Source organism: Rattus norvegicus, chromosome 1 (assembly GCF_036323735.1).
Source record: "Rattus norvegicus strain BN/NHsdMcwi chromosome 1, GRCr8, whole genome shotgun sequence".
Lineage (NCBI taxonomy): Eukaryota > Metazoa > Chordata > Mammalia > Rodentia > Muridae > Rattus > Rattus norvegicus.
In genome coordinates this window covers 62,752,396-62,878,831 of record NC_086019.1, presented here as the reverse complement: position 1 = coordinate 62,878,831, position 126,436 = coordinate 62,752,396, and the positions used below count along the sequence as shown (strand labels likewise).

The window sequence follows — 126,436 nt, the reverse complement described above, 5'->3', positions numbered from 1 at the left end:
GGAGGTCCTGCAACAGTTAAGGTACTGCAACAGTCTAACTATAGATACTGTGCATATCCTGTGCTAGTAGAGGTCTTGCACATTGGTGTTGCTCACCGTGAAGTTGATGAGACACTGAAGGTCCTGCCACAGTGGAGGTCCTTATAACAGTTGAGGTCCTGCAACAGTGGAAAAGCAGTGTCAATGGATAACCTGTGCCAGTAGAGTTCCTGCTGCTTGGAGGTCCTGAGAAAGTGGAAGGGCTGAGACAATGGAGGTCTTTTGACAATGCAGGTCCTTATAACCATGATATAGGAGGTCTTGCGACAATAGAGGTCCTTGAAACAGTTGAAGTGCTGTGACAGTGGATGTTCAGGGACAGTAGAATTCCTGTGCCAGTAGAGATCTTGCAGTTTGGAGGTACTGAGTCTGTGGAGTTTCCTGACAGCCGAGGTACTACCACAGTGGATGTCCTGTGACAAGGGAGTTCTTAGGGTAGTGCAGGTTCTGGGACAGTGGAAGTACTGCTACAATGGTTATCAAAATGCATGGAAAGAAGCAGCAAGGATGCCACCCAGACCAGACCATGGCAAATATAATGAAGATATTAATCCACCCCAAATTCATATTGCTTCACCAAGGAATTGAGTCTGAGACACGTCTACCTTCTCATGGAGCTCTTTGAAGTTCTACAGCTTTACAAATTCATCTGAAAGTCTGTGATAGTGGAGGCCTTAGACAATGTAAGACCAGCCACAATGGAGATCCTGTTCCAGTAGAAGTTCTGCAAAAGTCTAGTTGGTGATAGAGTGGATGTCCTGAGACAGTGGAAGTCTGGTGACAGTGGAGGTCCTGCACCATTAGAGGTTCTGGATCATTCGAGGTCCTGAGACATGCAGGTGCTCAGACAATGGAGTTCCTGCAACAGTGTAGGTCCTGTGAGAGTGGAGGTGCTAGGAAAGTGAAGGTGATGGACAGTGTAGGTCCAGTGTAGGAATATTGTGTTCCTACAACATTGGAGGTCCTGCAACAGTTGAGGCTCTCATACCGTGCAGTTCTTCCAACTTTGGAGGTCATGCAACTGAACAGGTCGTGGGAAAATTGAGGTTCTGAGACAGTAAGGGTGTTGGGACAATGGAGGTGCTATGTCACCTGAGGTCCTGGGACATTTGAGGTCCTGCAATATTGGAGGTCCTAAGACAGTGTAGATGACCTTGGAATAGTTGAAGTCTGGAATAAAGGGAGGCTCTGCACCAGTAAATGTCCTGAGACACTGGAGATCCTGCAGTTTGCCTGGACAGTGAAGGTCCTACAAAAGTGGAGGTCCTGTGACAATGGAGGTCATGAATCGATGCATTGGCACTGACCGTAGAGAGCCAGCAGCAGTGGACTGTCTTTGCCAGTAGAGGTCCTGCAAGATTCTAGCTGTTGTGAAAGTGGATATCCTACAACATTGGAGAGCTGGCATTAGTGAATGCCCTGAGACAATGGAGATCCTGCAGGAGTTGGTTTGTTTGGACCGTGAAGGTGCTACAAAAGTGGAAGTCTTGCGTCAGTGGAGGGGCTTGGCAAAAATGGATGTGCTGCCACACTACTGGTCCAGCAACAGTGAATATCATGAGACAGTGCATTTGCAGTGACAGTGGAGCTCCAGCAACTGTGGAATTTTTGTGCCAGTAGAGGTCCTGCAAATTCTAGCTGCTGAGAGGGTCTATGTCCTGCAACCTTGTTGGTCCTGCAACAGTTGAGGTACTGCAAAAGTGTAAGTCCAGCTACAGTGGATATCCTGTTATAGTAGAGGTCCTTTAAATTGACCTTGGTGAGACAGTGGACGTCCTGTGATAGTGGAGGTCCTATGACACTGGAGGGGCTGGAACACTGGAGGTCATGCCAAAATTGCAGTTCTTGTAATGGTTGCGGTGTTGTGACAGTGGAAATCTAGCGACAGTGGACATTCTGTAGGACAGTAGAGGTCCTACAATATAAAAGTCCTTGGACAGTGGAGGTACTGACGCACTGGAGGTCCTGTGAGAACGGAGGTTCTTATAACAGCTGTGACACTGGAAGTACAGAAAATGTAAATGTCCTCTGATAGGAGAGCTCCAACAAACTGAAGTTGCTGAGAGACAGGAGGTCCTCCAACAGCAGCGGTCCTAAGACAATAGAGATCCTGTAACAGTGGAGAGGCTGAGACCCTGGAGGTCCTTTGACAGTGGACTACTTTGTAACAATAGACGTGCTATGACAAGGGGGTTGTACAATAGTAGAGGTCCTTGTTATAGTTGAGGTACTCCAACAGTGGAAGTTTAGGGACAGTGACTTCCAGTGCCCATAAAGGTCTTGCAATTTGGAGGGTCTGAGACAGAGGAGTTGCCTGACCACAGACGCCCTACCACAATATTGGTCCTTTGACTGTGGAGGTCTTGGGATAGTTCAGGTGCTGGGACAGTGGGAGTTCTGCTACAGGGGTTATCAAAGTGCATGCAAAGAAGAAGCAATGGTGCCAGCCAAACATGACCATGGCAAATATAATGAAGTTATTCATCCACCCCAACATCATCTTGCTTCTCCAATTGAGTCTGAGACAATTCTAATAACTTATCGTGAAACTGGTTGAAATTTTAAAGCTTTACAAATACATCTGAAAGTCTTTCCACCGAGAGGAGGAAGGAGCCAAGGAAATATTTAGGCAAATATTAGCAGGCTTTATCTATGGCTATGGGCACTGTATAAGTTCACAGTGACCTTAAACCAGATTATATTTTGTTAGAGAAGAACAGAAAAGTCAAAAGCATCGACTTTGGCCTTCAACTCAAGACAAACCTGGGCAAATGCTGAACTGGCAGCATGTTGCTTACCCTATTGATGCACCTGATCTCTTCCTAGGACAACTTTATGATGGTGCAAAAAAAAAAAAAAAAACAACGTATGGATCTTAGGAGTAGGCTTATATTTCACTGTTGTATTTGACTCTGTTGTCATACAACAGTTCAGAAGACAGGTTGTAGCAGGTGTGTACCCTGTTCACTGTGGGGTGTCAGAAGAGGCAGCTTAGCCTCTTAATAAAAGTCAATCCGAACTATGGGCTGACAGTCACAGAGGTGATGATGTACCCCTGGTCAATGAAAACTGGAAGAGGTTCACAAATCCTTATGAAGAAGTGATCCCTCTCATGCCAGATACTCCAAAAGAGGAAGAAACGTAATATATTGAGGTTTGAGGTAAAATTTTATAGATTCATTGCATCAAAAAAGGTATAACCAGAATATGGCATCCTATTGCTTAATGTAACAGCAAGTTATACACAGGAATTGCTTCACAACACAGGCTCAGCAGCTTTGTCCAGTTACGGTCCCATTCTCTACCCTTGCTGATTTCCCTCTAGGACTAAATAGGAACAGAAGTGAACACAACATAGACACATTGTTCTCCTCATCTTCCAATGGCCTAGTGTCTCCCTATGATCATAAGGCTAGTCAAAGAGGAAGCAAAGAGCCATTGGGCATGCCCTTCTTCTTTTCAGGACACTCCCGACAACACCCACAGTGAACAAAGCATACATACACACCAGAAGTGTCCTGTGTCTTCACTCAACCATTAGCCACACTTAGAAGAGCTGTAGCAACGAGAAAACAGAAGACAACCTACTTTCCTGCTGTCTCTCAGCAGAGAGCAGGACATTCCCCAGCTGGGGATTTCCCAGAGGCATTAAAGGATGAACCAATTCCAATGGGGAAATTCACTGATGAAGTTGTGTGGCTGCTTTCCTTCAAGAATAAAACCTTACAAGGGGGTGGAGGAAGAGTTTTCTCCCAGAAATGAGGCCAAGGGAGATTGTCCAGAGAACACGCAGATGGCAAAACCCACGTGCCTTTGTACTTTGTCCTTCCCAGTTTGCTCTGTGCTCATTCTTCCTCTGGCTCTGTTTTCCTGTTCCCCATAATTCTTACCTTCTTATATCCTCTAAGTATTTTATGATTCTTCCCCCAACCCAAGCCTTCTCCCTCTTCTGGATTTCTTCTCTTCCCAGCAAGGACTCAATATGACTGCTGTGTAGCCCACTCTAGAGCGTGGTGCAGCTGAATGCATCCATTCACCTGAAGTTTATCACACTCTAAAAACACCAGCTTCCACAAAGTGAGGTGGAGAGTGGTATGAGCTCATGAAATCTTCCATAGGTTAGTGGTCCTAGCACACACGACATTTATCACAAGAGCTATAGAACAAATTCTTATGCTTTCAAAAGTAGCATCACATTTCATTCAGCCTCAAATATAATAACCAGCAATGACTTTGAAAAATTGAAATTACAGTTGCTGCAACAGTGCAGATCCTGTGAAGAGGTAGGTCCTGCAACAGTGGAGACACTGAAATGGCGCCGGTTCTGTGACAGTGAAGGTCCTTTGAAAGTGGAGGCACTGAGATCGTGGAGGTCAATCTACCTACAGGGGAGCTGCTGCACAATTGAAGGTTCTGCTACAGTGGAGGTCCTGCAAAATTGGAATTGCTGATACAGGGGTATTCCTGTCACTGTAGAGATCCTGTGGCAGTGAAGTTGCAGCATCATGGGAGATCTTGCTTCAGTTGATGTCCTGAAACACTGTAGTTGCTATGGGTGGTGCTACGACAGTGGAATTCCTGGGATAGTGGAGGTGATAGGACAGTGGGTGTCCTGAGACAGTTGTAGTGCTCCTACAGTGGAAGTCCTGTGACAGTGGAGGTCCCGCAATAGTAGTGTTGCTTGGACAGTCCAGTTCTTGGACAAAGGAGGTCCTGTGACACTTGAGATGCTGAGACTCTTGAGCTCCTGAACAGTAGAAGTGCTGTGATAGTTGAAGTGTTGAGACACTTGTGGTCCTGTAACAGTGGAGTTGACACACAGACAGTGGACTTCCTGAGGTAGTGGTGGTGCTTAAACAGTGGATGTCCTGTGACAGAGGAGGTCCTGCAATAGAGGAAGAACAATATATGCTGGCTGATGACCCAGAGCTTCCAGAAAATAGACCACCAAACAATATATATCAGAGGATGGCATTATTTGAAACCAAAGGGGTGGAAGGCCCTTGGTCCTGTGGAGATGTGATGCTCGAACGTAGGAGGAGGCTGGGGTGGTGGGTTTCGAAAAGTTGGGTGAGTTGAGGAGCAGCATCATAGTGGCACAATGGAGGGAGGAGGGAGGAGATGTAGGAGTGGGCATTTGTGGATTGGCACCTAGAACGTGGGACATCATTTGAGATGTTAAAAACAGTGGAAATGATAAGGTTTACATTGTCTGACCCAAACCTAAGGGATACTACATGAGGAACACAAAAACCTACAGGTGCTCACCAACAATCAGATAAAATTTGGCCTTTGGCGGTATACTCCAAAGAAACTATTCCAAGATCACTGTTTTTTGTTTTTTCAAACAAAGTTTAAAACTCCTAAGTGTACTCTCAAATCTGCCCTAATTTGCATAAATCGGTCAAAACTGTTGGCTTTGTAAACACTTCTATCTTGTCCCAATAGTCACATGCTGGTCATCCCAACAACATGATACTTGTCAAGGTGGGAGTCAATCAACATGGGATCCTTGTTCCAACTCGGCATGCAGACCCTCAGCTCACCTTCTCTCTCTCACACACACACACACACACACACACACACACACACACACACACACACACACACAGGAGAGAGAGAGTGACAGACAGACAGACAGACAGACACACAGACAAAGATTCACAAACACATGCACACACACACAGAGACACACACACCCATGAGAGAGTGATAGATCGAAAGTGAGGTAGAGAGAGAGAGAGAGAGAGAGAGAGAGAGAGAGAGAGAGAGAGAGAAAGAGAGTTCTTATCATCTACTTTCTAATGCATATTGTGTGCTCTTTGAGTTGAGCACAGAGACTTGCACATGTAAACCAGTCTTGTACACCGAGGAATATTTTCTGATCAGTATTTTCTCTTCTTCATGCAGTTCTTAAATGATCTTTAAGAGAGTGTAGGGCATTGACCTACCATGAAATCTTGGACGTAAAGGTACATTTTAATACAAAGCTTACATATCACTTACAGATGACTCTAGTAGGAAGTACATTAAGTTCAGAATCATTCAATCAGAGACCCTTAATGTATATACCCCATTCTCACTGCCTTCACCTAACCTCATGTTTGGACCACTGTTCCTAGCTGGAGATTCCTGTTTATCTCCCAGAATAAAAGGGAGGCTCCATGCTTAAGTGGAACAGGAGATTCAAGGTGGGACTGTTGGGTGACATTACAGTGAACACCAGGGACTGCGCCACAGAGGCGGGTAGTGGCCCTTTCTTTCCTCCTGGGGAATCATTTTCTACATTGTCCTGAGAAGGGAAGGATCCTCTCATTCTAGCAGATATTCTGGATGACACAAGGAATGTGAATAGATTATGAGATCACTTTTCCACATTTCTTTCTGAGGCAGAGACCCTTGAGACCCTTGGCTCAGGAATAACAGTTCCAGATAGCAAGGTGAGGTCAGTGTGGGCCCTGTGTTCACCTATGAATAGTTATTTATGTTAATCACCAAATCTTTGAAACTTACAGCATGTGAGAGAAAAGTGTCCCAGGAGTCTCAGCTAAAACTAATCAGTGAGTTTTTAAGAACAAGAACAAGTAGGAAATTTAAATTCATGTGATTGCTACAAATAAAGCAAGACACTGTCACTAGATCACCTTTGTGTAAGGGCCCTGACGACATACACAACTTAAGATGTGAAGTGCTCAGCTAGCAAGCTTCGTGGCATGAACCCAAGACACAGTTTCTCTGTGTCTCATCACCTCTGAAGCATGGTCCACAAACAATGGCAACAAACCTTCTCTTCCTCAGAGTTCAAAGTTACCTTTACTGTTAGTGATAGTTTCACAGTTAACTAACCTCTACTGGATAGACAGCTTTGACTAACCTTCTCTGAGCTTCTCCCAACCATGTACAGATGGTACATCCCTCTGCACATGAGGCCTGTTCCTCTCAGGCCTGCTGGTCTCCTTCCCAGAATAGAAACTGGATACCTTTCAAGCCTACATTCTTAAGTCATCTATCAACTTTGGGTACATGATAAGCACAACATGACATTGGGTGCAAAATAACACTTTCCTACCTGACAATGAATATGGTCCAGGGGTACCAAACATGGAAACTTGTCAGGTAAGGTCAGTTACCCCCATGCTATCTCCATGTGGAGATGAAGATTGACACACCTTCCCAAGCAGACTTTCTCAGTTTTCTCAGCCCACACAGCAGTCCTTTGCTGAGCTTCCTTACTCCCAGTGACTGATGAGAGTACATGAGAAGATGCCTGAGTTCTGGAAAGCCCTGGGCCCCATGACCCACAGTAGCAGCAGCTTCTGATCACAGGTGATTTCAGGAACTGAAAATGCCTAATGTTCCTGTGTTGATTTGAATATGCTCAGCCCAGGGAGTGGGACTATTTGCAGATGAGCCCTCATTGGATAGGTGTAGCCTTGATTGAGGAAGTGTGTCACTGTAGATGTGACCCTTATGTTCCTTGTCCTAGCTGCATGAAAATCAGTTTTCTAGTAGCAGCGTTCAGATGATGATGTAGAACACTCAGCTCCTCCTGTACCATATCTGCCTAGATGCTGCCATGCTCCCACCTTGATGATAATGAACCAAACTGCTGAACTTGTAAACCAAACCCAAAGCAGTGTTCTTCTTATAAGATTTGCATTGGTCATGGTGTCTGTTAATAGCAGGTAAACCCTAAGTAAGTCACTTTCTACCACAGATTACGAGGTTAATTGAGTGATGTCTTCACCTGAGGAGACATGGCCTCTTATTAAGGTTCTAATCTCCTAAGTAATTGCAGGCTCTCTTCTGGCCTAGGCATTGGCTAAAATATTAATCTTCCCAGTGTCCTTTTCTCTGTAAACTATACATTTTGCATTTCTATTTGCCCCATTTGCTCTTTTTCATTGAAGTCCTATAACCTCAGTATAACAGAGGCCATACTGGGCTCTCTTCAAATTTTCATCGAAGAAATTTGTTTATTACTTTTTAATTTAGCCTCAGGTAGGTTTTTACGATGTGGGCTGAAGGAAGCCACATTTTTGTAAAAGCATCATACAAATTATCCCAGGCCAGTTACAAATATTATTGCCTTCTGAATCTCCTTGTCCTGTGCTTCCACATTCTGGATAGGTCTTGGCACTCCTGACTCCCAAGCTCCTGCCAGTATACCCCATTAAACTCTTCTTAGAGCACTGGGCCACTTCTAGTTCAAAGTTCTGAATTCTTGCATATTTTCCAAAACAAGTAACAAGCACAAACTGGCATGGTCAGGTATCACGGAGCAAGAGTCCGCTCTATCACATCCCCTTCTGCATTAGTTACATTTGTATTTCTGTGACAGAAATGCCATGAGCACAGCAAACTATAAAACATGTAGGCGATTAGTGATCCTATTTCACAGACCACCTGTTACACCTAAACGGTGGAAGGAGCAGGAAGCAGAGGACTCACATCTGGAATCACAAGTACAAAGCAGAGAGTGCACAAGGAGTGGTGCAGAGCACTAAAACCTCAAAGCCCAGCCCCACTGGCATTCTTTCTCCAGCAAGGGCACACCTCCTGAGTCTTCCCAAACAGAGTCAGCAACTGGGAAAGGAGTACTCAAATGCCCGAGACAGTGGAGGATAGCTCATGCAAAATGTCATGATGATTCAGGAATTCGAATCAGTAACAGAGAGAACCTTCACTCTGGGTCAATGTGTGTTGCTGCAAAGCCAGCAAGCTGCTCTCCCTCCTCTTGAACATAAGATGTGGATTAAGTAAAAATGTAAACAAGCATCTCCATGGAAAATCAACAGCCCTGTTAATCTGGTCATACTTATAGGATAAGTCCAGAGGTGCTGGATACTGAAATCACAGAAGAAGCCAACACAAACTCAAACCGTTTAGTCTATAGGAATAAAAATACCACAGAAGCCAAAATGGGTAACGATATGGAGCAAACGCTCACTCACTCAGCAGATAAAATTACACCTAGCCCTTACTCACAGACCTACTTCATAAACAGTGTACATTCTGCTGGTGCCTACTCAACACAATCCTAAATGCTGCAATCAAACCAAATGGTTTCTTACATTGTTGAGTATGACTTTAAAACACTAAAGTACTCTGAAGGAGGTTAATGGAATCTTCTCAGGGCCTGTGGAGGTTGGCTGAGGGAGTGCAGATTAACAAAGCAACACAACCCAATTTCCCCACCAGCAAGCAGAAACCGGCCTGATGTCAGTTGCCAATTCCTGAGGGTTTAAGAGAAGCCTACAGACTGGAAGGACTGAGGTAGGTGAGATTAAAGTACAGTTACACTAATTGCTCACTTCACGAATCAGAAGGGTAGAAACTGGAAAGTGCTCTGTGTGTGTGTGTGTGTGTGTGTGTGTGTGCGTGTGCGTGCGTGTGTGTGTGTGTGTGTGTGTATGTTCCATGCATGTGTTTCTGTGTGAGTGTGGTTGGGTTGTTGCTGTTGTGTGCTTAATTTGAGACAGAGTGTTACCACAAACTGAAGCTGTCCTAAAACTCACCCTGTACACAAGGGTGGTTTGGACAGTATAGAGACCTTCTCTCTCATGAAAGGGGGATTAATGATGTGTAGCACAAGCTATGTGTGAATGTAAATTTCAAAATCTGAAGATTTTATAAATCTCCTTTGGCTTGCTTTAACAATGCTGGTGATTATAGCAATACATGGTACACTGAGGACAGAACAGAATATATAGTGTGAGCTTTTGAGATGGTTCAGAGGTGAAAGGAATAGCTGATGATCTGAGTTTAGTTCCAGAGGCACTGTTAATAATCAAACACAAATGTAGCCAACTTTTATCCTGTGTAAAAATCAGTCAGGGCATCCAGTCATCTAAAGTCTGGAAGCTGGGGAAGGGAACATGGAGAATTAATATCCTAGTAAGATCACCATTGGAAGGGGAAGCCCTGGGTCCTGCTAAGACTGAACCCCCAGTGAACTAGATTGTTGGGAGGAGGGCGACAAGGGGGGCAGGATGGGGAGGAGGGAAGGGGATGTTTGCACGGAAACTGGGAAAGGGAATACTGGAAATGTATATAAAAATTACTCAAGTCAATATACATATATATATATATATACATATATATACATACATATATATATATATATATATATATATATATATATATATATATATATATATATATATATACACTGAGGTCAACCCTAGATAGGGCATAGAGCAATCCATACATGATGGGATTCAACGGGGTGTTTTATGAAAGAGCTCTTTCCCAGGAGCACACATGTGTGTCAAGGCCTCCCTTCCAGCTAGGCCTTTGGAATCTCCAGTGCTAAACACTGTCTCTTCCTTTGAAGAAGTGAAACATAATAAAAATTCACACTTCACAGTACAGTGAATAGCAGTAATCGCGAAAGGTGTAAATAGAACTGATGAGTACCAGAGTATGTGGATTGATGTTATATGAAATGTGTTTGGATGCCGTGCAGTATCCTCTTCCATGTACCTACATACTGAGCAACGACCCTGTACAATTTCTCTCTAGACAGAACCATCTGGAATTCACTCACTGAGGGACTTATGCCCTGGAGTGGCAGCTACAGGTAGGACTTGTGCAACCATGTCACGAAGCGAAGAGACAGAGATGCATGGATTAAATGGAGAGAAGCAGATTGGAATGGTGGAGAGGCTAACCTGCCAACAACTCCAAACCCCCAGCAGGATGACAATGGAGAACAGCGAGCAGTTTCCCAGCCAGCCTCACTCTCCATAGCCAGACTTCTTCCAGTCCTTCCATTTTCCCAAGGAAAGAAAAGTTCAAAAAGCAGGGACAGGGAAAGAAAAACTGCTCTACTCCCAGGAGCCAAGGGCAAACCCCCTGGCACCTCCCTGTCTGAGCCCATAAGCAGCCACAGCCCAGTCCTGGGATCATCTCTAGAGGCTCAGGGACCCAGGCAGATGAGCCCTTGAATCACAAAGGGTTCCACTACAGCATTCTATGGGTGTCAGTCCTGAGTCCCTGAGCCTGAGGTGCTCTGCACAGCTATTCAGAGAAGCCTTCTCCTGATCTCTGTACAAAGATCTCTGTGTTGGATGTCAGAGGAGAGTGTCCACCCAGCATGGGTTGGGGCTCTGGCCCTCTAATCTGTTGGTCCATGTTAACTTCTCCACAGAGAAAGCTTATGAGCTTTGCTGATGCATCCATTAGGCGTTTGGGGGATTCAAACTCAAGTCTCTGCCTAGTCCTGCAGCTTTGTCTCAGGTGTTTGATGATAACCTAGAGCCTTTCTGAGGACTTATGAGAACAGTGTCCTCTTGATGGGTCAGTTTAGAAACAGCTTTGTCTTTAAAAAAAGAAAACTATACCATCAGTTTGAGGCTAATCCTTCAGAATTCAAAGATAACGTGACACCCTGAGTGTAAACATGAGGACTTTTTAGCAGGATGCAGAGTAAGCATTCAAAACAGAGAACTATGGACAGCTAAACATCTTACAGGGTTTTATTTCTAACAGCCTAAAGTCTTTCCATAGCCCATAGAAGCCACGGTCTCAGAGTCCTTCCCAACCATGTCATGACAGGTCCTATTGTGACCTCATGAGGAGTGATTGTGAGGTGGCCCAGCAAACACATATTAAGCTGTTGCCAGGCCTGGAATTCTTTGAGTGCTTTGAGAGGAGGTGTGGAGTGGAGCCCTCTGCGACTTGGTTGTATCTAGTGAGCTGTGTGTGGTTGTATCGAATTTTGCTGTACTGTGTATATGTGTATGTATCAGTGTGTGTAAGAGAGTGTGTGTTGACAGATTGGCCTGTGTGTGAGTGCGTGTACACTTTTGCCTGTGTGTTTGTCAGTATATGTAGGAGTGTGTGAGTTTACAGGTTTTTATGTGTGTATGTGTTTGTATGTGTGTATGTCTTCTTGTGCGTATGTGTATCCCTGTGTGTATGTGTGTATGTGTCTGACGTGTGTTTTTTCAGCTTTGCTTGTGTGTAAGTATGCGTGCTTTGTGTGAATCTGGGTGTTTGTAAGAGTTTGTGTGAGTATAAGTTCACTTCTGTGTATTTCTGTGTGTGTTCCTGTGTGTGTGCCTGTGCCTGTGTGAGTGCCTGTGTGTGTGTGTGTGCGTGTGTGTGTGTGTGTGTGTGTGTCTGTGTGTGTCTGTGTGTGCACGTGCCTATCCCCTTTTGCCCCTTGTATCTATATTACCTGCACCTCAGTGCAAGAGAGTGTAGAGGCCAGAAGTCACCCCGGCTGCTGTTCCTGAGGTAGGTTCTCAACCTTATTTTCAAGACAGGCTCTCTCACTGGCCTGCAGCTGCCCAAGTATCTGGGTTGGCTGACCAGTCGCTCCCAGGCATTTGGTATGCCAACCCCATAATATCAGTTTAAAGGCCTATGTAGATGGCTGGCTGCCTATTTCTTGATTGATTGATTTTTGGATGACTTCAAGAGAAAGAATTAGGTCACATATTGCCACGCCACTGGCTATTTCCTTATTGGGGTTTTGTTTTTTGTTTTATTTATTTATTTATTTTTTATGGATTGCTGGTTTCATTTTTTAGTGGTTTTTATGTTCTCACATGCTATATTACTGCTTTGATTATTTACGGTTCTGCAGTCGGATGATTAACTCTATCTCCATTTTCAATGTCCTGCGGTTTCATCCTTTTACATTATTCCTGTTTCTCTATTTATTGAGTACAAGCAATCATTGGCTTAGACTTGATACAAATTTGCCCTTTGTGACACTTTGACTCTTCGGCCTTTGTTTAAGGTTTACTGTTCACTGATAATTAACTGCCTTATTCCTTGTGGTTGGTTAATTTTAATTTTCAGTATTTTGCTCTGGAGAGTTGTGGATTTTTGTGGATCACTAGGTCCTGAAATTCAATGGAGTTTTCCCTTAAGTGTTGGCTTTTTATATTTGTTTGTTTTGTCTTATACTAATTCTTTCTCCTCTCGTTTCTTTCATCTGTTTTTTTTTTTCTTCAATGAACATCTATTCATAGTATTGACCATCTTTGGCCGCCCAATCCTATTGTAGTATGACGATTTTTATTTTCATCATTGCATTTAGTATGTGTGTGCTCTTGGCTTTCTCTTTTGGGGTTGGTTATTTGGGTGGCTTTTACTTATGACTCTTCATATTTTCCCCTTAACTTTTTCATAATTTTGCTCTATTTTTCTAGTCTAGTTTTTACTTTGTCTTTGTTTGTTTTTTTTTCTTTTTCTTTTGTTTGTTTCTTTTAGGTACCACAAGTGTAATTTTAGCTCCTATATTGCTCCATCTTTTTCATTATTTGATTCCATTTTTGTTATTTTTAGGTAGCATTAGTACTGATAAAATGCCTACAGAGACTGAGGAGGAGATACCAACCCCTACACCCGAGCCCAGTATCTCTGAGGAGGGCAACTTCCATTCCCAATACCAAGTATTGGGGACAATTGGGCAAGGGGGCAACGCCAAAGTCCTCCTGGCCCACCACCGGCTCACAGGAACCCCGGTGGCTGTCAAAGTTCTGCGAAAGGACAAGCAGTGGTTCCAGCCAGCCATGATGGAAGCAAACATAATGAGAAAGATCAACCACCCCAACATAGTGTCTCTCATACAAGTTATTGAAAAGGAAACGAGAATATACCTCATAATGGAGCTGGTGGAAGGCCAAGAACTCTACCAGTACATCAGAGAGTCAGGGCACATAGAGGAGGATGAGGCCCGGCAAATATTTGAACAGATATTGTCAGCAGTGAGCTACTGCCATGGAAAGGGGATTGTTCACCGAGACCTCAAACTGGACAATATAATGATTGATAAAAACAAAAAGGTCAAAGTCATCGACTTTGGGCTTAGCACCCAATTTCAACCTGGAAAAATGCTAAACCACCACTGCGGCACGTACTCTTTTGGTTCCCCTGAACTCCTCCTTGGCCATCGGTATGACGGGCCGAAGAATGATATGTGGATTATAGGAGTGGTCTTGTACTGTATGGTAGTGGGAAAGCTCCCATTTGATTCAGTGATCATCCAAGAACTGCAAAGACAAGTAGTGGCAGGGGTATATCCTGCTCCCTGTGGGGTTTCAAAAGAACTGGAGGACCTCCTTAGTAAATTACTGAGGGTAAATCCCAACTTTAGACCAACAGCAAGAAAGGCGATGAAACACCCTTGGTTCAAAGAACACTGGAACGGATTGATAGGTCCCTATGAAGAAATGCTTCCCCTCACACCAGACCCGGCCATTTTGGATGCCATGAAAAGCATTGGATTCCAAGCCTCTGTAGTAAAACACTCTTTAAAACAAAGAAAATATAATGAGGAAATGGCAACTTATTTCTTTCTACAAAAGCAGGCTCTCCAGGGGGATGGCTGCACAGCCCAGGCACAGCAAATGAGTCCCGTTGCAGCACCATTCCCTAGCCTTGATCCTGCTGCTGCTTTTAGATTAGAACCAAAGAGGAGTGGAAGCCTGCCAGTCCTTGGCACCTTGCGGGTGTCATCCTCCCATGGTCACGTATCTCACTATGGCCAGAATGCTCATCCAAAAGGAGGCAAAAGATCCACTGTGGCTGGTCGTCTCAGGCCTCTACCGATGACACCTACACAGGACCACTATCACAAATGTGCCGTGAGTGTCCCATGCATTCAAACAACAAGCATCTTCACTGAGAAGAGTAGCAATAAGGAAATCAAAGAAGACAACCCACTCTCCCACAGAGCCCCATTAGAGGATAAGCCCATCCCCAGCAGGGTCCGGCACAGAGGTTTTAAGGGGTGGACCAGGAATATAGCAAATGCCCTGATAAAGCTGTGTTGCTGCATGCCAAGGAGAAAGAAACCTCGCCTGGGGCAGAACAGAATCTCCCCCCAGAAATGAGCCACAGGGAGAGTCCAGAGAACAAGCAGCAGGCATAGCCCAGGTACCTTTGTGCTTTGTCCTTTTCAGTTTGCTCTATGCTGGTCCTTCCTCTGTCTCTGGTTTCCATTTTCCCCACAATTCTTACCTTGTATCTGCTCTAAGTTCTTTATGAGGTTTCCCCAACACCAAGCCTTCTCCCTCTTCTTGATTTCTCCTCTTCCCAGCAGGGACCCAATAGGATTGATGAGTTCCACACTCTACAGAGTTTTCTAGTTGGCCCATAACTTCAGATGGACTCCAGCTCCCCCTTAGGCCAATAGCTCCCACAGGGTGAGGACAAGAGGTTCATGGGCTCATGGACTCCTCCAGGGGCTACTGATCTTTTCACATGTGGTCATCAATCACAAGTGCTGCAGAACAGAGTCTTATGTTTTCAAATGTAACATCCCATTCCATTAAGCCTCAAAACTAATTAACAAGGTTTGTCATTGAATAAGTATCAACAACCTAGTTTGTGGGTTATAGTTGATGGTCAGAATCCTGCATGCATGCATATTGTTTTACATACTGTTTTTTTTTGTTCCTAAGACCTAGTGATCTATTGAATTTTATAGGTAATAGGTCTAAATGGTTTCTTTCAAAGACCTCAACTGAGAAGTAGAAAAAAGATGTTATAATATAGTAAGGCAAATCAAAGCCCCAAATGGTAAGCTAAGAATTCTACCTCACTGTCTTTTTTGCTTGGAATAAATTGTCTTGTCTATTTCACAGTGTCATCTGGAAATTCTTTCATGTCCTCAGTATAAACAGTAGGTGATTTCAGACACATGGCAATGGAAAAGACACCAGCAGAAACTACAGCAGCAACAGGAGTAGCAACAATAGCAGAAGCAGCATTAGGCACAGCAGCAGCAGGAGGAGGAGAAGGAGGAGTGTAGGAGGAGGAGGAGGAGGAGGAGGAGGAGGAGGAAGATGAAGAGAGGAGAAAGAAGAGGAGGAGGAGGAAGAGAAGGAAGAGGAGGAGAAAGAGGAGGATGAAGAGCAGGGGGAAGATTTTGATTCCCTGTCCCCGTGAGAATTGCTGATGACTACTTCTGGGCACAGATATCATGCTGAGAACTGTTTATCAAAATGATTTAACAGAATATTAATTTTCATAGAAGACATGTCAATGTTCCTGAGGGCATGCAGCCCTGGAAAAGAGAGCCAGATGGCAGAGGCAAGCAGTGTGGAATGTTCTTACTGAGGAAGACCTTCTCAAAGCTGATGATGTAATAGGTATGAAGGAGCATTTCATGGGAGTCACGGTCCCATGCCCCTGTGTCAGGGCACACAGAGCTCCTAGCCTTGCATCCTGCGTGAGAGGGGACCTGGAATATTCCCTGATCCCAACAGGGTCCTGGATTGCATGGTTCCCTCTCAGTCATGGTCCTCCCTGTGCCTCATGGGGTACGCAGCTTCTACGGGCTGAATTTATATCAGTGATTAACTGGAGCTGGACCACAACCACACCACAGGCAAGCCCTGGGCACTGAGGACATTAAGAGCAGCAGACAACATCTCCTCCACTGCTTCTGACTCTGCTCCACAAGCCAAGGCAGCTCCCACACAGCAGGCATCCAACCTAACTCCCAGCAGGGAGAGTGTGAGATGTCTGTGGATGAGCCCACAGGGACTACAGGATTCTGTGGGAAGACATCTGGTAGCTTCTGGAGCAGCTGCAGCAGTCAGGACACATGAACTACAGTGGAGGTGAGCTATAGGACCAGGTAGCAAAGAGCCTGATCTGGCCAATGATGATCTGAATCCCTGAGGGAAGGCTGGAATGGTCACTCAGGGCTATTAGAGTGAAGGCCAGCCAAGGGCATACAATGTGTCACTAACATTCTCAAAGTCTTGTCCAGGAAATAAACCACTGGCCTTGACCAGTAAAGTTGAGTCCAGACTCATGGGCTACAGGATAGCAGATTGAACTGAGTCTGAATTCCCATGAGTATGACCTCTGGCTGCTCCCTAGGCTCAGTATAGATGAGCATGAGAAGGCACCATTGCTGTGTTTGCAGGAGTAGCAGAGAGCTCGGAATACATGACCCACTCCTAACCCAGACTGGAGCCACTCTGGGGAGGAGATGGCATCATTTGAGAGATGGGCTTATGCGGGACACTGTGCTCTGGTCTGTGGCACATACAGCTCCTGTCTTTCTTGCTGACAGTTCAGATCCTCAGCTGGCCTCATCACGGACAGTCCCATGAGGAGGGGGTGTTTGGTTCCTGCTTCCCAGTTAGGGCAGGAACAAGCCCAGACGCAGTGAGTAAGGACAGTGCTTCTGTCTTGACCCAGCTTCCTTGTCCTCCCCCCTCCCCCAACTCATATCAGGAGCCACCCAGAGACCTTCATAGGAGTGTGGGTCATGTTAATCGGAATGCACAGCTGGAGATTAAATTCTGGGTAAGGTCTCCATACAGCCCTGGTGGCTCCCACACCCTGCCTACCTAAGGTTTCCCAATTGGGTCCTCAGGGTCGTGGAGAATCTTCTACAGGCTGCCATGAAGATACAGCCAGTGTCTTGGTAACATTGTGTTTAGCAGAGGTTCTCTGCTTCAGGCACAGGGCCTTCCAGTGAGAGGGTTTGCTGAGTAGCACACCAGGACCAGAAAAGTGTAGAGCCCTCCAGTGGTAGACATGAAGTACTGCAGGAGTTTATTTCCTGATTTCTTCACATCTACCTTGTTCTAAAGGCTTTTTGTCAGACACATAGGGACCTAAGAAACTTGAGTTTGCACCCCCATAGGGAACCCAGGACACTAAACCAGCAGCCCTGTTAAACGTCGGCAGAGGACAGTCTGGGCTCTGTGTTTATAGAACGGCTCTAGACTGGTATGAAGACTGATTGACCAGCCAGTCAAGGAGAGTTAGGGACAGTTAGAGACTTGGAGGAGAGCATGAGCGGCAGACACAGCAGAGTCCAGGCCAACAGTGGAACCAGTTCATTTAATAGAGAAGCATATGCCCTCCCAAAAGGCTGTCAGCTTAAGGCACTGCACTGAAGACCTGACCCAATAACATCACACATTTTACACAATCACCCACCTGTGGCTTGTGGAGGGTCCTCAGGCTACCCTCCATCATGGCTGAAAGGCAGAAGTTTGCACATCATTGCAATGTGGAGGCTCCTCTCTGCTGATGGGACCCACACACTCTGTGAAAAAGTTTGCTTAAGTGAAAGTTGGCCGTCCTTGAACTCTCTGGTCTTCCAGGGTAGTGTGTGTTGACCACATGCAGAGCCATTCCTGAAAAACGTAAGAGCCAAAATTCAACAATAGGGAGAGAATCCTGTGCCAGATGGAATCCCTCAGGCCAGTGCGGATTCAGAGACATCCTATGCCATGGCATGGAGGCTCCCAAGAACTTCTAGGATCAATGTGAGCCACACCGGAGGCCACAGTCTATCCTGGGAGAACATTAAAGTATCTGGAATTATCAGGGACCCTAGGGTAGGTTCGTCAGGATATGGAGCTGATGCATGGTGGGATGCTTGGAGGATACAGCCTAAGGCAACGTAGAGGAAAGTGTGTTATGAGAGCTAAGACAGAGCAACCACACAGTCTGAGAACAAGTTTGCTTAAGTGAAATTTGGCCGTCCTTGAACTCTCTGTTCTTCCAGGGTAGGATGGCCTATCGGGCCCAGGACAGAGCGACTATGCCAGAATTACAATGGTCTGTAATAGAGATGGAGAAAGTGTCAGGATGGGACTTGGGCAGTGGATGGAGCTCTATGACTGCAAAGCCTGCCTAGGCTCCCAGGACCCAGAGCTGGCTGCTGCAGGAAGTCCTAGATCACAACTCTGCCGTTCCTCTTCCCAGGTCTTGCTTTTAACTACTGGACCCAACACAAAGCCTCCCTTGCAGGCTTACCAGAGCATGAAAACGAAATGGCCACCTCCTGTAACAAGAAACACTTCTAGAAGAGGAAGGAGACATCAATACATTCACAAAACCTTCAACTCGAAGTCTGTCTTGCCAATAAGTGTGCAGGGATAAAGGTAAAGCAGATATTGAGGGACCAACCAGTCAATGACTGACACAAAGTGAGATCTGTCTCATGTGACAGACACAACCTCTGACGCTATTTATGATATTCTTTCTGATTTACTTGCAGACAGAAAAGTAGCACACATGTCTCCAGAGTCTTCACTCAGCAGCTGAAAGCCACAGCCAATCCTCAGATAGAGCTCGGGAAGTCTTGTGGAAGAGTGGGGGGAGAGTGACAAGGAAACTGGTTGGGTTAAAACACTACAAGAAGTCCCCGACAGTCAGATACCTTGGACCATGGAGTATGCTAGAGCCTGTGCAACCAACCCCAGAGCCGGGTTAGCTATCTGCAGTTGGTCTCCATGTGGGTCATCTGACAAGTAGATCCAGGGCTGTCTCAGTCTGTGTTGCCTGCCATTGGATCTGTTCCCCATACCCGGACTGCCTGATTGTAAATCTGTGGGGCAGAATGTGCTCGGGCCACCTGGGACTAGATGTCCCAGGGTGGTGTGGTACCCAGGGACTCTCCCCTTGTCCAAAGAGAAGGGAGAGCATTATGGTAGAAAGGATTTGTAAGGTGGGACTGGGAAGGGAAGAGGGAGAGTGACTGGGATCAGGATGTAACCTGAATAAAGAAGACATTATTGGAAGTAAAAATTTAGCCTGGAAAATGGAAAGATTGGTAAGTGACTAAGAGCACTGAATGCTCTTCCAGAGGTCCTGAGTTCAAATCCCAGCAAACACATGGAGGCTCAGAAATGTCTCTAATGACATCTGATGCCCTCTCTGGTCTTTCTAAATACAGCTACCCTGTACGTATGTTTAACAAATGAATGAATGAATGAATAAATAAATAAATTTTACCTAGTCTTAGTTATCAGGCAATGAATAAAATGTCGAGATTATGTTCAAACCCATGTCATGGATTGCCTATATCTTTTAGATCTGCAGGAAACATCTCAACGAAGAACAAGAGAGGCTGGAGAAGAATGGGGAAGGGTTTGATCCCTGAAGTTCCTCAGTGTCCACTAGCACAGCACTTGTCCTTGGGAGATGACATCTTTCACTCTTCCTGACTGTTGCACCAATCAGAATTACAAGCTCTGTGGATGAACCTGTAAAAGAGGACAGTTGCTCTTGGGCCAATATGGAGGTTCCTGACCTCTCAGCAAGCTCACTGCTGACTTTTGAGGTCTCTGGAGGGTGAGCAAAATGAAGACACACAGAGTAGCCTCAGGTTGAGTCAGCCAGGCCCAGGGGGCTCAGTGGTGTCTCTCAGATTCCCAGGCCCTCCCTGAGATTGAACACTCTACACAGTGTAAGTGGATTAGGGGATAACCAGGAAATGCAGTTGCTGAGGTGGCTGGCTCTGTAGGAGGGAAATAAATCACAGTGGGAAGCTTCAGGACAGTCAGGTGACCTGAGCCCTCCACAGAGTCTAAGTCCAGACTCACAGACATTCATCTGTCCACAAGTCTCCTAAACACAGGCCTTGACTGACCTGCAGTCCAGAGTATGTTATGATACAGTGTCGCTGAGAGAGAGGACATACTTTCCAATTAGGCCTTTTCTGTGTCACACTGAGACTGGGTTTATGGTACAGCTGATGCAGATGGGGACTGGCCACAAGTGGCAGTCTATCGCAGATCATGAAATAAATAAATAAATAAATAAATAAATAAATAAATAAATAAATAAATACCCACTTATCTCACTGCCTGCAATCCTCATTGTCACCACAAGGGAGCGCCGCTTTGACCTTCTCAGAAAGAAAAGCTGACTTCCCTCAGGGAAATGGATGGATGGATGGATGGATGGATGGATGGATGGATGGATGGATGGATGGATGGATGGATGGAAGGATGGGTGGGTGGGTGGATGGATGGATGGATGGATGGATGGATGGATGGATAGACAGTGAAGTGATTTGACTTAATCAGTTTCTTCCAGTCCTACTTTTCTGGTCGAAAACACACTGAACATGTCTGCTGCAATTGCTTGTTCTTCATTTCTGCTTTCTTTGGCTGTTCATTCAAGGCAGCTCCCTTAGAATCTGCTCATCTCAATAAAGGTCCATCTGTGGAATGTATAGCTTCTCAGTTAGGAGCTAAGGGATTCTTGGAAGGAGTTCCCAAAATCCCCTCTGGGGCAGTTGCCAGTGTTCTCTACTTCAGACAGCAGCTGCATGAAGCAAACACACACCTGTCTGAACATTCCAGCTTGGGTGCACGTCACAGTGCACCTGCCCCAGGGTCCCTGCCAGTTGCACATGCCACAGGGCCACAACTACAAGATCCCTTCCCCAGGACTCATGCCCCCTTGCATCTCCCCCAGGATTCCTGCTCTGTTGTAACTGAACCAGGGTCCCTGCCCGGTTGTTCCTGGCTCACGTTTCCTACTCAGTTTTACCTGCCCCAACGACCCTGTCCCACTGCACCAGCCTCAGGGATCCTGTCCCATTGTGCCCACCATGCTGCACCTTCCTGAGAGTACCTACTAACTGTTCCTAGGTGGCATTTTTCAAAATCTAATTCAAAGATCTTGCCAGTCAGAACCCATTGTCTTTATTAACACCAAGTAGATATTTGCAGGGCTTCCTCACCTACACTTAATCAATCCCTTCTCTCAGTTGTCCATGTGGAAGCAAAGAAACTAGCAGCAGAACATGGATTATTCATCCAGGATATCAGCAGCCCTAGAATTCTCATGAGATGGGCTGCTGTGACTGTGATACAGGGGTGGCAGGGAGGCTTTGACACTGAACAAGGCCAGAGTGCTGCCTCTGCTCACATTGTGCCAGCACCTTAGCCTACCTCTAGATGTCCTAAACTCTGAGAGGAGGAAGGAGATCTTCCTACATAGAAGATGTTCTCTGAATCTGTGCTGGCCAAGGTCAAGCCAGAGTGTTTGAACATGCCAGTTCCAGCCCCTGAGGGTTCTCTGCCTGCCTGGTGTTTCTTTGTGCTTTATGTCTGGCAAGGTGAATATGTGGCCCATACTAGGAATATTTTTGAAGACAACTGCCCTGGGTTCCCATGCTAAAATTCAATTAGGGACTGACAGGGACCTAAATAACAACAAGACAGTGCCAAGACCATGAGTTCCAAAATCAAGAGCAAATGGGGCCTTGATGGTATCCTGTGCTGATCTGACAGGAGTCAGCACACACAATTCTCCTGCACATCCAATGCCCCTTGGAAAAATCCTCTGTCAAGGGTAAGTGATGCCTCATGAGAATGAACTGTCAACGTAGGACAAGACACTTGGGACTACTGTCCTGAACTCACCAGTCTCAGATGAATGGGCTTTGAAAAGTTTTCAGGACACAGAATAGGGGTGTGTAAGCAAGTGCAGGTAATCCTTGGGTAACACATAGTTCCTGAGGAGGTTCTGAGAGCTGTTGGATCCACTCCTGGAAAAGGCAGCATTGTGTTCAGGGGGGTAAGAAAGCATGAGCCTGCTGATGTTTTCACAGTATTGCATGGGAACAGTAACAATGCCCTTAGGAGCAGGATGTCCTAACACTCTCAGATCAAGCAGACAGCCTAGAGCCTATTAAGCCCATATCCCAAGAGAATGCCGCTCATGTGTGAAGCTTCTATAGCCAGGAAGCTGGAGCAGGGAACATTGACATTGTCTCAGTTAGGGGTTTACTGCTGAGAACAGACACACCATGACCAATGCAGCTCTTATGAGGACAACATTAATGGACACAGGATTGCAGGTTCAGAGACTCAGTCCAGTATCATCAAGCTGGGAGCATGGCAGCATCCAGGCAGTCATGGTGCCAGAGTAAGTGAGAGGTCTACATATTCATCTGAAGGCTTCTTGGGGAAGATTGGCTTGCATGTGGATAGGAAAAGGGTTTTAAAGCCCATGCCCACAGTGACACACCTACTTTAACAAGACCACGCCTCCTAATATTGCCACTCCCTGAGCTAAGCATATACAAACCATCATAGACATCTTGCAGGAGGGTGGTACTGTTCTATCAGAGAGAAGCCTCTGCTCCCGTTAATATACTGAGGTCAACCCTGGGTAGGGCACAGAGCCCTCCACACATCCTGGGACTCAGGGAGGCATCCTATGAAAGAGCTTTTTCCTAGAAGGACACATGGGTGCAGGCCTCCCTTCCAGCCAGGCTGTAGGGAGTCTCCAATGCTAAACTCTGTCTTTTTGCAGAAGTGAAACAATGAAAATCCACCCTTAACAGTACAGTGAATAGCAAAAATGGTGAAAGGTATAAAAAGAACCAATTAGTACCAGAGCATGAGGATTGGTTTTATATGAAATGTGGGTGGGTGCAGTGCAGTATCCTCCTCCATGTACCCACATGTTCAGTAACTACCCTGTTCGATGCAGCTTTACACAGAACCATCTGGAATCCATTCACTGAGGGACTCCATCCCTGGACTGGAAGCCACAGGTGGGACTTTTGTATCCAGGTCTCCCAGCCCTGGGACAGGGATGCATGGATAAAGTGGAGAGAAGCAGACTGGAATGGTGCAGAGGTTATCCTGCCAACAACCCCAAGCCCCCAGCTGCATGACAATGTAGAACAGCGAGCAGTTTCCCAGCCAGCCTCACTCCCCATAGACAGACTTCTTCCAGTCCCTCCTTATGCCAAGGAAAGAAAAGCAAAAAAAGTAGGGGCAGGGAAAGAAAAATTGCTCTACTCCCAGGAGCCAAGGACAAGCCCCCTCCAATCCTCTGATCTGACCCCATAACCAGCCACAGCCAAGTCCTGGGCTCATCTCTAGAGGCACATGGACCCAGGCAGATGAGCCCTTGAATCACAATCGGCTCCTCAAAAGCATCCTATGGGTGTCAGTCCTAAGTCCATGAATCGGAGGTGCTCTGCACAGCTATTCAGAGAAGCCTTCTCTTGATCTCTGTGAAGATCTCTCTGTTGGATGTCAGAGGAGGGTGTCCATCCAGCATCAATCCAGGGACTGTGGCCCTCTAATGTGTTAGCCCATGTGAACCTCCCCACAGAGCCCCACCTGTCCTTGTGCAACTCCTCCTTGATCGCCTTTTATAGGAAGATATTTAGGGTCCCTTGCAGGAGGCAGGGAAAATGGCACACAGCTGAGGGTGGTAGACAAAACTGGGAACACATCAAATATTGAGTTGGTGTGAGGCTCCCTAAGCCATGCTTGGGCAGGTCTGTGCCAGCGATCCCATAAGACCCTTTGATTCTCCCCATGTACACAGCAGGAACCAATTGCCAGGCCTACCCTCTGCCCAGAGCAAAGGGAGATTGGAACTTGGATTCCAACCCTGGCCATTCCTATAATACCTGACCTTGTAACCCTTGCTCCCTTTGGGGCTCAACAGTCCCCCTCAAATGTAGACAACAATGTCTAGATGGTGTTCACAGCTTTTCTTGCCTGAAACTGTGCTTTGTTTGATACTACAAACCAGGGTGTAGGGACTTAAACTTGAGATCACTGACTCAGGCTAGGGAGGACTCCAGGGCACCTGAGCTCAGCTGCAAAGGCAGAAGCTGAACCACAGTGAGCAGAGGTGGCACATTTTGCTGTTTCTTTCTTTTTCTGCTCTCAGGCCTTTCAGTGAACTCTACAGATGAGGATCTTTCCTCCCAGGCTTAGTGTCTGCAGCCATGAGAGTCCTCTACAGGGGACTCCAAACCCCAGAAGAGTCTTCAGAAGGAAAGCGCTACACACTGCACTGCCCCCAGCAATCTGAGAAACAGAGACCCTATCTGGGCTTGGGCCAGTCAGTGCTCAATAGTTAGCTTCTGGCTGCACTGGCTGCTCACAAATAACACAGCAGACTGGGTCCTGTGACCTGGCTGTCACAGACTGTGATTGAGAATTCATTTCAACTGTGTCAGCATAGCCACTCTGTTCCTTCTGGCCCCAGGTTGCACAGGGCTCCTTGTCCTCATACATGCCTCTTCCATCACTGGACCTTAATATTTAAAGTAAGCCCTACACTCAGGATGGACTTGGTTTTCTATACATCATGCCAACCTCTGTGTGATAGGAAGTGTCTGCCTGTGTATGCATACCCCCTTATGTGCCTAGGTGTCCATGCATACCACTACTCCATGTCCTGTCAGAGGCCATCCTCTGGACAGGTCCTCACGCCTGCATGTCAGACCACCTGTCTTCAAGCCCCAACCCCTCCCCACTCCACAGATGCTGAGCTTGTGGGCTTTGCTGATGCATCCAACATTGATGGGGGTTTTGGGGATTGAAACTCAATTCCTTACCCTTGGGAGGCAAGTGCTCTGCCTATCCCTGCAGCTTTGTCTCAGGTGTTTGATGATAACCTAGAGCCTTTCTGAGGATTTATGAAATCAGTGTCATCTTGATGGGTCAGTTTAGAAACACAGCTTTGTTTTTTTTTTTTTTTTATTTTTTTTAACAGTGTACCATCATTTTGAGGCTAATCATTCAGAATTCAATGAAAAAGTGACACCCTGAGTGTAGACATGGCGACTTTGAAGCAGGAGGCATAGAAAACATTCAAAACAGAGAACCGAGGAGAGGTAAACATCTTACAGGCTTTGATTTCTAAAAGCCTTAAATCTCTCCATAGCCCACAGAAGCCAGAGCCTTGAAGCCCTTCCCAACCATGTCATGACAGGTCCTATTGTGACCTCATGAGGAGCGACTGTGAGGCGTCCCAGCCAACAGATGTTAAGCTGTTGCCAGGCCTGGATTTCTTTGAGTGCTTTGAGAGGAGGTGTGGAGTGGAGCCCTCTGCGACTTGGTTGTATCTTGTGAGCTGTGTGTGGTTGTATTGGATTTTACTGTACTGTGTATATGTGTATGTATCAGTGTGTGTAAGAGAGTGTGTGCTGACAGATTTGCCTGTGTGTGAGTGTGTGTACACTTTCGCTTGTGTGTTTGTCAGTATATGTAGGAGTGTGTGAGTTTACAGGTTTGTTTGTGTGTATGTTTGTATGTGTGTACCACTTCTTTTGTGTGTGTGTGTGTCCCTGTGTGTGTGTGTGTGTGTGTGTGTGTGTGTGTGTCTGTGATGTGCATTTTTCCAGGTTTACTTGTGTGTAAGTATGTGTGTGCCTGTTCCTACGTGAGTGTGTTTTGTATGAATCTGGGTGTTTGTCTGTGTGTGTGCCTGTGTGTGTGCCTGTGTGTGTGTGTGTGTGTTTGTGTGTGCACGCACGTGCCCATCCCCTTTTGCCCCTTGTATCTATATTACCTGCACCTCAGTGCAAAAGAGTGTAGAGGCTAGAAGTCACCCTGGCTCCTGTTCCTGAGGCAGGTCCTCAACCTCATTTTCAAGACAGGCTCTCTCACTGGCCTGCAGCTGCCCAAGTACCTGTCTTGGCTCTCCAGTGGCTCCCAGGAATTTGATATGCCAACCCCATAATATCAGATTAAAGGCCTACGTAGACTGCTGGCTGCTTATTTATGGATTGATTTTTTTTCTATGTGTTTAAGAGATAGAATTAGGCCATATATTCTCAAGACCACTGGCTATTTCCTTATTGTGGTTTTGTTTTATTTATTTATTTATTTATTTATTTATTTATTTATTTATTATGGATTGCTGGATTCATTTTGGTGGTGGTTTTTATGTTCTCACATGCTATATTACTGCTTTGATTATTTACGGTTCTGCAGTCGGATGATTAACTCTATCTCCATTTTCAATGCCCTGCGGTTTCATCCTTTTACATTATTCCTGTTTCTCCATTTATTGAGTACAAGCAATCATTGGCTTAGACTTGATACAAATTTGCCCTTTGTGACACTTTGACTCTTCGGCCTTTGTTTAAGGTTTACTATTCACTGATATTTAACTGCCTCATTCCTTGTGGTTGGTTAATTTTAATTTTCAGTATTTTGCTCTGGAGAGTTGTGGATTTTTGTGGATCACTAGGTCCTGAAATTCAATGGAGTTTTCCCTTAAGTGTTGGCTTTTTACATTTGTTTGTTTTGTCTTATACTAATTCTTTCTCCTCTCGTTTCTTTCATCTGACCTTTTTCTTCAAACTACATCCATTCACAGTATTGATCAGCTTTGGCCGCCCAATCCTATTGTAGTATAACGATTTTTATTTTCATCATTACATTTAGTATTTGTGTGCTCTTGGCTTTCTCTTTTGGGGATGGTTATTTGGGTGGCTTTTACTTATGATTCTTCATATTTCCCCCTGTTCATAATTTTACTCTATTTTTCTAGTCTAGTCTTTTCTTTGTTATTATTTTTTTTCTTTTTGTTTCATTTGTTTCTTTTAGGTTCCACATGTGTAATTTTAGTTCCTGAATTGCTCCATCTTTTTCATTATTTGATTCCATTTGTTTGTTATTTTTAGGTAGCATTAGTACTGATAAAATGCCTACAGAGACTGAGGAAGAGTTACCACCTTCTAGTCCCGATCCCAGTATCTCTCAGGAGGGAACCTTTCATTCCCAATATAAAGTACTGAAGACTATTGGAAAAGGAAGCCATGCCAAGGTCCTCCTGGCCCACCGCCGGGTCACAGGAACCCCAGTGGCGGTCAAAGTTCTCCGAAAGAACAAGCAGTGGTTCCGGCCAGCCATGACAGAAGCAAACATAATGAGAAAGATCAACCACCCCAACATTGTTTCTCTCTTACAAGTCATTGAAAACAAAACTAGAATATACCTCATAATGGAGCTGGTGGAAGGCCAACAACTCTACCAGTACATCAGAGAGTCAGGGCACATAGAGGAGGATGAGGCCCGGCAAATATTTGAACAGATATTATCAGCAGTGAGCTACTGCCATGGAAAGGGGATTGTTCACCGAGACCTGAAAGTGGACAATATAATGATTGATAAAAACAAAAAGGTCAAAGTCATCGACTTTGGGCTTAGCACTGAAACACAACCTGGACAAATGCTAAACCAGCACTGCGGTGCGTATTCTTTTGGTTTCCCGGAACGCTTCCTTGGACTTCTGTATGACGGGATAAAGAATGATATGTGGACAATAGGAGTGGTCTTGTATTATATGGTAGTGGGAAAGCTCCCATTTGATTCTGTGATCATCCAAGAATTACAAAAACAAGTTGTTGCAGGGGGGTATCCTGCCCCCTGTGGGGTTTCAGAAGAACTGGAGAACCTCCTTAGTCAATTACTAACAGTAAATCCAATGTATAGACCAACAGCCAGCGAGGTGATGAAACACGCCTGGTTCAAAGAACACGGGAAGAGGTTCACAGTTCGCTGTGAAGAACTGCTTCCCCTCAGGCCAGACCCTGAAATTTTGGGTGCGATGAAATGCATGGGATTTCAAGCCTCTGTAATAAAATACTCCCTAATAAAAAGAAAATATAATGAGGAAATGGCAACTTATTGCTTCCTACAACAGCAGGCTCTCCCGGGGTATGGCTGCACAGCCCAGGCACAGCAAGTGAGTCCCATTGCAGCCCCATTTCCTAGCCTTGATCCTGCTGCTGCTTTTAGATTACAAAGAAAGAGGAGTGGAAGCCTGCCAGTCCTTGACACCTTGCAGGTGTCATTCTCCCAAGGTCACGTATCTCATTATGGCCAGAAGGTTCATACAAAAGGAGGAAGAAGGTCCACTGTGGCTGGTCGTCTCAGGCCACTACCGATGACACCTACACAGGACCACTATCACAAGTGTGCCATGAGTGTCCCATACATTCAAACAACAAGCATCTTCAGTGAGAAGAGTAGCAACAAGGAAATAAAAGAAGATAATCTACTCTCCCACAGAGCCCCATTAGAGGATAAGCCCATCTCCAGCAGGGTCCGGCACAGAGGTTTTAAGGGGTGGACCAGGAATATAGCAAATGCCCTGATAAAGCTTTGTTGCTGCTTGCCAAGGAGAAAGAAACCTCGCCTGGGGCAGAACAGAATCTCACCCCAGAAATGAGCCACAGGGAGAGTCCAGATAACAAGCAGCAGGCACAGCCCAGGTACCTTCGTGCTTTGTCCTTTCTAGTTTGTTCTATGCTGGTCCTTCCTCTGTCTCTGGTTTCCATTTTCCCCACAATTCTTACCTTGTATCTTCTCTAAGTTCTTTTATGAGGTTTCCCCAACACCAAGCCTTCTCCCTCTTCTTGATTTCTCCTCTTCCCAGCAGGGACTCAATATGAATTCCCCACTCTACAGAGTTTTCTTGTTGACCCATCCCTTCAGATGGACTCCAGCTCCCCCTTAGGCCAATAGCTCCCACAGGGTGAGGACTAGAGATTCATGGGCTCATGGATTCATCCATGGGCTACTGGTTCTAGCACATGTGGTCATCAATCACAAGTGCTGCAGAACAGAGTCTTATGTTTTCAAAAGTAACATCCCACTCCTTTAAGCCTTAAAATTAATAACAAGGTTTGTCACTGAATAAGTATCAACAACCTAGTTTGTTGGTTATTGTTGATGGTCAGAATCCTGCATGCATGCATATTGTTTTGCATACTGATTTTTTCATTCCTAAGACCTAGCAATTGATATATATATATATATATATATATATATATATATATATGTAACATTTCTAAATGATTTCTTTCAAAAATCTTAACTGAGAAGTAGAAGAGAAGATTTGATAAAATAATAAGGCAATCAAAGCTCCAAATGGTAATCTAAGTATTCTACCGCATAAGATTTTTGCTTAGAATAAATTGACTTTTTTTTCTCTCACAGTGCCATCTTGAAATTCTGTCATGTCCTGAGTATAAACAGGAGGTGATTTCAGACACATGGCCAAGGAAAAGACACCAGCAGAAGCTACAGCACCAACAGGAGAAACAGCAATAGCACCAGCAGCATTAGCAGCAGAAGGAGTAGGAGGAGGAGAAAGATGAGGAAGAGGAGGATTCCCCAACACCAATCTCCTCCCTCCTCTTGATTTCTCCTCTTCCCAGCAGGGACCCAATATGAATGATGAGTTCCCCACTCTACAGAGTTGTCTTGTTGACCCATCCCTTCAGATGGACTCCATCTCCCCCTTAGGCCAATAGCTCCACAGGGTGAGAACTAGAGGGTCATGGGATCATGGACTCTTCCATGGGCTACTAATCCATAGATAAACGGGCCTGTAATACCAGACACTCAAGACACACAGTAGGTAGGGGGATCAGAACTTCAAGGCTAGCCTGGTCTACATCATGAGTTTAAGATCAGCTTGGACAACTTAGTGACACCCTTTTCCTAGAGGTGAGGAGGGCTAAGGCTACTAACTCAGTGGTAGAGTACTCGTGGGGAAACAGACTGCTGTCCATTGATACCTCTCCTTCCTTGCTCGGAAATACACAATGGTATTAGAAGCATCATAGGTTCCTGGCCTAGCATCCACTATTCTATTTGCTACATCATTAAGGGTGCAGTTTTTGGTATTTTGGTCAGGGATCAAATCTATGAAATAAAACTTAAGCAATACTCTCATTGCTGTCATAGTGGGAGGTGGATGATAAATGCTTGCCCACCTGCATCAGTACAAAGCTGGTTCCTTGGACTCCCTGCAAACACATCACTGCTAACTGTGTGCCTTGTATAGGCTTTTCCAGCACTGTCATAGCTTGAAAACCTTCCCTGCTATGGACCCTTGAGTGGGCATCCTGCCTTTCTCAGTCTCAGAATGGAGCAAAGATCCCCTGCTCACCTCTAGGCTCACAGGTCAGGGACCTCTTCCATCCCATAGTGAACAAGACTGGCACAGCTGCACACACCTTGGAAAAAGAATGTATTGGCAACCCTTAACAAAAAAGATGGTTCTTACTTTCGATTATGGCATTCTATAAAATACGGGTATTTCCTGGTATAATTACACATGTCATTGATTGTGTGTGTGCGTATGTTTTTTGAGGTTGGAGGGGGATAATTCATTTCTCTAAGCCCCTTCCTCAATGCTGGGTGATAAACATTGACTCTCATATAGATTTTAATAATTATACATTTATTTATATATTTTTAAGATTCTTTTATTTTTCCAACTTTTGTAGCTCTTTCTGTGTGTGTGTGTGTGTGTGTGTGTGTGTGTGTATGTGTGTGTGTGTGTTTAATTAGATATAATACTCAGGGTCAGTAATACTACCCTTGAGCTACCTTATAACTTTTTATGTTTTAAACAGCTTTATTATGATATCTTTGATATATAAAGCTGATATGTGCTAGAGGTGAGCATCTTGATGTTCTTAAAGACATGTTCTTCCTCAGATACAGAACGCGAGCTGGCTAAAATCCTTGCTACTCCTGCAGATTAACCTTGTCATGCACTGAAGCAATGGGACACATACTAAGCACACTCCCTGAGATGCCTCCTAAGTTGGTAGCACTGGCTCCATCCCAGGCACAGCTGGAGTGGGCAGCTGTAAGGTTGAGGACCTGCACTCAGGACACTGGGCTCCAGGAGCACCTCACCTGCTGGTCATTCTTTGTACCTCTGAATGTTACTCCTGGGTTCTCACTGCCTGGCACTTAACCATAGACACCACTGTAGAACTGTCTAAGGCCAGAAGGGCAAAAACATTGTTGTTATAAATTTCTACTATGGAAACATCAAATGTTGTGCTTCTTGAACAGTTTTATGAAATGAACCTGGGAGAAACGCAAGAAATATGGCCTGAAGTCTCTTCTGGAACTGCCACTCCAGCATAAGCGTCCACAGGCAGTCACTCTTCTCCACACTACCGTCCCCCTTGTTTTGCAACTCATGGATCTCCTTGCTTAGCATATCCACAAGGTGCATTTGCTGTTGCTTCTCCAGCTTCTTCCTGACATCTTATTTTTATGGGTCTGGAGACAGACTCCCCAGAGGACAGCACCTCTTTTCTGATAGTTATGAACTGCAGATCCCTGTGCTCAATAGTGGGGGGCTGCTGCAGGGACTACAACACCAGAATGACTGTTTCTTGGGGCCTCTGCAGTGTGGAAGGTTTTCCTGGTTTGGTCGGTGTGGTCAAAGATGAGAAGGAAGCAAGTTCAGGGAATGAGAGTGCATCTGTCGCCCTTTCCTCTCCTGCTCCCTGTGCTTCCTCTCTGCTTCCTTGTCCAGACAGGCCTTCTATATCTCAGACCACCACTGCTGCTCCTCACTCTTTTTTCCCAGCCACCTGTGCAGACTGGGATGCTGCCTTGTTTGCAGAAGGAGGGGGGAGTGGCAAATCCACTGAAATGCCACCAATATCTGGTGTAGTGGACCTGTGGTAGAGGAGGTGGTGGAGGGAGGTCTGTTCATATGGGCTGGGAGACAGTCACAGGGGTGGGCAGCACCTCTGCTGGGGTTTCCCAATGGCCAGGACCACTCTTGGTCAGAGTGGAAGCAGGGGCAACTGACTTGGAGGAAGAGTTCAGGTGCTCCTGGCTGCATGTGCTAGATTCCACTGAGGACCTATGGATCCACATATCACTGTCACACTAGAGACCCTTGCCAGCCTCTACTCAGTGGAGCTCAAGTAGGTAAAACTTCCTGAAGCTCTTCCTTGGAAGGGGTAAGAGGCTGAGAAAAGAAAAGAGGAAGCTATACTACTTCAGGGACTCACCAGAGATATTAGCAAAATTTCATGCATGTTTCTTCCTCACAGAGGAGGTAACAAAAACTGGGGAATGGTTATATAACCAGACCTGACACTGCTTTATGGCTCACTGGCCAAGTAGCCAGCTGTTCCTGTGTCTACAAAGGAATAAAAAGATTTTTCTATACACTGATGCATGCTGTTTGTGGCATTGTCACTCCTGAAATTTAGCTCCTAACTTCAGGTCTAGGTAGAGGGGTCTGTTCTTGTGAAATGTAAAGAAGTATACAATCAGATGCTTAAAACTGCATAAAAGTCGTACTTTTTCCTCAGGTATCTGTTTTACAATCTTTTAAAAAGCATTCATGGGCGTTGACACCCCGAAACAAGCTTTGCCATTTCAGGAAAAGTGTGATGGAGGGAAGATTTGTATGGTGGGTTACTGGGAAGACAGGATTGTAAAGGAAATAAATAAATGGTTTTCTAAAAAGCATGTATTTTAAATGCCCTGCTAAAAACTATAATTTTGACACTATGCTTTCAATAAAAAACATTTCACATTTTATTTACTCATTTAAACTAATTCTCATTTTCCCAGATTCATTAATTTAGTATTAATTTACTTGAGTAGCGTAATAAAAATAAAACTGAAAAAATAAAAAGTAAAAATAAAAGCTGAGTCAGGGTCAGAAGAGGATTCACAATACTGCACCTAACAGACTGTGAATATATCTAGTAAACCGTACCATCAGATCTGATCTGTATCATGATCCAGAAGTATTTCTCAGCATCATGAACTCAGTCTCAACTAACTTCTTCCTTGAAAAGCTGAGCAAGAGCTGTGGTAGGAGCTACTACATGGGACTTTTAGGGTCTCACTTTATAAAAATAATTTATGTGTATGAGTGTTTGCCCAGCATGTGTGCACATGAATGCTTGACTGGTGTCCAAAGAACTTAAAAGAAGGTTTCAAATCCCCTGAAATTAGAGTTTTAGGCAGTTGTGAGCTAACATTGGTGTTGTAAAATACTGAACCATCTTTCCAGCCCCAGATTTTGATAACTTTTAGGAGGAGCCATATCTCAATACAGGATTACTATATGTTGGCTAACCTGGCTTGAGTCACTAGCTCTTACCTCTCTGCACCATGGAGGACAATGGCTGGGTAAGACAGGTGGACAGGCAGTGAGAGAGGATGCCTTGATTTGCAACTTCCAGTGTAACCATGGAACTGGTTGTAGTCATGAGTTCTGCTGCCCTAGGAAGAAAATATAAAGAAACAGTGCTCACTGTCATAGAGGAGTCTATGTTCAGAATACTTGTGCTTAGGTTCCTCAGCCTGGTTGCTGTTTGGGGAAATAAACCAGACTTTCACAAGATTATGTCCTGTCCACATCACTTATGAGAATTAATTATAAAACAGGTAAATATATTCTATTCTAGAACATAAACATTAAGATATTTAAAGATTTTACAAGCTCTAAGTATATGTGTACATATTTATATAATTATTTATTGAAATGTTCTATACTAATATACATTCTTATGAGTGAACCCAAAATGAGATTCATGTGCTCTAAGAACTAGGGTTATAGTGAAGGTGAGTAAACACAAAGAGCTTTTACATCACTTCTTTTTGAATTCAAATTTCAAAATTAAATGCAAACTATCACTTCAGTACACTAAAACTAACCAATTAGTTGACGCGTTTAAGTGACCAATTAGTCATACCTTTCCTGAGAAAGTCCAACCAGAGTAAATTCATCCACAATGAGGAGTTGGTCATGGGCACCTAGTTGTCCAACCTGAGCCACCAGAAGGGTGTAGGGAGAAAAGAAAAAAGACAGCGTCACTGGTTGCTGCCGCTGCGGAGAGCTCATAGGCAGCACACCACGAGCAAACTTGAGCCTCGGGACCACAGGTAAGACCAACTTTTCTGCTGCAAGAGATCTGCCTGGTGAACTCAGGACACAGAGAGGCAAAAATCCTCTAGGACCAGGCACTTCCGGGGTTTACCGAGAGTCCCAAACCCGCGGATCCTGAAACGCAACAGCTCTCTGCTCCCGAACCCTGTGGGAGAGAGACCTCACCACCTGGTCAGGTGGGCACTCCTGAGGCTGCAGAGCAGAGGAGACCACCAACACTGCCCACCCCAGCCCACATCCCTGGCCCAAGAGGAAACTGTATAAGGCCTCTGGGTTCCTGCAGAGGAGGGCCCAGGAGCAGCAGGACCGCTGCGTCTGAGACACCGCCAGAACCTTAAGGGACAGACCAGATAAACAGTTCTCTGCACCCAAATCCCGTGGGAGGGAGAGCTAAACCTTCAGAGAGGCAGACACGCCTGGGAAACCAGAAGAGACTGCACTCTGCACACATCTCTGACGCCAGAGGAAAACACCAAACACCGTCTGTAACCCTGGTGCACGGAAGCTCCCGGAAAGGGTGGTGCAGATCTTCCTGGTTGCTGCCACCGTGGAGAGCTCATAGGCAGCACCACACGAGCAAACTTGAGCCTCGGGACCACAGGTAAGACCAACTTTTCTGCTGCAAGAGACCTGCCTGGTGAACTCAGGACACAGAGAGGCAAAAATTCCTCTAGGACTGGGCACTTGCGGGGTTTACCGGGAGTCCCAAACCCGCGGATCCCGGCCCGCAGCAGCTCTCTGCTCCCAAACCCCGTGGGAGAGAGACCTCACTGCCTGGTCAGGTGGGCACTCCTGAGGCTGCAGAGCAGAAGAGACCACCAACACTGCTCACCCTTGCCCACATCCCTGGCCCAATAGGAAACTGTTTAAGGCCTCTGGGTTCCCGCAGAGGAGGGCCCAGGTGCAGCAGGACCGCTGCGTCTGAGACACCACCAGAACCTGAAGGGACAGACGGGATAAACAGTTCTCTGCACCCAAATCCCGTGGGAGGGAGAGCTAAACCTTCAGAGAGGCAGACATTCCTGGGAAACCAGAAGAGACTGCACTCTGCACATATCTCTGACGCCAGAGGAAAACACCAAACTCCATCTGGAACCCTGGTGCACGGAAGCTCCCGGAAAGGGCAGCGCAGATCTTCCTGGTTGCTGCCGCCGCAGAGAGCTCATAAGCAACACCCCACGAGCAAACTTGAGCCCCAGGACCACAGGTAAGACCAACTTTTCTGCTGCAAGTGACCTGCCTGGTGAACTCCAGACACAGGCCCACAGGAACAGCTGAAGACCTATAGATAGGAAAAACTACATGCCCGAAGGCAGAACACTCTGTCCCCATAACTGGCTGAAAGAAAACAGGAAAACAGGTCTACAGCACTCCTGACACACAGGCTTATAGGACAGTCTAGCCACTGTCAGAAATAGCAGAACAAAGTAACACTAGAGATAATCTGATGGCGAGAGGCAAGTGCAGGAACCCAAGCAACAGAAACCAAGACTACATGGCACCATCGGAGCCCAATTCTCCCATCAAAACAAACATGGAATATCCAAACACACCAGAAAAGCAAGATCTAGTTTCAAAATCATATTTGATCATGATGCTGGAGGACTTCAAGAAAGACGTGAAGAACTCCCTTAGAGAAACACAGGAAAACATTAATAAACAAGTAGAAGCCTACAGAGAGGAATCGCAAAAATCCCTGAAAGAATTCCAGGAAAACATAAATAAACAAGTAGAAACCCATAGAGAGGAGTCACAAAAATCCCTGAAAGAATTCCAGGAAAACACAATCAATTAGTTGAAGGAATTAAAAATGGAAATAGACGCAATCAAGAAACAACACATGGAAACAACCCTGGATATAGAAAACCAAAAGAAGAGACAAGGAGCTGTAGATACGAGCTTCACCAACAGAATACAAGAGATGGAAGAGAGAATCTCAGGACCAGAAGATTCCATAGAAATCATTGACTCAACTGTCAAAGATAATGTAAAGCGGAAAAAGCTACTGGTCCAAAACATTGGGCCAGGACTCAATGAGAAGATCAAACCTAAGGACAATAGGTATAGAAAAGAGTGAAGACTCCCAGCACAAAGGACCAGTAAATATCTTCAACAAAATCATAGAAGAAAACTTCTCTAACCTAAACAAAGAGATACCCATAGGCATACAAGAAGCCTACAGAACTCCAAATGGATTGGACCAGAAAAGAAACACCTCCCGTCACATAATAGTCAAAACACCAAACGCACAAAATAAAGAAAGAATATTAAAAGCAGTAAGGGAAAAAGGTCAAGTAACATATAAAGGCAGACCTATCAGAATCACACCAGACATTTCACCAGAAACTATGAAAGCCAGAAGATCCTGGACAGATGTCATACAGACCCTAAGAGAACACAAATGTCAGCCCAGGTTACTGTATCCTGCAAAACTCCCACTTAACATAGATGGAGAAACCAAGATATTCCAGGACAAAAACAAATTTACACAATATCTTTCTACAAATCCAGCACTACAAAGGATAAGAAATGGTAAAGCCCAACGTAAGGAGGCAAGCTATACCCTAGAAGAAGCAAGAAACTAATCGTCTTGGCAACAAAACAAAGAGAAGAATAGCACAAAAACATAACCTCATATCCAAATATAAATATAACAGGAAGCGATAATCACTATTCATTAATATCTCTCAACATCAGTGGCCTCAACTCCCCAATAAAAAGGCATAGATTAACAAACTGGATACGCAACAAGGACCTTGCATTCTGCTGCCTACAGGAAACACACCTCAGAGACAAAGACAGACACTACCTCAGAGTGAAAGGCTGGAAAACAACTTTCAAAGCAAATGGTCGGAAGAAGCAAGCTGGCGTAGCCATTCTAATATCACATACAATCAATTTTCAACTAAAAGTCATCAAAAAAGATAAGGAAGTACACTTCATATTCATCAAAGGAAAAATCCACCAAGATGAACTCTCAATCCTAAATATCTGGGCCCCAAATACAAGGGCACCTACATACGTAAAAGAAACCTTACTAAAGCTCAAAACACACATTGCACCTCACACAATAATAGGAGATTTCAACACCCCCACTCTCATCAATGGACAGATCATGGAAACAGAAATTAAACAGAGACGTAGACAGACTAAGAGAAGTCATGAGCCAAATGGACTTAACAGATATTTATAGAACATTCTATCCTAAAGCAAAAGGATATACCTTCTTCTCAGCTCCTCATGGTACTTTCTACAAAACTGACCATATAATTGGTCAAAAAACGGACCTCAACAGGTACAGAAAGATAGCGATAATCCCATGCGTGCTATCGGACCACCACGGCCTAAAACTGGTCTTCAATAACAATAAGGGAAGAATGCCCACATATACGTGGAAATTGAACAATGCTCTACTCAATGATAACCTGGTCAAGGAAGAAATAAAGAAAGAAATTAAAGACTTTTTAGAATTTAATGAAAATGAAGGTACAACATACCCAAACTTATGGGACACAATGAAAGCTGTGGTATACAGGAAACTCGTAGCGCTGAGTGCCTGCAGAAAGAAACAGGAAAGAGCATATGTCAGCAGCTTGACAGCACACCTAAAAGCTCTAGAACAAAAAGAAGCAAAACACCCAGGAGGAGTAGAAGGCAGGAAATAATCAAGCTCAGAGCTGAAATCAACCAAATAGAAACAAAAAGGACCATAGAAAGAATCAACAGAACCAAAAGTTGGTTCTTTGTGAAAATCAGCAAGATAGATAAACCCTTAGCCAGACTAACGAGAGGACACAGAGAGTGTGTCCAAATTAACAAAATCAGAAATGAAAAGGGAGACATAACTACAGATTCAGAGGAAATTCTAAAAATCATCAGATCTTATTATAAAAGCCTATATTCAACAAAACTTGAAAATCTGCAGGAAATGGACAATTTCCTAGACAGATACAAGGTACCCAAGTTAAATCAGGAACAGATAAACCAGTTAAACTACCCCATAACGCCTAAGGAAATAGAAGCAGTCATTAAAGGTCTCCCAACCAAAAAGAGCCCAGGTCCAGATGGGTTTAGTGCAGAATTCTATCAGACCTTCATAGAAGACCTCATACCAACATTATCCAAACTATTCCACAAAATTGAAACAGATGGATCACTACCGAATTCCTTCTATGAATCCACAATTACTCTTATACCTAAACCACACAAAGTCCCAACAAAGAAAGAGAACTTCAGACCAATTTCCCTTATGAATATCGACGCAAAAATACTCAATAAAATTCTAGCAAACCGAATCCAAGAGCACATTAAAACAATCATCCACCATGATCAAGTAGGCTTCATCCCAGGCATGCAGGGATGGTTTAATATACGGAAAACCATCAACGTGATCCATTATATAAACAAACTGAAAGAACAAAACCACATGATCATTTCATTAGATGCTGAGAAAGCATTTGACAAAATTCAACACCCCTTCATGATAAAAGTCCTGGAAAGAGTAGGAATTCAAGTCCCCTACCTAAACATAGTAAAAGCCATATACAGCAAACCAGTTGCTAACATTAAACTAAATGGAGAGAAACTTGAAGCAATCCCACTAAAATCAGGGACTAGACAAGGCTGCCCACTCTATCCCTATTTATTCAATATAGTTCTTGAAGTTCTAGCCAGAGCAATCAGACAACAAAAGGAGGTCAAGGGGAAACAGGTCGGAAAAGAAGAAGTCAAAATATCACTATTTGCAGATGATATGATAGTATATTTAAGTGATCCCAAAAGTTCCACCAGAGAACTACTAAAGCTGATAAACAATTCCAGCAAAATGGCTGGGTATAAAATTAACTCAAATAAATCAGTAGCCTTCCTCTACACAAAAGAGAAACAAGCTGAGAAAGAAATTAGGGAAACACCACCCTTCTTAATAGACCCAAATACCAAAGTACCTCGGTGTGACTTTAACCAAGCAAGTAAAAGATTTGTACAATAAGAACTTCAAGACTCTGAAGAAAGAAATTGAAGAAGACCACAGAAGATGGAAAGATCTCCCATGCTCACGGATTGGCAGGATTAATATAGTAAAAATTGCCATTTTACCAAAAGCGATCTACAGATTCAATGCAATCCCCATCAAAATACCAATACAATTCTTCAAAGAGTTAGACAGAACAATTTTCAAATTCATCTGGAATAACAAAAAACGCAGGATACCTAAAACTATCCTCAACAATAAAAGGACTTCAGGGGGAATCACTATCCCTGAACTCAAGCAGTATTACAGAGCAATAGTGATAAAAACTGCATGGTATTGGTACAGAGACAGACAGATACACCAATGGAACAGATTTGAAGACCCAGAAAAAAACCCACACACCTATGGGCACTTGATTTTTGACAAGGGAGCCAAAACCATCAAATGGAAAAAAGATAGCATTTCCAGTCAATGGTGCTGGTTCAACTGGAGGTCAACATGTAGAAGAATGCAGATCGATCCATGCTTATCACCCTGTACAAAGCTTAAGTCCAAGTGGATCAAGGACCTCCATATCAAACCAGATACACTCAAACTAATAGAAGAAAAACTAGGGAAGCATCTGGAACACATGGGCACTGGAAAAAATTTCCTGAACAAAACACCAATGGCTTATGTTCTAAGATCAAGAATCGACAAATGGGATCTCATAAAACTGCAAAGCTTCTGTAAGGCAAAGGACACTGTGGTTAGGACAAAACGGCAACCAACAGATTGGGAAAAGATCTTTACCAATCCTACAACAGATAGAGGCCTTATATCCAAAATATACAAAGAACTCAAGAAATTAGACCGCAGGGAGACAAATAACCCTATTAAAAATGGGGTTCAGAGCTAAACAAAGAATTCACAGTTGAGGAATGCCGAATGGCTGAGAAACACCTAAAGAAATGTTCAACATTTTAGTCATAAGGGAAATGCAAATCAAAACAACCCCGAGATTTCACCTCACACCAGTGAGAATGGCTAAGATCAAAATCTCAGGTGACAGCAGATGCTGGCGAGGATGTGGAGAAAGAGGAACACTCCTCCATTGTTGGTGGGATTGCAGACTGGTAAAACCATTCTGGAAATCAGTCTGGAGGTTCCTCAGAAAATTGGACATTGAACTGCCTGAGGATCCAGCTATACCTCTCTTGGGCATATACCCCAAAAATGCCCCAACATATAAAAAAGACACGTGCTCCACTATGTTCATCGCAGCCTTTATTTATAATAGCCAGAAGCTGGAAAGAACCCAGATGCCCTTCAACAGAGGAATGGATACAGAAAATGTGGTACATCTACACAATGGAATATCACTCAGCTATCAAAAACAATGACTTTATGAAATTCGTAGGCAAATGGGTGGAACTGGAAAATATCATCCTGAGTGAGGTAACCCAATCACAGAAAAACACACATGGTATGCACTCACTGATAAGTGGCTATTAGCCCAAATGCTTGAATTACCCTAAATGCCTAGAACAAATGAAACTCAAGACGGATGATCAAAATGTGAATGCTTCACTCCTTCTTTAAAAGGGGAACAAGAATACACTTGACAGGGAATAGAGAGACAAAGATTAAAACAGACACAGAAGGAACACCCATTCAGAGCCTGCCCCACATGTGGCCCATACATATACAGCCATCCAATTAGACAAGATGGATGAAGCAAAGAAGTGCAGACTGACAGGAGCCGGATGTAGATCGCTCCTGAGAGACACAGCCAGAATACAGCAAACACAGAGGCGAATGCCAGCAGCAAACCACTGAACTGAGTATAGGACCCCCGTTGAAGGAATCAGAGAAAGAATTGGAAGAGCTTGAAGTGGCTCGAGACCCCATATGAACAACAATGCCAAGCAACTAGAGCTTCCAGGGACTAAGCCACTACCTAAATACTATACATGGACTGACCCTGGACTCTGACCTCATAGGTAGCAATGAATATCCTAGTAAGAGCACCAGTGGAAGAGGAAGCCCTGGGTCCTGCTAAGACTGAACCCCCAGTGAACTAGATTGTTGGGGGAGGGTGGCAATGTGGGGAGGATGGGGAGGGGAACACCAATAAAGAAGGGGAGGAGGGAGGGGGATGTTTGCCCGGAAACCGGGAAAGGGAATAACACTCGAAATGTAAATAAGGAATACTCAAGTTAATAAAAAAAAAAAAAACAGTGGGGAAAAAAGGCAGCATCAATGCACAGCAGCATTCCTCACACCACACAGTCAGTGCAGCAGCATCCCTCACACCACACAGTCAGTACACAGCAGCATTCCTTACACCACACAGTCAGTGCACAGCCGCATTCCTCACACCACACAGTCAGTACACAGCAGCATTCCTCACACCACACAGTCAGTGCACAGCCGCATTCCTCACACCACACAGTCAGTGCACAGCAGCATTCCTCACACCACACAGTCAGTGCACAGCAGCATTCCTCACACCACACAGTCAGTGCACAGCAGCATTCCTCACACCACACAGTCAGTGCACTGCAGCATTCCTCACACCATATTCAATGAAGTGCAGTGTTCTTCACACCACACAGCATCCACAGCCATGAGCATCTGCACACTTTTTCACAAAGCTCGAGTGCAGAATGCCCTTCACTGATTCCTTTAAAACAAATACTGGCCACATCTGCAACACTGCCTTGGACAACGACTTAACATACATTTCCAGTTTATACCGGCCAGCACCCTATGCAAAAACAAGGTCAGAACAGCACAATGAAATCACACAGCAGGAAATGAGCAAAATCCTACCCACATATACCCTGGAATCTTGACTAGTTAGGAAAATTTCTATTTTATGGTTCCAAACTTCTAAGAAAAATACTCCTGTAAAATGGACAATTGGGTCAGAAAATGCCTATGGACTTGGAATACTCAAAATGATTATTTATAAAGTCTAAAACAGCTACAAATCTAAAGGAATGAGAAACATAACAAGTGACCAGCCCTTACCCACATCAGGACAGAAAACCAGCTTGGTACTAAATAATCCAGCATCTGCCTTCTCTATCTTCCATTTAAACATAATTTATAAATTTTAAAACAAGAAATTAACTTCTTGGAGGAAGCAGTTAACAGCATTTTGTAAGGAACTATTATCCAGAAAGTACTCTACTGGAATTCATACCCTGGAACTGAACAGTCAAATGCACTTACAATAGCATTCTATGGAAAGCTAATGAAATGTTTGAGAAAAAACTTAGGTATGGTATATAATTTCAGGATCATCAATATTCTGCTTAGAGATCATAATATAACAACAAAAGAGTTTTGGATCACATAGGGAAATATTATACAATGCAGTCATGTGCATGAAGCCTTACCCGGACATTACTGGAATTAGCACAACATTATGTGTATACTTTTGTACTAACAATAAAAATAACTTACCATAATAACTGTGAGATAGTATATCATATAATAATGTATCATAAAAAGTGACTTCAAGAAATGAAGAAAAATTTCTAAAGAAGGAATCAAGAAGATGTTATTTTATATGCACACCATCTGTATTTCCACCCAGTAGTTAACATTTTAGTTTACCTTTTTCATTGGTGAGACTGGTCCATTTTCTCCCCTGCAGTAGGGAGTAGGGACAAGGCAGCAGTCATCAAGTATGCAGTGTGTTACTGTTTCATAGGCATACAACCTGTGTTTTATTTACATATAAATATATGGATGTATGTAATAAAATTATGAATAAAATAATAAATTACATTGTACATTAATATATAAATAGAAATTATATATTATAAAAGAGAATTGTCTTATATAGGGTTCTTTAGAGTCACAGAACTTATGGGTAATCTCTGTACAGAGAGACAATTTGTTGATGACTTGCAGTCTGTAGTCCAACTCCCCAACCATGATCAGCAGCAGGTATGAATGGGAGTCCAAGGATCTAGCAGTGGCTCAGTCCCACAAGGCAGGTAGACAGGCAGGTGAAAAAGAGAGACTCTTCCTTCTTCCAATGTCCTCATGTAAATCCCCAGCAGAAGGTGTGTCCCAGGTTAAAGGTGCATACAACCACAGCTGGATCTGGGACTTGCTTTGTCCCAGGTGACCTTGAACTCAGAGACCTCCTTGCCTTAAGCTCCTGAGATTCCTAGCCACTTTGCCTCATGATCTCCATGCCAAGATGCAGTTCAGAAACTTGTATCTCCCAGCCTCAACATCAGGATCAAAGGTGAGCTTTACAATTCTGGGTTGTAGTTCATTCCACTTATAGTCAAGTTCACAACCAGGAATAGCCACTACGAGTATATACGATGTGTCATTATACATGCACAATATATATACATATATATATATATATATATATATATATATATATATATATACACATATAAATTTGAAAACACCACAACATTTTATTAGTATATTTTAACCGAGTAAAGTGACAGATGTGGCATTTGTCTGCACATCATGCATGGGTGGGAGAAGTAATTATAAGCCCTTGCATCAAATGAGGAGCTGCAGTTAACAGCAGCTGATAGAAATTCATTCTTCCTTGGGGGAAGGCCATTGGTACGACTCCCAGTGAACAGCTGTACACACAGTATGCAAGCCTGACCAGGTCTAACAGGGCTTAATGAGATACAAAAAAATGTGTTTATGTGTATTTCTGTACACACACACACACACACACACACACACACACACACACACACAGAGGTGTGGTTTAGTGGTGCTGACTTTTAACCCAGGATCTGATTCAGGCGGACCTCTGTGAGTTCTAGACTAATCTGATTTACACAGCCAGTCCCAGACTAACCAGGGCTATAGAGTCAAAAGGGGGATTCTGAGAGGAATCTTTTAGAATTTGGAGGAGAGAAGTTAGGGTTGATAAGACCATATTTTACTGTATAGATGTATGGAAATTTAAATAAGTGAGAAAATACATGAAGTAACTGAGAGGAAAAAAGTACACTCAATAATGGCAACTTTGTGAACTGACTTTTGTCCAGTTACTTGGCAAAGCAGAAATAAATATGCCTTTAACTGATTTCATCTATGGCAATGCCACTTTCCTTGAGTCAAAACACTTAACATAGATGATTGGAAATGACCTTGAAATCACAGTTACCCTCAGCATCCATGGGCTACATTGAAAATTTATAGTTCTGATTAAGAAGCTGGAAGATATTTCATAATTTTGTATTATCCACTGCGGATTATTTTATAGATCTATAGAATTCCACAACTCAGCTGTTAATTCATTCAATTCTCCCAGTAAACATCCATGGTACAGTAATGATGCCCTAATCTCTTTGAACAGGTGCTCTGGTGCAGAGTTTGCCTGAGATAGCCCAACAGCTGCATCCTCTCTTGTCTCCTTCTAGAGAGCTTCATGACTCTGCTGAACAGAATATAAAGTTGGCTATTTGTTTGGATTTTACTTGGGATTTTTGTTTTTAGCCTTTTCCCTGATATCTTTCCATGATATATATTCTATTTTTCTAACTTTGATTTTAGTTCATTTCAAGCACATTATGCTACATGCAATTTTAAAATAACCCAGCACTAAGTCTGGCTAAACACAGGCATCAGAGTTTCACGCAGCCTCCATGGCTACTTCTATGCACTTGTTACTCTGCATCCTAAGGCTCGATTGCTAAGCCGATTGTGAACCAGTTTAACATAAAATACCTTGACTACTCAAGATGAAATTGCTCTTTGTTTGAGCATGTGAAAAGATAGTCTTTTTATGAGCCAAATTTAATAATAACCAATCCTAAGTCTTTGCTCATGCCTTGTGAAGGATGGCATAAGGAATCTTTACCTTTCTTGTTTGGTTCTCTAGAATTTTCTAGTTCTTCAGGGTGGCTCCCTCTGCCCTTTCTGATCCAGAGAACTCTGGAAGGAGTCCAGGGCCTAATTACTTTTCCTATAAGCAGAAACATAAGGTCTTTCTCCCAAACTAGCATGTCCTTTAGCCAGTAACCAGAAAGATTTTTAGCTTGACATCTTTCCCAGAAAAATAGTAAAATAACCAGAAAATTCAAAATCACACACATTTTGAAAATTAAATTCTCAACAAAGTAACTAAACCAAACAAGCACAGTAGAAACCTTTCTTTCCGGCCTTTTCTAATCTGCCAGGCCAGGATATTGAACCCACTTTTGAGAGAACAGGAGCATCCTGTGAGACACTGAGACTTTCCTAGAGGATTTTATCCTCATCCAATCTCTGTTGTCTGCTTTGCAGGTTGTAGTTTTTCTGTTAGCTCAGCTTCTCCCTGCACAGCAGGAGCTCCCAGATAAGCTGGGCCCATTTTCCCTGAGTTAGCTCTGAACCTCAGGAGGAATTCCCCAGGTGACTGAGGCCAAAATTGTGTCCTCTTCTATCCAATTAAACCAAATTAGCAACAACTAAACCAAACTTTATTAAAAGCAGGCACCCTTTACTTTCCCTCTCTGCCTGGAGCCATTCATTATACTGATTCTTTTTACAGGAGGAGAACTCAGAGCCTGATTTGGGTCTGTCTATCCCTGTGTTTAGATTCCCATGTGCTGGAGTCCCTTGACTCATCTCTGCTCATTCAGGAATCTAATTCTCTCATCCCTAGGACAAGAATCCTAACTCCCTAGTGGATTGTTGACTACCACACTCGACGTCATCTATTGCATGTAGTTTTAAATTAAACCCATGCTAATTCATTCTATGCTCTGGTATCAGTGGTTAGGTTCACCCTACATGGCTAGTTCTATGCAGCCATCTTGTCTTGGTTCCTGCTGTTAGTCTGCTACTTTAACCAAACAAATTTTAACTGAAGTGCCTGGAGTGCTGTTGCATTTCTCATCCCACCCACACCCTCTGGCTGGCCTGCAGAAGGCTGGGTAAAGTTCCTCTCACAGGACTTGCCTTAGTCATTTGAAATGAAAATACCAGAGGTTTATACTAACCAGATTTACATGGGTAAATCTCCAAACCAAAAACGCCCATGCAAGGAACAGAAAACTCAATAATATAACGACAAAATGTGCGATTAGATTGGACAAATACACCTCTACACCACTCTATTGCCCATTATGAAATCTCTAGCTACTTGTGGCTCCTCCAGGCCACAGGGGTCTGCTCCTTTTTCAACCTCTTCCTCCTCCATCTACTTCTTGCCCACATCCTCCATCTCTATTTTTCTTTCTCTCCCTTTTCCAATGCATTCTGCTCTACCTTTTCCTTCCATTGTCCAATCAGAGGAAGTAACCTTTATTTGGCTAATTACTATTTCACCTGACATCATCTGAATATGTGATCTATTGCACTACAGGTCCACCCTGTTGGGAAAGCAAAAATACAAAGAGCAATCCACAAGACATTTTGCTCATTTTGAGTTAACACATATAGTAATTTCACTACATCTTTTTCATCATTTTTATTCTATTCTTATTAAGTTATTTCTAGGGAATATTTGTAGTTTTTAACTACAATGCTTACACATAGTAAGGAGGAGTTACAACACCCTAGACCTGAGCAGAATCTCTGAGGAGGTATACTTCCACTGTCAATACAAAGACTTAAGGACCATGGGACACAGGAGCAACGCCAAGGTCCCAATACCACACCATCAGCTCCCTGGCAGCCCCATGACCATCAAACTGCTTCTAAAGAAGCAATGGTGCCAGCCACTCATGACCAAGGCAGAGACAATGATGATGGTCGACCACCTGAACAGCATCTTATTTCCCCAAGTAAGAGCTCATTGAAGGACAACAGTTTTATGAAAACACCAGAAAATGGGGGTAAGGTAGAGGAGGATAAAGTCAGGCAAATATTTAGGCAAATTAGAGCAACTGTGAGCTAATGCCATGAGCATGGTATAGTACACAGGGAACTCAAACCATATAAGATTATGTTGGACATAAATGGATAAGTTAAAATCGTAGACTTTCTTTCGCATTAGAACACAAGTTGAACCAGGGCAATGCTGAACTGGCACTGTGGTGCTTTGTCTTTTGGAACTCCTCAACTCTTGCCCAGCAAACTTTATGATAGTCCACAAAATGACATTTGGACCTTAGTTTTACATGGTACTTATTAAGTTAAGATCTTTACTCTGTATTCATACTAGATTTGAAAAGACTTGTTGTGGCAATTGTATTCTGCCACCTGTTGGGTGTTAGAAGAGATGGATAACCTGCTTAGCCTCTTAATGATACTCAACATGAAATATAGGATGACAGTCACTGATGTGATGATGTACCGCTGGTTAAAGGAAGACCGGAAGGCTTTCTCAAATCCCTATGAGGACTGAGCTCCATCACACAGGACCCTGTAATTGTGGACGACATGGAACACATTGAGTCCAGAGCCTAAGATATTACAATGTATAATCAACCCATGGGATCATGTTGCTTACTGTCCTGGCAAGTTCTCCAGGTGCAAGGCTGAACAACAGAGGCTCACACATTGAGTTCAGTTATTCCCTACCCTTGATGATAATGATTCATTCCCTTTGGGCTCAAGGAAAAGTGGAAGCTACCCCACCCTAAGCACACTGGTCTCATCATCCTCCAATGGCTTTCTGTTTCCCTGCGGCCATAAACTGGTCCATGATTAGGCATAAGAGCCCCTGGTGCTGCCCTTCTCTCTTCAGGCCACTCCAGATGACACCCACACTGGAGAAACATGCATCCATGCCTCCAGTGTCGCCTGAATACACTAAATAATCAGCCTCACTGAGAAGAACAATGGCAATAAGAACACAGAAGCCAATCTACTCTCCTGGTATGCCTCAGTAGGGAGAAAGTCTGTCCTCAGCTAGTGCCAGCCCAGAGGTTATAGGGACAGACCAAGCAAAAGTGGTGTTCCTGACACAATGAGGTCCATTGTCAATGGAGGTCCTGGGACAGTGGATGTGCTTCAACAGTTGAGGTCCTCAGAATATAGAGTAGAAGCTATGGAGGTCCCAGGACAGGGGAAGTGCCATATCAATGGTGCTTCGACAACTGTGGAGGTGCTGCAACAGTCGAGTTCCTTCAAATTGGAAGACTTGTGACAGTGGAGTGGCTGAGTTTTTGGAGGTACTGCAAGAGTGGAGGTACTGTGACAGTTGAGGTGCTTCATCAGTTGAGGTCCTGTAACAGTGGAGTTCCTAAGACATTTCAGGTACTTTGACAGTGGAGTAGCAGCTGGGAGAGTGGATATGCTGCTACAGTGGAGGTCTTGAAAAACGTCAATTGATGCACGAGTCAGGATCTTTGACCTAGGAGGTGATGGGACAGTACAGGTGTAGGAGAGCCAGTAGAGGTGTGGCGACAATAGAAATGCTATAATAGTGAAAGCCTTGCAGCACTAGAGGTCCTGTGATAGTGGAAGTGCTTCGACAGTAGACGTACTGTGACAGAGGAGGTCCTGCCAATTCTAGTTTCAGAGGAAATAGATGTCCTGAAAAGTGGAGGTCGTTCAATAGTGGGCTTCATGTGACAGTTGAGGTGTTACCACAGTGAAAGTCCAACATCAGTGGGTGGACACGCTGTGCCACTTGAGGTAATGGAACTTGGATTTCCTGAGTTATTGGAGGTCCTGTGACTGTGGGTTCCTGGGAGAGTAGAGGTGCTGAGACACTGCTCTGTGACATTGGATGACCTTGTGACAGTTTAGGTGCTGTGACAATGAAAGTCCAGCAACAGTACACATACTGTGACGGTAGATGTCCTGAAAATTGAGGGTCTTCACAATGCAGCCGCTGTTAGTGAGAAGGTCCTATGACACTGGAGGTCCAGTGATAGTGGAGGTACTGGGACAGAAGCCACACTGGAACAGTGGATGTCCTGCTACAGTGCACATCAAAGTGCTTGTAACGATGATGATTTTTGACCACTCTAACTTCATTTCACTACGCAAGTAATTGAGTCTGAGACAAGATAATACCTTGTCATGGTGCTACTTGAATGCCATTTGTTTTACAGATAAGTCTGAAGGGCTAGGCTGTGAGAGGAGGTCCTTTGACAGTGATGGTCCTGCAACATTTGACGTCCTACAACACTGGAGATCCTGCAACAATGGAGGTCCTGAGACTCTAGATTTACATTGACATTGCAGGTCCTGCAGCAGTGGAATTTCTCTGCTAGCTGAGGTCCTGCAACATACTAGTTGCTGACAGAATCAATTTTCTGCAACAGTGAAGGTCCTACAATAGTTCAGGTCCTGAAAAGTTGAGACTCTGTGAGAGTAGAAGTACAGGGAAAGTGTATGTCCTGTGCCAGGAGAGGCCCTGCAATTTGGAGGCCCTGAGAATGTGGAGTTGATTTGACAACAGAGTTTCTACCACACTGGTGTTCCTACAGTGGGGTTCTTGTATTAGAGAAGAAATAATGCCAGCCAGCAATGACCATGGCAGTGATGATGATGGTTGATCACCCCAACATCATCTCGATTCTTCAAGTAATTTAGACCAAAACAATACATCTCTTCATTTAGCTCGTTGAAGGGCAACAGCTTTACAAATACACCCAAAAGTATGGCTATATAGAGCAAGGCAAGGCCAGGGAAATATTGTATAAATAATAGCTGTGATGAGCTACTGCTATGGGCACACAATATTTCACAGGGACCTGAAGCCAAAGGATGTTGTATTGTATATCAATGGGAAAGTCAAAATTATCAACTTTGGCCTTAGTATCCCATTCCAACCAGGGTAAATGCTGAACCAGCACTGCAGTACTTATACTTTTGGTGTCCCTGAACTCTTCTTTGGCAAATTTTATGACCTTCCAAAGAACTAAATTTGAAGCTAGGTGGAGTTTTATATTTCATGGCAGTCAGAAAGTTTCTGTTTGGCTCTCTCTTGATTCTAGAACTAAGAAGACAGGTTGTAGCAGGAGTGTGTGGTACCTCTGGTGTGGTGTCAGAAGGACCTACTTAGCCTCCTAATGACAGTCAACCCTAGATATAGGCCAAACGTCACTGTGGTCATGATGCAACCCTAGTTCAACTAAGGCTAGAAGCGGTTCCCAAATCCCTATGAGCAACTGATCCCCCTCAGGCCAGACCCTGTAAGTATAAGAGCAATGGAATATATAGGATTCCAAGTGCTGGACACTAAGGACACTTCAACTGAACAAAATTATAACCAGACCATGGCATCCTACTTCCTTCTGCAAAGGCAGGAAGTTCACAGGCAAGACAGCACAAAATAGGCTTGGACAGTCAGTACAGTGGAGGTGTGGGGAAAAAGCAGGTGCTAAGACAGTGGATGTCCTGCTACAGTGGCCTCCAAGTCCTTGTGAGGAAGAAGCACTTATGCCATCCAATAATGACCATGGCAATGATGACAATTGTGGTTAACCAGTCCAAAATCATCTTCAATAACTGAGATGAAAACAAGTAGATAACTTGTCATGGAGCTGGGTGAGGTTCAATGTCTTCATAAATGTATCTGAAAGTATGGCTACATAGTGAAAGACAAGGCATGGGAAATACTTATGCAGATATTAGCAGCCTGGATCTACTGTCAGGGGCACAGAGTAAATACTGGACTTCAAAACAAATAAAATGTTATATAAGAACAATAAAGTCAAAATCATCGACATTGGCCTTAGTACCCAAGACAAATCAGAGCAAATGCTGAACCAGTACTACGGTGCTAACACTTTTGATGCCCCTGAACTCTTCCTGGGTTATACTTATAATGTTCCAAAGAACCACATATGAATGTTAGAGTCTTACATTTTATGGTAGCTAAAAAAGTTACCTCTGTTTTCATATAAGCGCTGAAAAGACAGGTTGTGGCACGTATGCATCTTGACCACTGTGGGGTGTCAAGAGAGCTAGATGACCTGCTTAGCATTTAATAACAGTCAAACCTAGAAATATCAGTCATAGACATGATAATGCACCCCTGCTTCAAAGAAGATTGGGAGCGTTTCCCAAATCCCTATGAAGAAATGATACCTCTCAGGCCACACCCTGGAATTTTGGAAGTAGTGCCACATGTTCCATTCAAAACACAAGACATAAAGATTCTTTACATCAAAGAAAGTCTAAGTGGGTCATGGCATCCAACTGCTTACTGGAAGGACAGGCTATTCTGATGCCTGGCTTCATACCCAGGCTCAGACAGTGAGTCTAGTAATGGCTCCATTCCCTACCCTTAATGATTATGCTGCTGTCCCTCTAGGACTGGACTGCAGAGGAGTGGAAACCACCCCACCATTGACACATTGGACTTGTCAACCCCATGGCCTCATTTATGCCTTTGTCCCTATTCTAGTCATAGAGCTTTCAGAAGAACCAGTGGGACTGGCTTTCTTCTCAGGCCACTACAGATGACCTGGACAAAACATACATGCCAGAGTGTCTTCTTCTTTCATTCAACAAGCAGCCTCAGGCCGAACAGAAGCATCAATGAGAACACAGAAGACAACCTATTATCTCTCTGTGCATGAGGAGAGGGCGAGTCTGTTTCCATCAGTTGCTGGCTAAGAGGATTCAAGGGATGGTCCAAGAAATTAGGAATATCCAAATGAAGCAGTGTTCCTGTGCTCTATAAAGCAAGAAAACTCTCCTGACAGTATCTCTCCTGAGAAATGAAGGCTGGAGACAGCATCCAAAGAATAAGCAGCAGGCAGGCATAGACAGGTACCTTTGTGCTTTGTTCTACCCAGTTTGCTCTGTGTTGGTTAGCTCTGTCTCTGGTATCCATTTCTGCAAAATCGTTTCTGTCTTAATTTTTAAGTACTGTATGATTCTTCCTCCACCATAATTCTTCGCCATCTTCTAGATTTCTCCTCTTCCGAACAAGGACTCAATATGACTGATGTGTACCCCAGACTTCAGAGTTGTCCTGTTGACCCCATGCCTTTATCGGGACGATATCACCACCGAAAGGAAACGGTTCTCACAAGGTGAGGTCTACAGGGCTATGGATTCATGCAATCTTCTAGGGGCAACTGATCCTTGCACATATGGCAATTAATCACAAGAGGTTTGGAACAAATTCTTATTTTGTCAAAAGTAACATCATTCTCCATTAAGCTTCAAAATAAATAACCAGCAAAGCCTTGTAATAAGTGATAGTGGTGTTGATAAAACAGTACAGCACCCGTGACATTGTAGGTCCTGCAAGATTGGAGGCACTGAGAGACATTGTTGTTCGTGCAACAGTGGAGGCACTGAGATAGCAAAGGTCCTTTTACATTCAAGATCATGCAACAGTGGAGGTCCTGAAGGAGTGGGCGTCCTGAGACATTGGAGATCGGATTGGTACAGTGGACGTCCTGAGACAATGCAGGTGCTGCAAGAATGGATGTCCTGCAACAGTGGAGTTCCTAGTACAGTAAAGGTCCTGCAATAGGGGTTGTCTTTAGACAGAGGAGGTCCTGCTACAGTGGAATTCCTGTGATAGTTGAAGTTTTGAGACAATAACCAGACCAGGCACAATGGAGATGCTATGCCAGGAGAGGTTCTACACAAGTCGAGTTGGTGATAGAGTGGATGTTCTAAGACAGTGGAGATCTGGTGACAGTGGAGGTCCTGCCCCACTGGAGGTTCTGGAACAATCGAGGTCCTGAGACAGTGCAGTTGCTCGGACATTGGAGTTTATGCACCATTGTAGGTCATGTGAGAGTGGAGGTGATGGGACAGTAAAGGTGATGGGACAATGGAGGTTCTGTGACTGTTTGGTGCTGCGATATTGGAGATCCTTCATCAGTGGAGGCCCTGGCACATTTGAGGTCCTGAAATATTGGGTGTCCTGCATTATTGGAGGTCCTCAGTCAGTGGAGATGGGCCTGGGACAGCTGAGATCTGGTAAAAATGGGGGTGTTTCCACACTACAGGTCGTGCAACAGTAAATGTCCTGATAAAATGCAGTTGTTCCAACAATGTAGGTTCTGCAATAGTTGGTTTGCTAGAACAGTGAAAGTGGAGATCCTGCATCAACAGAGGTCCTTTGACAGGGAATGCCCTGCAACAGTGAACATCCTTCAACATTGGAGGTCCTGCAACAGTGGATGTCATGAGTCAGTGCCATTGAACTGACGGTGGAGGTCCAACAACAGAGGAATTATTGTGCCAGTAGAGGTCCTGCAAAAGTCTGGCTGCTAAAAGAGTGCATGTTCTAAATTGGAGGTCCTGCAACAGTTAAGGTACTGCAACAGTCTAAGTATAGATACTGTGCATATACTGTGCTAGTAGAGGTCTTGCACATTGGTGTTGCTCACCGTGAAGTTGATGAGACACTGAAGGTCCTGCCACAGTGGAGGTCCTTATAACAGTTGAGGTCCTGCAACAGTGGAAAAGCAGTGTCAATGGATAACCTGTGCTAGTAGAGTTCCTGCAGCTTGGAGATCCTGAGAAAGTGGAAGGGCTGAGACAATGGAAGTCTTTTGACAATGCAGGTCCTTATAACCATGACATAGGAGGACTTGCGACAATAGAGATCCTTGAAACAGTTGAAGTGCTGTGACAGTGGATGTTCAGGGACAGTAGAATTCCTGTGCCAGTAGAGATCTTGAAGTTTGGAGGTACTGAGACTGTGGAGTTTCCTGACAGCCGAGGTACTACCACAGTGGATGTCCTGTGACAAGGGAGTTCTTAGGGTAGTGCAGGTTCTGGGACAGTGGAAGTACTGCTACAATGGTTATCAAAATGCATGGAAAGAAGCAGCAAGGATGCCACCCAGACCAGACCATGGCAAATATAATGAAGATATTAATCCACCCCAACATCATATTGCTTCACCAAGGAATTGAGTCTGAGACACGTCTATACCTTCCCATGGAGCTCTTTGAAGTTCTACAGCTTTACAAATTCATCTGAAAGTCTGTGATAGTGGAGGCCTAAGACAATGTAAGACCAGCCACAATGGAGATCCTGTTCCAGTAGAAGTTCTGCAAAAGTCTAGTTGGTGATAGAGTGGATATCCTGAGACAGTGGAAGTCTGGTGACAGTGGAGGTCCTGCACCATTAGAGGTTCTGGATCATTCGAGGTTCTGAGACATGCAGGTGCTCAGACAATGGAGTTCCTGCAACAGTGTAGGTCCTGTGAGAGTGGAGGTGCTAGGAAAGTGAAGGTGATTGAGAGTGTAGGTCCAGTGAATATTGTGTTCCTACAAAATTGGAGGTCCTGCAACAGTTGAGGCTCTCATACGGTGCAGTTCTTCCAACTTTGGAGGTCATGCAACTGAATAGGTCATGGAAAAATTGAGGTTCTGGGACAGTAAGGGTGTTGGGACAATGGAGGTGCTATGTCACCTGAGATCCTGGGACATTTGAGGTCCTGCAATATTGGAGGCCCTAAGACAGTGTAGATGTCCTTGGAATAGTTGAAGTCTGGAATAAAGGGAGGCTCTGCACCAGTAAATATCCTGAGACACTGGAGATCCTGCAGTTTGCCTGGACAGTGAAGGTCCTACAAAAGTGGAGGTCCTGTGACAATGGAGGTCATGAATCGGTGCATTGGCACTGACCGTAGAGAGCCAGCAGCAGTGGACTGTCTTTGCCAGTAGAGGTCCTGCAAGATTCTAGCTGTTGTGAAAGTGGATATCCTACAACATTGGAGGGCTGGCATTAGTGAATGCCCTGAGACAATGGAGATCCTGCAGGAGTTGGTTTGCTTGGACAGTGAAGGTGCTACAAAAGTGGAAGTCTTGCATCAGTGGAGGGGCTTGGCAAAAATGGAATTGCTGCCACACTACTGGTCCAGCAACAGTGAATATCATGAGACAGTGCATTTGCAGTGACAGTGGAGCTCCAGCAACTGTGGAATTTGTGTCCCAGTAGAGGTCCTGCAAATTCTAGCTGCTGAGAGGGTCTATGTCCTGCAACCTTGTTGGTCCTGCAACAGTTGAGGTACTGCAACAGTGCAAGTCCAGCTACAGTGGATATTCTGTTATAGTAGAGGTCCTTTAAATTGGCCTTGGTGAGACAGTGGACGTCCTGTGATAGTGGAGGTCCTATGACACTGGAGGGGCTGGAACACTGGAGCTCATGCCAAAATTGCAGTTCTTGTAATGGTTGTGGTGTTGTGACAGTGGAAATCTAGCGACAGTGGACATTCTGTAGGACAGTAGAGGTCCTACAATATAAAAGTCCTTGGACAGTGGAGGTACTGACGCACTGGAGGTCCTGTGAGAATGGAGGTTCTTATAACAGCTGTGACACTGGAAGTACAGAAAATGTAAATGTCCTCTGATAGGAGAGCTCCAACAAACTGAAGTTGCTGAGAGACAGGAGGTCCTCCAACAGCAGTGGTCCTAAGACAGTAGAGATCCTGTAACAGTGGAGAGGCTGAGACCCTGGAGGTCCTTTGACAGTGGACTTCTTTGTAACAATAGACGTGCTATGACAAGGGGGTTGTACAATAGTAGAGGTCCTTGTTATAGTTGAGGTATTCCAACAGTGGAAGTTTATGGACAGTGACTTCCAGTGCCCGTAAAGGTCTTGCAATTTGGAGGGTCTGAGACAGAGGAGTTGCCTGACCACAGACGCCCTACCACAATATTGGTCCTTTGACTGTGGAGGTCTTGGGATAGTTCAGGTGCTGGGACAGTGGAAGTTCTGCTACAGGGGTTATCAAAGTGCATGCAAAGAAGAAGCAATGGTGCCAGCCAAACATGACCATGGCAAATATAATGAAGTTTTTCATCCACCCCAACATCATCTTGCTTCTCCAATTGAGTCTGAGACAATTCTAATAACTTATCGTGAAACTGGTTGACATTTTACAGCTTTACAAATACATCTGAAAGTCTTTCCACCGAGAGGAGGAAGGAGCCAAGGAAATATTTAGGCAAATGTTAGCAGGCTTTATCTATGGCTATGGGCACTGTGTAAGTTCACAGTGACCTTAAACCAGATTATATTTTGTTAGAGAAGAACGGAAAAGTCAAAAGCATCGACTTTGGCCTTCAACTCAAGACAAACCTGGGCAAATCCTGAACTGGCAGCATGGTGCTTACCCTATTGGTGCACCTGATCTCTTCCTAGGACAACTTTATGGTGGTGCAAAAGAACAAAAAACAAAAAACAAAAAAACAACATATGGATCTTAGGAGTAGGCTTATATTTCACTGTTGTATTTGACTCTGTTGTCATACAACAGTTCAGAAGACAGGTTGTAGCAGCTGTGTACCCCGCTCACTGTGGGGTGTAAGTAGAGGCAGCTTAACCTCTTAATGTCAGCCCATAGTTCGGATTGACTTTTGAGTTTGAGGTAAAATATTATAGATTCATTGCATCAAAAAGTTATAGCCAGAACATGGCATCCTATTGCTTAATGTAACAGCAAGTTATACACAGGAATTGCTGCACAACACAGGCTCAGCAGCTTTGTCCAGTTACGGTCCCATTCTATACCCTTGCTGATTTCCCTCTAGGACTAAATAGGAATAGAAGTGAACACAACATAGACACATTGTTCTCCTCATCTTCCAATGGCCTAGTGTCTCCCTATGATCATAAGGCTAGTCAAAGAGGAAGCAAAGGCCATTGGGCATGCCCTTCTTCTTTTCAGGACACTCTCGACAACACCCACGGCGAACAAAGCATACATACACACCAGAAGTGTCCTGTGTCTTCACTCAACAATCAGCCACACTTAGAAGAGCTGTAGCAACGAGAAAACAGAGGACAACCTACTTTCCTGCTATCTCTCAGCAGAGAGCAGGACATTCCCCAGCTGGGGATTTCCCAGAGGCATTAAAGGATGAACCAATTACAATGGGGAAATTCACTGATGAAGTTGTGTTGCTGCTTTCCTTCAAGAATGAAACATTACAAGGGGGTGGAGGAAGAGTTTTCTCCCAGAAATGAGGCCAAGGGAGATTGTCCAGAGAACACGCAGATGGCAAAACCCATGTGCCTTTGTACTTTGTCCTTCCCAGTTTGCTCTGTGCTCATTCTTCCTCTGGCTCTGTTTTCCAGTTCCCCATAATTCTTACCTTCTTATATCCTCTAAGTATTTTATGATTCTTCCCCCAACCCAACCATCTCCCTCTTCTGGATTTCTTCTCTTCCCAGCAAGGACTCAATATGACTGCTGTGTAGCCCACTCTAGAGCATGGTGCAGCTGAATGCATCCATTCACCTGAAGTTTATCACACTCTAAAAACACCAGCTTCCACAAAGTGAGGTGGAGAGTGGTATGAGCTCATGAAGTCTTCCATAGGTTACTGGTCCTAGCACACATGGCATTTATCACAAGAGCTATAGAACAAATTCTTATGCGGTCAAAAGTAGCATCACATTTCATTCAGCCTTAAATCTAATAACCAGCAATGACTTTGAAAAATTGAAATTACAGTTGCTGCAACAGTGCAGATCCTGTGAAGAGGTAGGTCCTGCGACAGTGGAGGCACTGAAATAGCGCCGGTTCTGTGACAGTGAAGGTCCTTTGAAAGTGGAGGCACTGAGATCGTGGCGGTCAATCTACTTACAGGGGAGCTGCTACACAATTGAAGGTTCTGCTACAGTGGAGGTCCTGCAAAATTGGAATTGCTGATACAGGGGTATTCCTGTCACTGTAGAGATCCTGTGACAGTGAAGTTGAAGCATCATGGGAGATCTTGCTTCAGTTGATGTCCTGAAACACTTTCGTTGCTATGGGTGGTGCTACGACAGTGGAATTCCTGGGATAGTGGAGGTTACAGGACAGTGGGTGTCCTGAGACAGTTGTAGTGCTCCTACAGTGGAAGTCCTGCAATAGTAGTGTTGCTATTAGTCCAGTTCTTGGACAAAGGAGGTCCTGTGACACTTGAGATGCTGAGACTCTTGAGCTCCTGAACAGTAGAAGTGCTGTGATAGTTGAAAGGCTGAGAAACTTGTGGTCCTGTAACAGTGGAGTTGACACACAGACAGTGGACTTCCTGAGGTAGTGGTGGTGCTTAAACAGTGGATGTCCTGTGACAGAGGAGGTCCTGCAATAGAGGAAGAACAATATATGCTGGCTGATGACCCAGAGCTTCCAGAAAATAGACCACCAACCAATATATATCAGAGGATGGCATTATTTGAAACCAATGGGATGGAAGGCCCTTGGTCCTGTGGAGATGTGATGCTCGAACATAGGAGGAGGCTGGAGTGGTGGGTTTTGAAAAGTTGGGTGATTTGAGGAGCAGCATCATAGTGGCACAATGGAGGGAGGAGGGAGAAGATGTAGGAGTGGGCATTAGTGGATTGGCACCTAGAACGTGGGACATCATTTGAGATGTTAAAAACAGTGGAAATGATAACGTTTACATTGTCTGACCCAAACCTAAGGGATACTACATAAGGAACACAAAAACCCACAGGTGCTCACCAACAATCAGATAAAATTTGGCCTTTGGCGGTCTACTCCAAAGAAACTCTTCCAAGAACACTGTTTAGTTTTTTCAAACAAAGTTTAAAACTCTTAGGTGTACTCTCAAATCTGCCCTAATTTGCATAAATTGGTCAAAACTGTTGGCTTTGTAAATACTTCTATCTTGTCCCAATAGTCACATGCTGGTCATCCCAACAACAAGATACTTGTCAAGGTGGGAGTCAATCAACATGGGATCCTTTTTCCAACTCGGCATGCAGACCCTCAGCTCACCTTCACACACACACATACACACACACACACACACACACACACACACACACACACAGACACACACAGAGAGAGAGAGAGAGAGAAAGAGAGAGAGAGACAGACAGACAGACAGACACACAGACACAGATTCACAAACACATGCACACACACACACACACACAGACACACACACCCATGAGAGAGTGATAGATCGAAAGTGAGGTAGAGAGAGAGAGAGAGAGAGAAAGAAAGAAAGAGAGTTCTTATCATCTACTTTCTAATGCATATTGTGTGCTCTTGGAGTTGAGCACAGAGACTTGCACATGTAAACCAGTCCTGTACACCTAGGAACATTTTCTGATCAGTATTTTCTCTTCTTTATGAAGTTCTTAAATTATCTTTAAGAGAGTGTAGGGCATTGACCTACCATGAAATCTTGGACCTAAAGGTACATTTTAATACAAAGCTTACATATCACTTACAGATGACTCTAGTAGGAAGTACATTAAGTTCAGAATCATTCAATCAGAAACCCTTAATGTATATACCCCCATTCTAACTGCCTTCACTTAACCTCATGTTTGGAACACTGTTCCTAGCTGGAGATTCCTGTTTATCTCCCAGAATAAAAGGGAGGCTCCATGCTCAAGTGGAACAGCAGATTCAAGGTGGGACTGTTGGGTGACATTACCGTGAACACCAGGGACTGCCCCACAGAGGCAGGTAGTGGCCCTTTCTTTCCTCCTGGGGAATCATTAGCTACATTGTCCTGAGCAGAGAAGGATCCTCTCATTCTAGCAGATGTTCTGGATGACACAAGGAATGTGAATAGATTATGAAATCACTTTACCACATTTCTTTCTGAGGCAGAGACCCTTGAGACCCTTGGCTCAGGAGTAACAGTTCCAGATAGCAAGGTGAGGTCAGTGTGGGCCCTGTGTTGACCTATGAATAGTTATTTACGTTAATCACCAAATCTTTAAAACTTACAGCATGTGAGAGAGAAGACTCCCAGGAGTCTCAGCTAAAACTAATCAGTGAGTTTTTAAGAACAAGAACAAGTAGGAAATTTAAATTCATGTGATTGCTACAAATAAAGCAAGACACTGTCATTAGATCACCTTTGTGTAAGGGCCCTGACGACATACACAACTTAAGATGTGAAGTGCTCAGCTAGCATGCTTCGTGGCATGAACCCAAGACACAGCTTCTCTGTGTCTCATCACCTCTGAAGCATGGTCCACAAACAATGGCAACAAACCTTCTCTTCCTCAGAGTTCAAAGTTACCTTTACTGTTAGTGATAGTTTCACAGTTAACTAACCTCTACTGGATAGACAGGTTTGACTAACCTTCTCTGAGCTTCTCCCAACCATGTACAGATGGGACATCCCTCTGCACATGAGGCCTGTTCCTCTCAGGCCTGCTGGTCTCCTTCCCAGATTAGAAACTGGATACCTTTCAAGCCTACATTCTTAAGTCATCTATCAACTTTGGGTACATGATAAGCACAACATGACATTGGGTGCCAAATAACACTTTCCTACCTGACAATGAATATGATCCAGGGGTACCAAACATGGAAAGTGGTCAGGTAAGGTCAGGTAACCCCCATGCTATCTCCATGTGGAGATGAAGATTGACACACCTTCCCAAGCAGACTTTCTCAGTTTTCTCAGCCCACACAGCAGTCCTTTGCTGAGCTTCCTTACTCCCAGTGACTGATGAGAGTACATGAGAAGATGCCTGATTTCTGGAAAGCCCTGGGCCCCATGACCCACAGTAGCAGCAGCTTCTGATCACAGGTGATTTCAGGAACTGAAAATGCCTAATGTTCCTGTGTTGATTTGAATATGCTCAGCCCAGGGAGTGGGACTATTTGCAGATGAGCCCTCATTGGATAGGTGTAGCCTTGATTGAGGAAGTGTGTCACTGTTGATGTGACCCTTATGTTTCTTGTCCTAGCTGCATGAAAATCAGTTTTCTAGTAGCGGCCTTCAGATGATGATGTAGAACACCCATCTCCTCCTGTACCATGTCTGCCTAGATGCTGCCATGCTCCCACCTTGATGATAATGAACCAAACTGCTGAACTTGTAAGCCAAACCCAAAGCAGTGTTCTTCTTATAAGATTTGCATTGGTCATGGTGTCTGTTAATAGCAGGAAAACCCTAAGTAAGTCACTTTCTACCACAGATTACGAGGTTAATTGAGTGATGTCATCACCTGAGGAGACATGGCCTCTTATTAAGGTTCTAATCTCCTAAGTAATTGCAGGCTCCCTTCTGGCCTAGGCATTGGCTATAATATTAATCTTCCCAGTGTCTTTTTCTCTGTAAACTATACATTTTGCATTTCTATTTGCACCATTTGCTCCTTTTCATTGAAGACCTATAACCTCATTATAACAGAGGCCATACTGGGCTCTCTTCAAATTTTCATCGAAGGCTGGAGTGGTGGGTTTCCAAAAGTTGGGTGAGTTAAGGAGCAGTATTATAGTGGGAAAATGGAGGGAGGAGGGAGAAGATGTAGGAGTGGGCATTTGTGGATTGGCACCTAGAACGTGGGACATCATTTGAGATGTTAAAATCAGTGGAAATGATAAGGTTTACATTGTCTGACCCAAAACTAAAGGATACTACATAAGGAAAAAAAAAACCCACAGGTACTCACCAACAATCAGATAAAATTTGGCCTTTGGCGGTCTACTCCAAAGACACTATTCCAAGAACACTGTTTAGTTTTTTCAAACAAAGTTTAAAGCTCTTATGTGTACTCTCAAATTTTCCCTAATTCACAGGAATCGGTCAAAACTGTTGGCTTTGTAAATACTTCTATCTTGTCCCAATAGTCACATGCTGGTCATACCAACAACAAGATACTTGTCAAGGTGGGAATCAATCAACATGGGATCCTTGTTCCAACTGGGCCATGCAGACCCTGAGCTCACCTTCAGTTTCACACACACACACACACACACACACACACACACACACACACACACACACACCACATACAGAGAGAGAGAGAGAGAGAGACAGAGACAGACAGACACACAGACACAGAAACACACACATGCACACACACACACACACACACACATGGACACACCCACCCATGAGAGGGGGAGAGGTAGAAAGAGAGAGAGAGAGAGAGAGAGAGAGAGAGAGAGAGAGAGAGAGAGAGAAGGGAGTGCTTATCATCTACTTTCTAAGGCATATTGTGTGTTCTTCGCGTTGAGCACCGAGACTTGCACATGTAAACCAGTCTTGTACACCAAGGAACATTTTCTGTTCTGTATTTTCTCTTTTCTATCCAGTTTTTAGGATATCTTTAAAAGCAAGTAGGGCATTGTCCTACCATGAAATCTTGGACCAAAGGTACATTTTAATACAAAGCTTACATGTCACTTACAGATGACTCTAGTAGGAAGTACATTAAGTTCAGAATCATTCAATCAGCAACCCTTAGTGTGTATACATCATTCTCACTGCCTTCACTTAACCTCATGTTTGGACCACTGTTCCTAGCTGGAGATTCCTGTTTATCTCCCAGAATAAAAGGGAGTCTCTCTGCTCAAGTGGAACAGCAGATTCAAGGTGGGACTGTTGGGTGACATTACAGTGAACATCAGGGACTGTCCCTCGGAGGGAGGACATGGCCCTTTCTTTCCTCCTGGGGAAGCAGTATCTACATTGTCCTGAGCAGGGAAGGATCCTCTCATTCTAGCAGATATTCTGGATGACACAAGGAATGTGAATAGATTATGAGATCACTTTTCCACATTTCATTCTGAGGCAGAGACCCTTGAGACCCTTGGCTCAGGAGTAAGAGTTCCAGATAGCAAGGTGAGGTCAGTGTGGGCCCTGTGTTCACCTATGAATAGTAATTTATGTTAATCACCAAATCTTTAAAACTTACAGCATGTGAGAGAAAAGTCTCCCAGGAGTCTCAGCTAAAACTAATCAGTGAGTTTTTAAGAACAAGAACAAGTAGGAAATTTAAATTCATGTGATTGCCACAAATAAAGCAAGACACTGTCACTAGATCACCTTTGTGTAAGGGCCCTGAGAACATACACAACTTAAGATGTGAAGTGCTCAGATAGCAGGGTTAGTGGCATGAACCCAAGACACAGCTTCTCTGTGTCTCATCACCTCTGGGCTCTCTTCAAATTTTCATCGAAGAAATTTGTTTATTACTTTTTAATTTAGCCTCAGGTAGGTTTGTACGATGTGGGCAGAAGGAAGCCACATTTTTGTAAAAGCATCATACAAATTATCGCAGGCCAGTTACAAATATTATTGCCTTCTGAATCCCCTTGTCCTGGGCTTCCACATTCTGAATACGTCTTGGCACTCCTGACTCCCAAGCTCCTGCCAGTATACCCCATTAAACTCTTCTTAGAGCACTGGGCCACTTCTAGTTCAAAGTTCTGAATTCTTGCATATTTTCCAAAACAAGTAACAAGCACAAACTGGCATGGTCAGGTATCACAGAGCAAGAGTCCGCTCTATTACATCCCCTTCTGCATTAGTTACCTTTGTATTTCTGTGACAGAAATGCCATGAGCACAGCAAACTATAAAACATGTAGGCGATTAGTGATCCTATTTCACAGACCATCTGTTACCATAGGTTTAGTTCCATGACTACAGGGCACAGTGGACGGAGCAGGAAGCAGAGGACTCACATCTGGAATCACAAGTACAAAGCAGAGAGTGCACAGGGAGTGGTGCAGAGCACTAAACCCTCAAAGCCCAGCCCCACTGGCATTCTTTCTCCAGCAAGGGCACACCTCCTGAGTCTTCCCAAACAGAGTCAGCAACTGGGAAAGGAGTACTCAAATGCCCGAGACAGTGGAGGATAGCTCATGCAAAATGTCATGATGATTCAGGAATTCGAATCAGTAACATAGAGAACCTTCACTCTGGGTCAATGTGTGTTGCTGCAAAGCCAGCAAGCTGCTCTCCCTCCTCCTGAACGTAAGATGTGGATTAAGTAAAAATGTAAACAAGCATCTCCATGGAAAACCAACAGCCCTGTTAATCTGGTAATACTTATAGGATAAGTCCAGAGGTGCTGGATACTGAAATCACAGAAGAAGCCAACACAAACTCAAACCGTTTAGTCTATAGGAATAAAAATACCACAGAAGCCAAAATGGGTAACGATATGGAGCAAACACTCACTCACTCAGCAGATAAAATTACACCTAGCCCTTACTCACAGACCTACTTCATAAACAGTGTACATTCTGCTGGTACCTACTCAACACAATCCTAAATGCTGCAATCAAACCAAATGGTTTCTTACTTTGTTGAGTATGACTTAAAAACACTGAAGTACTCTGAAGGAGGTTAATGGAATCTTCTCAGGGCCTGGGGAAGATGGCTAAGGGAGTACAGATTAACAAAGCAACACAACCCAATTTCCCCACCAGCAAGCAGAAACCGGCCTGATGTCAGTTGCCAATTCCTGAGGGTTTAAGAGAAGCCTACAGACTGGAAGGACTGAGGTAGGTGAGATTAAAGTACAGTTACCCTGAATGCTCACTTGAGGAATGGGAAGGGTAGCAACTGGAAAGTGCGCTGTGTGTGTGTGTGTGTGTGTGTGTGTGTGTGTGTGTGTGTGTGTGTATGTGTGTTCCATGAATGTGTTTCTGTGTGAGTGTGGTTGGGTTGTTGCTGTTGTGTGCTTAATTTGAGACAGAGTGTTACCACAAACTGAAGCTGTCCTAAAACTCACCCTGTACACAAGGGTGATTTGGACAGTAAAGAGACCTTCTCTCTCATGAAAGGTGGGATTAATGATGTGTAGCACAAGCTGTGTGTGAATGTAAATTTCAAAATCTGAAGATTTTATAAATCTCCTTTGGCTTCCTTTAACAATGCTGGTGATTACAGCAATACATGGTACACTGAGGACAGAACAGAATATATAGTGTGAGCTTTTGAGATGGTTCAGAGGTGAAAGGAATAGCTGATGATCTGAGTTTAGTTCCAGAGGCACTGTTAATAATCAAACACAAATGTAGCTGACTTTTATCCTGTGTAAAAATCAGTCAGGGCATCCAGTCATCTAAAGTCTGGAAGCTGGGGAAGGGAACATGGAAAATGAATATCCTAGTAAGAGCACCATTGGAAGGGGAAGCCCTGGGTCCTGCTAAGACTGAACCCCCAGTGAACTAGATTGTTGGGAGGAGGGCGACAAGGGGGGGAGGATGGGGAGGAGGGAAGGGGATGTTTGCACGGAAACTGGGAAAGGGAATACTGGAAATGTATATAAAAAATACTCAAGTTTATATATATATATATATATATATATATATATATATATATATATATATATATATATATATATATATATATACTGAGGTCAACCCTAGATAGGGCATAGAGCAATCCACACATCATGGGATTCAACGGGGCGTTTTATGAAAGAGCTATTTCCCAGGAGCACACCTGTGTGTCAAGGCCTCCCTTCCAGCTAGGCCTTTGAAATCTCCAGTGCTAAACACTGTCTCTTCCTTGGCAGAAGTGAAACATAATAAAAATTCACACTTCACAGTACAGTGAATAGCAGTAATCGCGAAAGGTGTAAATAGAACCGATGAGTACCAGAGTATGTGGATTGATGTTATATGAAATGTGTTTGGATGCCGTGAAGTATCCTCTTCCATGTACCTACATACTGAGCAACGACCCTGTACAATTTCTCTCTAGACAGAACCATCCGGGATTCACTCACTGAGGGACTTATGCCCTGGAGTGGCAGCTACAGGTAGGACTTGTGCAACCATGTCACAAAGCGAAGAGACAGAGATGCATGGATTAAATGGAGAGAAGCAGATTGGAATGGTGGAGAGGCTAACCTGCCAACAACTCCAAACCCCCAGCAGGATGACAATGGAGAACAGCGAGCAGTTTCCCAGCCAGCCTCACTCTCCATAGCCAGACTTCTTCCAGTCCTTCCATTTTCCCAAGGAAAGAAAAGTTCAAAAAGCAGGGACAGGGAAAGAAAAACTGCTCTACTCCCAGGAGCCAAGGGCAAACCCCCTGGCACCTCCCTGTCTGAGCCCATAAGCAGCCACAGCCCAGTCCTGGGATCATCTCTAGAGGCTCAGGGACCCAGGCAGATGAGCCCTTGAATCACAAAGGGTTCCTCTACAGCATTCTATGGGTGTCAGTCCTGAGTCCCTGAGCCTGAGGTGCTCTGCACAGCTATTCAGAGAAGCCTTCTCCTGATCTCTGTACAAAGATCTCTGTGTTGGATGTCAAAGGAGAGTGACCACCCAGCATGGGTTGGGGCTCTGGCCCTCTAATCTGTTGGTCCATGTTAACTTCTCCACAGAGAAAGCTTATGAGCTTTGCTGATGCATCCATTAGGCGTTTGGGGGATTCAAACTCAAGTCTCTGCCTAGTCCTGCAGCTTTGTCTCAGGTGTTTGATGATAACCTAGAGCCTTTCTGAGGACTTATGAGAACAGTGTCCTCTTGATGCGTCAGTGTAGAAACAGCTTTGTCTTTAAAAAAAGAAAACTATACCATCAGTTTGAGGCTAATCCTTCAGAATTCAAAGATAACGTGACACCCTGAGTGTAGACATGAGGACTTTAAAGCAGGATGCAGAGTAAACATTCAAAACAGAGAACTATGGACAGCTAAACATCTTACAGGGTTTTATTTCTAACAGCCTAAAGTCTTTCCATAGCCCATAGAAGCCACGGTCTCAGAGTCCTTCCCAATCATGTTGACAGGTCCTATTGTGACCTCATGAGGAGCGATTGTGAGGCGGCCCAGCAAACACATATTAAGCTGTTGCCAGGCCTGGAATTCTTTGAGTGCTTTGAGAGGAGGTGTGGAGTGGAGCCCTCTGCGACTTGGTTGTATCTAGTGAGCTGTGTGTGCTGTATCGAATTTTACTGTACTGTGTATATGTGTATGTATCAGTGTGTGTAAGAGAGTGTGTGTTGACAGATTGGCCTGTGTGTGAGTGCGTGTACACTTTTGCCTGTGTGTTTGTCAGTATATGTAGGAGTGTGTGAGTTTACAGGTTTTTATGTGTGTATGTGTTTGTATGTGTGTATGTCTTCTTGTGTGTATGTGTGTATTTGTCTGACGTGTGTTTTTCCAGCTTTGCTTGTGTGTAACTATGCGTGTTTTGTGTGAATCTGGGTGTTTGTAAGAGTTTGTGTGAGTATAAGTTCACTTCTGTGTATTTCTGTGTGTGTGCCTGTGTGTGTGCCTGTGCCTGTGTGAGTGCCTGTGTGTGTGTGTGTGTGTGTGTGTGTGTGTGTGTCTGTGTGTGCACGTGCCCATCCCCTTTTGCCCCTTGTATCTATATTACCTGCACCTCAGTGCAAGAGAGTGTAGAGGCCAGAAGTCACCCCGGCTGCTGTTCCTGAGGTAGGTTCTCAACCTTATTTTCAAGACAGGCTCTCTCACTGGCCTGCAGCTGCCCAAGTATCTGGGCTGGCTGACCAGTAGCTCCCAGGCATTTGGTATGACAAACCCCATAATATCAGTTTAAAGGCCTATGTAGATGGCTGGCTGCCTATTTCTTGATTGATTGATTTTTGGATGACTTCAAGAGAAAGAATTAGGTCACATATTGCCACGCAACTGGCTATTTCCTTATTGGGGTTTTGTTTTTTGTTTTATTTATTTATTTATTTATTATGGATTGCTGGTTTCATTTTTTAGTGGTTTTTATGTTATCACATGCTATATTACTGCTTTGATTATTTACGGTTCTGCAGTCGGATGATTCACTCTATCTCCATTTTCAATGTCCTGCGGTTTCATCCTTTTACATTATTCCTGTTTCTCTATTTATTGAGTACAAGCAATCATTGGCTTAGACTTGATACAAATTTGCCCTTTGTGACACTTTGACTCTTCGGCCTTTGTTTAAGGTTTACTATTCACTGATATTTAACTGCCTTATTCCTTGTGGTTGGTTAATTTTAATTTTCAGTATTTTGCTCTGGAGAGTTGTGGATTTTTGTGGATCACTAGGTCCTGAAATTCAATGGAGTTTTCCCTTAAGTGTTGGCTTTTTATATTTGTTTGTTTTGTTTTATACTAATTCTTTCTCCTCTCGTTTCTTTCATCTGTTTTTTTTTCTTCAATGAACATCTATTCATAGTATTGACCATCTTTGGCCGCCCAATCCTATTGTAGTATGACGATTTTTATTTTCATCATTGCAATTAGTATGTGTGTGCTCTTGGCTTTCTCTTTTGGGGTTGGTTATTTGGGTGGCTTTTACTTATGACTCTTCATATTTTCCCCTTAACTTTTTCATAATTTTGCTCTATTTTTCTAGTCTAGTTTTTACTTTGTCTTTGTTTGTTTTTTTTCTTTTTCTTTTGTTTGTTTCTTTTAGGTACCACAAGTGTAATTTTAGCTCCTATATTGCTCCATCTTTTTCATTATTTGATTCCATTTTTGTTATTTTTAGGTAGCATTAGTACTGATAAAATGCCTACAGAGACTGAGGAGGAGTTACCAACCCCTACACCCGAGCCCAGTATCTCTGAGGAGGGCAACTTCCATTCCCAATACCAAGTATTGGGGACAATTGGGCAAGGGGGCAACGCCAAAGTCCTCCTGGCCCACCACCGGCTCACAGGAACCCCGGTGGCTGTCAAAGTTCTGCGAAAGGACAAGCAGTGGTTCCAGCCAGCCGTGATGGAAGCAAACATAATGAGAAAGATCAACCACCCCAACATAGTGTCTCTCATACAAGTTATTGAAAAGGAAACGAGAATATACCTCATAATGGAGCTGGTGGAAGGCCAAGAACTCTACCAGTACATCAGAGAGTCAGGGCACATAGAGGAGGATGAGGCCCGGCAAATATTTGAACAGATATTGTCAGCAGTGAGCTACTGCCATGGAAAGGGGATTGTTCACCGAGACCTCAAACTGGACAATATAATGATTGATAAAAACAAAAAGGTCAAAGTCATCGACTTTGGGCTTAGCACCCAATTTCAACCTGGAAAAATGCTAAACCACCACTGCGGCACGTACTCTTTTGGTTCCCCTGAACTCCTCCTTGGCCATCGGTATGACGGGCCGAAGAATGATATGTGGATTATAGGAGTGGTCTTGTACTGTATGGTAGTGGGAAAGCTCCCATTTGATTCAGTGATCATCCAAGAACTGCAAAGACAAGTAGTGGCAGGGGTATATCCTGCTCCCTGTGGGGTTTCAAAAGAACTGGAGGACCTCCTTAGTAAATTACTGAGGGTAAATCCCAACTTTAGACCAACAGCAAGAAAGGCGATGAAACACCCTTGGTTCAAAGAACACTGGAACGGATTGATAGGTCCCTATGAAGAAATGCTTCCCCTCACACCAGACCCGGCCATTTTGGATGCCATGAAAAGCATTGGATTCCAAGCCTCTGTAGTAAAACACTCTTTAAAACAAAGAAAATATAATGAGGAAATGGCAACTTATTTCTTTCTACAAAAGCAGGCTCTCCAGGGGGATGGCTGCACAGCCCAGACACAGCAAATGAGTCCCGTTGCAGCACCATTCCCTAGCCTTGATCCTGCTGCTGCTTTTAGATTAGAACCAAAGAGGAGTGGAAGCCTGCCAGTCCTTGGCACCTTGCGGGTGTCATCCTCCCATGGTCACGTATCTCACTATGGCCAGAATGCTCATCCAAAAGGAGGCAAAAGATCCACTGTGGCTGGTCGTCTCAGGCCTCTACCGATGACACCTACACAGGACCACTATCACAAATGTGCCGTGAGTGTCCCATGCATTCAAACAACAAGCATCTTCACTGAGAAGAGTAGCAATAAGGAAATCAAAGAAGACAACCCACTCTCCCACAGAGCCCCATTAGAGGATAAGCCCATCCCCAGCAGGGTCCGGCACAGAGGTTTTAAGGGGTGGACCAGGAATATAGCAAATGCCCTGATAAAGCTGTGTTGCTGCATGCCAAGGAGAAAGAAACCTCGCCTGGGGCAGAACAGAATCTCCCCCCAGAAATGAGCCACAGGGAGAGTCCAGAGAACAAGCAGCAGGCATAGCCCAGGTACCTTTGTGCTTTGTCCTTTTCAGTTTGCTCTATGCTGGTCCTTCCTCTGTCTCTGGTTTCCATTTTCCCCACAATTCTTACCTTGTATCTGCTCTAAGTTCTTTAGGAGGTTTCCCCAACACCAAGCCTTCTCCCTCTTCTTGATTTCTCCTCTTCCCAGCAGGGACCCAATAGGATTGATGAGTTCCACACTCTACCGAGTTTTCTAGTTGGCCCATCCCTTCAGATGGACTCCAGCTCCCCCTTAGGCCAATAGCTCCCACAGGGTGAGGACAAGAGGTTCATGGGCTCATGGACTCCTCCAGGGGCTACTGATCTTTTCACATGTGTTCATCAATCACAAGTGCTGCAGAACAGAGTCTTATGTTTTCAAATGTAACATCTCATTCCATTAAGCCTCAAAACTAATTAACAAGGTTTGTCATTGAATAAGTATCAACAACCTAGTTTGTGGGTTATAGTTGATGGTCAGAATCCTGCATGCATGCATATTGTTTTACATACTGTTTTTTTTTTTGTTCCTAAGACCTAGTGATCTATTGAATTTTATAGGTAATAGGTCTAAATGGTTTCTTTCAAAGACCTCAACTGAGAAGTAGAAAAAAGAAGTTATAATATAGTAAGGCAAATCAAAGCCCCAAATGGTAAGCTAAGAATTCTACCTCACTGTCTTTTTTGCTTGGAATAAATTGTCTTGTCTATTTCACAGTGTCATCTGGAAATTCTTTCATGTCCTCAGTATAAACAGTAGGTGATTTCAGACACATGGCAATGGAAAAGACACCAGCAGAAACTACAGCAGCAACAGGAGTAGCAACAATAGCAGAAGCAGCATTAGGCACAGCAGCAGCAGGAGGAGGAGAAGGAGGAGTGTAGGAGGAGGAGGAGGAGGAAGATGAAGAGAGGAGAAAGAAGAGGAGGAGGAGGAAGAGAAGGAAGAGGAGGAGAAAGAGGAGGATGAAGAGCAGGGGGAAGATTTTGATTCCCTGTCCCCGTGAGAATTGCTGATGACTACTTCTGGGCACAGATATCATGCTGAGAACTGTTTATCAAAATGATTTAACAGAATATTAATTTTCATAGAAGACATGTCAATGTTCCTGAGGGCATGCAGCCCTGGAAAAGAGAGCCAGATGGCAGAGGCAAGCAGTGTGGAATGTACTTACTGAGGAAGACCTTCTCAAAGCTGATGATGTAATAGGTATGAAGGAGCATTTCATGGGAGTCACGGTCCCATGCCCCTGTGTCAGGGCACACAGAGCTCCTAGCCTTGCATCCTGCGTGAGAGGGGACCTGGAATATTCCCTGATCCCAACAGGGTCCTGGATTGCATGGTTCCCCCTCAGTCATGGTCCTCCCTGTGCCTCATGGGGTACGCAGCTTCTACGGGCTGAATTTATATCAGTGATTAACTGGAGCTGGACCACAACCACACCACAGGCAAGCCCTGGGCACTGAGGACATTAAGAGCAGCAGACAACATCTCCTCCACTGCTTCTGACTCTGCTCCACAAGCCAAGGCAGCTCCCACACAGCAGGCATCCAACCTAACTCCCAGCAGGGAGAGTGTGAGATGTCTGTGGATGAGCCCACAGGGACTACAGGATTCTGTGGGAAGACATCTGGTAGCTTCTGGAGCAGCTGCAGCAGTCAGGACACATGAACTACAGTGGAGGTGAGCTATAGGACCAGGTAGCAAAGAGCCTGATCTGGCCAATGCTGATCTGAATCCCTGAGGGCAGGCTGGAATGGTCACTCAGGGCTATTAGAGTGAAGGCCAGCCAAGGGCATACAATGTGTCACTAACATTCTCAAAGTCTTGTCCAGGAAATAAACCACTGGCCTTGACCAGTAAAGTTGAGTCCAGACTCATGGGCTACAGGATAGCAGATTGAACTGAGTCTGAATTCCCATGAGTATGACCTCTGGCTGCTCCCTAGGCTCAGTATAGATGAGCATGAGAAGGCACCATTGCTGTGTTTGCAGGAGTAGCAGAGAGCTCGGAATACATGACCCACTCCTAACCCAGACTGGAGCCACTCTGGGGAGGAGATGGCATCATTTGAGAGATGGGCTTATGCGGGACACTGTGCTCTGGTCTGTGGCACATACAGCTCCTGTCTTTCTTGCTGACAGTTCAGATCCTCAGCTGGCCTCATCACGGACAGTCCCATGAGGAGGGGGTGTTTGGTTCCTGCTTCCCAGTTAGGGCAGGAACAAGCCCAGACGCAGTGAGTAAGGACAGTGCTTCTGTCTTGACCCAGCTTCCTTGTCCTCCCTCCTCCCCCAACTCATATCAGGAGCCACCCAGAGACCTTCATAGGAGTGTGGGTCATGTTAATCGGAATGCACAGCTGGAGATTAAATTCTGGGTAAGGTCTCCATACAGCCCTGGTGGCTCCCACACCCTGCCTACCTAAGGTTTCCCAATTGGGTCCTCAGGGTCGTGGAGAATCTTCTACAGGCTGCCATGAAGATACAGCCAGTTTCTTGGTAACATTGTGTTTAGCAGAGGTTCTCTGCTTCAGGCACAGGGCCTTCCAGTGAGAGGGTTTGCTGAGTAGCACACCAGGACCAGAAAAGTGTAGAGCCCTCCAGTGGTAGACATGAAGTACTGCAGGAGTTTATTTCCTGATTTCTTCACATCTACCTTGTTCTAAAGGCTTTTTGTCAGACACATAGGGACCTAAGAAACTTGAGTTTGCACCCCCATAGGGAACCCAGGACACTAAACCAGCAGCCATGTTAAACGTCGGCAGAGGACAGTCTGGGCTCTGTGTTTATAGAACGGCTCTAGACTGGTATGAAGACTGATTGACCAGCCAGTCAAGGAGAGTTAGGGACAGTTAGAGACTTGGAGGAGAGCATGAGCGGCAGACACAGCAGAGTCCAGGCCAACAGTGGAACCAGTTCATTTAATAGAGAAGCATATGCCCTCCCAAAAGGCTGTCAGCTTAAGGCACTGCACTGAAGACCTGACCCAATAACATGCCCAATTTACACATCACCCACCTGTGGCTTGTGGAGGGTCCTCAGGCTACCCTCCATCATGGCTGAAAGGCAGAAGTTTGCACATCATTGCAATGTGGAGGCTACTCTCTGCTGATGGGACCCACACACTCTGTGAAAAAGTTTGCTTAAGTGAAAGTTGGCCGTCCTTGAACTCTCTGGTCTTCCAGGGTAGTGTGTATTGACCACATGCAGAGCCATTCCTGAAAAACGTAAGAGCCAAAATTCAACAATAGGGAGAGAATCCTGTGCCAGATGGAATCCCTCAGGCCAGTGCGGATTCAGAGACATCCTATGCCATGGCATGGAGGCTCCCAAGAACTTCTAGGATCAATGTGAGCCACACCGGAGGCCACAGTCTATCCTGGGAGAACATTAAGGTATCTGGAATTATCAGGGACCCTAGGGTAGGTTCGTCAGGATATGGAGCTGATGCATGGTGGGATGCTTGGAGGATACAGCCTAAGGCAACGTAGAGGAAAGTGTGTTATGAGAGCTAAGACAGAGCAACCACACAGTCTGAGAACAAGTTTGCTTAAGTGAAATTTGGCCGTCCTTGAACTCTCTGTTCTTCCAGGGTAGGATGGCCTATCGGGCCCAGGACAGAGCGACTATGCCAGAATTACAATGGTCTGTAATAGAGATGGAGAAGGTGTCAGGATGGGACTTGGGCAGTGGATGGAGCTCTATGACTGCAAAGCCTGCCTAGGCTCCCAGGACCCAGAGCTGGCTGCTGCAGGAAGTCCTAGATCACAACTCTGCCGTTCCTCTTCCCAGGTCTTGCTTTTAACTACTGGACCCAACACAAAGCCTCCCTTGCAGGCTTACCAGAGCATGAAAACGAAATGGCCACCTCCTGTAACAAGAAACACTTCTAGAAGAGGAAGGAGACATCAATACATTCACAAAACCTTCAACTCGAAATCTGTCTTGCCAATAAGTGTGCAGGGATAAAGGTAAAGCAGATATTGAGGGACCAACCAGTCAATGACTGACACAAAGTGAGATCTGTCTCATGTGACAGACACAACCTCTGACGCTATTTATGATATTCTTTCTGATTTACTTGCAGACAGAAAAGTAGCACACCTGTCTCCAGAGGCTTTACTCAGCAGCTGAAAGCCACAGCCAATCCTCAGATGGAGCTCGGGAAGTCTTGTGGAAGAGTGGGGGGAGAGTGCCAAGCAAACTGGTTGGGTTAAAACACTACAAGAAGTCCCCTACCGTCAGATACCTTGGTTCATGGAGTATGCTAGAGCCTGTGCAACCAACCCCAGAGCCAGGTTAGCTATCTGCAGTTGGTCTCCATGTGGGTCATCTGACAAGTAGATCCAGGACTGTCTCAGTCTGTGTTGCCTGCCATTGGATCTGTTCCCCATACCCGGACTGCCTGATTGTAAATCTGTGGGGCAGAATGTGCTCGGGCCACCTGGGACTAGATGTCCCGGGGTGGTGTGGTACCCAGGGACTCTCCCCTTGTCCAAAGAGAAGGGAGAGCATTATGGTAGAAAGGATTTGTAAGGTGGGACTGGGAAGGGAAGAGGGAGAGTGACTGGGATCAGGATGTAACCTGAATAAAGAAGACATTATTGGAAGTAAAAAAGTTAGCCTGGAAAATGGAAAGATTGATAAGTGGCTAAGAGCACTGAATGCTCTTTCAGAGGTCCTGAGTTCAAATCCCAGCAAACACATGGAGGCTCACAAATGTCTCTAATGACATCTGATGCCCTCTCTGGTCTTTCTAAATACAGCTACCCTGTACGTATGCATAACGAATGATTGATTGAATGAATGAATGAATGAATGAATGAATGAATAAATAAATAAATTTTACCTAGTCTTAGTTATCAGGCAATGAATAAAATGTCGAGATTATGTTCAAACCCATGTCATGGATTGCCTATATCTTTTAGATCTGCAGGAAACATCTCAACGAAGAACAAGAGAGGCTGGAGAAGAATGGGGAAGGGTTTGATCCCTGAAGTTCCTCAGTGTCCACTAGCACAGCACTTGTCCTTGGGAGATGACATCTTTCACTCTTCCTGACTGTTGCACCAATCAGAATTACAAGCTCTGTGGATGAACCTGTAAAAGAGGACAGTTGCTCTTGGGCCAATATGGAGGTTCCTGACCTCTCAGCAAGCTCACTGCTGACTTTTCAGGTCTCTGGAGGGTGAGCAAAATGAAGACACACAGAGTAGCCTCAGGTTGAGTCAGCCAGGCCCAGGGGGCTCAGTGGTGTCTCTCAGATTCCCAGGCCCTCCCTGAGATTGAACACTCTACACAGTGTAAGTGGATTAGGGGATAACCAGGAAATGCAGTTGCTGAGGTGGCTGGCTCTGTAGGAGGGAAATAAATCACAGTGGGAAGCTTCAGGACAGTCAGGTGACCTGAGCCCTCCACAGAGTCTAAGTCCAGACTCACAGACATTCATCTGTCCACAAGTCTCCTAAACACAGGCCTTGACTGACCTGCAGTCCAGAGTATGTTATGATACAGTGTCGCTTAGAGAGAGGACATACTTTCCAATTAGGCCTTTTCTGTGTCACACTGAGACTGGGTTTATGGTACAGCTGATGCAGATGGGGACTGGCCACAAGTGGCAGTCTATCGCAGATAATGAAATAAATAAATAAATAAATAAATAAATAAATAAATAAATAAATACCCACTTATCTCACTGCCTGCAATCCTCATTGTCACCACAAGGGAGCGCCGCTTTGACCTTCTCAGAAAGAAAAGCTGACTTCCCTCAGGGAAATGGATGGATGGATGGATGGATGGATGGATGGATGGATGGATGGATGGATGGGTGGGTGGGCGGGTAGATGGATGGATGGATGGATGGATGGATGGATGGATAGACAGTGAAGTGATTTGACTTAATCAGTTTCTTCCAGTCCTACTTTTCTGGTCGAAAACACACTGAACATGTCTGCTGCAATTGCTTGTTCTTCATTTCTGCTTTCTTTGGCTGTTCATTCAAGGCAGCTCCCTTAGAATCTGCTCATCTCAATAAAGGTCCATCTGTGGAATGTATAGCTTCTCAGTTAGGAGCTAAGGGATTCTTGGAAGGGGTTCCCAAAATCCCCTCTGGGGCAGTTGCCAGTGTTCTCTACTTCAGACAGCAGCTGCATGAAGCAAACACACACCTGTCTGAACATTCCAGCTTGGGTGCACGTCACAGTGCACCTGCCCCAGGGTCCCTGCCAGTTGCACATGCCACAGGGCCACAACTACAAGATCCCTTCCCCAGGAATCATGCCCCCTTGCATCTCCCCCAGGATTCCTGCTCTGTTGTAACTGAACCAGGGTCCCTGCCCGGTTGTTCCTGGCTCACGTTTCCTACTCAGTTTTACCTGCCCCAACGACCCTGTCCCACTGCACCAGCCTCAGGGATCCTGTCCCATTGTGCCCACCATGCTGCACCTTCCTGAGAGTACCTACTAACTGTTCCTAGGTGGCATTTTTCAAAATCTAATTCAAAGATCTTGCCAGTCAGAACCCATTGTCTTTATTAACACCAAGTAGATATTTGCAGGGCTTCCTCACCTACACTTAATCAATCCCTTCTCTCAGTTGTCCATGTGGAAGCAAAGAAACTAGCAGCAGAACATGGATTATTCATCCAGGATATCAGCAGCCCTAGAATTCTCATGAGATGGGCTGCTGTGACTGTGATACAGGGGTGGCAGGGAGGCTTTGACACTGAACAAGCCCAGAGTGCTGCCTCTGCTCACATTGTGCCAGCACCTTAGCCTACCTCTAGATGTCCTAAACTCTGAGAGGAGGAAGGAGATCTTCCTACATAGAAGATGTTCTCTGAATCTGTGCTGGCCAAGGTCAAGCCAGAGTGTTTGAACATGCCAGTTCCAGCCCCTGAGGGTTCTCTGCCTGCCTGGTGTTTCTTTGTGCTTTATGTCTGGCAAGGTGAATATGTGGCCCATACTAGGAATATTTTTGAAGACAACTGCCCTGGGTTCCCATGCTAAAATTCAATTAGGGACTGACAGGGACCTAAATAACAACAAGACAGTGCCAAGACCATGAGTTCCAAAATCAAGAGCAAATGGGGCCTTGATGGTATCCTGTGCTGATCTGACAGGAGTCAGCACACACAATTCTCCTGCACATCCAATGCCCCTTGGAAAAATCCTCTGTCAAGGGTAAGTGATGCCTCATGAGAATGAACTGTCAGCGTAGGACAAGACACTTGGGACTACTGTCCTGAACTCACCAGTCTCAGATGAATGGGCTTTGAAAAGTTTTCAGGACACAGAATAGGGGTGTGTAAGCAAGTGCAGGTAATCCTTGGGTAACACATAGTTCCTGAGGAGGTTCTGAGAGCTGTTGGATCCACTCCTGGAAAAGGCAGCATTGTGTTCAGGGGGGTAAGAAAGCATGAGCCTGCTGATGTTTTCACAGTATTGCATGGGAACAGTAACAATGCCCTTAGGAGCAGGATGTCCTAACACTCTCAGATCAAGCAGACAGCCTAGAGCCTATTAAGCCCATATCCCAAGAGAATGCCGCTCATGTGTGAAGCTTCTATAGCCAGGAAGCTGGAGCAGGGAACATTGACATTGTCTCAGTTAGGGGTTTACTGCTGAGAACAGACACACCATGACCAATGCAGCTCTTATGAGGACAACATTAATGGACACAGGATTGCAGGTTCAGAGACTCAGTCCAGTATCATCAAGCTGGGAGCATGGCAGCATCCAGGCAGTCATGGTGCCAGAGTAAGTGAGAGGTCTACATATTCATCTGAAGGCTTCTTGGGGAAGATTGGCTTGCATGTGGATAGGAAAAGGGTTTTAAAGACCATGCCCACAGTGACACACCTACTTTAACAAGACCACGCCTCCTAATATTGCCACTCCCTGAGCTAAGCATATACAAACCATCATAGACATCTTGCAGGAGGGTGGTACTGTTCTATCAGAGAGAAGCCTCTGCTCCCGTTAATATACTGAGGTCAACCCTGGGTAGGGCACAGAGCCCTCCACACATCCTGGGACTCAGGGAGGCATCCTATGAAAGAGCTTTTTCCTAGAAGGAAACATGGGTGTAGGCCTCCCTTCCAGCCAGGCTGTAGGGAGTCTCCAATGCTAAACTCTGTCTTTTTGCAGAAGTGAAACAATGAAAATCCACCCTTAACAGTACAGTGAATAGCAAAAATGGTGAAAGGTATAAAAAGAACCAATTAGTACCAGAGCATGAGGATTGGTTTTATATGAAATGTGGGTGGGTGCAGTGCAGTATCCTCCTCCATGTACCCACATGTTCAGTAACTACCCTGTTCGATGCAGCTTTACACAGAACCATCTGGAATCCATTCACTGAGGGACTCCATCCCTGGACTGGAAGCCACAGGTGGGACTTTTGTATCCAGGTCTCCCAGCCCTGGGACAGGGATGCATGGATAAAGTGGAGAGAAGCAGACTGGAATGGTGCAGAGGTTATCCTGCCAACAACCCCAAGCCCCCAGCTGCATGACAATGTAGAACAGCGAGCAGTTTCCCAGCCAGCCTCACTCCCCATAGACAGACTTCTTCCAGTCCCTCCTTATGCCAAGGAAAGAAAAGCAAAAAAAGTAGGGGCAGGGAAAGAAAAATTGCTCTACTCCCAGGAGCCAAGGACAAGCCCCCTCCAATCCTCTGATCTGACCCCATAACCAGCCACAGCCAAGTCCTGGGCTCATCTCTAGAGGCACATGGACCCAGGCAGATGAGCCCTTGAATCACAATCGGCTCCTCAAAAGCATCCTATGGGTGTCAGTCCTAAGTCCATGAATCGGAGGTGCTCTGCACAGCTATTCAGAGAAGCCTTCTCTTGATCTCTGTGAAGATCTCTCTGTTGGATGTCAGAGGAGGGTGTCCATCCAGCATCAATCCAGGGACTGTGGCCCTCTAATGTGTTAGCCCATGTGAACCTCCCCACAGAGCCCCACCTGTCCTTGTGCAACTCCTCCTTGATCGCCTTTTATAGGAAGATATTTAGGGTCCCTTGCAGGAGGCAGGGAAAATGGCACACAGCTGAGGGTGGTAGACAAAACTGGGAACACATCAAATATTGAGTTGGTGTGAGGCTCCCTAAGCCATGCTTGGGCAGGTCTGTGCCAGCGATCCCATAAGACCCTTTGATTCTCCCCATGTACACAGCAGGAACCAATTGCCAGGCCTACCCTCTGCCCAGAGCAAAGGGAGATTGGAACTTGGATTCCAACCCTGGCCATTCCTATAATACCTGACCTTGTAACCCTTGCTCCCTTTGGGGCTCAACAGTCCCCCTCAAATGTAGACAACAATGTCTAGATGGTGTTCACAGCTTTTCTTGCCTGAAACTGTGCTTTGTTTGATACTACAAACCAGGGTGTAGGGACTTAAACTTGAGATCACTGACTCAGGCTAGGGAGGACTCCAGGGCACCTGAGCTCAGCTGCAAAGGCAGAAGCTGAACCACAGTGAGCAGAGGTGGCACATTTTGCTGTTTCTTTCCTTTTCTGCTCTCAGGCCTTTCAGTGAACTCTACAGATGAGGATCTTTCCTCCCAGGCTTAGTGTCTGCAGCCATGAGAGTCCTCTACAGGGGACTCCAAACCCCAGAAGAGTCTTCAGAAGGAAAGCGCTACACACTGCACTGCCCCCAGCAATCTGAGAAACAGAGACCCTTTCTGGGCTTGGGCCAGTCAGTGCTCAATAGTTAGCTTCTGGCTGCACTGGCTGCTCACAAATAACACAGCAGACTGGGTCCTGTGACCTGGCTGTCACAGACTGTGATTGAGAATTCATTTCAACTGTGTCAGCATAGCCACTCTGTTCCTTCTGGCCCCAGGTTGCACAGGGCTCCTTGTCCTCATACATGCCTCTTCCATCACTGGACCTTAATATTTAAAGTGAGCCCTACACTCAGGATGGACTTGGTTTTCTATACATCATGCCAACCTCTGTGTGATAGGAAGTGTCTGCCTGTGTATGCATACCCCCTTATGTGCCTAGGTGTCCATGCATACCACTACTCCATGTCCTGTCAGAGGCCATCCTCTGGACAGGTCCTCACGCCTGCATGTCAGACCACCTGTCTTCAAGCCCCAACCCCTCCCCACTCCACAGATGCTGAGCTTGTGGGCTTTGCTGATGCATCCAACATTGATGGGGGTTTTGGGGATTGAAACTCAATTCCTTACCCTTGGGAGGCAAGTGCTCTGCCTATCCCTGCAGCTTTGTCTCAGGTGTTTGATGATAACCTAGAGCCTTTCTGAGGATTTATGAAATCAGTGTCATCTTGATGGGTCAGTTTAGAAACACAGCTTTGTTTTTTTTTTTTTATTTTTTTTAACAGTGTACCATCATTTTGAGGCTAATCATTCAGAATTCAATGAAAAAGTGACACCCTGAGTGTAGACATGGCGACTTTGAAGCAGGAGGCATAGAAAACATTCAAAACAGAGAACCGAGGAGAGGTAAACATCTTACAGGCTTTGATTTCTAAAAGCCTTAAATCTCTCCATAGCCCACAGAAGCCAGAGCCTTGAAGCCCTTCCCAACCATGTCATGACAGGTCCTATTGTGACCTCATGAGGAGCGACTGTGAGGCGTCCCAGCCAACAGATGTTAAGCTGTTGCCAGGCCTGGATTTCTTTGAGTGCTTTGAGAGGAGGTGTGGAGTGGAGCCCTCTGCGACTTGGTTGTATCTTGTGAGCTGTGTGTGGTTGTATTGGATTTTACTGTACTGTGTATATGTGTATGTATCAGTGTGTGTAAGAGAGTGTGTGCTGACAGATTTGCCTGTGTGTGAGTGTGTGTACACTTTTGCTTGTGTGTTTGTCAGTATATGTAGGAGTGTGTGAGTTTACAGGTTTGTTTGTGTGTATGTTTGTATGTGTGTACCACTTCTTTTGTGTGTGTGTGTGTCCCTGTGTGTGTGTGTGTGTGTGTGTGTGTGTGTGTCTGTGATGTGCATTTTTCCAGGTTTACTTGTGTGTAAGTATGTGTGTGCCTGTTCCTACGTGAGTGTGTTTTGTATGAATCTGGGTGTTTGTCTGTGTGTGTGCCTGTGTGTGTGCCTGTGTGTGTGTGTGTGTTTGTGTGTGCACGCACGTGCCCATCCCCTTTTGCCCCTTGTATCTATATTACCTGCACCTCAGTGCAAAAGAGTGTAGAGGCTAGAAGTCACCCTGGCTCCTGTTCCTGAGGCAGGTCCTCAACCTCATTTTCAAGACAGGCTCTCTCACTGGCCTGCAGCTGCCCAAGTACCTGTCTTGGCTCTCCAGTGGCTCCCAGGAATTTGATATGCCAACCCCATAATATCAGATTAAAGGCCTACGTAGACTGCTGGCTGCTTATTTATGGATTGATTTTTTTTCTATGTGTTTAAGAGATAGAATTAGGCCATATATTCTCAAGACCACTGGCTATTTCCTTATTGTGGTTTTGTTTTATTTATTTATTTATTTATTTATTTATTTATTTATTTATTTATTTATTTATTATGGATTGCTGGATTCATTTTGGTGGTGGTTTTTATGTTCTCACATGCTATATTACTGCTTTGATTATTTACGGTTCTGCAGTCGGATGATTAACTCTATCTCCATTTTCAATGCCCTGCGGTTTCATCCTTTTACATTATTCCTGTTTCTCCATTTATTGAGTACAAGCAATCATTGGCTTAGACTTGATACAAATTTGCCCTTTGTGACACTTTGACTCTTCGGCCTTTGTTTAAGGTTTACTATTCACTGATATTTAACTGCCTCATTCCTTGTGGTTGGTTAATTTTAATTTTCAGTATTTTGCTCTGGAGAGTTGTGGATTTTTGTGGATCACTAGGTCCTGAAATTCAATGGAGTTTTCCCTTAAGTGTTGGCTTTTTACATTTGTTTGTTTTGTCTTATACTAATTCTTTCTCCTCTCGTTTCTTTCATCTGACCTTTTTCTTCAAACTACATCCATTCACAGTATTGATCAGCTTTGGCCGCCCAATCCTATTGTAGTATAACGATTTTTATTTTCATCATTACATTTAGTATTTGTGTGCTCTTGGCTTTCTCTTTTGGGGATGGTTATTTGGGTGGCTTTTATTTATGATTCTTCATATTTCCCCCTGTTCATAATTTTACTCTATTTTTCTAGTCTAGTCTTTTCTTTGTTATTATTTTTTTCTTTTTGTTTCATTTGTTTCTTTTAGGTTCCACATGTGTAATTTTAGTTCCTGAATTGCTCCATCTTTTTCATTATTTGATTCCATTTGTTTGTTATTTTTAGGTAGCATTAGTACTGATAAAATGCCTACAGAGACTGAGGAGGAGTTACCACCTTCTAGTCCCGATCCCTGTATCTCTCAGGAGGGAACCTTTCATTCCCAATATAAAGTACTGAAGACTATTGGAAAAGGAAGCCATGCCAAGGTCCTCCTGGCCCACCACCAGCTCACAGGAACCCCAGTGGCGGTCAAAGTTCTCCGAAAGAACAAGCAGTGGTTCCGGCCAGCCATGACAGAAGCAAACATAATGAGAAAGATCAACCACCCCAACATTGTTTCTCTCTTACAAGTCATTGAAAACAAAACTAGAATATACCTCATAATGGAGCTGGTGGAAGGCCAACAACTCTACCAGTACATCAGAGAGTCAGGGCACATAGAGGAGGATGAGGCCCGGCAAATATTTGAACAGATATTATCAGCAGTGAGCTACTGCCATGGAAAGGGGATTGTTCACCGAGACCTGAAAGTGGACAATATAATGATTGATAAAAACAAAAAGGTCAAAGTCATCGACTTTGGGCTTAGCACCGAAACACAACCTGGACAAATGCTAAACCAGCACTGCGGTGCGTATTCTTTTGGTTTCCCGGAACGCTTCCTTGGACTTCTGTATGACGGGATGAAGAATGATATGTGGACAATAGGAGTGGTCTTGTATTATATGGTAGTGGGAAAGCTCCCCTTTGATTCTGTGATCATCCAAGAATTACAAAAACAAGTTGTTGCAGGGGTGTATCCTGCCCCCTGTGGGGTTTCAGAAGAACTGGAGAACCTCCTTAGTCAATTACTAACAGTAAATCCAATGTATAGACCAACAGCCAGCGAGGTGATGAAACACGCCTGGTTCAAAGAACACGGGAAGGGGTTCACAGTTCGTTGTGAAGAACTGCTTCCCCTCAGGCCAGACCCTGAAATTTTGGGTGCGATGAAATGCATGGGATTTCAAGCCTCTGTAATAAAATACTCCCTAATAAAAAGAAAATATAATGAGGAAATGGCAACTTATTGCTTCCTACAACAGCAGGCTCTCCCGGGGTATGGCTGCACAGCCCAGGCACAGCAAGTGAGTCCCATTGCAGCCCCATTTCCTAGCCTTGATCCTGCTGCTGCTTTTAGATTACAAAGAAAGAGGAGTGGAAGCCTGCCAGTCCTTGACACCTTGCAGGTGTCATTCTCCCAAGGTCACGTATCTCATTATGGCCAGAAGGTTCATACAAAAGGAGGAAGAAGGTCCACTGTGGCTGGTCGTCTCAGGCCACTACCGATGACACCTACACAGGACCACTATCACAAATGTGCCATGAGTGTCCCATACATTCAAACAACAAGCATCTTCAGTGAGAAGAGTAGCAACAAGGAAATAAAAGAAGATAATCTACTCTCCCACAGAGCCCCATTAGAGGATCAAGCCCATCTCCAGCAGGGTCCGGCACAGAGGTTTTAAGGGGTGGACCAGGAATATAGCAAATGCCCTGATAAAGCTTTGTTGCTGCTTGCCAAGGAGAAAGAAACCTAGCCTGGGGCAGAACAGAATCTCACCCCAGAAATGAGCCACAGGGAGAGTCCAGATAACAAGCAGCAGGCACAGCCCAGGTACCTTCGTGCTTTGTCCTTTCTAGTCTGCTCTATGCTGGTCCTTCCTCTGTCTCTGGTTTCCATTTTCCCCACAATTCTTCATGCAGTTCTTAAATTATCTTTAAGAGAGTGTAGGGCATTGTCCTACCATGAAATCTTGGACCTAAAGGTACATTTTAATACAAAGCTTACATATCACTTACAGATGACTCTAGTAGGAAGTACATTAAGTTTAGAATCATTCAATCAGAAACCCTTAATGTGTATACACCATTCTCAATGCCTTCACTTAACCTCATGTTTGGACCACTGTTCCTAGCTGGAGATTCCTGTTTATCTCCCAGAATAAAAGGGAGGATCCATGCTTAAGTGGAACAGGAGATTCAAGGTGGGACTGTTGGGTGACATTACAGTGAACACCAGGGACTGCGCCACAGAGGCGGGTAGTGGCCCTTTCTTTCCTCCTGGGGAATCATTTTCTACATTGTCCTGAGAAGGGAAGGATCCTCTCATTCTAGCAGATATTCTGGATGACACAAGGAATGTGAATAGATTATGAGATCACTTTTCCACATTTCTTTCTGAGGCAGAGACCCTTGAGACCCTTGGCTCAGGAATAACAGTTCCAGATAGCAAGGTGAGGTCAGTGTGGGCCCTGTGTTCACCTATGAATAGTTATTTATGTTAATCACCAAATCTTTGAAACTTACAGCATGTGAGAGAAAAGTGTCCCAGGAGTCTCAGCTAAAACTAATCAGTGAGTTTTTAAGAACAAGAACAAGTAGGAAATTTAAATTCATGTGATTGCTACAAATAAAGCAAGACACTGTCACTAGATCACCTTTGTGTAAGGGCCCTGACGACATACACAACTTAAGATGTGAAGTGCTCAGCTAGCAAGCTTCGTGGCATGAACCCAAGACACAGTTTCTCTGTGTCTCATCACCTCTGAAGCATGGTCCACAAACAATGGCAACAAACCTTCTCTTCCTCAGAGTTCAAAGTTACCTTTACTGTTAGTGATAGTTTCACAGTTAACTAACCTCTACTGGATAGACAGCTTTGACTAACCTTCTCTGAGCTTCTCCCAACCATGTACAGATGGTACATCCCTCTGCACATGAGGCCTGTTCCTCTCAGGCCTGCTGGTCTCCTTCCCAGAATAGAAACTGGATACCTTTCAAGCCTACATTCTTAAGTCATCTATCAACTTTGGGTACATGATAAGCACAACATGACATTGGGTGCCAAATAACACTTTCCTACCTGACAATGAATATGATCCAGGGGTATCAAACATGGAAACTGGTCAGGTAAGGTCAGGTAACCCCCATGCTATCTCCATGTGGAGATGAAGATTGACACACCTTCCCAAGCAGACTTTCTCAGTTTTCTCAGCCCACACAGCAATCCTTTGCTGAGCTTCCTTACTCCCAGTGACTGATGAGAGTACATGAGAAGATGCCTGAGTTCTGGAAAGCCCTGGGCCCCATGACCCACAGTAGCAGCAGCTTCTGATCACAGGTGATTTCAGGAACTGAAAATGCCTAATGTTCCTGTGTTGATTTGAATATGCTCAGCCCAGGGAGTGGGACTATTTGCAGATGAGCCCTCATTGGATAGGTGTAGCCTTGATTGAGGAAGTGTGTCACTGTTGATGTGACCCTTATGTTTCTTGTCCTAGCTGCATGAAAATCAGTTTTCTAGTAGCGGCCTTCAGATGATGATGTAGAACACCCAGCTCCTCCTGTACCATGTCTGCCTAGATGCTGCATGTTCCCACCTTGATGATAATGAACCAAACTGCTGAACTTGTAAGCCAAACCCAAAGCAGTGTTCTTCTTATAAGATTTGCATTGGTCATGGTGTCTGTTAATAGCAGGAAAACACTAAGAAAGTCACTTTCTACCACAGATTACGAGGTTATTTGAGTGATGTCATCACCTGAGGAGACATGGCCTCTTATTAAGGTTCTAATCTCCTAAGTAATTGCAGGCTCTCTTCTGGCCTAGGCTTTGGCTATAATATTAAACTTCCCAGTGTCTTTTTCTCTGTAAACTATACATTTTGCATTTCTATTTGCCCCATTTGCTCTTTTTCATTGAAGTCCTATAACCTCAGTATAACAGAGGCCATACTGGGCTCTCTTCAAATTTTCATCGAAGAAATTTGTTTACTACTTTTTAATTTAGCCTCAGGTAGGTTTTTATGATGTGGGCAGAAGGAAGCCACATTTTTGTAAAAGCATCATACTAATTATCCCAGACCAGTTACAAATATTATTGCCTTCTGAATTTCCTTGTCCTGGGCTTCCACATTCTGGATATGTCTTGGCACTCCTGACTCCCAAGCTCCTGCCAGTATACCCCATTAAACTCTTCTTAGAGCACTGGGCCACTTCTCGTTCAAAGTTCTGAATTCTTGCATATTTTCCAAAACAAGTAACAAGCACAAAGTGGCATGGTCTGGTATCACACAGCAAGAATCCGCTCTATTACATCACCTTCTGCATTAGTTACCTTTGTATTTCTGTGACAGAAATGCCATGAGCACAGCAAGCTATAAAACATGTAGGCAATTAGTGATCCTATTTCACAGAACACCTGTTACCATAGGTTAAGTTCCATGACTACAGGGCACAGTGGAAGGAGCAGGAAGCAGAGGACTCACATCTGGAATCACAAGTACAAAGCAGAGAGTGCACAGGGAGTGGTGCAGAGCACTAAAACCTCAAAGCCCAGCCCCACTGGCATTCTTTCTCCAGCAAGGGCACACCTCCTGAATCTTCCCAAACAGGGTCAACAACTGGCAAAGGAGTACTCAAATGCCAGAGACAGTGGAGGATAGCTCATGCAAAATGTCATGGTGATTCAGGAATTCGAATCAGTAACAGAGAGAAACTTCACCCTGGGTCAATGTGTGTTGCTGCAAAGCCAGTAAGCTGCTCTCCCTTCTCTTGATCATGAGATGTGTATTAAGTAAAAATGTAAACAAGCATCTCCATGGAAAATCAACAGCCCTGTTAATCTGGTAATACTTATAGGATAAGTCCAGAGGTGCTGGATACTGAAATCACAGAAGAAGCCAACACAAACTCAAACCGTTTAGTCTACAGGAATAAAAATACGACAGAAGCCAAAATGGGTAACGATATGGAGCAAACACTCACTCACTCAGCAGATAAAATTACACCTAGCCCTTACTCACAGACCTACTTCATAAACAGTGTACATTCTGCTGGTACATACTCAACACAATCCTAAATGCTGCAATCAAACCAAATGGTTTCTTACCTTGTTGAGTATGACTTTAAAACACTAAAGTACTCTGAAGGAGGTGAATGGAATCTTCCCAGGGCCTGGAGAGGTCAGCTAAGGGAGTACAGAATAAGAAAGCAACACAACCCAATTTCCCCACCAGCAAGAAGAAACCAGCCTGATGTCAGTTGCCAATTCCTGAGGCTTTAAGAGAAGCCTACAGACTGGAAGGACTGAGGTAGGTGAGGTTAAAATACAGTTCCACTGAATGCTGGAAAGTGATGTGTGTGTGTCCGTGTGTGTGCGTGTGTGTGTGTGTGTGTGTGTGTGTGTGTGTGTGTGTGTTCCATGCATGTGTTTCTGTGTGAGTGTGGTTGGGTTGTTGCTGTTGTGTGCTTAATTTGAGACAGAGTGTCACCACAATCTGAAGCTGTCCTAAAACTCACCCTGTACACAAGGGTGGTTTGGACAGTAAGGAGACCTTCTCTCTCCTGAAAGGTGGGATTAATGATGTGTAGCACAAGCTATATGTGAATGTAAATTTTAAAATCTGAAGATTTTATAAACCTCCTTTTTCTTGCTTTAAAAATGCTGGTGATTACAGCAATACATGGTACACTGAGGACAGAACAGAATATACAGTGTGAGTTTTGAGATGGTTCAGAGGTGAAAGGAATAGCTGATGATCTGAGTTTAGTTCCAGAGGCACTGTTAATAATCAAACACAAATGTAGCCGACTTTTATCCTGTGTAAAAATCAGTCAGGGCATCCAGTCAGAGATTAAAGTATTTTTGGTGTTGTGATGCTACACATTCATAAGACTGATTCCTGTGGAACAGGCTAGTGAAGCAGACAGTAATCAACAGGACACGAGAAAACCTACAGAGCCGGAACTAGAGAGAAAGCTCAGGATTTCAGAGTACTGGCTGCCTTTGCAGAGGACCTTCACTTATTTTCAACACTTCCAAGTCAGCTCACAGGCATGTGCAACTCAAGATCTAGAATATCTTACCCTCTTTGGATTTTGTGGGCACTACATAATACACACAGTGCACATATACTCATGTACACCCTTGTTGGATGACCATAATCCAACCACAGCAGGGACAGAGCTCGCCACCCTCAAGCTTGCCAATTTGAAGGAGGAAGCCTTCTTGTTAAAAGCACTGGAGAACAGCAGGCAAAAGGACACCTGACTCACACATTCCACCGGAGATCTTGAGATGGAAGCCACACATAACTCTGGCCTTCTCACTGAAGAGAGGTCATCTTTGGATTAGGAGCTTTCATCTGATCCTGTTTTCCTCTTGGATTCCATTACAGAAAAGCATTTGTGTTTGTCCAACTCTATACAGGTTCCCAACACCCTTGCTAGTCATGTCTGACAAATCCATATGGAAACCACTGTGTAACTGGAGTCCTAGTCTATAGCATCTCTCTCCTTCACGCTACCCTCCTTTTATAATGCAGATTTCATAGGAAATCATATTCTTTGTGTACTTACAAATCCCATGTTGTTTACATGTGGCTAATATTTCTTCCTCAGCATGCTTGCCTGGAGACAGGGCTGGATGCAGGTATTCTTTAGACAAGGCAAGATGCAGGTACCGTTGTAGCCATAGGACACCAGCATCAAAGCTGTAGTTCAGTGCATGCATGGCATGCATTCACAAAGAAGACTGGAGCCCCAAGGGAAGGTACATCCACAGGGTACTAGGGAGAGGGTCCTGATTGCTACTGTTGATGTTGCATTTCCTCCTTGTTCTGACTGTTTTAACTGGAATTGCCCCCTCAGAGCAAAATTCCTAAGATATCTGACAGCCACACACAGATGCACATGCAGGTAAAACACAAATGCATGTGAAATAAAAATAAATAATTTAAAACTGATGAGAGAGAGAGAGAGAGAGAGAGAGAGAGAGAGATAGAGAGAATGGTGTTTATAAAAGAGAAACTTACCCTCAAAACCTGTTTACTGTCCTGAAACTTCTTTCTCATGGGCAGAGGAACATAGACATGAAATTCTTTCTCTCTACACTTCTCAGTGTGTGCTGGTGTACTCTAGATAACCGGTTATTTGGTGAAATGTTGAGGGGTTTAGAAAGATGAACATCATGTTGTAAGTCAATGGTCTTTAGTCCCTCGTGAGTTCCGTGATTTCAGCTGAGGTTCTCTTGCAATGGGTTCTGTATCCAGAGTTATAATCATGAGCTGTGGAATTTCATTTGTTACATGGATACAGGGGCCCCAGTATAGTCATCTGTTACTTCCCCAACCCATGAGCATGACCCAGGCCCAGTCACAAGTCAGAATTGGGTCCTCAGAGACGCCACTAGGAATGTATGTAGACAAAAGTAAGAAGTCTGGGGAGGGTAAGGAGGAAGAGTGTCAGGTTGAAGCCTGTTTCAAATTCAGAATAGCAGAGTATGTATTTCAGTTAATTGCTTTCATATTTCCCTGGTCGGTGCAATATTAGGACTTGTTAGATTAGATCTTTGAGCCAGAGAGCTAACACCACTGAAGCCAAAACTTTATACAGACAGGCTATCAGGAGTGTCACCCATGTTTACTCTCTCTGCTTCCAGAAGAGGTGCAGACAAATATTTCCTCACTCATGGTGAGTACACCACAAAGGAAACCAGTGCATGCTCCTTACACCCCTGAGGACTTCCCAGGGTAGGGGTCCCCAACACACTGGGATCTGACAGTGAAAGTGTCTGTGATTTGACCAGGGCACGAGGGACTACTTATATCACTTTTCCAGGGATGGCACTGCAGAGATCAGACAGTAGTTAAACTTGAAAGCTCATCACATTCAACTTCTCCCTGTGCTCCTAACACACCTGATCCCCACACCCTAAGAACTGGCAGCCCCTTTAAGCTTCTGCTGTACTTTCACACCCTGCCTCCCGGGACTCTGGACTCTTCCTCCTGATGCTCTGCTCCCAACTGCCTTGCACCCAGCATTTTACTCCTTTATTTTTATTTCTTGTTCCCAAATCGTGAATGTGTTCTGAGTGGGTCAGCTATGGGTAGGATCACGAAATATGTGACTACACACACGCACACACACACACACACACACACACACACACACACACACACACACACATACCAATTTAAGACAAGGCAGACTGTTTATTTGCAGGGGATCCAATGCCGTCAAGAACTGGGACCCTGAAAAAAGAGCACTACACTTCAAAACAAAAATCCAAGGAAAATAAACAACTGGAGTGTCAGTGGAGGTTGTGTAAGAAGAGTGTCAGAAGAGCCTGTGAGAAGGTGAAGGGCACACTGAACACCCAGCCAAACTGGAAACGTCTGAACCTGAACTGTTCAGCATGCACCCTGCACTGTGGCATGCTGTGGGGGTGTCTGAGAAACCATATCTCATCACCTGAGTTTGCACGTATTTAGACCAAGTCTTTGGGTGTTGGAGGTGACTACTATATCTATAGATTGGTTAAAATTAATTTGGATGAATTCATCATGCATAAACAGTACAACAAAGTTGTCCAGACCCAACTGTTGGATGTATCATTAATGGATTATTCCTTAAATACTTCTGAGCACGAGGATGAAAAATTTAGGATTAATATATGTTCCACTAGTGGATGACTCATTAAATGTGCACCACACTGGAGGGGACCAACCATCAAAGGATAGCTACCGTTCTTTTAATCTTTTGCAACTGCAGTAGCCCATGCAAAGCAAACACTCACATGTGTCTCATCAGTCAATCAGTCTACAGGACAGAGATTACCTATGCCAATCTCAGGGACAGAACAGCATTTTCTGTTTCCAATTCAACTACCTTTTTTTTCTTTAACCTGCAGCCAGGATCCAAAAAAAAAAAAATGATTCAAAACAGCATTTACCTGCCCACACTGAAACACCATTAATGAACAGAGAACAAGAAATGGTAGAAACAGTCTCAGCAAGGAGAAAGTCAACAGTCAGGTTGTGAAGACTCCTTCACATACTGCAGAGACAAGACAAGTCAGCCTCAGCAAGGCCTGGCCGGCTACCCACACACACCCCATGGCTCTGAGCCCATCAGCTCCAGACCTGAGGACTACCAGGGATGCAAGCTTGATACTCGAGACTCTTTTATCTTTCGGTCAGTAAGGTGCCGTGGAAAGTACCTGGGAAGCAGGGTAGCAGGGTTTACAGAGAAAGTCATAGAAACATTTCAGCCTTAAAAATCAAAATCTCATCCCTTCAAAGCCAGGTGTGTGAGTGTGTGTGTGTGTGTGTGTGTGTGTGTGTGTGTGTGTGTGTGTGTGTGTGTGTGTGTGTGTAGGTGCTCATAAGACGTAGGTAGTCTTGGAAAATCAAGGAGAGGAAGGATTTATTGAGAAGCTGAGATGGTGGTCAATGAAGGGTGGATGTTGGAAGGAAGCTAGAGCATGGTGGGATTTTAATAGCCAAAGAAGTGAAATTCGTATTTAATTCCCTGAAGACAACTGGTCCAGGTGCAGTGTTCCTGGTGGTGGCTCAGTGCTCCAGCTGTGGATTCAGGGAACTCAGAACATCATACTGAAAATAATCTAGCAGACTACAGAGTCAAATTCCTGTTGGTGCTCCAGTCCCATCAGAGAAGAAATTAAGTCCCTCCTCCTATGGATCCTCTCATTTTTGTCATTCTCTCCTGCAGGAGATTCAGTCCTTCCTCTGAGGGGGCTACTCATACCTGCAGGAGATTCAGACCCTCTTGAAGGGAATTCTGTCTCCAGACTGGGATGCAGACCCTCCTGTTAGAGAATTAACTCTCTAAATCTTCTCACAGAGTATGTGTGACTACATGGAGACAGCATTATCTGCACTTCTAAACTCTGATTGGTAAAGAGAACCCACGATATGAGTTTGAAAACCTCTGAGTTATATACTGAGTAATGAAAACCTACAAGTTATATACTGTTGATTTCTAAATGTATTCAGTTGATTATGAATTATTCTGCAATATTTTGATGAAATTTACTTACTTCCTAGATTTCAAACAAAAATAGAAGCTATAGTTAAAAGTTTAGTGTGTGTTTGGCGAAATTATTTACAAAATATTTTTGGTTTTTATAAAAGTTGGTGTACGACATAAAAATTTTCCCCTATTTTGTTTTGTTTACTGCTAGGATATAGAAATGCTTTATTTCTGCTGACAGAGCTTATATTCATTGGTCTTGTATAACTCACTGTTCAGTGCTAAACTTTAGCAGATTCCTTAGGGTCTCTGCCATTTATAACAGGATTCCATCTACAAGTCTACTGCCTTGTTCTTCCTTTCTGATGAGATGCCTTTTGTTCAGTTTTTCCCCGTAAATGACAGAGCTATACTGTGAGAACAATGATGGACAGCAGTGCCAGAAAGACCTGGGACACATTTACAAAGTCTGGTCCAATTAGAATGGGGCATGGTGAGATAGTTCTGTCAGGTTTGCTCTGACCCTATGAGTCTCTCTTCACTACCTTCACTTGGACAAGTTGTAACCCAATTAATATGGTGAAGGATGAAGTCCCTGACACTTAGTAGGTGACAATGCCTTCCACGTGATCCATTCAAGGAAACCTGAAAGGTGGGCTCTCTTGTAATGACATTGCTGTCTTTATGAAAGGGACCCTAATGTCACAGACACTTGAAGGGTGCAGAGAGAGACCACAGGGCACCAAGAGGAACCAGCTACCTACAAACGGAGGAGAACTGGAGCCAACTCTTGGACCCCAGTCCTCCAAACGGAAGCCAACAGAAACCTCTGCTCAGTTCTGCCTGCAGCCCACAAACACTAGAGTGTGCATTCTTGGTGTGCTCCAGAGCCTGAAAGTCGCTGCTCTAACCCCAGCTCTGTCGTGGGGTGGATGGAAGTCTTGTCTATCTTGGGGTGGATGGAAGTCTATCTCTCAAGGTGAGGTAAAGTGGTCCTGAGTTAGGTGCCAAGGTCCAGTCCCAGGGGGAAGCTTCCCGATAGCTAAGCTTGAGCTTGAAGCAGGCAGAGCTGTGCTCTCCTTAAGGAATGTAGCACTAGTTGCCAGAATAGAGGTTTCTTCTTTCAATGTACACTTAGGCAAATTTGCAAAGATCCAAAATGCTGGCTGTGGTTCTCACCAGTTTCCTTGGAGTATGCCCACAGAGTTCCTTGTCTGCTCCTGGGAATCCAAGCCTTGTCCTCGAAGGGGCTGCTCATGCACTCATCTGACTTCTTTGGCCAGGAAGCACACCTGCTAAAAACTGAATTTTAAGAGGCAGATAAGATCAGAGAAAGGACTAAAAGAGCTCGAAGGGGCTCGAGACCCCATATGAACAACAATGCCAAGCAACCAGAGCTTCCAAGGACTAAGCCACTTCCCAAAGACTATACATGGACTGACCCTGGGCTCCAACCTCATAGGTAGCAATGAATAGCCTAGTAAGAGCACCAGTGGAAAGGGAAGCCCTTGGTCCTGCCAAGACTAAACCCCCCAGTGAATGTGATTGTTGTGGGGAGGGTGGTAATGGTGGAGGATGGGGAGGGGAACACCCATAGATAAGGGGAGTGGGAGGGCTTGGGGGGATGTTGGCTTGGAAACCGGGAAAGGGGATAACAATCGAAATGTAAATAAGAAATACTCAAGTTAATAAAAAAAAAGACATAGAGACAGGAGGAACTGCATCCTGACCTTTTGTGTAGGAAGTTTGGCTTGGACTGATCAAGTATCAGAAGGACCATGAATTCCCTATGGCCAAATTAGCTAGGGCTAAGTTTATACCAAGAGAGCTCCTTGAAATACCTGATCTGCAGTTTGCGCTCCCTTCTACAAGCAACTACTCAATTGAATATAAGTGACTACATCCAGGTTACTTAGTTGGCTGCTAAGTGTAAATCTACTTTTACCTGTATTTAAACATATGGTTCATATCCCCATTAAATGGAAAAGCCCCAGTGGTATTAGTTTTAAAGGTGCTCACATAATAAGTTTTTGCCAAGAAATTTTCAGTAATTTATGTAGAAATCTATATGGAGAATGCAGTATAGTACAGTCAAATCACAGGCTTTATAATCCTATATTTAAAGTTTGATATGATTACAAATATTAAAGCAGGACTATTTTAAATAGTCTAATATATTTAATTTAGAATTAATCTGTTTTTCCATGCACCAATCAGCCATAATGTAGGTTAGCTTGTTTCCTAAGTCATGTGTTTTAAGAGGCGTATCAGTCTACCAGCTAAATTTGAAACACCTTTTACAGGATTGTATTATTTAGGTACCAGGAATATTAAGAAGATGAAAAGAATAGGAAAGTTAAAATGATTTAGTAAGCATTAAGATTTATGGATGCATAACAGCTTAAATCTTGATGAGATATGTGTAAGAAAACTAGTAGGGGGAGCATAAGTAAAGGAATGATCCTATCAGTGCCTCTAAACCATAAAATGCATTCCTACAGTTATCTGAACTCCATTGACTATGGAAGTCAAGGTAAAACACACACACACACACACACACACACACACACACACAAACAAAAGAGGCAGATCAGATCATCTTTCTGATTATGTTCACAACATAGACTTCTTTGTTTATTTGTCTGTTTTTGTTTTTTAATTTTTTATTAGATACATTTTACTTACACTTCAAATGTCATTCCCCTTCCCGGTTTCCTGTTCATAAATCTTAGGTGGGGCCGCTGTAAGGTTCAGATTCTCTGCTTGGGAGCCATTACCACACATGATGTTTATATTTTTGTTCACTTTTATCAATCTATTTTTTTGCGGTGTGCTCTAAGAGGGCAACGAGTACGGTTACATAATTATTGGTATTAACAGCTGTACTCCCAAATCCTGCTCAGTATGGAGTCTGCTGATGTTTAGCATAAGGAGATGCCAAGTCAGGGAACCTTCATGTGCTGATGCAGCAAATGAGAGTCCAGAGAAGCCCCAAGCGGGAGATGGAGGAAGGAGCCATAAGGACAGTTGGGAGAAAACGGGTCAACTTCCCTAAGATTCGGAAAAGAAGCAGTTGGTCTCCATCCCGAGGGAACTCAAGCTAAGACTCACAAAATAGTGCTACTAAGCCAACCCAAATTCTCTTATTTTCCCCACATCCCTGAGAGCAGAAAGGAGTGGTTTCAAACTCCATGGGCTCCCCTCATACTCACTGGAATTGGATGGTGAAACTGCCATAACCTCTGTTCTGAAAAATCCCCTCAGGAACTAATGAAGGGCGTGGCTAAGTCCGAGAGAGGAGGGCCGGGTATTGTTCATTGGCCACTCATGCGCGTGCATGAGTCTTTGCCCATACACTGAAGTTTTCCAGGCTACCTTTCAATATCCTTCGCATTTACAGTGCTTGTAAAATACAAATCAATTTACTGTGGCATTGAATACCCATCTCACCTAGAGGCATCACTTTCCCAGCCCACTGGCGATCCTGCCCCCTGAGACTTGTAATGGAGGAGGCCCTTCCCCTTCCACTCTACCATCTCAGGAGAGTCTACCACACAGACAATGTCTTATAGGGTCCTTCAATCAGGCCCCGCAGGTTCTGTGTTCATTTCTCACACTTTAACATTTATCCACACCTGTGGTCTGCTGATGTCTCCTGATCCCCCATCCTGTTCTGTATGTGACTGCCTGGGATCACAGGGCGAGTAGGGGCAGTACTATCTACATACTGTTTAAAACGTTTAGGCAATCTCAAGACTGGCACTTACCTCCCAGCGCTGTGAGTGAACAGGTTGAAAAAAATTCTTATACAAACACAATCACCTGACACTTTAGGAGATGAAAATTTCTTCTGCCAAGTCAATCAACCACCCTATTCTGCTTAATTGTATAATAAATTCATGAGTATAACTGTTTCTGAAATCACTTTATTACCTGGGAATGGGCAAAGGAAGACTCATGTAGGATTTGGCAGAAAATGAAGTGGTACAGAGACCAGGGGCCACAGTAGGCCTGAGCCACAAATCCCACACAGGACAGGGAGCACAAGAAGACATGGTCCTGGGTCAGCACCAAATCTAGTTTCTAAGGGATGTCTCTAAGGAATTAAAAAAAATAAATTAAAATATAGAAATACAAACACTAATTCCAACATATAAGTTCTGTTCTTCCAAAAAAGTTCCCCACAAGCTTTTTAAACCCTCAAACATGCTTCCCCTTTCTTAAAGTTCCTTTGCATTATTTATAGGACACTGCTGAGTGTCATAGGCTACAGGTAACAGTACTCAAAGTCATTCCCTGTTCATCTGAACTTTACATCCTTTGACCAGCAACTTCCCAACTCCATCATTACATTTCACCCAAACCCTGAGATTTGGACACTGTCCTGCTCCCCGTGCTAAAGCACAGTAGTCATGAGGGTGAGGGGACACAACATCCCACTGACCCTTCAGCCTGCTGGAACGGATCAGTGTATCCTGTGCCATGATAATGAAACATACCTTCCTTCCATCAGTACTGAGCGGCCACTTACATTTGAAACGTGAATGACCAGAAGACCTTTAAGGCAATGGGCTTATCAGTGTGTAGTTTGGGGAGTCCAGGCCTTAGGAAAACATTTCCCAACAGTAGTGTATGCTATTCAATGTGCTCTTGCAACACTTATTCACATCTGACCTCACTGTCCAGGGATGGCCAAGTCTACTTCACTACAGGTCTCACAAACACACATGCAGTGTTTTCAGATGCTTGCAGGTTCTTGAGTGCATCTGTCTTCCCATGCACTAGGGACAGGAGGTACCTGCTCTTCTTTGGGAGGTATCAAAGGCTTCTTTTTATGCTATCAAAGGCTCCCTATGTGCTGCAGACACAAGGAGAATGCACTTCCTGGGCAAGACAAGTGTGCAAATCCTTCATCAGCTCTCTGGGACATTCTATTCTCTTACAGAGGAAAAAACAAAGACATGCTTTCAAATAGGAAACTTGATAAACGTAAAAAATACTAATGGTTGTATTTCAACAATTGATCATACAGCTCTTATTAAAAAGAATTTTTGGGTTTCAAATGCTTCCGTTTTATTTAAAATTGTGATTATTTCCCTGATGCACAGATTTCTATGGAACAGAAAGTTCTTCTGAAACCATATTAGAGATTCTGAAAAAGAAAATGTGTTGAAATCATAAAGTCACCTTTCACACAAAATAAGCAAACAGGCCTTTCTCCCATAGCTCAACTGAGGAGTGAGGATGCAAAATTCAGGAATTAAAATTAAATAAATCTGTTACGCTGAGAAAGAGATGCAGACTCAACTGACACAAGTGTTCTTATAACACTTAAGTCACAGGGGGCACAGCAACACGCTTCTTCCTTTCCTGACAGAGTTTATAAATCTCTTTACTAAATTTACAACTTCTGAGATAGCTGTGTTTGACAGCCACCCATGAGCTCCCATTTATCTCGGACGTCTTTGCTCCTGCTTGCAAGAATGCTGTGTAATGCTGTGAGAGCTCTACAGCCTTTGGAACCACTGAAGTATTAGTTAACTCTAATAGAACTGTCACCTTTGCTTTCCACTAATGATTAGTATTCTGGTGATTTGAATTGATAAAAATAAAATCCCTAGCATCAAATCTGAAACCTTTCTCTAGAATTTTGGAAATTAAATTATGAATTAGATATTCAATCTCAAACATTTACATTGGATCAGGAGGCTCACATTTTAGATGAATGATGTGTTGTGCGCCTTACATTAACAACTCCTTGCAGCCAACTCATGCAAATTAAAGAACGTACAGGCAACATTTCACCTGCCCTAAGAGACCTGTCTCCTGCATACAGGGTCCCCAATGACACAGGAATGCCCTAGGCTGAGAGGCCTGTCTCCTGCAGACAAGAGCAATTCTCAAATTCATCTAGAATGACAAAAAACACAGGATAGGGAAAATATTCTCAACAATAAAAGAAATTCTGGGAGAATCAGCATTCCAGAGACACAGTAGTGCTCTGAAATTTTCGGCGATCACTGTCTGGTAGGAAAATGGAGGTTTTAGAAAGAACAAAAAGATAATGTCTAGGCCTACTGCCCTTGGAATGACAATGGAAAAGGTAGGGTAGAGGAAACACCCTGTCATCTTTAAAGCCCTTCATTCTGCCTTCTGGGTCCAAGAGTGCCAATGCTAACAAGAACGGGTAACTTCACCTTTGTCAGATCTCTAAGAACTAGGCAGGATTTTTCTTGGTAAAGTAAGACAAAATTTCTTGGATGTGGAACATCTCTCAATTGCAACCATTTCAGAAAAAGAAATTAAACATCACTTAGAAGGACATTTGTTCCTTCCTCTTCAGGCCCACCCCACAAATCGACTGCCAAGGTGAGACCTGCTTGAGTACAGGTGACCTCTCTCTTCTCACTTAGTGTTCAGTTCATTCTCAAGCTCTGTTACTTTACGAGAAGCTTCCACTTTGTCAGACATATCATGACTTTTTGAGAAGTTGTGTGGACGCTCTTTAAACATCAGGTTTTCATGATCTCCAGAACTGCCAGATAAGTGTGCATCTTGGCTGGACAAGAGGAGAACACAAAAGATTATGCATAAAAATACAACTAACTAGTCTAACTAAATTTTCATCTAAATTTTAATGTTTCAGTGGGAGCTGTTCATTTTTGCACATTATTTCAGTTATTTTATGTATTGTGCCTGAAACAAACTATACCTACTCTACGGTCTGAGCAGAACTTTAAAATCCAATCTTTGCTCATCAACTACATGTCAGTTCAAAGAAAAGGGCAGGATTTGTGGCATAACCCTATAACCAACCTTGCCAAAAAGGTATGAGTACAACTTAAAATATATCAAAAGAGTAATAAACCAATAAAGAATTCCATGCAGAAAAGGGGCAAAATAAACTCTTGACTGTGACTTTCAAAAATAAATATGTGCAGTACTGATGGCTCAGTGATCAACTGAAGATTACATAAATACTAGGAAGAACAGGCAGCCAGCTTAGCCATTGAGAGACTCTCTTTCATTGAGCAAGGGAGAGTAATTAGAGGATAATTTCTGTCAACATCAGGGCAAGCCTCCACACGCACCTATATACACAGATGTATATGGTGGTACAACATACCCACACTTATAAGGAAGAAAGAAAATAACAAACCAAGGGTGCTCAATTTCATTAAGCATCAGAATTTAAATGTTTTGGCCATGTAAACAAGCTTAACTATGGGGGTAGTTTAAAAGTACACCATTTCCACAAACTTTCCCCCATATAATATTGAGAACCAGAACAACCCTGATTACTGTAATTCAGTGTTACAAGGGCAGAGGACATATAAACTGAATATATATATATATATATATATATATGTTTATATATATTTGTTCATACACATTTATACTTACGTAAATATGTAACCATATACAACCAACAGACAATACCAAACAAAATGTAGAGAAACTTGAAGCAATCCCAATAAAATCAGGAACAAGGCAAGCCTGCCCACTCTGCCCCTATCTATACAATATATTACGAGAATTTATAGACAGAGCAATTAGATAACAAAAAGAGAGCAAAGGGATAGAAATTGGGAAGGAGGAAGTTAAGATATCACTATTTGTGGATGAAATGATAGTATAAACATGTGACCAGAAAAAACTGTACCAGAACTCCTCCAGCTGATAAACAACTTAAGCAAAGTAGCTGGATAGAAAATTCACTCTACCAAATCAGCAGTATTCCCCTACTCAAAGAAATAATGGGCTGAGAAAAATTAGGGAAACAGCACCCTTCACATTAGACACATATACTATAAAATACGTCAGCGTGACTCTAACCAAGCAAGTGAAAGATCTGTACAACAGGGACAAGTCTCTGATGAAAGAAATTGGAGAAGACCGCAGAAGATGGAAAGATCTCCCATGCTCTTGGATCAGCAGGATAAACATAGTAAAATGGCCATCTTACCAAAGGCAGTCTATAGATTCAATGCAATCCCCATCAAAATTCCAACTCAATTCATCATAGAATTAGAGCAATTCTCAAATTCATCTAGAATGACAAAAAACACAGGACAGGGAAAATATTCTCAACCATAAAAGAAATCTGGGAGAATCAGCATGCCTGACTTCAACCTGTACTACAGAGAAATAATTTTAAAAAACGCAGTTATTTATACAGGGACAGGAAGGTAGATCAAGGTAATACAATGTACAACCCAGAAAATAACCCTACACACAGATGGGCAATTAATCTGTGACAAAGAAGCCAAATCCATCCAGCATAACAAAACAGCATTTTCAACCAAAGGTGTTGGTTGAACTGTCGGTGAGCATGAAAAGAGTGCAAATTTACCTATTCTCCACTCCTTGTACAATGTTCAATTCCAAGTTGATGAAGGACCTCCATACAAAACCAGATACGCTGAATATACCATGGGGAAGAGACTCAAACACATTGGCACAGGGGAAATTTCTTGATTAGAATGCCAATGGCTTATGTTCTAAAATCACCATTCGACAAATGGGACCTCATAAAATTGAAAAGTATCTGTAAGGCAAAGGTCTTAGTCATTAGGAGAAAATGGCAATCCCGAGATTGGAAAAAGGTCTCTATTGATCCTACATTTGATAGAGAGCTAATATAAAAAATAGACAAAAATTCAGAAGTTAGTCTCCAAAAATCCAAAAACAATATTTTTCAAATGGTGTACAGAGCTAAACAAAGAATTCTCAACTAAGGAGCCTTGAAAGGATGAGAGGCACTTAAAGAAGTGTTCAACATCCTTCCTCATCAGGGATGTGTAAGTCAAAATGACCCTCACAATCCACAGCACACCAATGACTAAGATCAAAACCACAGGCGACAGGAGATGCTGGCAAAGATGTGGAGAAAGAGCAACACTCCTCTACTGCTGGTAGAACTACAAGCTGGTAAAATCACTTTAGAAATCAATGCAGTGCTTCCTCGGAAAATTAAAAATAGTTCTACATGAACAACTAGCTATAACACTACTAGACATAAATCCTCAAAGATGCTCCAACATATAACAAGTCCCCATGCTCCCTTATGTTTATATAAATCTTATTTATAATATCCACACGTTGTAACTAAGCCACATGTACCTCAATGGAAGAATGGATATAGAAATTGAGATGCATTTGCACATTAGAGTATACCAAGTTATTATAAACAATGACTTCACAAAATTTCAGGGAAATTAATAGATCTAGAATCTATCAACTTGAGAGAGGTAACCCAGACACAAAAGAACACACAAGCTGTGTACAAACTGATAAGTTATTATTACCCCCAAAAGCTCAATATGCCACAATAAAGCTCACAAACCATATGGAGCTTAAGAAGAAGGAAGACCAAAGTGTGGATGTTCATGCCCACATAGTACAGGGAACAAAATAATCACAGGAGGTAGAGAAAGGCAGGGACCTGGGAGCAAGAGAGAAGGGGAAGATAAATAAATATGCAGGGTTGTGGGGAGGACAGGATCAGGTGATAGAAAAGACATGAGAGAATTAGAGTTTCAGGAAATTGATTAAAAGTATGTAGCAGTGGGGAATGATGAACAGGGTGTAGCCACTACAAAGTCCCAGATGTTAGGGAAGTGAGAGTCCCCCAGGATGCAAACGGTTGACTTTATCTGAAGTATGCAACAAGGGGGACCTACAACCTGTATAGACACCTCCACTAGTTAGACACAGCCCCAAATCGGCGATGGGGCCACAGAATCATCTCAAAATTTTTATGTAGATATGTTCAAGTCCAAAGTACAGACAGCAATAAAAAATGGAACAGACACTAAAGGAAAGGCCATACAGAAACTATTCCACCTAGGATTCCATCCCATGAGCAGATACGAAACTGAGACACTGTTACTGATGTCAAGATGTGCTTACTGACAGAAGCCTGCTATTGCTATTCCCTGAGAGGTTGTACCAGCACTTGACCCATACAGCTGTAGATACTTACAGCCAACAATCAGACTGTGCCTGGGGACCCCACTGGAAGAGCTAGGTGAAGGACTGAAGGACCTGAGGGAATTCAGCCCCATAAGAAAAACATTATCAGTTTACTGGACACCCAGAGCTCCGAAGAACAAAGCAAAAACTAAAGAATACACATGGAGGGAAGCATGGCTCCAGATACATGGCTTTCACTGACATCAATGGGAGAGGAGGCCCCTGGTCCTGTGGAGGTTTGATATGCCAGCATAGGGGGATGTTAGAGTGGTCAGGCGGGAGTAGGGGAGAGAGTGGAGGAGCTCCCTCATAGACGCCAAGCTGAGGGGCATGGGGAGGATGGAATGGGTGATTGCGGAGGGGCAACAAGGAAGGGGGATATCATTTGAAATTAAATGAATAAATTGATTAATTTAAAAAAATCTCATTATCATCTCAGTAGATTCTGAAAAGGCCTTTGGCAAAACGTGACAGTCCATCATGTGAACCTTACAGAGAGAGAAGGATACAGAAGAATACATGAACACAAAGTAATATACAGCAGTCCACTAGCCAACGTCAAACTAAATAGAGAGAAACTTAAAATAATTCCCATAAACTCTGGGGCAGGGCATGGCTGGCCACCCTCCCCCTAACATTTCAATATAGTTCTTGAAGTTCAGGCTAGAGCAATAAGACAACTAAATGTGAAAAACGAGATATGCATTGGAAGGGAAGAAGATATCATATTGGCATTTGTGATGATATCATAGTATGTACAAGAGCCCCCAAAAATTCTATCACAGAACTCCTACATTTGATAAATACCTTCAGTAAAGTGGGTGGATACAACATTAACTAAAAAAAATCAGTACCATTCTTTTAAACAAACAATGAAGGGGCTGACAAATAAATTAGGGAAACATTGCTCTTTACAATAGCAACAAATAATATAAATGTCTTAGTGTAACTCTAAGAAAGTGAAAGATCTGTATGACAAAAATTTTAAATCTCTGAAAATAGCAATTGAAAGATATCAGAAAGTGAATGCAATACCCATTAAAATATCAAAACAAGTCTTTACAGACCTTAACGTGAAATTCTCAACTTCAAGTGAAAGATTTAATAAACCCAGGATAGCTAAAACATTCCCGAACAATAACAGAATTTCGGGAGGAATCACCATCTCTCATTTACTGCTGTCCTACAGAACTATAGCAATAAAACTACAGTATTGGTATAGGAACAGGCAGGCTGATCAATAAAATGAAATCCAAGACCCTGAAATAAACCCACACAAGTATGGATGCTTATTGTCAATAAAGTGGGCAAAATCATATGACAAAAAATAAGAAAGCATCTTGAACAGGTGGTGCTGGTTTAATTGGATATAGGCATAGGGAAGAATGCAATGAGCCTTATCTATAAACCTGTGCAAAACACATGTCCAAGTGGATCAAAGACCTCAAAATAAAACTTTATACATCAAATCTGATACAAGAAAAAGTGAGAAATAGGCTTGAGCACATTGGTACAGGAGACAACTTCCTGAGCAGAACACCAATGGCGCTCAGATATTGAGATCAACAATTAATAAATGAAACTTGATGCAACTGAAAAGCTTCTGTAAGTAAAACAAAACACTTAATAGAAATGTCTGCATACAGGTTGGAAGAGGATCTTCACCAACCCTATAGTGCACAAAAGGCTAATATTAAAATTACATAAATAACAATTGAAACTACAAGAGACCAAATATCCTAACCTAATAATGTGGTGCAGAGATAAATTCATCAGCAGAACTTTGAATGGCCAAGAGCCACTTAAAGAACTGGTCACCATCCTTGGTCATCAGGTATATCCAAATCAAAAGCACCCTGGGATTCCAAATTATGTGCATCAGTATGGATAAAATAAAAATCTAAAGTGACATCCAGCACATGCTGATGAGGATGTGGAATAGTGGGAACACTCCTCCATTGCTGCTTGGATTGAAAACTTGTACATCCATTTTCGAAATCATATTGGCAGTTTCTCAGAAAACTGGGAATCAGTTTTCATCTGGACTTAGCAAAACAACCCTGGGACATATAATCAAATGGTGACCCACCATCCCACAAGGACGCTTGATGAACTATGTTAATAGTGGTTTTATCTGTAATGTCCAAGAACTGAAAACAACCTGTATGTCCCCCTACTGAAGAATGGATACAGGAAATATTGTATATCTACACAATGGAATACTCGTCAGCTATTAAGAATAAATACATTATGAATTTTGTAGGCAAATGGATGAACTTGAGAATGTTATCCTGAGTGAGGTAACCCAGAACCACAGAAAAATGTATGTCATTTATAAGTGGACATTAACCATAAAGTGCAGGATAACAGGTTGATAGGCATGAAGGAAGAAGGAGGGCCTGAGTGAGGAGGTGTGGATCTCACAAGAAGGAGAAACAAAATAGTCTAAGAAGGATGAAGTGATGGAACAAGGTAAGAGAAGAGGAGGGAAAGGAGATGGAAATGCTGATCAGGTCTAGGGAGAGGGGTTTGGAAGAGGGCTAGGAGTGAGATTACAAATTGTCTGGGCAGGAGTGTCCAGGGATCTCTGGTGACTTGCTGTATGCCTGGTAAGGGAGAGGATGGGGAAGTCTATGGGGGTAACTCTAGCTTAGATTCCTACCGGAGCAGAAGATGGAAATGGCCACCTCCTGTAGCAAGAAAGAACTTCTAGAAGAGGAAGAGGACATCAATACACTCACAACACCTTCAACTCAAAATCTGTTTTGCCAATAAGTGTGCAGGGATAAAGATATAGCAGATATTGAGGGAACAACCAAACAATGACTGCCCCAAAGTGAGATCCATCTCATGTGACAGAGACAACCTCTGACAGTACTTTTGTTACTCTGATTTACTTGCAGACAGAAAAGTAGCACACCTGTCTCTGGAGAGGCTTCACTCAGCAGCTGAAAGCCACAGCCAGTCCTCAGATGGAGCTTGGGAAGTCTTGTGGAAGAGTGGGGGAGAGTGGTGAGCAGACTAGAGGGGTTAAAACACTACAAGAAGTCCCCTATAGTCAGATACCTTGGACCATGGAGTATGCTAGAGCCTGTGCAACAAACCCCAGGGCCAGGTGTAGCTATCTGCAGTTGGTCTCCATGTGGGTCATCTGACAAGTAGATCCAGGACTGTCTCAGTCTCTCTTGCCTGCCATGGGAACCCTTCCCCATACCTGGGCAGCCTGATTGTAAATCTTTGGGACAGGGGGTGCCTCATACTGTAGATGCCCCAGGGCGGGGTGGTACCTAGGGAGTCTGCCCTTCTACAAAGAGAAGGGAGAGCATTATGGTGAGAAGGATTTGTAAGGTGGCACTGGGAAAGGAGGAGGGAGCGTGGCTGGGATCAGGATGTAACCTAAATGAAGAATTACAGTACTGGAATTAAGAAAGTTAGACTGGAAATTGGAAAGATTGCTCAGTGTTAAGAGAACTGATTGCTCTTCCAGAAGTCCTGAGTTCAAATGCCAGCAACCACATTGTGGCTCACAAATATCTCTGATGAGATTTGATGCCCTCTCTGGTATTTCTAAAGACAGCGACATTGTATATATGTATACAGATACACACACACACACACACACACACACACACACACATATATCAAATGAATAAATAAATAAATAAACAAACAAACGTAGGAATTACCTGGTCTTAGATTCAGAGCAGGGAATAAAGTGTAATGAGATTATATTCAAACCCATGTCATGTACTGCCTGGATCTTTCAGATCTGCAGGAACCATCACAAGGAAGAACAAGAGAGGCTGGAAAGGGTGTCTGATCCCTGCAGCTCCTCAGTGTCCACTAGCACAGCACTTGCCCTTGGGAGATGATGTCATTCATTCTTCCCGATGTTGCATCAATCAAAATTACATGCTCTGTGGATGAACCTGTAAAAGAGGACAGTTGCTTTTGGGCCAATATGGGGGCTCCTTGCCTCTCAGCAAGCTCACTGCTGCCTTTTGAGGTCTCTGGATGGTGAGCAAAATGAAGACACACAGAGTAGCCTCAAGTTGAGTCAGCCAGGCCCAGGGGGCTCAGTGGTGTCTCTCAGATTCCCAGGCCCTCCCTGAGATTGAACACTCTACACAGTGTAAGAGGATTAGGGGATAACCAGGAAATGCAGTTGCTCAGGTGTCTGGCTCTGTAGGAGGGAAATAAATCACAGTGGGAAGCTTCAGGACAGTCAGGTGACCTGAGCACTCCACAGAGTCTAAGTCCAGACTCACAGACATTCAATGTCTACAAGTCTCCTAAACACAGGCCTTGACTGACCTGCAGTCCAGAGTATGTTATTATACAGTGTCGCTTAGAGAGAGGACATACTTTCCAATTAGGCTTTTTCTGTGTCACACTGAGACTGGGTTTATGGTACAGCTGATGCAGATGGGGACCGGCCACAAGTGGCAGTCTATCGCAGATCATGAAATAAATAAATAAATAAATAAATAAATAAATAAATAAATAAATAAATATCCACTTATCTCACTGCCTGCAATCCTCATTGTCACCACAAGGGAGCGCTGCTTTGACCTTCTCAGAAATAAAAGCTGACTTCCCTCAGGGAAATGGATGGATGGATGGATGGATGGATGGATGGATGGATGGATGGATGGATGGATGGATGGATGGATGGATGAATGGATGGATGGATGGATGGATGGGTGGGTGGATGGATGGACAGACAGAGAAGTGATTTGACTTAATCAGTTTCTTCCAGTCCTACTTTTCAGGTTGAAAACACACTGAACATGTCTGCTGCAATTGCTTGTTCTTCATTTCTGCTTTCTTTGGCTGTTCATTCAAGGCAGCTCCCTTAGAATCTGCTCATCTCAATAAAGGTCCATCTGTGGAATGTATAGCTTCTCAGTTAGGAGCTAAGGGATTCTTGGAAGGAGTTCCCAAAATCCCCTCTGGGGCAGATGCCAGTGTTCTCTACTTCAGACAGCAGCTGCATGAAGCAAACACACACCTGTCTGAACATTCCAGCTTGGGTGCACGTCACAGTGCACCTGCCCCAGGGTCCCTGCCAGTTGCACATGCCACAGGGCCACAACTACAAGATCCCTTCCCCAGGACTCATGCCCCCTTGCATCTCCCCCAGGATTCCTGCTCTGTTGTAACTGAACCAGGGTCCCTGCCCGGTTGTTCCTGGCTCACGTTTCCTACTCAGTTTTACCTGCCCCAACGACCCTGTCCCACTGCACCAGCCTCAGGGATCCTGTCCCATAGTGCCCACCACGCTGCACCTTCCTGAGAGTACCTACTAACTGTTCCTAGGTGGCATTTTTCAAAATCTAATTCAAAGATCTTGCCAGTCAGAAACCATTGTCTTTATTAACACCAAGTAGATATTTGCAGGGCTTCCTCACCTACACTTAATCAATCCCTTCTCTCAGTTGTCCATGTGGAAGCAAAGAAACTAGCAGCAGAACATGGATTATTCATCCAGGATATCAGCAGCCCTAGAATTCTCATGAGATGGGCTGCTGTGACTGTGATACAGGGGTGGCAGGGAGGCTTTGACACTGAACAAGCCCAGAGTGCTGCCTCTGCTCACATTGTGCCAGCACCTTAGACTAACTCTAGATGTCCTAAACTCTGAGAGGAGGAAGGAGATCTTCCTACATAGAAGATGTTCTCTGAATCTGTGCTGGCCAAGGTCAAGCCAGAGTGTTTGAACATTCCAGTTCCAGCCCCTGAGGGTTCTCTGCCTGCCTGGTGTTTTGTTGTGCTTTATGTCTGGCAAGGTGAAGATGTGGCCCATACTAGGAATATCTTTGAAGACAACTGCCCTGGGTTCCCATGCTAAAATTCAATTAGGGACTGACAGGGACCTAAATACCAACAAGACAGTGCCAAGACCATGAGTTCCAAAATCAAGAGCAAATGGGGCCTTGATGGTATCCTGTGCTGATCTGACAGGAGTCAGCACACACAATTCTCCTGCACATCCAATGCCCCTTGGAAAAATCCTCTGTCAAGGGTAAGTGATGCCTCATGAGAATGAACTGTCAGCGTAGGACAAGACACTTGGGACTACTGTCCTGAACTCACCAGTCTCAGATGAATGGGCTTTGAAAAGTTTTCAGGACACAGAATAGGGGTATGTAAGCAAGTGCAGGTAATCCTTGGGAAACACATAGTTCCTGAGGAGGTTCTGAGATATGTTGGATCCACTCCTGGAAAAGGCAGCATTGTGTTCAGGGGGGTAAGAAAGCAGGAGCCTGCTGATGTTTTCACAGTATTGCATGGAAACAGTAACAATGCCCTTAAGAGCAGGATGTCCTAACACTCTCAGATCAAGCAGACAGCCTAGAGCCTATTAGGCCCATATCCCAAGAGAATACCGGTCATGTGTGAAGCTTCTATAGCCAGGAAGCTGGAGCAGGGAACATTGACATTGTCTCAGTTAGGGGTTTACTGCTGAGAACAGACACACCATGACCAATGCAGCTCTTATGAGATTAATGGACACAGGATTGCAGGTTCAGAGACTCAGTCCAGTATCATCAAGCTGGGAGCATGGCAGCATCCAGGCAGTCATGGTGCCAGAGTAAGTGAGAGGTCTACATATTCATCTGAAGGCTGCTTGGGGAAGACTGGCTTGCATGTGGATAGGAAAAGTGTTTTAAAGCCCATGCCCACAGTGACACACCTACTTTAACAAGACCATGCCTCCTAATATTGCCACTCCCTGAGCTAAGCATATACAAACCATCATAGACATCTTGCAGGAGGGTGGTACTGTTCTATCAGAGAGAAGCCTCTGCTCCCGTTAATATACTGAGGTCAACCCTGGATAGGGCTCAGAGCCCTCCACACATCCTGGGACTCAGGGAGGCATCCTATGAAAGAGCTTTTTCCTAGAAGGACACATGGGTGTAGGCCTCCCTTCCAGCCAGGCTGTAGGGAGTCTCCAATGCTAAACTCTGTCTTTTTGCAGAAGTGAAACAATGAAAATTCACCCTTCACAGTACAGTGAATAGCAAAAATGGTGAAAGGTATAAAAAAGAACCAATTAGTACCTGAGCATGAGGATTGGTTTTATATGAAATGTGGGTGGGTGCAGTGCAGTATCCTCCTCCATGTACCCACATGTTCAGTAACTACCCTGTTGATGCAGCTTTACACATAACCATCTGGAATCCATTCACTGAGTGACTCCATCCCTGGACTGGAAGCTACAGGTTGGACTTTTCTATCCAGGTCTCCCAGCGCAGGGACAGGGATGCATGGATAATGTGGAGAGAAGCAGACTGGAATGGTGCAGAGGTTATCCTGCCAACAACCCCAAGCCCCCAGCTGCATGACAGTGTAGAACAGTGAGCAGTTTCCCAGCCAGCCTCACTCCCCATAGACAGACTTCTTCCAGTCCCTCCTTATGCCAAGGAAAGAAAAGCAAAAAAAGTAGGGGCAGGGAAAGAAAAATTGCTCTACTCCCAGGAGCCAAGGACAAGCCCCCTCCCATCCTCTGATCTGACCTCATAACCAGCCACAGCCAAGTCCTGGGCTCATCTCTAGAGTCACATGGACCCAGGCAGATGAGCCCTTGAATCACAATCGGCTCCTCAAAAGCATCCTATGGGTGTCAGTCCTAAGTCCATGAATCGGAGGTGCTCTGCACAGCTATTCAGAGAAGCCTTCTCTTGATCTCTGTGAAGATCTCTCTGTTGGATGTCAGAGGAGAGTGTCCATCCAGCATCAGTCCTGGGACTGTGGCCCTCTAATGTGTTAGCCCATGTGAACCTCCCCACAGAGCCCCACCTGTCCTTGTGCAACTCCTCCTTGATCGCTTTTATAGGAAGATATTTAGAGTCCCTTGCAGGAGGCAGGGAAAATGGCACACAGCTGAGGGTGGTAGACAAACCTGGGAACACATCAAATATTGAGTTGATGTGAGGCTCCCTAAGCCATGCTTGGGCAGGTCTGTGCCAGCGATCCCATAAGACCCTTTGATTCTGCCCATGTACACAGCAGGAACCAATTGCCAGTCCTACCCTCTGCCCTGAGCAAAGGGAGATTGGAACTTGGATTCCAACCCTGGCCATTCCTATAATACCTGACCTTGTAACCCTTGCTCCCTTTGGGGCTCAACAGTCCCCCTCAAATGTAGACAACAATGTCTAGATGGCGTTCACAGCTTTTCTTGCCTGAAACTGTGCTTTGTTTGATACTACAAACCAGGAAGTAGGGACTTAAACTTGAGATCACTGACTCAGGCTAGGGAGGACTCCAGGGCACCTGAGCTCAGCTGCAAAGGCAGAAGCTGAACCACAGTGAGCAGAGGTGGCACATTTTGCTGTTTCTTTCCTTTTCTGCTCTCAGGCCTTTCAGTGAACTCTACAGATGAGGATCTTACCTCCCAGGCTTAGTGTCTGCAGCCATGAGAGTCCTCTACAGGGGACTCAAAACCCCAGAAGAGTCTTCAGAAGGAAAGCGCTACACACTGCACTGCCCCCAGCACTCTGAGAAACAGAGACCCTTTCTGGGCTTGGGCCAGTCAGTGCTCAATAGTTAGCTTCTGGCTGCACTGGCTGCTCACAAATAACACAGCAGACTGGGTCCTGTGACCTGGCTGTCACAGACTGTGATTGAGAATTAATTTCAACTGTGTCAGCATAGCCACTCTGTTCCTTCTGGTCCCAGGTTGCACAGAGCTCCTTGTCCTCATACATGCCTGTTCCATCACTGGACCTTAATATTTAAAGTGAGCCCTACACTCAGCATGGACTTGGTTTTCTATACATCATGCCAACCTCTGTGTGATAGGAAGTGTCTGCCTGTATATGCATACCCCCTTATGTGCCTAGGTGTCCATGCATACCACTACCCCATGTCCTGTCAGAGGCCATCCTCTGACAGGTCCTCACGCCTGCATGTCAGACCACCTGTCTTCAAGCCCCAACCCCTCCCCACTCCACAGATGCTGAGCTTATAGGCTTTTCTGATGCACCCAACATTCGTGGGGGTTTTGGGGGATTGAAACTCAATTCCTTACCCTTGGGAGGCAAGTGCTCTGCCTATCCCTGCATCTTTGTCTCAGGTGTTTGATGATAACCTAGAGCCTTTCCTAGGATTTATGAAATCAGTGTCATCTTGATCGGTCAGTTTAGAAACACAGCTTTGTTTTTTTTTTAATTTTTTTAACAGTGTACCATTAGTTTGAGGCTAATCATTCAGAATTCAATGAAAAAGTGACACCCTGAGTGTAGACATGACAACTTTGAAGCAGGAGGCATAGAAAACATTCAAAACAGAGAACTGAGGAGAGGTAAACATCTTACAGGCTTTGATTTCTAAAAGCCTTAAAATTCTCCATAGCCCACAGAAGCCAGAGCCTTGAAGCCCTTCCCAACCATGTCATGACAGGTCCTATTGTGACCTCATGAGGAGCGACTGTGAGGCGTCCCAGCCAACAGATGTTAAGCTGTTGCCAGGCCTGGATTTCTTTGAGTGCTTTGAGAGGAGGTGTGGAGTGGAGCCCTCTGCGACTTGTTTGTATCTTGTGAGCTGTGTGTGGATGTATTGGATTTTACTGTACTGTGTATATGTGTATGTATCAGTGTGTGTAAGAGAGTGTGTGCTAACAGATTTGCCTGTGTGTGAGTGTGTGTACACTTTCGCTTGTGTGTTTGTCAGTATATGTAGGAGTGTGTGAGTTTACAGGTTTGTTTGTGTGCATGTTTGTATGTGTGTACCACCTCTTTTGTGTGTGTGTGTGTCCCTGTGTGTGTGTGTGTGTTTGTCTGTGATGTGCATTTTTCCAGGTTTACTTGTGTGTAAGTATGTGTGTGCCTGTTCCTACGTGATTGTGTTTTGTATGAATCTGGGCGTTTGTCTGTGTGTGTGCCTGTGTGTGTGTGTGTGTGTGTGTGTGTGTGTGTGTGTGTTTGTGTGTGCACGCACGTGCCCATCCCCTTTTGCCCCTTGTATCTATATTACCTGCACCTCAGTGCAAAAGAGTGTAGAGGCTAGAAGTCACCTTGGCTCCTGTTCTTGAGGAAGGTCCTCAACCTCATTTTCAAGACAGGCTCCCTCACTGGCCTGCAGCTGCCCAAGTACCTGTCTTGGGTCTCCAGTGGCTCCCAGGAATTTGATATGCCAACCCCATAATATCAGATTAAAGGCCTACGTAGACTGCTGGCTGCTTATTTATGGATTGATATTTTTTCAATGTGTTTAAGAGATAGAATTAGGCCATATATTCTCAAGACCACTGACTATTTCCTTATTGTGGTTTTGTTTTATTTATTTATTTATTTATTTATTTATTTATTTATTTATTTATTTATTTATTTATTATGGATTGCTGGATTCATTTTGGTGGTGGTTTTTATGTTCTCACATGCTATATTATTGCTTTGATTATTTACGGTTCTGCAGTCGGATGATTCACTCTATCTCCATTTTCAATGTCCTGCAGTTTCATCCTTTTACATTATTTCTGTTTCTCTATTTATTGAGTACAAGCAATCATTGGCTTAGACTTGATACAAATTTGCCCTTTGTGACACCTTGACTCTTTTTTTGTTTAAGGTTGACTGTTCACTGATATTTAACTGCCTTATTCCTTATGGTTGGTTAATTTTAATTTTCAGTATTTTGCTCTGGAGAGTTGTGGATTTTTGTGGATCACTAGGTCCTGAAATTCAATGGAGTTTTCCCTTAAGTGTTGGCTTTTTATATTTGTTTGTTTTGTCTTATACTCAGTCTTTCTCCTCTCATTTCTTTTATCTGACCTTTTTCTTCAAACAATCCATTCACAGTATTGATCAACTTTGGCCGCCCAATCCTATTGTAGTATAACGATTTTTATTTTCATCATTACATTTAGTATTTGTGTGCTCTTGGCTTTCTCTTTTGGGGATGGTTATTTGGGTGGCTTTTACTTATGATTCTTCATATTTCCCCCTGTTCATAATTTTATTCTATTTTTCTAGTCTAGTCTTTTCTTTGTTATTATTTTTTTCTTTTTGTTTCCTTTGTTTCTTTTAGGTTCCACATGTGTAATTTTAGTTCCTGAATTGCTCCATCTTTTTCATTATTTGATTCCATTTGTTTGTTATTTTTAGGTGGCATTAGTACTGATAAAATGCCTACAGAGACTGAGGAGGAGTTACCACCTTCTAGTCCCGATCCCAGTATCTCTCAGGAGGGAACCTTTCATTCCCAATATAAAGTACTGAAGACTATTGGAAAAGGAAGCTATGCCAAGGTCCTCCTGGCCCACCACCAGCTCACAGGAACCCCAGTGGCGGTCAAAGTTCTCCGAAAGAAGAAGCAGTGGTTCCGGCCAGCCATGACAGAAGAAAACATAATGAGAAAGATCAACCACCCCAACATTGTTTCTCTCTTACAAGTCATTGAAAACAAAACTAGAATATACCTCATAATGGAGCTGGTGGAAGGCCAACAACTCTACCAGTACATCAGAGAGTCAGGGCACATAGAGGAGGATGAGGCCCGGCAAATATTTGAACAGATATTATCAGCAGTGAGCTACTGCCATGGAAAGGGGATTGTTCACCGAGACCTGAAAGTGGACAATATAATGATTGATAAAAACAAAAAGGTCAAAGTCATCGACTTTGGGCTTAGCACCGAAACACAACCTGGACAAATGCTAAACCAGCACTGCGGTGCGTATTCTTTTGGTTCCCCGGAACGCTTCCTTGGACTTCTGTATGACGGGATGAAGAATGATATGTGGACAATAGGAGTGGTCTTGTATTATATGGTAGTGGGAAAGCTCCCATTTGATTCTGTGATCATCCAAGAATTACAAAAACAAGTTGTTGCAGGGGTGTATCCTGCCCCCTATGGGGTTTCAGAAGAACTGGAGAACCTCCTTAGTCAATTACTAACAGTAAATCCAATGTATAGACCAACAGCCAGCGAGGTGATGAAACACACCTGGTTCAAAGAACACGGGAAGGGGTTCACAGTTCGTTGTGAAGAACTGCTTCCCCTCAGGCCAGACCCTGAAATTTTGGGTGCGATGAAATGCATGGGATTTCAAGCCTCTGTAATAAAATACTCCCTAATAAAAAGAAAATATAATGAGGAAATGGCAACGTATTACTTCCTACAACAGCAGGCTCTCCCGGGGTATGGCTGCACAGCCCAGGCACAGCAAGTGAGTCCCATTGCAGCCCCATTTCCTAGCCTTGACCCTGCTGCTGCTTTTAGATTACAAAGAAAGAGGAGTGGAAGCCTGCCAGTCCTAGGCACCTTGCAGGTGTCATTCTCCCAAGGTCACGTATCTCATTATAGCCAGAAGGTTCATACAAAAGGAGGAAGAAGGTCAACTGTGGCTGGTCGTCTCAGGCCACAACCGATGACACCTACACAGGACCACTATCACAAATGTGCCATGAGTGTACCATACATTCAAACAACAAGCATCTTCAGTGAGAAGAGTAGCAACAAGGAAATAAAAGAAGATAATCTACTCTCCCACAGAGCCCCATTAGAGGATAAGCCCATCTCCAGCAGGGTCGGGCACAGAGGTTTTAAGGGGTGGACCAGGAATATAGCAAATGCCCTGATAAAGCTTTGTTGCTGCTTGCCAAGGAGAAAGAAACCTCGCCTGGGGCAGAACAGAATCTCTCCCCAGAAATGAGCCACAGGGAGAGTCCAGATAACAAGCAGCAGGCACAGCCCAGGTACCTTCGTGCTTTGTCCTTTCTAGTTTGCTCTATGCTGGTCCTTCCTCTTGTCTCTGGTTTCCATTTTCCCCACAATTCTTACCTTGTATCTTCTCTAAGTTCTTTTATGAGGTTTCCGCAACACCAAGCCTTCTCCCTCTTCTTGATTTCTCCTCTTCCCAGCAGGGACTCAATATGAATTCCCCACTCTACAGAGTTTTCTTGTTGACCCATCCCTTCAGATGGACTCCAGCTCCCCCTTAGGCCAATAGCTCCCACAGGGTGAGGACTAGAGATTCATGGGCTCATGGACTCATCCATGGGCTACTGGTTCTAGCACATGTGGTCATCAATCACAAGTGCTGCAGAACAGAGTCTTATGTTTTCAAATGTAACATCCCACTCCAGTAAGCCTTAAAATTAATAACAAGGTTTGTCACTGAATAAGTATCAACAACCTAGTTTGTGGGTTATTGTTGATGGTCAGAATCCTGCATGCATGCATATTGTTTTGCATACTGATTTTTTCATTCCTAAGACCTAGCAATTAATATATATTGTTACATATATATATATATATATATATATATATGTAACATTTCTAAATGATTTCTTTCAAAAATCTTAACTGAGAAGTAGAAGAGAAGATTTAATAAAATAATAAGGCAATCAAAGCTCCAAATGGTAATCTAAGTATTCTACCGCATAAGATTTTTGCTTAGAATAAATTGACTTTTTTTCTCTCACAGTGCCATCTTGAAATTCTGTCATGTCCTGAGAATAAACAGGAGGTGATTTCAGACACATGGCCAAGGAAAAGACACCAGCAGAAGCTACAGCACCAACAGGAGAAACAGCAATAGCACCAGCAGCATTAGCAGCAGAAGGAGGAGGAGGAGGAGAAAGATGAGGAAGAGGAGGATTCCCCAACACCAATCTCCTCCCTCCTCTTGATTTCTCCTCTTCCCAGCAGGGACCCAATATGAATGATGAGTTCCCCACTCTACAGAGTTGTCTTGTTGACCCATCCCTTCAGATGGACTCCATCTCCCCCTTAGGCCAATAGCTCCACAGGGTGAGAACTAGAGGGTCATGGGATCATGGACTCTTCCATGGGCTACTAATCCATAGAGAAACAGGCCTGTAATACCAGACACTCAAGACACACAGTAGGTAGGGGGATCAGAACTTCAAGGCTAGCCTGGTCTACATCATGAGTTTAAGATCAGCTTGGACAACTTAGTGACACCCTTTTTCTAGAGGTGAGGAGGGCTAAGGCTACCAACTCAGTGGTAGAGTACTCGTGGGGAAACAGACTGCTGTCCATTGACACCTCTCCTTCCTTGCTCGGAAATACACAATGGTATTAGAAGAGTCAAAGGTTCCTGGCCTAGCATCCACTATTCTATTTGCTACATCATTAAGGGTGCAGTATTTGGGGTGGAGTTTTTGGTATTTTGTTCAGGGATCAAATCTATGAAATAAAACTTAAGCAATACTCTCATTGCTGTCATAGTGGGAGGTGGATGATAAATGCTTGCCCACCTGCATCAGTACAAAGCTGGTTCCTTGGACTCCCTGCAAACACATCACTGCTAACTGTGTGCCTGGTATAGGCTTTTCCAGGACTATCCATAGCTTGAAAACCTTCCCTGCTATGGACCCTTGAGTGGGCATCCTGCCTTTCTCAGTCTCAGAATGGAGCAAAGATCCCCTGCTCACCTCTAGGCTCACAGGTCAGGGGCCTCTTCCATACCATAATGAACAAGACTGGCACAGCTGCACACACCTTGGAAAAAGAATGTATTGGCAACCCTTAACAAAAAAGATGGTTTTAACTTTCGATTATTACATTCTATAAAATAAAGGTATTTCCTGGTATAATTACACATGTCATTGATTGTGTGTGTGCGTATGTTTTTTGAGGTTGGAGGGGGATAATTCATTTCTCTAAGCCCCTTCCTCAATGCTGGGTGATAAACATTGACTCTCATATACATTTTAATAATTCTACATTTATTTATATATTTTTAAGATTCGTTTATTTTTCCAACTTTTGTAGCTCTTTCTGTGTGTGTGTGTGTGTGTGTGTGTGTGTGTGTGTGTGTGTGTGTGTAATTAGATATAATACTCAGGGTCAGTAATCCTACCCTTGAGCTACCTTATAACTTTTTATGTTTTAAACAGCTTTATTATGATATCTTTGACATATAAAGCTGATATGTGCTAGAGGTGAGCATCTTGATGTTCTTAAAGACATGTTCTTCCTCAGATACAGAACGAGAGCTGGCTAAAATCTTGCTACTCCTGCAGATTAACCTTGTCATGCACTGAAGCAATGGGGCACATACTAAGCACACTCCCTGAGCTGCTTCCTAGGTTGGTAGCACTGGCTCCATCCCAGGCACAGCTGGAGTGGGCAGCTGTAAGGTTGAGGACCTGCACTCAGGACACTGGGCTCCAGGAGCACCTCACCTGCTGGTCATCCTGTGTACCTCTGAATGTCACTCCTGGGTTCTCACTGCCTGGCACTTAACCATAGACACCACTGTAGAACTGTCTAAGGCCAGAAGGGCAAAAACATTGTTGTTATAAATTTCTACTATGGAAACATCAAATGTTGTGCTTCTTGAACAGTTTTATGAAATGAACCTGGGAGAAACGCAAGAAATATGGCCTGAAGTCTCTTCTGGAACTGCCACTCCAGCATAAGCGTCCACAGGCAGTCAGTCTCCTCTGCACTACCGTCCCCCTTGTTTTGCAACTCATGGATCTCCTTGCTTAGCATATCCCCAAGGTGCATTTGCTGTTGCTACTCCAGCTTCTTCCTGACATCTTATTTTTATGGGTCTGGAGACAGACTCCCCAGAGGACAGCACCTCTTTTCTGATAGTTATGAACTGCAGATCCCTGTGCTCAATAGTGGGGGGCTGCTGCAGGGACTACAACACCAGAATGACTGTTTCTTGGGGCCTCTGCAGTGTGGAAGGTTTTCCTCGTTTGTTCGGTGTGGTCAAAGATGAGAAGGAAGCAAGTTCAGGGAATGAGAGTGCATCTGTCGCCCTTTCCTCTCCTGCTCCCTGTGCTTCCTCTCTGCTTCCTTGTCCAGACAGGCCTTCTATATCTCAGACCACCACTGCTGCTCCTCACTCTTTTTTCCCAGCCACCTGTGCAGACTGGGATGCTGCCTTGTTTGCAGAAGGAGGGGGGAGTGGCAAATCCACTGAAATGCCACCAATATCTGGTGTAGTGGACCTGTGGTAGAGGAGGTGGTGGAGGGAGGTCTGTTCATATGGGCTGGGAGACAGTCACAGGGGTGGGCAGCACCTCTGCTGGGGTTTCCCAATGGCCAGGACCACTCTTGGTCAGAGTGGAAGCAGGGGCAACTGACTTGGAGGAAGGGTTCAGGTGCTCCTGGCTGCATGTGCTAGATTCCACTGAGGACCTCTGGATCCACATATCACTGTCACACTAGAGACCCTTGCCAGCCTCTAGTCAATGGAGCTCAAGTAGGTAAAACTTCCTGAAGCTCTTCCTTGGAAGGGGTAAGAGGCTGAGAAAAGAAAAGAGGAAGCTATACTACATCAGGGACTCACCAGAGATATTAGCAAAATTTCATGCATGTTTCTTCCTCACAGAGGAGGTAACAAAAACTGGGGAATGGTTATATAACCAGACCTGACACTGCTTTATGGCTCACTGGCCAAGTAGCCAGCTGTTCCTGTGTCTACAAAGGAATAAAAAGATTTTTTCTATACACTGATGCATGCTGTTTGTGGCATTGTCACTCCTGAAATTTAGCTCCTAACTTCAGGTCTAGGTAGAGGGGTCTGTTCTTGTGAAATGTAAAGAAGTAAACAATCAGATGCTTAAAACTGCATAAAAGGCATACTTTTTCCTCAGGTATCTGTTTTACAATCTTTTAAAAAGCATTCATGGGAGTTGACACCCTGAAACAAGCATTGCCATTTCAGGAAAAGTGTGATGGAGGGAAGATTTGTACAGTGCGTTACTGGGAAGACAGGATTGTAAAGGAAATAAATAAATGGTTTTCTAAAAAGCATGTATTTTAAATGCCCTGCTAAAAACTATAATTTTGACACTATGCTTTCAATAAAAAACATTTCACATTTTCTTATTTACTAATTTAAACTAATTCTCATTTTCCCAGATTCATTAATTTAGGATTAATTTACTTGAGTAGCGTAATAAAAATAAAACTGAAAATATAAAAAGTAAAAATAAAAGCTGAGTCAGGGGCAGAAGAGGATTCACAATACTGCACCTAACAGACTGTGAATATATCTAGTAAACCGTACCATCAGATCTGATCTGTATCATGATCCAGAAGTATTTCTCAGCATCATGCACTCAGTCTCAACTAACTTCTTCCTTGAAAAGCTGAGCAAGAGCTGTGGTAGGAGCTACTACATGGGACTTTTAGGGTCTCACTTTATAAAAATAATTTATGTGTATGAGTGTTTGCCCAGCATATGTGCACATGAATGCTTGACTGGTGTCCAAAGAACTTAGAAGAAGGTTTCAAATCCCCTGAAATTAGAGTTTTAGGCAGTTGTGAGCTAACACTGGTGTTGTAAAATACTGAAACATCTTTCCAGCCCCAGATTTTGATAACTTTTAGGAGGAGCCATATCTCAATACAGGATTACTATATGTTGGCTAACCTGGCTTGAGTCACTAGCTCTTACCTCTCTGCACCACGGAGGACAATGGCTGGGTAAGAAAGGTGGACAGGCAGTGAGAGAGGATGCCTTGATTTGCAACTTCCAGTGTAACCATGGAACTGGTTGTAGTCATGAGTTCTGCTGCCCTAGAAAGAAAATATAGAAACAGTGCTCACTGTCATAGAGGAGTCTATGTTCAGAATACTTATGCTTAGGTTCCTCAGCCTGGTTGCTGTTTGGGGAAATAAACCAGACTTTCAGAAGATTATGTCCTGTCCACATCACTTATGATAATTAATTATAAAACGGGTAAATATATTCTATTCTATAACATTAACATTAAGATATTTAAAGATTTTACAAGCTCTAAGTATATGTGTACATATTTATATAATTATTTAATAAAATGTTCTATACTAATATACATTCTTATGAGTGAACCCAAAATGAGATTCATGTGCTCTAAGAAATAGGGTTATAGTGAAGGTAAGCTTTTACCTTCACAAAGAGCTTTTACATCACTTCTTTTTGAATTCAAATTTCAAAATTAAATGCAAACTATCACTTCAGTACACTAAAACTAACCAATTAGTTGATGCGTTTAAGTGACCAATTAGTCATACCTTTCCTGAGAAAGTCCAACCAGACTAAATTCATCCACAATGAGGAGTTGGTCATGGGCACCTAGTTGTACAACCTGAGCCACCAGAAGGGTGTAGGTAGAAAAGAAAAAAGGCAGCGTCACTGGTTGCTGCCGCTGCGGAGAGCTCATAGGCAGCACCCCACGAGCAAACTTGAGCCTCGGGACCACAGGTAAGACCAACTTTTCTGCTGCAAGAGACCTGCCTGGTGAACTCAGGACACACAGAGGCAAAAATCCTCCAGGACCAGGCACTTCCAGGGTTTACCTAGAGTCCCAAACCCGCGGATCCCGAAACGCAGCAGCTCTCTGCTCCCAAACCCTGTGGGAGAGAGACCTCACTGCCTGGTCAGGTTGGCACTCCTGAGGCTGCAGAGCAGAAGAGACCACCAACACTGCTCACCCCTGCCCACATCCCTGGCCCAATAGGAAACTGTTTAAGGCCTCTGGGTTCCCGCAGAGGAGGGCCCAGATTCAGAAGGACCGCTGCGTCTGAGACACCACCAGAACCTGAAGGGACAGACGGGATAAACAGTTCTCTGCACCCAAATCCCGTGGGAGGGAGAGCTAAACCTTCAGAGAGGCAGACATGCCTGGGAAACCAGAAGAGACTGCACTCTGCACATATCTCTGACGCCAGAGGAAAACACCAAACTCCATTTGGAACCCTGGTGCACGGAAGCTCCCAGAAAGGGCAGCGCAGATCTTCCTGGTTGCTGCCGCAGCAGAGAGCTCATAAGCAACACCCCACGAGCAAACTTGAGCCCCAGGACCACAGGTAAGACCAACTTTTCTGCTGCAAGTGACCTGCCTGGTGAACTCCAGACACAGGCCCACAGGAACAGCTGAAGACCTATAGATAGGAAAAACTACACGCCCAAAGGCAGAACACTCTGTCCCCATAACTGGCTGAAAGAAAACAGGAAAACAGGTCTACAGCACTCCTGACACACAGGCTTATAGGACAGTCTAGCCACTGTCAGAAATAGCAGAACAAAGTAACACTAGAGATAAACTGATGGCGAGAGGCAAGCACAGGAACCCAAGCAACAGAAACCAAGACTACATGGCACCATCGGAGCCCAATTCTCCCATCAAAACAAACATGGAATATCCAAACACACCAGAAAAGCAAGATCTAGTTTCAAAATCATATTTGATCATGATGCTGGAGGACTTCAAGAAAGACGTGAAGAACTCCCTTAGAGAAACACAGGAAAACATTAATAAACAAGTAGAAGCCTACAGAGAGGAATCGCAAAAATCCCTGAAAGAATTCCAGGAAAATATAAATAAACAAGTAGAAGCCCATAGAGAGGAGTCACAAAAATCCCTGAAAGAATTCCAGGAAAACACAATCAAACAGTTGAAGGAATTAAAAATGGAAATAGAAGCAATCAAGAAAGAACACATGGAAACAACCCTGGATATAGAAAACCAAAAGAAGAGACAAGGAGCTGTAGATACAAGCTTCACCAACAGAATACAAGAGATGGAAGAGAGAATCCTAGGAGCAGAAGATTCCATAGAAATCATTGACTCAACTGTCAAAGATAATGTAAAGCGGAAAAAGCTACTGGTCCAAAACATACAGGAAATCCAGGACTCAATGAGAAGATCAAACCTAAGGACAATAGGTATAGAAGAGAATGAAGACTCCCAGCACAAAGGACCAGTAAATATCTTCAACAAAATCATAGAAGAAAACTTCCCTAACCTAAACAGATACCCATAGGCATACAAGAAGCCTACAGAACTCCAAATGGATTGGACCAGAAAAGAAACACCTCCCGTCACATAAGAGTCAAAACACGAAACACACAAAATAAAGAAAGAATATTAAAAGCAGTAAGGGAAAAAGGTCAAGTAACACATAAAGGCAGACCTATCAGAATCACACCAGACTTTTCACCAGAAACTATGAAAGCCAGAAGATCCTGGACAGATGTCATACAGACCCTAAGAGAACACAAATGTCAGCCCAGGTTACTGTATCCTGCAAAACTCCCACTTAACATAGATTGAGAAACCAAGATATTCCAGGACAAAAACAAATTTACACAATATCTTTCTACAAATCCAGCACTACAAAGTATAAGTAATGGTAAACCCAACATAAGGAGGCAAGCTATACCCTAGAAGAAGCAAGAAACTAATCGTCTTGGCAACAAAACAAAGAGAAGAGAAGCACAAAAACATAACCTCATATCCAAATATAAATATAACAGGAAGCAATAATCACTATTCATTAATATCTCTCAACATCAGTGGCCTCAACTCCCCAATAAAAAGGCATAGATTAACAAACTGGATACGCAACGAGGACCCTGCATTCTGCTGCCTACAGGAAACACACCTCAGAGACAAAGACAGACACTACCTCAGAGTGAAAGGCTGGAAAACAACTTTCCAAGCAAATGGTCGGAAGAAGCAAGCTGGCGTAGCCATTCTAATATCACATACAATCAATTTTCAACTAAAAGTCATCAAAAAAGATAAGGAAGGACACTTCATATTCATCAAGATAAAATCCACCAAGATGAACTCTCAATCCTAAATATCTGGGCCCCAAATACAAGGGCACCTACATACGTAAAAGAAACCTTACTAAAGCTCAAAACACACATTGCACCTCACACAATAATAGGAGATTTCAACACCCCCACTCTCATCAATGGACAGATCATGGAAACAGAAATTAAACAGAGACGTAGACAGACTAAGAGAAGTCATGAGCCAAATGGACTTAACAGATATTTATAGAACATTCTATCCTAAAGCAAAAGGATATACCTTCTTCTCAGCTCCTCATGGCACTTCCTCCAAAACTGACCATATAATTGGTCAAAAAACAGACCTCAACAGGTACAGAAAGATAGAAATAATCCCATGCGTGCTATCGGACCACCACGGCCTAAAACTGGTCTTCAATAACAATAAAGGAAGAATGCCCACATATACGTGGAAATTGAACAATGCTCTATTCAATGATAACCTTGTCAAGGAAGAAATAAAGAAAGAAATTAAAGACTTTTTAGAATTTAATGAAAATGAAGGTACAACATACCCAAACTTATGGGACACAATGAAAGCTGTGGTATAGAGGAAAACTCATAGCGCTGAGTGCCTGCAGAAAGAAACAGGAAAGAGCATATGTCAGCAGCTTGACAGCACACCTAAAAGCTCTAGAACAAAAAGAAGCAAATACACCCAGGAGGAGGAGAAGGCAGGAAATAATCAAGCTCAGAGCTGAAATCAACCAAATAGAAAAAAAAAAAAGGACCATAGAAAGAATCAACAGAACCAAAAGTTGGTTCTTTGAGAAAATCAGCAAGATAGATAAACCCTTAGCCAGACTAACGAGAGGACACAGAGAGTGTGTCCAAATTAACAAAATCAGAAATGAAAAGGGAGACATAACTTCAGATTCAGAGGAAATTCTAAAAATCATCAGATGTTATTATAAAAGCCTATATTCAACAAAACTTGAAAATCTGCAGGAAATGGACAATTTCCTAGACAGATACCAGGTACCGAAGTTAAATCAGGAACAGATAAACCAGTTAAACAACCCCATAACGCCTAAGGAAATAGAAGCAGTCATTAAAGGTCTCCCAACCAAAAAGAGCCCAGGTCCAGACGGGTTTAGTGCAGAATTCTATCAGAACTTCATAGAAGACCTCATACCAATATTATCCAAACTATTCCACAAAATTGAAACAGATGGATCACTACCGAATTCCTTCTATGAAGCCACAATTACTCTTATACCTAAACCACACAAAGTCCAACAAAGAAAGAGAACTTCAGACCAATTTCCCTTATGAATATCGACGCAAGAATACTCAATAAAATTCTGGCACACCGAATCCAAGAGCACATTAAAACAATCATCCACCATGATCAAGTAGGCTTCATCCCAGGCATACAGGGATGGTTTAATATACAGAAAACCATCAACGTGATCCATTATATAAACAAACTGAAAGAACAAAACCACATGATCATTTCATTAGATGCTGAGAAAGCATTTGACAAAATTCAACACCCCTTCATGATAAAAGTCCTGGAAAGAATAGGAATTCAAGGCCCATACCTAAACATAGTAAAAGCCATATACAGCAAACCACTTGCTAACATTAAACTAAATGGAGAGAAACTTGAAGCAATCCCACTAAAATCAGGGACTAGACAAGGCTGCCCACTCTCTCCCTACTTATTCAATATAGTTCTTGAAGTTCTAGCCAGAGCAATCAGACAACAAGAGGAGGTCAAGGGGATACAGGTTGGAAAAGAAGAAGTCAAAATGTCACTATTTGCAGATGATATGATAGTATATTTAAGTGATCCCAAAAGTTCCACCAGAGAACTACTAAAGCTGATAAACAACTTCAGTAAAGTGGCTGGGTATAAAATTAACTCAAATAAATCAGTAGCCTTCCTCTACACAAAAGAGAAACAAGCCGAGAAAGAAATTAGGGAAACACCACCCTTCATAATAGACCCAAATACCAAAGTAACTCGATGTGACTTTAACCAAGAAAGTAAAAGATTTGTACAATAAGAACTTCAAGACTCTGAAGAAAGAAATTGAAGAAGACCACAGAAGATGGAAAGATCTCCCATGCTCATGGATTGGCAGGATTAATATAGTAAAAATTGCCATTTTACCAAAAGCGATCTACAGATGCAATGCAATCCCCATCAAAATACCAATACAAGTTAGACAGAACAATTTTCAAATTCATCTGGAATAACAAAAAACCCAGGATAGCTAAATTATCATCAACAATAAAAGGACTTCAGGGGGAATCACTATCCCTGAACTCAAGCAGTATTACAGAGCAATAGTGATAAAAACTGCATGGTATTGGTACAGAGACAGACAGATACACCAATGGAACAGATTTGAAGACCCAGAAATGAACCCGCACACCTATGGGCACTTGATTTTTGACAAGGGAGCCAAAACCATCCAATGGAAAAAAGATAGCATTTCCAGCAAATGGTGCTGGTTCACCTGGAGGTCAACATGTAGAAGAATGCAGATCGATCCATGCTTATCACCCTGTACAAAGCTTAAGTCCAAGTGGATCAAGGACCTCCATATCAAACCAGATACACTCAAACTAATAGAAGAAAAACTAGGGAAGCATCTGGAACACATGGGCACTGGAAAAAATTTCCTGAACAAAACACCAATGGATTATGCTCTAAGATCAAGAATCGACAAATGGGATCTCATAAAACTGCAAAGCTTCTGTAAGGCAAAGGACACTGTGGTTAGGACAAAACGGCAACCAACAGATTGGGAAAAGATCTTTACCAATCCTACAACAGATAGAGGCCTTATATCCAAAATATACAAAGAACTCAAGAAATTAGACCGCAGGGAGACAAATAACCCTATTAAAAATGGGGTTCAGAGCTAAACAAAGAATTCACAGTTGATGAATGCCGAATGGCTGAGAAACACCTAAAGAAATGTTCAACATTTTAGTCATAAGGGAAACGCAAATCAAAACAACCCCGAGATTTCACCTCACACCAGTGAGAATGGCTAAGATCAAAAACTCAGGTGACAGCAGATGCTGGCGAGGATGTGGAGAAAGAGGAACACTCCTCCATTGTTGGTGGGATTGCACACTGGTACAATCATTCTGGAAATCAGTCTGGAGGTTCCTCAGAAAATTGGACATTGAACTGCCTGAGGATCCAGCTATACCTCTCTTGGGCATATACCCCCAAAATGCCCCAACATATAAAAAAGACACGTGCTCCACTATGTTCATCGCAGCCTTTATTTATAATAGCCAGAAGCTGGAAAGAACCCAGATGCCCTTCTACAGAGGAACGGATACAGAAACGTGGTACATCTACACAATGGAATATTACTCAGCTATCAAAAACAATGACTTTATGAAATTCGTAGGCAAACGGGTGTAACTGGAAAATATCATCCTGAGTGAGGTAACCCAATCACAGAAAAACACACATGGTATGCACTCACTGAGAAGTGGCTATTAGCCCAAATGCTTGAATTACCCTAGATGCCTAGAACAAATGAAACTCAAGACAGATGATCAAAATGTGAATGCTTCACTCCTTCTTTAAAAGGGGAACAAGAATACACTTGACAGGGAATAGAGAGACAAAGATTAAAACAGACACAGAAGGAACACCCATTCAGAGCCTGTCCCACATGTGGCCCATACATATACAGCCATCCAGTTAGACAAGATGGATGAAGCAAATAAGTGCAGGCTGACAGCCGGATGTAGATCGCTCCTGAGAGACACAGCCAGAATACAGCAAACGCAGAGGCGAATGCCAGCAGCAAACCACTGAACTGAGAATAGGACCCCCGTTGAAGGAATCAGAGAAAGAATTGGAAGATCTTGAAGTGGCTCGAGACCCCATATGAACAACAATGCCAAGCAACTAGAGCTTCCAGGGACTAAGCCACTACCTAAATACTATACATGGACTGACCCTGACTCTGACCTCATAGGTAGCAATGAATATCCTAGTAAGAGCACCAATGGAAGGAGA

General features: G+C 43.9%; 3 protein-coding genes, 1 long non-coding RNA gene and 1 pseudogene across 8 annotated transcripts; 4 read left to right on the top strand and 1 right to left on the bottom strand.

The window, feature by feature from the left end:
- The first annotated feature begins 11,588 nt into the window (after positions 1-11,588).
- Positions 11,589-20,604, top strand: LOC134485077 (sperm motility kinase Y-like). The gene is made up of 3 exons (XM_063280878.1): positions 11,589-14,934; positions 15,645-18,917; positions 19,034-20,604. The coding sequence occupies exon 1, from the start codon at positions 13,362-13,364 to the stop codon at positions 14,889-14,891; it is 1,530 nt and encodes a 509-aa protein (XP_063136948.1). The 5' UTR covers positions 11,589-13,361; the 3' UTR covers positions 14,892-14,934; positions 15,645-18,917; positions 19,034-20,604.
- Positions 20,605-26,405: 5,801 nt separating this feature from the next.
- LOC134485076 (sperm motility kinase Y-like) lies at positions 26,406-30,708 on the top strand. Its single transcript, XM_063280877.1, has 2 exons — positions 26,406-28,813; positions 29,541-30,708. Exon 1 carries the CDS (start codon positions 27,241-27,243, stop codon positions 28,768-28,770), a length of 1,530 nt encoding a protein of 509 aa, XP_063136947.1. The 5' UTR covers positions 26,406-27,240; the 3' UTR covers positions 28,771-28,813; positions 29,541-30,708.
- A 5,220-nt stretch (positions 30,709-35,928) lies between these two features.
- On the bottom strand, positions 35,929-106,761 carry LOC134485086 (uncharacterized). 5 transcript variants are annotated; one of them, XR_010062949.1, is made up of 4 exons: positions 95,108-99,286; positions 93,075-93,197; positions 72,879-73,078; positions 35,929-37,831 (listed from the first exon to the last, which is right to left on the bottom strand). It is a non-coding gene; the product is annotated as an uncharacterized LOC134485086 (long non-coding RNA). The 5 variants fall into 5 exon arrangements; XR_010062948.1 differs by lacking the exon at positions 35,929-37,831 and adding an exon at positions 55,600-58,170; XR_010062951.1 differs by lacking the exons at positions 35,929-37,831; positions 72,879-73,078 and adding an exon at positions 55,601-58,170 and having other exon boundaries at positions 95,108-99,285.
- LOC134485085 (sperm motility kinase Y-like) lies at positions 80,504-85,237 on the top strand (annotated as a pseudogene).
- A 4,608-nt stretch (positions 106,762-111,369) lies between the features above and the next one.
- Positions 111,370-116,448, top strand: LOC134485084 (sperm motility kinase Y-like). Its single transcript, XM_063280886.1, has 2 exons — positions 111,370-114,577; positions 115,309-116,448. Exon 1 carries the CDS (start codon positions 113,005-113,007, stop codon positions 114,532-114,534), a length of 1,530 nt encoding a protein of 509 aa, XP_063136956.1. The 5' UTR covers positions 111,370-113,004; the 3' UTR covers positions 114,535-114,577; positions 115,309-116,448.
- The last annotated feature ends 9,988 nt before the right edge of the window (positions 116,449-126,436 follow it).

Excerpts from the sequence above, each read along its gene's own strand:
- LOC134485077 (XM_063280878.1), top strand. The coding sequence starts at position 13,362 with ATGCCTACAGAGACTGAGGAGGAGATACCAACCCCTACACCCGAGCCC.
- LOC134485076 (XM_063280877.1), top strand. The coding sequence starts at position 27,241 with ATGCCTACAGAGACTGAGGAAGAGTTACCACCTTCTAGTCCCGATCCC.
- LOC134485084 (XM_063280886.1), top strand. The coding sequence starts at position 113,005 with ATGCCTACAGAGACTGAGGAGGAGTTACCACCTTCTAGTCCCGATCCC.